Here is a 144,179-nt window from a genome sequence, read left to right as displayed (position 1 = left end):
AATTTGAGGAAGAACTGACTTACATCTACAGTGAATCTTCAAATAAACATAAAAACCCTGTAACTGGATAAAACAAACACATAAATACATCTTGATTTGTCAGCTGTATTGCAACTGACAGGAAATCAAGAGCTCATTCATCCATCTGTTCCTGATATAATGATGTAATGATCTTCAATGATGCCTTTCAGATCACAACACTTACTGTACATGCTATAAGTATAACAATGTATGGTAAGTACATATATCAGACTTTCATTTTGTCTATATTGATATAATTTGGTTTTACATACAAAATGAGTTTTTTAGTAAGAGCAGGTAGAGATCTGGCAAAATAATACATTCTCTTTTATTAGCAAATACAGTATCCCAAATGTTTAATTTGGTTTCTATTAAAGATAAAATGCAGTGAACAAAATTGCAGAGGATGATGAATAATTAAACTCTTCTGATCAATAAAATGTCATACATTTTATATGACTTCTTTTAGTGCTAGTACTTGAATATAAAACTAAACTATGCCTACTGTTGGACAGAAATAAGTATTTTTTTCTTTCTAGAAGATTGGCCAACCCAAAAATGTGATACCTCAGCCTTCATAATTGGTTGTAGCATACTTTCACCTATGAGAGCACCAAGTGCCAAGAGGATTAACATAGTGTTCTCTGGGGCATGCACTGCCATCTGGACAGTGGTCGATTAGTCAAGGATGCATATTGTAGGATGAATGCATTCAAACATGTAACTAAATTTAATAGCAGTTCTTAGTAATAACAGGAAACTGAAGAGTTCAATGCATTTTATTTTTGTATGAATAAATTTTATTTTTTCTTGTGCCATAAGTGCTTGCTGGATATTTGTCAGGCTGTGGTGAATGTACTGCAATATTATGCTAAAATATTGTAATGAAAATGGATGTGATGTAAAAATGTTCTTACTTGAGGATTATGTAATATGGGAAATCAGAATTCCCTTAAATAAATAAGATCGTAAGTTTTCTTATAACAATGCTCAAATTAACTGAATGAAATCAAGGTCAAAGACTTACTTCCATGGTTCATCTTTGGATTAAGAAGAACATGATAGGTGATGATGATGATGATGATCCTTATTCTTTTCTTGTTCTCTTCTTCTTCCTCATTCTCAATTACCCTGTTTTCCCGTACTCCAGAATTTTCAACTTTGCTGCATTGGCATTCAGTAATAGAACTGAGCATTTAAGTTCTCTGCCTTTGCTAAAATACAGGAAATCACTGCCACCATCTCTGCCTCCACAAACTTTGCCATATACTACTGTAACACAATGGATATGTTATCCAAATAGTGATAATGATAAATGATTATATTAGCAACTGTCATTGTCCTGATCCTCTTAGATCCAAATAGAATATTTGTTTGCATTACCTTGTTTCAATTGACCTGAACTGCGGTACAGAAATGTGGTGACTGAGATTCAAAACAGGTAAATTAGTTACAGAACAGACTGTAGATGTCTAATATACATTAGTCTAGATAGGCTATTGTTTGCATTGCTTGAGGACAGGTAATGATAGTAACCTTTGTCAGAAATGAGGGGAATATGACATTTTACATGATGAATTCAGTTTTAATCTGCTTTGCTGATGGCTGACTCTATATCTATTGGATCCCAGGGAAGGTGATTTTCATGTAATTGAAAGGTTGGCTGTGTTTATTTGATCTACATCATTGTGATAGAGGAATGAAATGAGAGAAAGCAGCCAAAATAAGCATGTCAGGAGGCTACTTGTAGAAATTGTTTTAATTTTCTCTGTTGATATTAGCCCAATTGATTTTACCAAAAGCAACACTGATTGAAGAGTTTGCTTTAGCAGACTGGTCCCTTCCGAACAGTGCCTTTTGTTGTTGTTTCACTGTCAACATTATGTATAAAACTAATGCAACAGTTGACGCAAAATAAACACAACACAACAAAGCTTGTCCCCACTCAACCTGGAGGACACTGGCCTTTATTCATGCATTCAAAATTCAAATGTTGTGTTATTCTTAATTATTGCCTCATATAATTGTGAGTGGTGCGGTGGCTCTGTGGCTAAGGATCTGCCCCTGTGGCTGGAGGGTTGCCGGTTTGAATCCTGCAGCTGGCAGAGGAATCCTACTCCGTTGGCCCCCTGAGCAAGACCCTTACCCCCAACTGCTTCAGGGGTGCCGTATAAATGGCTGAACCCAAGCTTCTCTTCCTGCCTGTGTGTCTCATGGAGAGCAAGTTGGGGTATGTGAAAAAAGACATATTCCTAATGCAAGAAATTGTATATGGCAAATAAAGTGATCTTATCTTATATAAACCCTCTTATCAGGTTAACAAAACTAATGCCACAAAAAAAAACTTGTGGGATTAGTTGGATCACTGTGTTCAAAATCAATGTTCTGAATCACCTTGTAGGTCTTGTAGGTTTTGCAGCTTCATTAGACATGATTTCCACAGATACTTGTGAGATGTGTCAGGAGATGACTCAAACACATCAAACATATTTCAGGGAGCAAGGTGGTAACACATACAGCACATAATCTTGCATGTTTTCATGACATCTGTAACATCTCAGCCAATCCATACCAACCTGACTGGTTGTTTTTTTCTTGTTGCATTGATAAGCTGAACCAAGCAAATAATTTGCCATATAAGCCTTCATTGAGCTAGAAAATAATTCACTCACATAACTGTCTTTGTAGCTCCACAGTACACAAAGCAAAAAAAATAATTTACATTGTTAACATTTAATTAAAATTTATTTTCAACATTCCTCAACACTTTTTATTTTTTATTTTGTTTCAAGGCCAATTAAATCATTTTGACGTCAACTTTCGATGCATGACAACTGTGTGTCAGATGTTACTAATGTCTGCTGAGCAAATGTCAGTTTCTATATAGACAGGTCTGTAGCCTACCTGAGAATGATGTCAGGTAGATGGCAGGTCAGGGAGTCCCTTCTGCTACACTGAATAAAAACCGACGTCTCAGACAAGTAGCATTGGATGGACTTACTAGCTGAAAAACTTGTCAGCATGTAGTACAGTACAAAGAAAAACTAATAGGCAAGTTCGTTAAATAGTTATAGTAATAAGTACTGCTGTGTGTTGGTATTTTTGTAATACTGCTATTTCCTCTTCAGTCCGTATCTATTTAAAACAGGCAGGTTAAATTCTTAAAAGTCTCTTAAAGATGATTACTCCTAATTATCATCTTAAATTCTTTTCCATTTTTCTCAGAACTTTCAGTTGACTGCATTCCACTTGAAATCTCATGCTGTAACAGCTTTTAGAGTCATTTGTCTGGAGTGCTTTTCCTAACATTGTTAAGGTTTCTGAATTTTAAATCATAAGTGGTTTAAAATCACAATTAGAATGATTTATGTTTGATAAAGTGCTTGATTAGGTCATGAATTATACATCGCCTTGGGTTGGTTATGCTTCAAAGACATTATGGTAATCTATATTTTAATTGTGCTTTATTATTTGTTAGGGCGAAATCCAAAAGATTACACAACAGTTTGTGTCAATTATAATCTTGAAAATATGGTATAATCATGATTTTCATAATTGCATAGAAAAGAATTAGAAAAAACAACTTCTAGCAAGATCCATTTCTGTGATTAAGCATAACCAAATATCAAATTCATGAGAAGATCCTACAGTTTAACACACACATATATGTAAACAAAAACAGTATATAGTTCTGAGCACAATTTACAGTCTTCTGTGGTGTAGGTATATCAACTTATTGAAAATTATCTATATGAAGCAATTAATGTACAAATACTTCTACAATATCAATGATAAATGTGGTAAAAAGAAGTATAGTATATTATATAACATTATCCTGCAAGAAATTAAGTGCCTTGTGTTTTTGTTTATGTTCAAATGTCTACAGACATTTGTTTCTAATTTCTAACAATATAATAGAGATCTTCCAAATGTCTTTAACTTGACCAGGAAGAGAAACCTTAACGTTATCAAATTCCATGTAGGATTTTTTTGTCAATGAAGTTCTGCAGTAGGATAATGCTGTATGACATTATTATTGGTTTCTTCTTGGCTTAGATTTGTCAAAATAAATAATAATAGTAATAATGCATATACAGCTTAGTGACAGCATTTCAGAAAGTTTTAATGTTCTAGAACCATCTGTTTTATATAAGATTACAAAATTACAAAAATTGATCCTTCATCAATTAAGCTCAATGGTGGCTCAATGTGTCATGTACCGGACACACTTTATATTGTTATTTGAAAAACCACAAGATGGAGCTTACATTGCTGTCAATATACTATACCAGTCAAAGGGCAAAGAAACTACACAATTCAGATGAAAAAGAAGGTCCTCACTGGTCCTACGGTGGGACAATGGCAGGAGACATTGGTTAACAGATGTTATTTCAAAAATTGAAAGTATTGGTTAAATTTTTGTATAAGATATGCTAGACAGCAATTTAGATTACTGTATTTGTTAATGAAAAATGTGTCTGCCGTTGTTTCAAAGTTGATGCAGTGTTTTCAACATTACAGCATTACAATACATTTTGCATTAAAAACTCTTCTCATTGTAAATTAAGTACAGAGTCTTTAAGAGTTAAATCAAGTCAATTTTGTTCAAAAGAAAAGGTATATTTTAAAGGTTATTACATGTTATTACATTTAGAAACTAGGACACACTGGCCTTAGGCAAGAGACAGGAAAGGAATCAGAAAATAGCAAACTCAGGGGATACTGTCATTGTTTGAGTTTGTGTTCCAATTTATGACAGTGAACACAAGATACATGAACATGTTTGACCCATGTCTTCATAATCTATTTTAAGTTCTCAAGATCTTAGGTACAGAGTAACATGGGAAACAGTTTGGTTGAGGCTTATTTACAATATAAATAATACAAGTTACATTTATTTTTTTTGGAAACCTGTTAAAAAAGTTTTTAGTGCAATGAATTTGGGCTTTGTGCCTGTTCATGTGCTGTTCAGATTTAAAGGCAAACAAGACATACACTGTACATGGAACTGTAGCATGTGGGTAACCTTTAAAATGATGGATGGATGTCACCACTAAGCTTTTCCTGTCACCAGAATCCCCCATTTAAAAGGTTACATGTTGCATTCCTTTTTCTTTTTAATTTGTAAAATACTTTTGGCTATTAAATTGAAAGCAAGTGAAGTAGGGCTCCAAGTGGAAAGTGCAATGAACAGACTGATATTTCAAATATGCAGATTCCAAAAATAGGTCACCACATAACGAGGACTTCATACTTCAAAAGAACAGTGCAGCTTTAAATATTAAACAGCTCTAGCCTTTATAAAACAGTTTTTCAAATTTGAGGGGTATGTACATCCACAAAAACCAGCTGAGGTGCCTAACTCCTCTGGGTCTTAACTGCTAAGAAATACTCACCCCAGCCCCCCTCCCCCCCACCACCTCTCCCCCCAGCCCTCAAACACACACTCACTCTTCAAGTCTCCCTTCCTTCCTCTGCATACACACCAAACATACACTCACACACACGTACATAAACACCCTCAGCCATTACCCGTTACAGCATCTGCAAATGCATTAGCTTGGAATAGGCAGGATTCCCAAGTGGCACTGTCTTTCCGATTAAAGATTCCCTAGTGACCACAAAGCAAATCACTGCTCCTCTGCAGGAGGGAGGCTTTTCCACTAATCTGGTTGATGAAGATCCCACAGCTCTGGGGACCTGACAGGAGCTGCTTCATACCAGTCACGGGTCTCTGACTACTAAATGTACATGCGAGCATCTGAGAGTACAGCCTACTATCTGTCCTGAACCACTGGGAAATTCAGTTTAGCTTGCATTTTGCCTTTCCTTCTTTTACGCAGCTCGCAGTTGTACACAGAAAGGCAAAAAAAGACGGCAGAAGAAACTGTTCTTGTTATCATAGAGCATTGCACACAGGGAAGTTTGATTGTTTCAATCATTAAACATTGGATTAAACTGATTCTACTCCACCAGTGAAAGAAATTCAATTGAGGTAAGTGCCTCTTTATCTGGCTTTCCTGCCTTTTGTGTAATTGTTGTTCAAGATCTCAGGACAAAACTGAACAAACTGAGTTACTGCTCACTTGCAAGTCAGGGCTTTGCTGTAATGGGTTAGCTTTAAGCATAATATCAAAGTCTTTTCTTCATTAAACGCTTTTACATAATTCTGGAAAAAAACTGGTAAAACAGCAGTAGAATCTGTAAAAATGCTTGAGGTTTATGTTATGTGTTTTGATTTGTCAAGAGCAGTTTTCTTCCTGCTGATATAAAGAATCCATAAAAAATGTTGTTACATTAAATTAAACCTAGATAACACAGATTATTAAGGTTTATTGCCAAGATGTCTGATAGACTTAAAAAGATGCTGCTTCTGATTTCACAAGTATTTTAAAATTAAAAATCACATATCTGTATTCATGAAGACTGAATGAGGAAAATAACTGGCAGCAGGGGTCACTGAATTGCCAGCTGAGTCTTTATTTTGAATGCAGTGACTTAATTCAGATTATTTTGTATTTAAAATCCTAAATTAGTACTGTATTAAATATGTGCATTAATCTAAATATTTTAAAATACTTTCAATATATTTGAAGGAAATAAGAGAAAACATTAAATTCAAATGAAGCATAATAAATACAAATAATCAAGTTTCCTTCTTTTAACCTGCTGTAGCTCTTAAACAAGAACATATTTTTGAAGGCATGCTGATTAAAGATCTCTATTATTATTTTAAAATGTGTATTCTGTCCAGCTATATATAATTTAATGTTTAGTGGTTCTAGTAAATAATAAAATGTCTGTTGATATCGATATGTGCAGATTAACTACAAAACAGATGGGATTTGATAAAACAAGTAAAAAAGATGAAGTAATGCTTGAGAACAATATAATCAGTCTTTACATTTTCTTTTCATTACAAGCTCAATGGTTGACATTTTTTTATGAAAAAAAAGTATTAAATTGAGTTTGTGTCAAAAGCAAAGTCTACTATTTAACTTGGAGCTCCAATATCACCAAACCTGTCTTTTGATCCTCTCACTGCACATTTGGGTTATTAGCAGCTCACCCTTCAATACAGAATCTGTCTAACCAGACTGTAATGCTTTAATTACTTAATGGGTGTTGCATAATTGCAGGAAAATTAATTATTGTTTTGCACCATAGGTGCCAGATGGTGTATTATGATGAAAGCTATGAATTAATGAAATATGAGATGCACATATAGTTCAATATGAACTTTAACCAGACAAGGAATTGAATTATTTTGATCTGGTCTGAAAACTAGGAATTGCTGTTGTTTGTCACAACAAGATGTAACATTTATTTTATGGCGGAAGTGAATAAATAAGCAGGGAGTAAAGGAAAAGTTCCTTAACTGTATGTACAGTAGTACTAGCTCTATAGGATTTCTATGCATATATAAAAAAGCAGCATATTTGTAAGAAGATATGTGAATCTACAGTACATGGAGGGATAAGCCTATTATAATCCATCTTCAAAAAGTAGAAAGGACTTTATGTTTTCAGCTGAATTGTAAAACATATTGTATGTACAGGTGTTTTACAGCAGTTCATTTGTTTTTTCATTTGTTTCATTTGTTTTTTGTTGTCATTTGTTCATTGATTTTGTTTTACTTTATTTCATAGAAATCATTCTTCTTGTATGCATCAAAAACACTCAGGTTAGATGCTGAAACATTTGAATCAATGCCAAACTATTTTTAAAATGAAATGCTGCTGTTTTATTTCCTCTGGGTCTATACAGTATTTAGACGATTTCCTTCTTTATAAATTACAATTGAGCAAATCATTCATAATGTTCTAGTCATATTCTGTGGATATGTGTGCATGAAATATTTTTTTGCTTTACAGATTTACATCGTAGACCACAACAAAACAAAATTGATCAGCATATACCAGACTGAAAATTGATATTTTGGCTCAGGATTTTATTTTACTTACTGTTCCTATCAATATTTAATGGGTATATCTAGCTCCTTATATCAAGAAAGTTTTGCCTTAAGAGAAAATATGAAAATTTTCAAATGAGTGTATTTAAATTAAACATGCAAGCCATGTAGTCCTCCAGCAAAATAATACCAATATACATTATCATTCAAAAATAAGCCTTTGTAACTGCTACTAATATATGTCTATTATGATATGTTTATCGGTAACATTTCTTTATTGTTTATGTTTAGTATGTATTTCCTTTATAATGAACCAATACCTGTTGACTTATTGTTTGAATTTTCATACCAATCTTCATGGGCAATTTACTCCAAAAAGCCTAGATATTGATAAATGCTGACCACTGAACTTTGCATGATTTTTTCTTTCCTTTTCATTACATACATGTTAGATAACATGTTTTTTTGTCCTCATCTATTGACTCTGATAATGAAAGGCAGTCTGGTCTTACATTTACATTTAGCTCTTTGGCTTAATGGAGTGACATAGTTTTTCAGTAATGAAGAAACAAAATTGTTAAAAGCATTTATTCTAGGTTCTTCAGTAAGAATGAATTAGTATGAAGAAAATGTCCATTTATTCAATTTATTCTGAATATCCTTTATATTTTAATAATTTGTATTACACATTTATAAGTATAAGACAATATGTAAGCTTTTATTTCTTTATGTATTTTTGAAAGTTGTGTTTTCTGGATGAGAAAAAATCAATAAATAAATTTTATCACAAGACTAAAAAAACTTTTTCTCTAGGAATATACACCCTTACAGGCTTAATACAAGTGAATACAAATTAAGATTGTAAAAGTATGTCTTTCATGACATTCTGAAAGATCATATTGTTCATGATATTCTTATTTTGGCTCATGTCAATATAAGCCCTCTTTTGGTATTGAATTTGCTATAATCTGCACTGATTTTTTAAAACTATTTGTTAGTTAATTTTTTTAACTACAGTCACCTGCCATTCCACACAAAATGTTTTCAACTACAAATCAAATTATTTCTAGTAAGGTGTCTGTCATCTGCTCTTGTACTAATTTTTAAAATGTTTTTAATACCATTGATTCTGCCATTTTGCGCGTTACAAGCTGTCCTTTCATAACAGACCTGTCCCTTCCTTACCCTTTCAACACATTCATTCCTTGATATTCAAAATACAACCTCTGTTCTTTTATGAACTTCAAATTCTTTATCATGTGACTAACATGTGATTTTATTTTTGTTTGATAGTTGAAATTATCAATAGATAACATATAAAGTGCTTTAAGATGAAGAAATAGACTCCGTAAAACGAAGCTACCATTTTAGTCTATGCATATCACCATGCTAAAGTCATATGAATATGGTTAAGGTATTCAATGGCAAGAGTTAAATCCATAAATTCTCATTTGAATTCTGATCTGATTTAAGGCGCAATATTTCAATAATATCTTGGTAGATGCAGATTACTGTACATTATTTTGTTTCTAATGGAAATGGGATGAACAGAAGCAACTTTGACCTCATCTATTTATTACTTGAAATAATAGATTTGTTTGATTATCTAAAACAGACCATGCACATATTTATTTTAATCATCAGCACCAATAATTGTTCCTTTTGTTTAGAAAACATAGTCATAATTCAAATTTAACAACAGCATCCCAAATATGTTCTTTTATGACTTTACATAATATACCTCTTGTCAGCCTTTTCTTTCTGAAGGGATTAACATATTTGATTAAAACAAGGCTATAAGGAATAATGCATGTAAAAGAACAGATATTGCACTTGTAGATCATTTTTATTGTATCTAAACATTTCGGTTAAGGAAATCCATTGAACCATACAAAAAAAAAAACAATGACTATTTATATGGATGTGAACATTTCTTGTAAGCAGACATTATTTAAAAAGAGAACAAAAAACAAAACTCCATAATGTTTATTGCACTTAGAAAGTAAGAATGTTTTTGTTAAAGTGTACATGATGAAACTCTCTAGCGTGTCTTTTTGTCTAGAAAGAATGATGCCTGATACCTTTTACCATTTTCTTTAGTCTGCATACTAAGGGGAGCATGAATGCTTTTATTGAAGATCATAATAGTTTTTTTTTCACATACTGTATCATGATCTTAATTTAAGTTTGATAACTTCAAATATAATCTTTAATAACCCACTGGCAACTTATTTTAGAGGTTTTCTGTCACACTTGTGAAGTTCCATTAGTATACTAACCCTAGAGGAACAAAACATTTTAATGGTTACTCCAGACAGAATGGGTGAATTATTCTTTCAGCACTGCACTACTTAGAACAGGACCTGGAGCGATGATAAAACACAAGGAGAGTTTTTGTGAAAACTACTAAAGTCTTGAGCTGCATTTAAAATTACTCCCTTTGCTTAATGGGCTTCAAAATATCAACGTTTAAACATTTAGTAAATTTGAGGGAATTTTTGTCTATAGTTTGTCTTTTTTCCAGACATGTTTCTTAATTATCTTGTGAAAAAATATTTTGAAGTACTTTCCTCCTCCCAAAATTTAAGTAAACACCCCAAAGAAAATATATTGAGCCCTGTTTGAATAAACTCTACTGTACATGTAGTTCATTTTGTCATTAATTTTTCAGAAACTTTGTAGTGCTTTTGCCTGAATTAAATTTTCATCTTTAGTAGTTCCTGAACTTTTATTACACTCAGGATATATCGTATGTTTGTTTTTCACCATTACTCAGCACTGTACAGTACCACTGTTCTGCCTTCTGGACACTGCAAATAAAAACAATTAATTTTTAATTTTTAAAACTTTGTAGCAGTTTTTGCAAACATATACAGTATATATATATATAACTTTTAGATGACAGATATAACATTTGTAATTGAGACAAATGTTTTTATAGTGTTTAAGGGTGTAATAATTAATTACCAAAGAAACAAATTCATTACCTCCTCATTATTTCTAAATACCAACACAATTAATTTCAATTTTCTGTAAATGCAATATTTGTGGCTTTTATATTATGGACTGTGCAATAGTTGATTGTATATTTCCTACCCCAAAATCATATAAATGTTCATTTGTTTAAAAGAGTCACGTTTATTTCCTTAATATGTAATATACAGTAGTATACATCCACATTAACACATTATTGGCATTCTGTAGTTAATGAATAATGAATAAATACTAGCTAAATACTGTATCTACAATGGCTAGTTTAGAAACATACAGAGCCATTTGTTGTAGTCTATCGATCATTTGGAGGATTGGGAAAAAATTACTTGAAATCAGTTTTTTTAATGAAATATTTTAGTAGAAATTAGGTAAAATGCAATGCAACAAAATATAAATCACATTAATTGGATGCTTCATTAAACAGTTGCAGAACATATTTAAGTATGTATAATTGTAATTTCAATAAGTAAATGAGCCAACCAGTGAACCAATCAATATTTATTTTACTGTTCTGTTTTCAAAACCTTCAGTAATTATGGCCAAATATGGGAATTCAGAGGAAAATCTTTATTACTCTAATTGCACCTCATTATTTCAGATATTTTATTTCAACAATATCCTGAATTCATGAGAAATGAGCAACATTCCCCCTACTGAAGTCCACTAGTTAATATGTAAATGCATATTAAATTAAATATCTCAAAGCCAAATCATAACACAAATTACTCATTACCAGTGACATATGCCCAGCAGTATTCCATATTAACCCGTTGACAGATTGTAATACGTTTTAAAATATTTTTCATTGAGCAGTAAGAATGAACTATATTATATAAAATCACATACAATCACTCCATCTGATTATATATTTTTTTTACTCATAATCATATAATTTTTTTATGTTTCAATCTATGTTTTTTATCATATATCCTTCAAAACAAAATTCACTATATCAGCAACAAACTTTCATCAATGTCATTGTGAATATGCCACAAAGAAAAAGGCTGACATTTCAAAAACCTCTTACTGTTTACATTTTGAGAACCATTCTTTTTCAGGATGAAATATGATAACAGACTAAAAAAAACTCTGTAATAATTATATTATAACAAATTAAAGAGTAAACGTTTAAATAGAAAATAGAATTATGTAAGTAGTGCCACCTGCTGGCAAAACACAGGTTGAAAAAGTATTAACATTGCAAATCTTGTGTTTTATTGTTTTCTCAAGTCTCAGTAAAAAGATGTTGACTTAAATGGAGCTGCTTCATTAACAATACAAGATAAAGAATAAAATAGGTAATAAAGGTCCAATCCATAATTCTATTACATTAAAAAACAACATGACATAAAGATGAATTCAGGCAATTTTAAAAGTACTGACCATTTTATCTTGAAATCAGTTAATGGGTAGTTTTGTTCTCACTATATGTGACTGATTAGTTCACTTTTCTTGTTTGTTTTTTTCTTAGCCTATAAACAGTAGTCTAGGTTTTTTCACAGTGCATCAATGTATAGACAAAAGAATAGGATACATTCTCTTTTTTATTCTTAATATATGTTACAAGAAATAAATAATTATTTAGGCAGAAATGTAGGCGGAAAGACAATAATAAGAATTCTAGTGTTAATAGAGCCATTGCTTTGAGACATTTAAATTTTCAGCTGACCTCTCCTGATTCCCTTTTCTGCATTTGTTTTGTTTGCTACAAGTTTATTTATTCCTGAAGCTAACAGAAAATATTGTTTTCCTTTACAAACAATTTTGTTGAATGGGCTGAACCTTCCAGCTTCCTTTGTTAGCTTTAAATCCTTCCTCTATTCTTAAACTTTAAGAATACAACAATAGCACCTGCAGCACCTGAAGAACCTGCAACAATAACACCATATTTATCAGGTAGCTTTCTGCACTAGAGCCAGCTATTGAAAATACCCATTATACTCTTTCTATCTCAATAATTGTTCAAGGATATCCAGAGAATAATAATTGCAGAATTTTTCAAATTAATTGTGAAAGCAACGATTGCACCTGGGTGAGCCAGAGCTCGCAGACCTCAGTATCCACAGAAACCGGAATCATTTGCACAAGGAGTCGAACACCTCACAAAGTGGAGGACTCATTTGGGCAACTTATCCTAACCAAGAGCCTCAAATTAATGGGTAATTATACCATTAGTCCAGGATATTTAAACTCTGATCTGCCTATGGTCTGGTGCTCTGTCATTGAGCTACTTTCCGGCAAGAGGAGTGCTCGCAGCTCAAGCCCACTTGTAAGAAAGACACCCAGCTGATTTCGGCCTGAATATTTGTCTGTCTGAAACTCACTCTCCTTTTAGCACCCTGTCTGTCCAGCCTAGCACTGGACCAGTGGCATAGAACTGGCAGCATAGCCAGCACACCCTGCTCAGTCCTGGAAGGTGCTTTCTTTCACTGTTGGATCTCCCTGTCTGCTAAAGCCTTTACCTTTCTGCTATCTCCTCCTGACTTCTCTAACTCTGATCTATCTCTGTCAGCTCTCTTCCTGGGCCTTCAGTGGGATTAAGTATTTTGATTCCTTAGCCTGTCAGCAAGATGCGGCTTTCTCCATCTGCTTACCATGTTGTAACAGCAATTGCATATATTCTCAGTAACACAATACCTTAGACAATATCTAGGACAATAAAAATATCAGCATAAATGTATGTGTGCAGCCACTGTTAGAATTCCACTTGGCCATCAATGAATATTATTTGCACAGATATTATTTGAATATTTGCATTTTCCTATTATTAAAGATGGGCTATATGAAGTCACTTGTTAATGTGACATTTATATCAGTGGAGGAGGGGTCAAACCTACCCTAAAGTTAATCAAGACAGCAACAAAGATCATGCAGTGTGTTGTTATAATTAAAAAGGATATAATTACACCACTTTCATTAATTTATTCCTGAAATATATTAGTAGTTACTGGTATTTAGATTCATAGACATACACCTCATTTACACATCTTTTTTTCCATTCCATTTAAATATTATAGGTTAATTAAAATCCCTACCCCTCTCTCGACATAACCTGTAACAGAACTTTCATCCACCTCTTACCAAGCTGCCTCTTACCAATTTTTTCCCCCATCTTCTGCAGCACACACTCCTTTTCCTGCCGTCAGACCTCCTTAAAACACCTCAATCTAATGAATGTAACACGCAAACTCCAGCTTCAGCATGGACACCATTGTGATCAGAAATGGTAACTCTGGTAATTCTGTAAACTGAGCAACAATCACTGCATTTAGTTGATATGTGTACCAATAAACTCTATCCAATCTGGCTTTATACTGTATACCAGAACTGGAGAAACGTTAGCCCATGTACTGCATAATGTCTGGGAGTTGAATGGATATTCTGCCAAATGTTCTCCAGTTCATGTGCTGTTAAAGTAAGGATCAACTATCTGGGTGTCTTAAAATGGGGTTAAGACATATTACTATTTTTTTAAAACAAATAAAATCTCTAGACAGCAGCACAATATTCTCAGTCTTCCTTAAAATGCTATATTTACAGACACCAATGACTTCTTCCCTAAACATATGTCAGTTCAACAATTGCCCTTTATGCATCTCAACTACCTGAAAATAATAAACTTTTCAACACTTGCACTTACTGTGCCCTACCCCTCACTAACCCTGTCTGATTTCTACTTTCATGCAAAAAGCTGATGCTTGGACTGTTGTAAAATAATGTAAAATAATCAAGGGAGCTGGCTGCTCTCTTTATTGTATTCCTACACTCATACTCATTAAGCCCCAGACTATAATTGTATATTGATGTTATACTGTATAAAAGGTCACTGACACCCACTAACATAGAAAAATTATTCAAAAATCTTGATGCTCTTTTTTTTCCGAGCCTATTACCATTTGTGTAAGTGTTGCACACTACTGTTAACTGTCAGTGTTTTGCACTACCTGTGGAACAGAACTCAAACATAACTGAAGACCAGGAAAATAACTATGCTGAGGCCCCTGCCTGACCTTCACCCAGTCTAGATACTCTCCATGCTGTATCCTGCTGGCTTTAAGATAGCTCATAGAAAGAAGAATCAGGGTTACTACCATCAACTTCACTCACTGAGCAAATGAGTACTTTCAAGTTAAAGATGCTCTAAAATACCTTGTTTCACAATATCACAGTAGTTTTTTGTTTTTTTCATCCTGCTTGGTAGCTTCAATTCTCCTGTTTCCATCTGTTTGACATCCCCCTCCTCCATACCTACTCCTGAATCAAATGAGTGTTTCTCTATTAAGAGCCACCACATCCCCCACCTCTATATTACTCCCTGTTTCACTTTGCATCACAGGCCGTCTTTGCATTTCCCAAATAACTAAACCTCCCTGCCAACTGACTTTCCCAGTACTGGAGTAATTTTGCACTGCCGAAGAACCCTCCCATAATAAAAGAGACTATCTTACCCACTCCCTGGCAACTCTACCCTTCCACCTTCTGAAAATCCTTTAAATCCCACTTTTGTTCCTCACCTCCCCTTCCTCCAGATGCTCAACACCCTGTTGAGTAACTCTGTACTTTGCTCATTTGGCATCTCTTCCGAGGATCTCCACTGGTGTTGTGTTCTTTCTCATATTTCTTGAATGTACGTCTAGCCCATTTTTAAATCAGTTGATTTGTTCCAAAGTAGCACAACGCAACTCCCACACTCCTCTCCTAATGAAACTTTAATGTGTTATTTAAATGATTGTTTAAAATCACACACATTTATCTCATTAACTAAATGCCATGTTTCAATTTAGGGGACTTACAGACCAAGGGAAACATAGACATTTTCAAAATGATTAGTCCATGTCTAATTTTCCTCACAAGCAGCTCATTCTAAAAAATGACAGGATATTTGACACAATTTGTATTTTCTGAAAATTATAATGTTTTAATGTATTACAAGTGGTAAAGCAGTGACCACAGTTTCATCAGTAATGACTCCTGTTTAAACCAACCTGTGCGCTAGAGCCCTCTTCATTTAAAAACATAATGACTGCCCTGTACATTCTTCATCATCCCACTCCAACACTTAGCCAAGTCTGCTGTACATAAACATGAGTTAAAACTCAAAAAACTCTTCTAATAACAATTACTAGCTGAGAAATGAAAGAAAATAAAGTAGAAAATGAAAATAATAGTCTTACTTTCAAACATTCACCTCTCAGGAGGCACCTACCCATTGCAAACATTAATAGTGATACAGTACGCTATCACTAACAGATAAATAATTACAGAATACAGCAATTTTTCATCCTCCAGCAACACAACATTCTCTACCCCAAAAAAGTCTGAAATATGTTCAACTGATGAAACAGATTGTATGTCATGAAGACATCGGCACTTGCTGTTGCAGCATCTTCAAATAAGGATCCCTTTTCCTTTGTTCTTTCTGTATTTATAATAGCCATCTTGGCCTTACTCAAAAGGAAACTAGTAATCTGTACTCTTTTTTCTGTTCTTACAGTCTTTTTTCTACTCCAAAGATAAATACAGTTTCATTGAATAACATCATTTACACTGCGAAAAGGTATTTTAGATCTATTACAACATTTTCCCTATGTTAAATTGTAGAGTGTATTTACAGTATATCCAGGCTGGAAAGGATTCCCAAGAATGGCACTGTTCTGAGCCTCATTTAAACCTGAGCCTGGGGGCTCTGACTCAGACCTGACTGCCCTTGTACAAAAACCAGGTTTTTTAGTTAACCTTAGCAGATGATCCTCTTTCAAAAGTCTCTGTGACTGAGTTAGAACCTGAATCTCACCTTTGTTCATTATTTTAATTGATATATCATCCACATAAGGCACTACTTTGGTTGGTCTTTGGTTGGTGATTAGGTTTGGAGAGGGTAGGCCCATTAGCAACATGCAGGCATTAATTCAGGGGCTCTAGCAGGGCAGCAGGATATTCCAGAAAGTGGGCAATACTGTTGAATTCACCTCTGAATGGAAAAAGGAGAACTTAGTGGACGTTCCAGCTTCAAGACACAAAGACAATAAAATAACTAAATTTACTATAAAGTAGCTAAACTTTTCTCAGTCACCTGGGACCACATCCAATTGCCCTAAAACATGCTTTATTTTTTAGCCTGTCAAACCCTCAACAGCTCAACAGCTACAGTATAAACCCTATAGTGAAATCAGAAAAATTAGAGGGTACTAAAATATCAAAATAAATTTAAAAAATGCACCTGTAAGGCACAAGGTATGTTTGCTCTTGTTTACACATTAACCTCCAATATAATTTACAGTTGATATGCCAATGTCCTTGACAGAATCTTGTACTCTGAGCTGAGAAGACTGACAGAACACCAGTTCTTGATGTTACTGTACATGTTTCTTTTCTTAGCAAAAATGTCAGCATTGTATAATGGCAGCTTAGAAGTAGTTTGGTGTTCTTAATGCACTCCCTAAAGGCAGCCATTAGATCTCCTCTGTCCATAAATATCTGAAACTTTTCCAGTATTCAGTCCATTTATTTTACTCAGGAAGTTTCTCCAACATCAGTTCTCCTTGGGTTGCTCCTTCCTATCTTTAGGAACCTGAGAAACACCTGGGACTGAGTTCCCTCAAACTGGCTCTCTACAGGCTCCCTTGTAGACAATTTACAGCCTGCTTCATTTAACTCTTCAGGGTCACATATTAGCTTGTTTGCATCTGTCCACAAACATCAGTTTACTCTTTACTATAGCTCTCCTTCCCCTCTTCAATAGTAAAGAAGTAAGCTTTGCACTTTCAGAACATCCAGCTGTGAGAGGATCTGATATCATGAGCGCACCAGTGTCCCTTGTACCTGTGTGTCCACAAAATGAACTAGTTTCTGTTGTAAACGTTAAGATCCTCAAACAGTTTGTTGCTGTAATTTGACTCCTGAACTCTGTAGAGCTATTATACAGTATATCTACTTCTAGCTTTTTTATTTGCTGTGGTAATAATCTGGATCATAGGCAAAACTACAGAAAAAGAGAAAGGAATAATCTGAAAAAGAATATTTTGAAGAGGTTAAACATAATTATTATCTATAAGGGTCTAAGAGAAATACACATTTTTCTAAGGAGACTTTAACTTATCTCTTTTGCAAATTGTAGTGCCTTGCCATCTCATCACTTGCTTTGTAGAACTAAAAAACAAATACTGTACAAATTCTGTAAAATGATCCACTATTTACTATGTAGAGAACATAATTCAAGTCCATGGATGTACAGGCAAGGGCTGAAACGATATGATATGAAACGATGTGAAAAATGATATGACAGTCCATAGCAAGGGCAAATCCAAGAGAGAACGTTGAGAGAGCAAGCAAAGGTCAGAATATCGAACAAAACACTGCTGGGGGAAAGCTAAGAAAACACAGGAACAATACTCAAAGGGGTTTCAAGTCAAAGCTCAGGAACAGGACATAAAGGGCTCAGAGTCAAAACTCAATGATAAAGCCCCAAACTCTGTCAGAGTATTTATCTTGAAGATTTCCTGGAATGGATATGATTGTAAACCGACTCCAGGTGCTCCATGTTTCCAGGCTGCTTCTTCAGCAACCAGTGTAGGGAGACGGGTTGACAGTGATGTAACCAGCTATAGTGACACATCTACAGTAACTTGCTCCGATGCTCGGCAGTGGGGATGGAGAGAGGTCTTGTGTTCTTGTTTCTTTTATATATCTATAGTAAATATATGAGACCTTCTTAATCTAAAAAGGAGCCCAAGCTGAACTTTGTTACAATGGTGAATACATTTTGTTTCATGTATTAAAGTCCCCAGCAGCCATCTTGAAGTTGGGATGTTCCTCAATTAATGTATAATATTAAACGGATGTAAGTTGTCAGTTTATAGCAGTATTTGACCTGTATTGTATCTAATAATAAGTTTTTAAACATTGTATCATAAACTATTTCTGGTTATTTTAAATATATAGTGTACTTGAATTTCACGTCCTCCTTATGCATGGTAATATGTAACTATTATTGATAATGTACAACAGACACCTCTAGTCACCTATGTGGGAGGAAAGAGGCCTGGAGTTTAATTTTGCCTTAAGGGAGGGTGGGATGTAAAAAAATAATATAATATACAAAAAGACAAATAATTGTGATCAAAGTACCATAAAGGTTTACCAAAAGAAAACAGTCTGTATGTGTATTGTTAGGAGGACTGTTGCATAAATTATTTAAAAAAATGGTGATAAAACAGTTTTTAAAAGTTTTATGAAGACTTATATAATGCATTATACTGTAATATTTAATTAAACATTAATTTAATTTGATCAATTAATAGTATCAACCCATTATTAACAAGGAATAGCCAATTACATATTACATTTGTTTTTTTTGTGAAATATTACTGAGTGGTGTCAATTCAAAGATTAATTGAATAATTTATTAAGATAGTTTAAAATTGGTTTCAGATTTACTTTTGGAAATTGTTGTACCTGTGAGAAGAAATGGAAATCTGTCAATTAATCTAACTCTCAAGCAGAGTGGTCACAAGTGCACAAAAACAAAACAAAATAACAATGGCTAAGAAGAGTAAAATCCAGGGATCTTTATTGCAGTCATTTTCAGGATGGACCAAAGTCAAGCTTTTGGAATAAACATGGAGAGATTTACATCCAACAGGAAATCATGTAAGACAACAATAATATGGTTATATAAATCTGATATTATAATCTCATACTTTTTAAATTAACAGTTATTCACAATTACACAATTATTATTGCTATAGAAGGTCTCTTCTAAAATGCATTTTCTTGACCACCATGATGCTTTTCTTTGGCAGGCTAAAGATAGTCATACTGCATGTCTGTGAATTGCATCCAAAATACACTATACAATAACCTATACAATAACCTGTCTTGGTTAAGTGTAGAATTTTTCATACAACTCCCTGTCAATCTTTTATGTCAGACTCAGAGATATTCCCTGGAGGGAATAGATGATTAAAATGACTTTGTTTACTTAATAAGGATTTCTGCATTTAATATTTAATGCTTATGACTTCAAAAAGACATACAATAACACAAGAAGAGTGAACTGGAAAAAAATCCTCCTGCTGTCAATGCTTTTTAAATAATTATTGAGATGTTGGATAATGAAAAAAAGTATTTTGAAGATAAAGATATAATGTTAAAAATTATAGATTAATTAAAAATACAGAAGACAAATATGTGAAAGGCAAACTCCCATCACTTAGAAGAGTAATTTCAATTTAATATATACAGTAGCAGAACTCGAGTAAATACAATGCTTTTGTTTTTCCACTGAGGCTCAGTTACATTAAATTAAACACTAACTGTTTACAATAAACATTTGATTATTATTATTATTATTATTATTATTATTATTATTATTTACTATTATTATTTATTATTTCTTAAAATTTGAAGTTCATTCAAATCTCTGGTAGACTATGAAAATATATCTTATTTCAATTTTGTTTTGTTTTTATGGTAATGAATACTGTTAAATATCAGGCAACAATGTTGGAAATGAACATGGGGGTCTTGTTATACAACATCCTGTATTTTGAATGTCCAGGCTTTCCATTGAGGTTTTACTTTTCTTTTTTAATTTTCTTTCCATGAAACAATTTCTTTTACTTCTATGCTTGCTATAGCAAGGACACAAGTGCACAGGAACTATTTCTTGTTTTGCTTCAGACTGATCTCTACAGGAGCTAGTAAAAATGTCACTGAACAGAAAGGGGATTGTTATCCTTTCTATTATCATTATTCACAAGCCTGTGGATTTAAAGTAAAAATACAGAGCATCTCCCTCAGCTATTAAATCACTGTGAATTGGAAGAATAGCACATGTATACAGTACTTTAACTAAACAGCTTACTATTTCAAGTGGACTATTCTCTTCTATATATAAACCGTGAATTTGGGAATGATAAAGCATTGAGCTGCTGCAGCAAAATAGAATAAGAAATCAATTTGACAGTCTCCAAATCTTGGCCTGGGTTGTGGAATGCCTTTCCGCAAGGTCGTCTGTCCTGATTCCTTGCAGAATGCATCTTGTATGAAAAATTAGCAGGAAATGGAAGGTTGATAATGCATTCTGTTTAGTTGAAAGTGAAAGCAGCAAAAATGTTTATAATTGATCTGAAGAAGATTAAGGAAGCAGATAAGGGCCTCATTCTTAAACTCTGTAATAACTGTTGATTTTATGATGAAAAACAGCAAACCAGGAGTGACAACATCTATTGAATGCATATCTTCTGTGCACCATTATCCTTGTTTTCCCCTTCCAATCAGGTATGGCCAAAGGAGTAGGTAACTGAAGCTAAACACACAAGGCTCTTATAGTTATTGTCTGGCCTTGCAGGTTGCTGAGTAAGTGGAAATGGAGGAGTTACTGTAGTTTTTCACTCTATAAAAACATACACATAGTCAATTTTCCCTCCCAGACAAGTAGGAAAACTGAATACTCCCACTCGGTTTCCCAACAAAATTAGTTCTATAGAATGCCCTTGCATCAACATTTTAGAAGTGTTTTTTTAAGAAACAGAGAACAAGCATATACTGTAGATAAGAATTCCCAAATACATTTTGTAATTCTCAATGTAAAATATATATTTGATCTTTGACAAAAGATTATCTTAATCTTAAAATCATATATAATTGAAATGTACAGCTTAAATACAACATTGTCTAGTACGCATTTTACAGAATTATTATGTTTAATATTTGCTTTTCTATGTCAGCAGGGTGATATGACAACATACACTTTTAAAACACAAAAACATCACTAAAATGTCAACACTGCAACAATCAATTTAGTTTTAATTTACTTAGCAATACTGTTAAATAAATAATAATAACCAGATGAACAATTCTGATTTTGGTGGGTAGTTTGTTGCAGAGAAAATAGTTACACTAGTTTAGGTGGAAGGATTAGGACCAGGAGTTTTAAAGTTGAGAAGCAACTGACAGATATTGTGAATACTGCTTAAGAAGAAGTGATAGGAACACCCCAGAAAAGAAATATGCTAGAAATAAAAGAGGGAGTTTTGAACAGTGAAAACAATGTGAAAAGAGGAAAGGGAGAGGAGTCAAGAGGAAAGATGAAGAGAAAAAAGGGGGTGGTTGTGGTTAAGGTGATTTGGGGGAGGCACAGACATGTGAGACAACATGCCAGTGGAAAAAAGATGATAATTTGGGCAGTGCTATTATAAAATGTTCCATCCAACTATAGGAAGAGATGAAAGGACCCAGGGTGTATAGAGAACACAGTGGGAACCCAGGGCAGAACCTTGGGGAACACCAGTAAAAGAGCATAATGAGCAGAGGAGTTAGCCTTACAGGGAGACGTGGAATACTTGTTCAGATAAGAAAGTGGTGGAAAAAGAATTGCTGAGTTCTAGTGAGGTTCCTAAATGCAAGGGGTAGTATTAGTTACTTGGTGCAAGAGGGAGTTGTCTGAGTCAAAAAAGGGGTATGAAGAAGGGAGAATTAGTAGAGGAAAGGATAAAGTGGGTATTGAGTAGGCTGAGAGAGGAACAGAGGGAGATAAATAGAAGAAGCATTGAAGAGATGGTGTTGATTTTAGAAGAAGGAAAGCAAAAGGAAAACAAAGTATAGAAAGTAGAAGACATATTAAAAAAGATTTAGTACTATTTTCCCATACTTTAATCTGAGATTCTGGTTTATAGATGCAGCATTTCTTCTTAAAAACAAATAATCACAAACTTTATTTGCTTGCTGTAATTTGTATTGTGTGATGTCCATTTGTTTATAAATTAAAAGAAAGTTTAACTTCCTAAATGCATCTACATTTAAAGGGACACTACATCAGATATTTAAAAAATTATCATGTGCATTATGTCAGTAGCTGCAAACGGTTTTTCTAAATAGGTTTAAGAACAAGAATTGTATTGGCATTCAATGGAGATATTTGCTCACATGTCCATATATCATATTAAAAGTAATATTCTATGATCATTTAAAAAGTTTTTTCATCATTTCCCCTTGAGTCCATCTCTGACATTCATTTATGCAAATCAGCCTGGCTATGCTCTGATTTAAAAATCACATTCCAAATACTTTCAGAGTCAAAACGGCTAGCAAATTAATTTTATAAAAATGATCTACATACTACAAGCCTCAATCTTCTTTTGGTATACTGTATACAGTATTCTTAGAATCTTGAAAACCATAACTATTCTGAATTCAGTTGGGGTTTCTGTGAAGACTAACGACATGATTTCTATGCTACCAACAGATATTTCTTGGTGGGGGTATGACAATGTATTGATATATATTGCATATGAGATACACTTAAAAAATACTTGTTGAAAACTTTATAAAACTTTCCTTCTTTTTTGCTATTGTTTTAACACATTGTTATGTCTTACTCAATGACATTCTTTCTGGTATGATTTTCCTTTACAAAATAACTGTATTAAGAACACAAGAATTTCACTGCATCCCTTAAATGGCATCCCATTCCCAATGGAAATCAGTAGAGGAACAGTATATTACTAGAAAACATGGGACAGCTACGAAAAGGGTGCATGCAAATTATTAAAGATTTGTCTTACTATATATGATCTTATTAGACATAAAATGTATTAAAATAAAATTAATGGCATAAAACCATAAGCAGCTAGTGTTTGAACTGCTGACCTGAAAACAAAAAAGATTTTATAGATTTCTTTCCTCAATTTAAGTGGGCAGAATTTTTAAACATTCACTGGTGTGGGGGTTTTGTGCATGTACTGGGACAATTATTAATTGTAGCAGTAAATCACAAAATGATTCTGCGATGGCTATTAGAAAATCAACATTGCAGAACAACTTGGCAACTCACACACACGGATACTAATACATGAGAATACATTTATTCATACATAAAATGTGCATATAAACATAACAGATCTTATAGTGAGGGTTAGTAGAATACAAAAAGTATATATTCAATCAAGAAGAGTTTCAAATACCAAGAGACACATACATTCAGTATACCATTCATTTATAGTGTTTCGTTAATGAGCTTTGATTACAACTACTACACTACTCAAAAGCAATTACTGTACATCACTCATAGGAATTAAATTGACATTAACTGGGATTGAGGTAACCACTGAATTCTAGAGCTGCAATGTAGAATGTTGAATACTCATCCGATTTATGTGGATTCAGATCTCCCGCAGACACAGAGGAACAGCAACAGGCTGTTGCTGCATCCAATCGGTGTCGTCTGGCTCGGTGCCAGGCAGTCCTGGTGGGGCTAGAGGTGTGGGAGAAGGAGGAAGAGATTCCTGCTGCGGCGCACTGGGAGTAAATTTTAGAAGATTTGGCTAATTAGTCCTGGCTAAACTAGCAGAGTTTGTGCACATGAAAAGTGACTGCGTGTCCAAGCAAGTCACACTCTTTTGACGGGAAGAAGACCGGTTCGTTCCCGATGTAGCGCTAGTCCTGAATACTGAGATTCAGCTGTCGACAGTTCCAACCGTAGTTCACTCATTGATCAGGCGAGCATTCACGGTGGGTTACCGGCAGTTCACGAGGCTTGCTGATGAGCTAACCTCGGGTGAATCCTTTGGTTATGTGCGGGCAACCTCCAGTCTCGACTCTTAGAACAAAGTAAAGTCCTGGCACTCAGACATACTAGCCATCACGTGATTGTCCGAGCCGAGTCTGAGAACATCCTGGAGGGGTGCCCTCTGGGCCAAGTGCAGCCCCTTTTATCTGGAGGAACTACGGTTGTTCATTGGTTGAAAGTTTCACGGGCATTTGAGACCCACGTGGAGTTACTCTGCTCTACCAGTTCCTGATTGGCTGATCAAGGTGGAGGATGAGTAACAATGCTCTTTGACCTTGGAGTTGTAAACACTTTGGAATGAGACTCTCCCTTGGAATCTCCTAGACAGAAAGGCGCCAGAGGTGATCATTTATTAGGGTTGCTGGAGAATCTCAGCCCTGGGAGTTGTTCCTTAACAGGAAACTCTATCAGACAGAAAAACACCTTAAATCTGAACCACATGGAATGACCTCTCTGTGTCCAGCACCACAGATGAGGGAGAGAGAGACTGGCAGGTGGACAGCAAAGTTAATTCCTGTATTATTAATAAGCATTGCCACTACACTGGACAACAAACTGTTTTTAAATAAAATAAGGCACATGTTTGTAATGACAAATGGAATCTGTGAATTATTGCCTTAACGTATGTTAAATTATGTGCTGTTAATGTAAATACTTTATTTTTCTATTTTCCTCATCCCTGTTAACATTCTGTAACATTCAGTCAAGCTTTTTCTGTGCCCACTGTTCTTAAAAAGAAGTATAATAATTTACAAGGTCTTGTTGTCTTTGCATATGTTGATGTGTAGAATAGATTAATGAGATTATATTAGAATTAAGAGATAAAGACATTTAAGGTAGAAACTGGCAAGTTAAATCTGAGCTACAAAGCTCAGCTTTCAAGGTAATTTCTCTCCTTTTCTGATTTGAAACCAATTTAGCCACTTCTCAGATTTCATTTATTTGTTAAGAACAAGTATTCAATTGCCATGTGATAGACTGCCTCCCATCCAGGGTGAATCCTGCTTTGCAGCTTTGGCATGCCAAGTTAGGCTATGGTTCTCCCATGACCCTGAAATGGATGAAGCAGTTAGAAAATGGATGGATGGCTGGAAGTGTTCTATCATATTCCTGATGCATGTAAAATCAGTGTCTTCTAAATTGTAGAATGTTTTGTCAAGAATCTGCTTTAAATAGTTATCTTTAGTACCTATCTTTAGTACCTAGCATAATGCTATACCTTATGCAGTTACGGCATGGACTTCCATAACCAAGCCCTCAAAATGCATTTTTTTCATTGATACAGAATACCCAACGCATGGTATTAACAAGGCCCTCTGCCCAGCCAAAAATAGCCCTCAGATCATCAACCCAAATAGGCACTCCTGGACTCACAGCTGCATTTCATTGGTGCTTCCCTACCACCCTAAATTCCTTTCTATTCCCAGGACCATTGAGGAACTTCGCAATCCTACAGGTTGATCCCTTTAATGATACCCTCTTTCCTGACTGCCTCATATCACATATAACTCATATCACTGACCATCAAATCTGTGCAACCTTCTTGTTCACAGCTCCCTTAACCATCCACACCAGACACATTCCTCTGCAACAGAACCCACTGCATCACCTGCAAATATATCCAATACAACCCACATTCAAAGCCCCTATGGATAATTCTGGGTCACCCAGGTAATATAATGTATTTTCAGTAACCTCATTTACTGCATCTCTTGGAGAAAATGCCCATCCATTTACATTGGTGAGATAGGAAGAAGACTGGCAGACTGTTTCAGTGAACATGTCAGAGCTGTGAGGATCAAAGATCTCTTCAAACCAATAGTTTACCATTTCACTTTACAAGTTCACGTTCAAGTTTATTTTTATTATACGCATACACAGGTATACAGTATAACGGAATGCTATTTTACCGCTATCTCAGATGGTAAGTAGTACAAAAAAAACAACAATACCATTGTATAAGAAAAAAAAGACAGAGACAACAGGCAATGTGCAAAACAACAACAGGTAAAAAGTAATGTGCAAAACAACATCAGTTGTACAAAATCATGCATCACCAGAATTAAACAATGGATAGAAAATTATGGGGAGTGACCTTCTTGACATGTGAGGTAGAGGTAGATTTCAACGTGTGTTTGAGTTTTGATAAAGAGAGAAAACTGTCTCTGAGTCTGGTAGTCCAGGCCCGAATGCTCCCGTACCATTTTCCAGATGGTATAGGGTCAAACAGTCTGTAGCTGGGGTGTGTGGGGTCTTTGATGATGCTTAGAGCTTTCCTCAAGCACCGTCTGTCATAAATGTCCCGGATGGATGGGAGAGCAACCCCAGTGACGGACTGGGCAGTACCACCACCCTCTGTAGGTATTTGCAGTCAATACCACACTGTGATGCAAACTGTTAGTGTTCTTTCTGTAGTGCATCTGTAAAAGTTAGTGAGGATCTGGGGAGATATCATAGCCTTCTTCAACTGTTCTTAGGAAGTACAGGCGCTGTTGTGCTTTCTTAATCAGACAAGTGGCGTTGACAGACCATGTGAGGTCCTCAGTGATATGCACTCCAAGAAATTTGAAGTTACTGACCCTTTCCACTTCAGTCACATTGATATGGATAGGGGCATGACCGTTTTGCAGTTTTCTGAAATCAACGATCATCTCCTTGGTTGTTGTCTTCACACCATGTTGTAAGGACATTGACCTCCTCCCTGTAGGCCCTCTCATCATTGTCTGTGATCAGACCTACAACTGTGGTGTCATCGGCAAACTTGATGATGGAGTTGGTGTTATGTTTGGCCTTACAGTCGTGGGTGTAGAGGGAGCAAAGCATTGGACCAAGCACACAACCCTGGGGGACCCCGGTGTTCAGAGTTAGTGTGCTGGAGGTGTGGTTTCCAAGCCTGACAGCCTGGGGTCTGCCTGTCAGGAAGTCCAGAATCCAGTTGTAGAGGGTGGTGTCAAAACCCAGTGCACTGAGTTTCTTGACTAGTTTCTCTGGAATGATGGTGTTAAAAGCTGAGCTGAAGTCAATGAATAGTAGTCTTGCGTATTTGTTCTTTTTATCCAGATGGGATAGGGCAGTGTGTGGCAATGGAGATTGCATCATCTGTGGATCTGTTGGGCGGGTCAAGTGTGTCCTTAATGTGCCCCATGAACAGCCTCTCGAAGCACTTCATGATAACAGGGGTTAGTGCCACCGGGCGGTAGTCATTAAGGCATGTCACTGTGGTTTTCTTCGGTATTTGGATGATGGTGGTTGTCTTGAAGCAGGTGGGGACTACAGCTTGGACCAGGGACATGTTGAAAATGTCTGTGAATACACCTGCCAGTTGATTGGCGCAGGCTCTGAGGATGCAACTGGATATGCCGTCAGGTCCTGCAGCCTTGCGTTTGTTCACTTTTAGCAGGGATCTCCTCACCTCATCTGCAGACAGCAAGAGCACCTGGTCAGCTGCGGAAGGTGCAGCTCTGTTGACTGGTTCTGTGTTGCTGGCTTGAAACCAAGCATAAAAGCTGTTAAGCTCGTTAGGCAGGGAGGCATCATGGACAGGTGCACAGATGTTCTTCCTTTCGTAGTCTGTGAGGGCCTGTATACCTTGCAATATGCGCCGCAGGTCATTAGTGGTGAAGAGTTCCTTTAATTCCTGTTTGAGTGTGTTTTTTGCATGTTTAATACCATTCTTTAGACTGATCCTGGCTGACTTTAGCTCTGATTTATTGCCCGATTTGAATGCTGCATCCCTTGCTTTGATTAGGATGCATAGCTCACTGTTCATCCATGGTTTCTGGTTAGGAAAAGTTCTTATTTCTTTTGTGAGTGTAACATCATCAGCACATTTCCTGATGTACCTAGTGACTGATGATGCATATTTCTGTATGTCAGTGTGTGATCCCTGTATGGCTGCCTCTTTAAACACATCCCAATCAGTGCATTCGAAACAGTCCTGCAGGACTGATTCAGCTCCTTCAGGCCACACTTTCACCGTTCTGACCACTGGTTTCACTCACCTGGGCAGCTGTCTTATGTGGTCTGAGTTTCCAAAGTGGGAAACAGCCAAGTGTCACAATATCAGTTAATTTCTTATAGATTTTTACATATGTCTGGAAAAAGTAGGGTTTCTATTAGTATTAGACAGTTACCCAATTGCATTTCTATATTAAAACAACCAAAATAGCCTTAACAGCCATGGTTTTTCTGATCCATCTGTTTTCTCACAGAGGAAAGTCCGATTGCAGAAAGACACCCGAAACCAAAATTATCCTAGAACGTTGGTCACACCTTCCCCCTTTTCTAAATGACAGACTCATCTCCTTCTAAACCCTCTCTATTCATTTGCAGATTTTGACTATTTACACCTCTCCTCCTGTTTTCCCTGAGTCTGGACACTCATTCTCACCTGCTTCATGCATATTTGCTCCCTGTTCTCCTACCCCTTCTTAACTACTCTGTCTTTTGTTCTCTCATGCTTTATTTATCTGCTAATTTCCCTCTTTCCCTCACACCTGAAGAAGGCTACAGCCAAAATGTTGTGTTTCCTTTCTTTTCCTTTCAGCATGGAATAAAACTTTACCTTTTCCTAGTGCTACACCTCAAAAGCATAAGCTCTGCTGCATTCATCGGTAAATGAGAGTGGAGTGTTATAATATTAGTTTTTATAATTAGACATAAATTCACACATTCAGATGTATACAGTATACATCTCAGCCAAGTTATATAAAGCCTCTTATGGACAGCAGTGTATGCTTTGATTAGAACATTACAAAGTGTCACACTATCAGTTAACTTCTTATATATTTTTACAAATGTGGGGATAAAGTGGGGTTTCTGTTAGTATTGGACAGTTACCCAGTTGCATTTCTACTGTAAATTAAAACAACCAAAATAGCCTAAATTTTTGCCTTATTCAGTCATAATGGTTTTACAGCAAGCTTTTGGAAGGTCAAGTACAATCAGCACTGCTATTGTATTTTAATCATAGCTCTAAAGCCTTTAAGGGGGTGACAGCACAAAACAGATTGTTACCAAACATGAATAAAGAAAAAGGATCAGGTAAAAATCAGGTCTATATAATCTGTACTGAACTGAAATATGACATGACTATCTGAATTTCCAGAACACAGACAGGGATCTGTTTAACATCATGTCAAACAGCATAGTGAATTCTGTATTCAGCCTTTTAAAGCAGCCTTGCAAAATCATAATTGTATGGAGTTCTAAATTGGGACATTTATGTTATCCCCTGATTCAGCTGGCTGTTTGAATATATTCCATATATGTTTTGTTTTTAACTTATTGACTTATTGAGATATTTAATAAAAGAAATAAATAAGAAAAAAATGCATAATATCACAAAAAAGGATCAGTTTTTTTAGAGTACATAAACTCAGAAAGATCACACACACTGTGTTATGCAATAATGGCATATTTTTATACACCCATAACAAAACACAATCCAAAATAAAAATAAAACACCACCCCAAGGAAAAAAAATATTTTTCCCCATTACTCTCAGTTTCTTTCAGGTTTCTATTCAATAATAAAACTAAAATACATTAAAACAGCTACAATGGAAGCAATAGAGCTCTGACTGCTTTAGCTCCTACCATCCCCCCACCAGCGTCATGGATCCTAGCAGTCTAGAGAACCATATAAAAATATCACTATAGGCCAGGATCCAATGATGCCAAGAGAAGAATGCGGAGGCTCCCAGCACAATGCCAGCATCTGTTTAGCTGCAGTCAGAACATCCCATCAGATCAATTTTTGCAGCTAGGAGAGGTTAGAGCCATCATTTAACAATAGTGTCAAATGAAAGCAGGGACTATAACTCTTTAAAATAATGGATACACAAAAGGCAAGCTGCTTCCAGAGCTTAACCACCTCTAGAAAATTCAAACACATGTAAAAAGCGACCATTGGGTCTCTGGACATAGTATAAACATGTTACAAAAAATAGATGTTTATGATGCCATCCATGTGGGGTGAGATATACCCTATGAAGGAAATTTCAGTGTATAATTCAACAGTCATTCTTTCATTCAGGAAATGGTTTCATCAGTAACACTCAAGTCTTGTTGTATATAATAACCGCTGTTGTTAATTTATATGGTATCTGCAATAAAAGAATAAGATACATAAATAAAGCCAAATGCTTTTGTTTTTCCACTGAAGTTAAACAAATTATACTTCGAATGTGAAGCAACCTCATTTCCCAGGGCACATGTTGCAGAATTTATGCATAAATACAAAAAGAAGGCAAATTCTGGAAGCTCCCACTGCAATTACAAGTCTTAGAACAACCAAATGTAAGAGATTTCACAGCACTGAGTAAGTTATAGAACTGATGTTGCCCTCCTCGGACTTCTAGGAATAGAATCTCCGATATAGTTGCTTCTGCAAGAGAAAGAATGGGTAAATCAGAGATTGTAAAGTACACTTATGAAAAGTACACTTTCCTTAATCAATCTAAATATCCAAACTATAAAAAAACAGATGAAATGTAGAAATTAGCTACCTGGGATCTCATAGTAATACCTTCTGTGCTGGCAAACTAGGTGGTAAAAATATTTATTGCTGTAAAATCCAAAATTAATAAATCTACTGCTATTAGAACAATAATTTAGGTTAGAACTATATACTGTATAAGCAATTCACTTTAATCTAATGTCTAAGAATCATCAGGAACAACTTGGTTTCCTGTTCAGTAATTTACCTAAGATGAAAGTTAGGCAATAGTTTGATGTGAGACAACTACAGTAGAATTGTTTGTGTGTCAAAGAATGTGAGGATCACTGATGGAGCCATGATTAAAATAAGGAAACTCCTATTTAGTTTGAAAAATAAATCTAAAACACTTCATTTTGTACTTTACATGCATCACTTAATACTAATCTACTCTACTAACTGTAAATTGCAATAGTAATCTGATAGTAACATGAGTAGAATCTCCACATTGTACACCACAGAAGACCGACAAAAAATATAAAACATAAACTGAACCAAAGGAATTTTTTCCTAAAAAAATATTTTTTAATAATACTACCACCTTTAACCAAATACAAAATTCTAAACATGAATCTGCAACACATTTAAACCAACTTCATTTTTTGCTCTGTAGAAAGTAACCTCTCACCTAGTAGGTTTATTAGCAAATATATAAACATTTTTTTAAAAAATGTATTATTAGATGCTTCAAAAGAAACTAGTAAAATTGCAATATTTATAGTTCTCCATTGTAGCATATTTAATAGTAGTAGCTATCCAACATATGTTCCAGGACAAAAAAGAAACATTAGTCATGTGTATCATCTGGTATCAAAGAGAGACTAATATTTTGTATACATAAACAGGAACTACCATGTGCTCAACAAAAGTAGAGAAAATATAAATCGATAAAAGAAGTGAAGTCCTAAATCTGGCACTTTACCAGAGTAATACCTTTCATCACCTACTCACAACCCAAACAACAATAAGAACATGAAGAAGACAGCCCATCCCCATACGCAGTACATGGATGGATAAAGCTACATGTGGTGAAGTGCGTTGCTTGCTATTTTAAATCATTCACCCCTTTATTTTCTTAACTGTCTCAATCTGACAAAGTGCATAAAGAAAAAGCATATACATAGCCTTTTCAACAGAAGTGGCAGTCTCAAGAATCATTCAAGGTCGGCTAGCAACCAATACAACACAAAGGATAGCCTTACTTCAAAACAATCAAGCCTACTGACAAGGAAAATGCAGAACTGTCATGAAAAGCAGAGAGCAAACACTCACTGTTTATTGCAGATCATTGCTCTGTTCTGTCATACAGTCATCTGATCGATATGGGCAAAAATCCACAGAAATCAAGTGGTGACTCACTTTAAAAAAGTATTTCTAAATGACAAAAGTGACAGAAAATACAGTTTCATTTTCAGTAAGTGAACTGTTGAAACTATTACAAAGCAGTTGGAGATCATTTTATGCTACATCAGTGAAAAACTAATCTAGGTTCACTCTGAGAAATAGCCCCAGTTTATTCTGTGGATGTTAAATGCTAACATTTATGGCAGGTGTATTTTGAGTGGCCTGAAAAAAAGAACACCTGCTAATGGGCAGATGTGCCTTTTTACCTTTTACAGCATTGATCTTATAATCTTTTTATACTCAATCTTCTTCAAGTCATTTCTTGCTAAAGTACAGTACACAGTAAATGTTTGATGGGTGGAGCACAGACTCTGTCAAACACCTCTTCATATTCTTAGCCCTCCTAAAGCCTGTATTTGGGAGAGTTATGATCCGACAGTACAGCCTGCCTCTATTGGCAATCACCATGTACTTACTTGAGTTTTAGTTTTTAAAACTCTGTCAGAGAGTTGAGGCTATCACTAGAGAAAATAAATATGGCAGAAATATAGTGAAGAAGAAATGTGTTAACTTTAGTTATGAAGAGAGCTTCGATGATGCCTGCAAGTGATTGCTGAGACTTTGTAAACAGTGTCAAAACTCATCCAAGAACTGTTGAACGCAAACAAAGGCATACAGGAAATAATTTAAATATCCTTATTAAGATTTGATTTTGACACTTCAGACTGTAAACCAGTGGATTGAGCGCACTCTGAGGTGCAAAAAAAACACAAATTCATTTACGGTCTGTTACTACTTCGAATAGCTAAGCTTGAGTGTTCAGTATGATGAACATTGTGAAACTGCAGAACTGAATTAACCTGGAATGGAATGGAACTTACAAAATCTTAAATATAATGTGTAAATTTAGTAACATGCATGTATGATACTGCCATTTCTATGTAATACAATTTTATTACGTAATACAATTTTATTTGTATATTGTATTAAAAAAACAGTGGTGATTGTAGTATAAATGGAACAAAATCACTTATCAAAGTATTTAGTTGACAAATCTATGAATTTCATAGAAGCAGACAGTTTGGTTCTACATACAATAGTTCAATTATAGTCAAACACATTTTTAAAATGCTATTTCTGTGAACATTACACTGAAAACAGCAAAGCTCAACTTAATCTTCAAAATTGTTTTCTTATGCTGATTTTTTTCATGCAGGAAACATCCATTTTCTACAAAAGTAGTATGTGTTGTGTTTGAACTATTGACAAGAGACATAAGTAAGACAAGGCAAATTGAAAAGAAAATTAAAGTAGTACTGATAGTAAATCAGGCTTATTTTATTTTTCTCTTTTAGTTTTTAAGATAGTGTCCCACTCATGTAGTGGGAGGAAAAAGATATACTTTCCTTTTTTATATAATTCAATACATCTAGACTAAAATGACTAAACCTATTGAATAGTTAATGTCACTATGTTGAATGCAGAATGAACTAAGATGATGACGATGATGATGGTGATGAATATTATTATTATTATTACAGTTTAGAGGTTTTTCTACTTGAAATGACACAAGTGCGGTCCCTGTTTTCCAGTTTTCTTTCTTTACAATCAAAAAGCTACTACACAAGTGAAAACAGATGGCTAATTCATTTCTCTACACATAAAGAACATCTCTGCAATGGCTTTTAAAATTCTGATTTGTTTGTTTTCACTTTGAGATATATATTTATTCTAGATAATCTGGCATACAACACCAAAGAAAGGCAAAGGATGCTTAATTTCTTCTTAGAATTAAGCTCTTTAATTTAAATTAATGCTTGTGCTGCTGCAGGAAACTAAGAAATTAAGAAGTTTGAGTCTAATAATAATGCACAGCAGGATCCTTCAGATTGTTATGTCTAGGATTGCTAATTAGTTAATGGGCTTTACATAAATGTTCACATTTATTTCGGCAACTGTCTGAATTACTTAAAGATTAAGACCAATGGTGTTTACAAATGACAGAATGCAAACAAAAAATACCTATTATTCTACCAAGATACGAGTGTGACCTAATGTCTTCTGACATTTTCCTACCTAAACTCTCAGTTGAGTAGTTGTTCTTAAATAACTGCATAATTGTATAAATGTATTTCTAACCTGACTCTTAGGTGTTTAATAGATAGCTATATCCTGAAGAAAGTGAATGATTTGTGTAGTTAAACATCTTTGCTCTAAGAAACATCTTATGTACTGTATGCCTAATCATCTATTTCTATGACAACTTACATGATCTCAGGGAGCTGTAACCTAACCCATAAGAACATTGGTGAAAGGCAAGATATACACTGGTTGGGATACCAGTCACAGGACAACTATGTACTGTATGTGTAATCCTGAAAATAATTAGGCAAATTGTTTAATTGAGTACTCAATTTGGAACAAAAACTGTATGACACTAGACTCTTCTGTAATTGAGTCTAATGTCTCATGTGATGAACATAACTTTCAAATAGGGTATAGATCAGAAAAAAACTAAGAACTAAGTGAGGCGAAAATGCTAGCCACATTATTTAGAATTCCACTTCATATTCCAAAGATGTCAGTGTGTATTAGAGGTCATTGACTTATTGGCGCCTTTGTTGGATTTCCGATTGTCTAAAAAACAACATTTGTCTCACTGTCTGTGGTGGCAATATGCACTTGTGTCCTCTTCCTAGCACATAGCCAATATGCCAGTATTCTTAAATGTCTTAATAAAAGCCATTACATCAACAAGTAATAGGTTTAGCTTTTGTCTTTTTGTGTAATAATTATAGCCATGTCCAAATGTGTGGAGGTCAATGACTATTTCCCTTACATTTTCAGGGAGCTCTCTGACCTTAACTAGTTTTATTAGTTTTACTGTATTTTCCACCATAAATAGTCTAACAAATACAGTTCAACAATCAACCCTACCCTAACCAATTCATTCTACCTACACTAACCTATTAATTCTAAATTGGCTAGGTTTATTTTACAATTCTACCTGTAGTATTCCAACTCTGGTAATTTTTCATGTGCATTTCTAGATCATCATCATTGGAAAAAAAAAGTTTTTGAGCTTTCCCAACCAACATTATGTGAGAACTTCATCTAGCAAATAAGAATCCTACTCATATTAAATTCAAGCTATTCTGCTTTCAAACATAAACCCAGTCTGTTACATTTTTTTTTAATTTAAAGTACAACAATGCTTGGATTAGTGTATAAAAATAAAATATACAGTATGACTGGATTGTGGTATTTTTCCTCAGGTACTATGTTGAGCAAATTACTCTAACAGAACTGAATAGAGAAAAAATATCCTTTATCTCAACATTAAGGTTTGATGATTGTGCAATGCGTCATTAAAGTATTTATTTTTATAATTTGATACTTGGCTTGACAGAATGTTTTTTTATGTTATATGATATGACTTATATCAATCAAAATTATATGACACATATGTTAGCTTGTTTCAGGATGGGCAAGACCTGCAGCTTAGAAGTCTAATTAGGATTTTTCCTGGTAGTTTACTGGCTATATACAATTGTGTTGAGTATGTAGTGTTCTTCTATGTTACTAATGAGTACCTAGTACTATATATTGATGATGATGTTACGGCGGGAACCCCCGCCATAACAAAAGTATTCCTTTGGTGCTTCCCTACCACCCCAATACACTTCCTATCCCCAGGACTATTAACGACAACTTTTCCATCCTACAGGATGATCCCTCCATTGGGGCCCTCTTTTCTGACTGCCCCATCATCTCATATCACCGAACACCTAATCTGCGCAACCTTCTTGTTCACAGCTCCCTTGACCGCCTTCAGCAACCATCCACACCAGACACTTTCCCTTGCAACAGAGCTCGCTGTATCACCTGCAAGTACACATCTAATACCATACTCATTCAAGGCCCCTCAGGACAATTCCAGATCACCCAGATAGCGTCTTGTACCTCCAGCAACCTTATTTACTGTATCTCTTGCAGTAAATGCCCAGCCATCTACATTGGAGAAACAGGAAGGAGACTTGGAGACCACTTCAGAGAACATGTTAGGGCTGTTAAGATTAAAGATCTCTCCAAGCCCATTGTTTCCCATTTCACCTGTGATGGCCATGACCACTCTATTCTCTCCATCTGTGTTCTCAAAGACAGTTTTCCAAACTCACACATCAGAAGGACTACAGAAACCAAAATTATCCTGCAGCTAGGATCACACCTTCCTCCTTCTCTTAACGACAGACTATTTTCTTCTAAATTTTCTCCATTCATTGGAGGTTTCATTTCACAGCTCTCTACACATATTCTGACTTCACACCTCTTGATTGGCCTCTCTTTCTGTCCCCTGCTCTCGCCTCTCGCTCCTCCTCTCTCCCAGCCTTTGTTCTCCCACTACATTACCTTTGCTTACTGCCTTGTCTTTCTCACACCTGAAGAAGGCTCCAAGGCTGAAATGTTGTGTTTTCTTTCTTCTTTTTTTCAGCATGGAATAAACCTATTACTTGTTCCTTTGCAGCCTACGCATGCTGACGCAGCTACCCACCTGAACTACTAAGAACCATCTTGCTCATTAAGATGTTCAAGTTGATTGATAAAATAATTAAGTTTAACCATCTTTATATATATATAAAAAACTTTCTGCTAAGAACTGCACATTGAAGATTAACAAAATTCCAGAAAAGACAAATTCCAATTCCTACCAATTTTGGTAACAAAAGTATTAATAGGGACCTTTTACAGTCTACAGAGTTTGTGTACATTGTGCTAATATGTCAGTCACTTGCCATGGCTATTTGTTGCTTTCTATCCAGTTATTACCTGCTTATAATTTTGTTACTTGTTGCTGAGATTTTGACATCAGGTTTTGCTCCTACACTGTAAAGCTTTTAGTCAATTAGAGATCCCTACCATAGGAACCTGCCTTCACTTTTCATTGTTGCCCTTGAACTTCTAAATTCTGTACATCAAAACATTCACCATTCTTAAGGATGCTGCTACTTGCTGTTCCCAAGAATACACTTCAAAATTTACTGACAGTCTGTGAATTGTCAGTCTTTTTCTTTTCATAGTCTGCTACCTTATATATTAATATGTATTGAGTGCTTAGGCTTCCTTAGCTTTTGTGTGCATATCCATTTTTTATGGAAATAATTATCTGTAGTTTTTAATTAAACAACATTTTAATAACACTTTACATCCCTTGCAGAAAGTAAGGGAAAGGTTTAAAAAAACAGAATATTTTATTAACAGAAACCTTATTTATTTAAAAATAAAATAGTGTATTTAGCTAAGTTAAAGTTGCAATCTGTTTTTTTCTAATTTTTGTAATACCCTGTGGTACAATTGAATGCAGATTCTACTTTTACAGCCGATAAACATGAAATCTAATGCCTGAATTATATAATACCTTTATTAAGTCTGCATCGAAACAAACAAACAAACAAACAAACAAACAAGACATGTTGTAATAAAACAAGAGTTTACTGATATGTGATTAAGGACATTTAATGTTTATGGCATTATTTTATATTAGCTTTTTAAATAAATACAATGCAAAATGAACTAAGAAACCTTTATTATTACAAACATGAAATGCAAAGTTCTGGACCAAAGTAATTAGACCTCCTTTAAAATCTCATCTAAAGGATGGCACCTCTTACAGCACATCATCATACTGGGGCATGGGCATTTATAAATTCTGAGGGAGGACAGTCACCTGCTATTCCACCAACATTACAGCAGCAACATGGTTTTCTCTATGTTTACTTCTGTTTAAGTAAAGACCAGGCACAACCTTGCTTAATTTCTGATTTTTTTCAAGATCAGACCAGTGGCAATACAATTACCTTAAGGCACAAGTACCTAATACTTTAAATGAAAGCTCCTAAATGATATTGAAATAAAGACAGTTGTTTAGGCCATAGGTTGATCCCAATGTTCCAGATAGCTGATTCTTACAGAGTTTCTTCATGCATTGAAAAAACAACTGATACTAGTTGTCAGGGCTTCCATCAGCTTTTGGATCCTGCTGTACACATGCAAGCCTGCAGTGATGCATTGCTCCTCAATTCAGTGTTAAGAGTGTTAACCCGTTACAACAGATTTTCTTGCAACTTTCGGTCTGACTCGGTTTTGGGATACAATTACTGAACGGTGAAATATGCAACACAAGCAGGAAAAACTCACTAATAAAAAGTTGAAGACAGGAGCAACTAAAGCTGGTTTGCCCCCAGAATCCAGCACTGAGCGTAAAAAAATGTCTGAGTACAGTGGCAATGTTAACCCTAACTCTACCTGGGATTTCCAATGAGCAATTCTGCAATCTCTCTCTCTGAAGCCCTCCAGTCATAAGATTTGGAAATGTTCCCCAAAGCGAAAAAATAAGAGTCTAAAACAATCAAAAACATTAATAAAAGCTCTTGGAAGCTGATAACTTAGAAAATCTGTCTTCTATACGAATATTTTCAAACATGTGAAAAATGCTGTTAAAATGGTATTGAAATGTTGACTTCAGTTATACTTATACTTATACTTATGAGTGACAACCCACTGAGCTAAGCAGGTGTGAGCCCGGATGGGAGATCTTCTGGGAAAAACTAATTGCTGGAAGTGATGTTAGTGGGCCAGTATAGTGATGGAGACACTATAATGTAAAAAGTAGCCGTCCTTCGGATGAGACATAACACTGAGGTCCTGACTCTCTGTGGCATTAAAAAATCCAGTGTGTTTCTCAAAAAGAGTAGGGGTATTACCCTGTCGTCCAAATTTCCCACTGGCCATTACCAATCATGGCCTCCTAATATCCTAATAATCTCCATCTATAAATTGGTTTCCTCAGTCTGTTCTCCTCCCCATTGACAGCTGATGTGTGGTGAGTATACTGACACAAAATGACTGCCGGTGCATCATCCAGGTGAGGACTGCACATTGGTGGTAGTGGAGGGGGGTCCCCATTACCTATAAAGTGTTTTGAGTGGAGTGTCCAGAAAAGCAATATATAAGTGTAAGGAATTATTATTAATTAACAAATAATCTGCTCATAGCTGTATCATTCTTTCAACTGGAAAATAAATTATATAATCATGCTGGATTATATAAATTTAGTTTTAAAATATTTCCAGTAATTATTTATCTTGGTTTAAGGAAAATGAATTTGGTAAGATACAGTAAGTCATAAAAGTGTAATTCTCAAATTGTAGGCAGTAGTCATTTAAGGTAAGTTGGGTGTGAAAACTGTGTAAGCATATTTTTTAGGTGGTGCTTCAACAGGTCATTGAACACTGAGAATGACCCAAAACTTAGGTCCAATCCAAAATAAGATTTTATCAGGAAAAAAGTGGAAAATGATAGACAAGCCAAGTCAAACTCTAGATTTAAATCTAGTTTAGTTTGCATTTTACATTCTGATGGTAAAAAGTCAGGACATCCCAAGAATAGCAGAAGTGACTGCAAGAATGCATCTCAAATGATTACACAAAGAACATCCCAAGAATAGCAGAAGTGACTGCAACAAACCATCTCAAATGTTTACACAAAGGTTTTGGAGAGTTCAGTGTGTCCAGATTTCAAGCAGTTATTGTCCTAAAACCATACGCAACAAACTACTGACCTACTGAAATTTGCATACTGACAAAAGGTTATGGTCACTTGAAATAATCTATTTCACAATCGTTGTGAAATTCATAATAATATTATAATTATAAATATAAATTACTTGACTGTAAAGCAAAAATAACACCTTTAACCTTGCTGTCCCAGTAATTTTGGAGGGCACTGCCCAGTATTTGCAGTGTGTATGAATGTATATATAAAGTGGGTATCCAAAGTCTACATATCTTTATTGAAATTTCAGGGAAGGCATTGAAGGTTTTTTTTATTTTGAACTATTTTTCCTAAAATTATCTATTTGTTTTTCATTTTATATTGTTGGTTATAATACCTTATTAAAGCTGAAAAAAAGTCTGACATAATTCAACTTGATTTCAGCCTTTACATCAACAAAAGCTGAAATTTCAAAAAGGCTGTGTAGACTTTTGATATCCACTGTACATACTGTACAAAACACTTATAGGCCACATTAAGATTATTTTTCTGTGAATTTGTGCTTACTGTGAAAACACCTATTAATTATACCTTATTAGCTGTATATATGGGAAGCCTTGTTGTTTCTAAGAATATTTCATCCTCAACCTAGTAAGCAGTCAGGAAAGCATCTTTGAAACAGGTGTTATATGATGAAGTAGACTGAACTAGATTAAAACATTCAAACTGCAGCCTCTTCAGTTACTAATAATTCATTAAAATAAGGAAATCCTTCAAATAAAGGACATGAAAGAACTACAAGGGGTACTTGTATAAGACATTCTATCAAAATGCTATCAGCCTTTTTATCCTTGTTAAAAACAATGTCAAAATGAATTGCAGGACCAAAGCAAATTGAAAAGGAATCCAAAATTGCAAGCTAATGAGACATAAGTGAATTTAAATCCTTATAGTAATGACTGGAAAGAGATTTTCTCTGAAGTGTTATTGTAACATTATAACAGCCAAAGATGAAAGGAATTGTTTCTGATGCATCTACATATAAGTAATATGAACACATACTGTAAAACAGTTGATCATATAAAGGGCCATATAAAGAAAGAGGTACTAGCTACTACTAGCAGATTTTAACAAGACAAAGCTAAGCATGTAAGAACAGTTTATCTATTGTTTATGCCCTCTCAAATGGGGAAAATAAAACTAAAACAACCAGTGACATGACAAAAACAAAAATGTGATAAGGATACCAGTGTTGTCGCATGTTCAGAACACACAGAACATTAATGTTAGTTAACGGAATTCTTAATGAATCTTTGTCCACAATAAATCTCTTAAATGTGCTGTACCTTGATATGGGTATTCAGACCTTAATAAAAATTAGACTTTCTAGTGTATCTTCTTACCTTATGTTCCATCATGCTAATTTAATAAGCTATTCCTGTGCTTTATTGAATTCTGTTTTTACTCAGGGACAAAAAGAGAGGAAAAAAAAAACATCTCTTTCCAGAGAACACAATCTTCTGCCCACAGCTCTCTCCTAGCATAAAAAGGACAGTTAAAATTTACATTTAGATGACTATTTTATTATTAACTTGTGGGTATGCATCTTTTTCAATAAAGTGACTAATGAGGTCGCATACTAAATAAGATATACAATTTAAACACATTAAAACACATTAAAAGAATAAAATATTAATTCATTATAGCACTTGCTATGCTAAAGAATCACATTTTCATTTAAAAGCAAACATTCCAAGTATTATAAACATTATTGTTATCTAATTCACAAATGGCAATAAATTGAGAAAGTAATATTAAAGTGCTTTGATACTATAAATTATCAAAGTCTGTTTCTTACTTGTAGCAATTTGTTCTTAGAATTTTGTGTTGTTGCTTAGAGCTTTGTCATCTTAGCTGTGACACTAAACTAAATTATACAAAGAAGAGAAAAAATGTTTTAGGCCTAAAGATATGATAGAGAGAAACATATAGGCTCAACTGCAATGAACTGAAATGTTGTTGGTGTTCATTTTCAAAATCTTTAGAAAATAAATTTTCCCAAACAATTTTACTTCTTGGCAATAAATTAAGATGAAAATACTGTATGAAGCAACCAAATAAGAACTGGATGAAGAGTTTTGGGGAAAGTCTGTTCAACCTTTGCACACCAGCTTGATGCAGTTTGCCTGTTTCTTTGTAGATTTCCTCAAGCTCTCTCTAAGTGCTTGGAGATTGCTTATGGACAGCAATTCCCAAAAAGATTCAAGTCAGGACTTGACTGACTGAGTGAGCCACCTAACACACTTTCTTATTCATAAGTCACTTCAGAGTAGATTTTTGTGCTTTGGTCATCTTCTTGGAGATATATTATATGTTAACTTTAAACGCATTGTGCATTTCTCCACAAAACAAACAAGCAATTACCCTTAATAGCAGTTTAGCCTATCACCCTGCAGTTTAGCTTAAGTGCAGAAGGGTGAAGAAAGGTGTGAAGTCAAAGCCTGCAAAACCTTACAGTAAAAGAGGCAAGATAAACATTTAGACCCATACATGTATACTTGTTTATTGTATACATAAACCTAGTAATCAATCAGTCATTTCTTTGTCTGGCAACCTATTTGCACTTTGAAATATGAGCAGTCACCTCTGAATGGAATAATCATTGTCTCCCGATGAGTCGTGACAGCGGTAAACTATTCATCATAAAGTACAGTATGTGCCACAGGAGTCTGCACTTCAAAACGTTTGGGCCACTGCATTGCTTTAATTTAAGGTCACAAAATACAACTATTATGGCATACATCAACTTAGAGTAAGAACAGATTCTTTTCACCATAGTATAATTTTTTATGTTGTGTATTTTATAATGTATTATTGCTATAAATTGCCATGATTTACTGCAAGTAGTTGCCACCATGTTACATTTGCATGTGCCATTTTTGTTCGGTTTCTCTTACTCTGAAAGCAATTATAACATCGATAATATTAATTATTTCTTATTTATAATAATGTTTATATATTATGTAATTTTACTTTTCAGTGTAATGGAAAATTAAACTTCCTATTAAATAAACCTATTACTAAGCAGAACTTGTAGTTTTTAATTTAGCTTGTGGCACTAAATACATGAACTAAGAAACTACATTTCCCACTGTCACACTCATTCAGTCACCCAATCAGAGTGATGTACCACTGCTATAATGTGTAATGAATGTGGGAAGAAAACCTTTTTTATGTTATCAGTTACTTTTTTACCTTTAGTTACCAGAATTTTTATTCTAAAGGTTAATGCTGTCACATGGCTCTTAAATGACTCCTTTATGACTTATGCACTCCCAAAACTGTGTGCTATCAAATACAAATACTATGCAACATGGAGTTTTTTAATCACTATTGCTTTGGCCTAAAACCCATTGAAAGTAATAATCATTACACAAAGATAATGAAATATAGCCGGAATCAGAATAATTTTACAATGAAACAAAGATGCTTATTTTTCATTGTGAAAACATTAAAACATTAAAACTGTACATATTTAGTAATACTGTACATCCAGCAACATTATTGGTACAACACACATGTGTGACTCAAGGTATTAGGCTATAGTTAAATTATTATATTTACTGTTGTTTTAACAGATTTTGTTTATTTTGCTGTTGGCATATATTTAATATACAGTAATTACAACACAAAAAAATACTGGTTTCCTAATTACCATATGTACACAGTAATTATTACTGTGTATATAGTAATTTATACAGTATGCAGTGCTTTTAAAACCAGTTATTTTATTATAATTATTACTTTGTGATAAATTGCATTTGGAATTGTTACTGTGGTAGTGATGTTGAAGTGTTTTATGTACAACTTTGTTCAACAAATTGTTTGTCACTGGTGTAAGATCAGTGCATCAAAGGACTATCGCTAACAGGTTAATTAATATTTATCTGTGAACCACGTGCAGCTACAGTGTACTCTTAAGACCACAATTCCAACTTTTTTCATCTGCAGCACACTTTGTAAAAAAAATCACACCACTTTCACAAAAGCCAGAAATGAAAAATCATTTTACTGTAAGTGCCCCATTCAGGATATGATCAGGAAAATCAAGTAAGGTAGACATTTATTAGTTTTACATGTGTTAAATAATCTATTTTTTTTGTATATGTACATTTGATCTGGACTGACAGCACAACGGTGTGAGGTAGCACAGTCCTTTGGAAATGTAAGTCTTTTTTCCTGGCAGTGTTACAGAGAAGTACAGTCCTGCATTTCACAACTGGGAAAAAATAAGAACAAGGTGCTACACATACTGTAGGTTCCTGCAATCTCAACTGTGCAAGTATTTGCATCCTGAATATAGATATCTCAGCAAGTGTATACCAACATTCATGTCTGTTGTGAAGTTACATCAGTTTTCTTCCGCAAAGCATATAACACAGAGGGAAGACCTACCCTGATATTTTATACTATACAGGGATACATTTTATTTTCTTTTGTAAACATATTCCTTTTGATACTTTTCTACTTTTTCGGAATATGTTTAGTATTTCTGTAACAATGAAAGGAGTAACCATTACATCTTTGGCACAGATACAGCATTTATGCAATATGTTAGAAGGCATACTTATTTTAGAATGAGTAAATAGCTAATATGCAAAGATACTGCTTAACATACTGAAGTTTAGAAATACGAAAGGACAGATGATTAGATTTGTTTTGCATTTTTATGTTACTTAAACAAAAATCTATCATGCAGAGTATTAAACTTAAAAACAAAAACATACATAGAAAATGACACAGCACTAAAGAACATTCTTATTATCTCAAGGTATTGAATCAAAGAATCAAACCCTATTTATAGTGCTTTGCCTTCTTATGTAATTACTTGCCACAGGTTAAAGTACAGTACAGTATGTGTACTGTACATTTGGATCTAGTATGACTTGTTCAGGCTGCATGTACCAATATTTTTCAGTCTTATTGATAGAAAATGTAATATATCACATTATATGAACAGTGATGTAGTTAGCAATGCAGTTTTGGAAAGTGCATCTGTCATATGATGCAGATCAACTTATTAGGCCACAGTAATTAGGTTAAGACAAAGGAAATAAAGTGGAAATCTTGTTCATTCATGTGTGAAGAAGGTTTCATGGCTTGTAGCTTTTAAACATGAAATTATTGAAATCAGTGAAGGAAAATACAAACTGTTAAATATACACATAAATGATGTACCAATAGTAGTCCTGACAAAGACAAACAATGTCTCTTTTTTTTATAAATGTAGTAAAGAATGGTTAATTAATTAATTTAGGGGAAAAATAATCGCATTTTCATAAGATTAAGAACATAATGATTTATAGTTTTATTAAAAATATAATACAAGAGTCAACAGATTTTATTTGAAGGAAGATTCCAGCTGTTTCATTAGTTACATTTTTGTTTCCATGGGTTAACTAGGCCTAGTTGACCCGTCACTACTCCTCCCCTTCAGTCTATTTAAACCCTGCTGTCTGCGTCTACCTTTGCTCAGTATTGGGTTGTACCTCTTGAGATACACTTCAGAGTCTTTTTGTGATTTGACTGCTTCCTAGGTTTTGGACTTTTGGATTGCCTACTCAACCCCGGTATTTGTTACAACTTTGGAATTTAACTTTTCTGTTTTTTTGGACTTTGCGCTATTCCTTTTGACTACGATTTCTGATCACCCTGTTAACGGCTTCCTTGTTATGTCATCACCCGCATAGGGTCCATCATTTTACACTTGCTGATATTCAGCATAACAATACAGACACAAAACCAATCATACCAGGGCCAGTTTTCCCAGACGTCAATTAACCTACCAGCATGTTTTTGCACTGTAGAAGGAAACTGGTGTACCGAGCGTAAACCTACAAGAACACAGGGAGAACCTGCAAACTCTAAGCAAATAGCAACCCAGGGCCCCAGCGTGAGCGAGGCAGCAATGCTAACCACTGTGTCACCATGCTACCTTTCTTTACAAATGATTAGGAAAATTAAATAAAAAGCGAGAAAAAAATATTAAAGTCCTTCGGTTTCAATTCGGTGTTACCTGCAAAAAGAGTAGAAAATGCTACTTGTAATAAAAAAGAAAATACATTATACTCTACTATATTTTAAACAAAAATGCATAATTCAGTGTCTTCTATATTTTAGCATTTTTTTATTAATTACTGTTATGTGGTACATATGTCAGTACCATCATCATAACAGGCATATTTATTTGCAACATATTAGTGCCTTTTTTTTTTGCTTTCTTGGCCTCTGGCAGTTGTGGCTCTGCAGCAAAGTCTGCTATCACTTTAGAAAACACTTGCCTCTTAATAGTTTTTCCCTGATGGGATTTCCTATATTATTATGTCATTATAGAAAAGTGTTTTTTTTTCTTGTAATTATGTTTATTTTTGTTTAGTTATTGATGAATACATGTTGATTATATTGTTGATAATACAATACTGATTACTTAAGCCTGCATCTAATTTATGCATATTTTATAAAAGTAAAACTCAAATTGTCTAAAATTGGTAGATGTTGGTAAAATGTTATATATATCTACAGTATGTATAGTTGCAGTAAATCATCATTTAAAATGTATATGCATCTTAATTCTATTGTTTAATTAACATGGGTTACTTATTAAGCAGGATCATACATCAAATACAGTGTATAAAGCACGGGTCTCTTGATTTTTAATATCTGGAGTTCATCAATATTCAGTACTTGTCCTTTAATATACTGTAGTGTTTGGCTACTTGGTGTTATCAATAAATATAGAGATGTTAAATTTTTCACTACTGTAGTTATCATGACAAGAAAAATTGTCATAAAGAGAGAAGATACTGTATGTGGCCATCTTCGATCTCTTAATATTATGTGGCAGTTCCTGATTCCAACCTACTACCCTCCCCAATAAACACATGCAAACCATTATCCTTTGTTTCATTGTAAAATTAAATTAATGCATGGATCTTAGTGGTCTCATCTGTGTCTTTAGCACTCATAAGTCAAAGCAAGAATAATAAAAGCCTAATACAAAAACACCTTTCATGCAAAAACATTATTTCTGTCTGACACTGATTAATATTCTTTAAAATAATTGTTTTAGCAGTCATATTCATCTTTCAAAAAGTACTGAAATTGATGCAGAAAGTTAGAGAAATGCAAAACAAACCATAAGACCTAATATTTAAGTTGAAACTTGCATTGTGTTTATAGATATTTAAACTTTACATATTTTTGTGTTTCAGAACTTTGTACATAGAGACTAACAAGCATTCATAGGACATGGAATGGCATCTTAATGTATATGGTGTTTATTAATATATTATATATTTATATGTATAATTACAATGCATACAAATATATAATAAAGCATATTAAAAAGCTAACAGGTGGTGATTTTGCAGTTAATGGAATGGCTACATTATTAAATTATGTTGTTATGTTATGTTATGTTATATTCAAAGGTATAGAACAAATTAAAATGTGTTCATAATCTTTGAGCATGGAGTAATCTCTTAATATTCTTAACATTTTTTAAACAGATATTGGTGCTAAAGTGAAATTGTCTTATATATTCCAATTACAGCATGTAGTCTGCATGATACTGTAATTGACCACTGAAGATTTATTACTGTTATGTGCATCATCTTTTCAACTGGATGTTTATAGACAGACATCACATTGATCTATACTTTATATTTGAATTATATGTAATTATTTGGTTTATTTTTGTTTTGGATATTTCATTGCACTTTTATTAGTTAATACTACTGAGAATTTAATTTTATGACTATGAAACTACAGTTTTTTACTTGATAAAAATAAGCATTCTTTGTTCTCTCCCACTACAGCATATGTGTTAAATAAAACTGTGGGAGTGGCTCATCTGGAAGATTTATACTTACCTAAGTTAACTCTATAGTCATATTAATGATGTAAATCCGTGACCATTTTAATCTCACTTTACAGCTCAAGAAGCCATATGTTCTTTCATTATTAGAGGTGATATGCAAGTATCTTGTCAGCCCTCTACTTCTTGTTATCTGAATGACATACATGGGTCAGGGCTTTGTATATAGGTCTGACATATGGTATGAACTTATCTCATAAAATATACATCTGTTTAGAGGAACGTACAATTCTTTCAGTTGAAAGAATTATTGGAAAAGTCATTATCCACTGTTTAGGCAAAATGAAAAATGACCTATGTGATCGTTTTTCATACTTCAAGATGGCTTGTCTTGATTTTCAGAAACACATCTGATTCTGTTTGGCTTTAAAATAGTGACAGAGGAAATGTACTGTAGAGTGTATTTTTAACCTTGACAAAATAATCAATTTCCTTAGTCTTTATTCCTAATCTATACAATCAACCAAAGACAATAGAGTCATTAAAATCTTTATAAAGATATGATTTCTGTAATTGCCAAATGAAATATTAATTCAATGTTTGGATTTAAGGGTGACCTGGTTGTGCTTTACTGCTCTTGGTTCTGGGTTTCAGTTCTGGCCTCGGATCTGTTTGAAGAGAGCGAGTCCTCCTTGTGTTGATATGAGTTTTCTCCATGAGCCCTTGTTTCTTCACAACCCAAATTATATGCTGGCTAGTTTTGATTGTCTTTTATATGTTGTTCATTTTTTTAAAAAATGGCCGTTTCTGGTCCAGTAATAGACTGGTGTCCTGGTCTAGGATACCAGTCTATTAAAAACAAAAAAAATATTAAACATAAAAACCAAAATACTAAATATTAGTACAGTCATCTAGCTGAAATCAGAATCAGGATATAATGTTCAGCTTTTAGAATTTTTAGTACTGACTACAGTTACAATTTACTCATTACAGTGAAAATGAATTATTTTGTAAATAAACATTTTCTTTTAATATAATGTTATAGAACATGTGCTCATACACAGCAATGTTTGGTAGCTTCATGCTTCACTCAAGGTTTGATGCACATGCCCAGAAGAATGATATCCACAGGTTGTGAAAACTGAACAATCTTATGTTTGGGAGTGTGCATTTTATTATAGCAGATAGCTTAATGTAATGGTACACATACAAAGTACTACAGCAGATGATTATCTTTGACTATTGTTTGTTTTTAAAATTGAAAACATATTGCCATTATTTACCAGTTATATGCAGTTCACAATCCTCGGAAACTATTTTATCTCTGTGTTAACAGGAGGAAAGGTACACATACATCTTAGGAAATATATTCTTCCCTAATGCCTCATTTCATTTTGCATTCTAGAAAGGGATCCGTGCTGCTTCAGTGTCGGCAGGAAGACAGGAAAAAAAATGAATAAGACAATATTTAGTATTGCACCTGATAATCATCTTCAGAGGTTTTGTAACTAGAAGTGCTTGCCAAATGGAAACCACCACTGAAGATGGCAAGTTGCAAACTGTAAAATATATTTAGCTCATCAGGTGAACACCACTTCACATAAGCCACTGTGAAGATCTAGTCCAACAAAGACATATTAATATTCAATTTGCACATTAATAAGTGAAATTAATTTTCTTTTACTTAATGAAATGAAATATGAGAAATTAAAGAAAAGTTACAAGAAAAAAAGCCATATACTCTGGGGGGTAAAAATAATTTGGTGTTAAGATTATTTATCCTAATAACATTTTGTGAACTGTAGATATTCTATGAAACACTGAAATATGATTATACTATGTTTTTACTCATTCAACACTGAAGATATTCCTCTTCCTACCTGTCATACTGTATATGTTGAGTTTTTTTTTTACCCATGTCTCCTTTTTTCAGTACAGGCCTGAACTGAATATTCCTATCAGAAGCACAGTGGTCCATTGGCAAGCAGTGCAAGTGCAAGCAGAGTGATGCAGCATAAATTAGTAATCTGGGACTTGTGCTCTCAAAAGTTTTAATTTTAAACCTTTTTATTAAATGCTTACTATCCGAATAAATTAACCAGTTCTATGTACTTGGTATACTACCATTTGGTACACTACATACAGTAACTCTATAACATATTTGTATACTCTATTGCTGTGTCACAAGAAAGAATTGTAATTTGATCTGAGCTTAAATATTGTATAGATAGAAATCATCTTTGCAAACTGTAATGAAGCCTTAACGGGGGAGCTACAGAAGAAAATTAAAATTGTCTAAGAAAAAGGTAAAAATAATGTATTAGTATACAGTATATTTAGATGGGCATCCTTTCCTCTAAGCTGTCTTTCATTGTAAAAAATGTGTTGCAGACATCCCAAAAGAACTGTAGCTATTTATGTCTTTAATTTTATCTTGATCAAACAGTAAAAGCACAACATACTTAATTTACTGACTGAATTTGTGAAAAAAGAACTTTTGCCCACAATCAAGCTGATAAAATTGTTAGCATTGTAATTTATTACTTGTTTAGCTTTAGCACTACACAAGCCTGAATTCACTGTTGTTTCCAGCGAATGTTCAGTACAGTGATTCCTCTATTATTATATACACATAATAATGTTTATTAAATGCACTAAAATGTATGTGTTTTGTTTGAATAATTGCCCCATTTACTGCAGTATCCAACTTGAAGCTTATTTTTGTACTCTCTTGGATTTAAAGTTTAATTATTCACATGAAAGATCCATATATATTCTTACAGAAATCTTTAGCACTGATGAACATCTGGAAGATTTCATTTCTGTTTAACATGTCCAGTTTATCTTAATGAACATGGCAAACAGCCACATTGTTCTTCCACCTCTGAGACATTGAGCTCTGAAACCATGTCCTCAAACGTCTTGGAGTACCGAAACTTCTATTAGCTTCAGCAGAGGAGGTGAAAACAACAAGCAAATATCTTGATTTAGCTAACAAGACCATGCACCTCAGGCAGCATGTTACTCTTGATATGAGTATGGGATGAGAAACAGAGTGATGTGGTCTGAGTTTCCAAAGGGGAGGGGGTGTATGGCCTTGTAAGCATTCTGAATCTTAGTGTAAACGTGGTCCAGAGCGTTTTCTCCTCTCGTTGGGAGAACGGAGTTGAGATTTGTATGATTAAAGTCACCCGTGATGATAAAGACTGGATCGGGATGTGCAGATTCCTGTTTGTATATTGCAGTGTACAGTACCTCTAGTGCTTCTTTGCCATTAGCGTCAGGGGAGATTTAGACGGCGGTGATAATAACAATTGTAAATTCCCTCGGCAGATAGAAGTGGCGGCATTTGATTATTAGAAATTCCAGGGTGGATGAGCAGTATTTCATGATGTTAGATACATTGTTGCACCATGCATTGTTAATAAAAATGCATACTCCCCCACCTCTGGTTTTACTGGACTCTGTAGTTGTGTTCATGCAGAAGGCAGAGAACCCGTCTGGGTGTATAGCCGAGTCCATAATACTGTAATTTAGCCATGTTTCCGTGAAAATAAAAGCACAATATTCTTTAATTTGTAGAATGTTTAAAGAGTTTACTGCTTAGATGCTCTATTACATAGTTGACTAAAGTTTTTCTTTTGTTCTCTTTTGCTGAATGCTGGTTTTCACATGCTGAACTGCAGTTAATATTCTTAAAATAGTTTGCCCTCTTTCCTGCAGAGAAGATAAGTCTACTGCTGATTACCAGCACCAGTCTCCATTGATTGCTGGCATCAACCTCAATTTATGTTGAACAATTCGGTATCAGCTAGGTAGTTACCTGACTACTGAACCTTTATTTCCTGAAATCCATGAAAGAACTCCCGGATTCCTCTTTTTGACTGTTTATTCTTAGTTACAGATTACAGTAGAACACAAGTGTAGACAAATGATAATAAGCCGAATTTTGACCAAAAGCATTACTTTTGTATTTTCTATAAATTTAAATATATTGAAGTCAACTATTACTCAGGCTTATATACCAGCTATCAGTTATCACACCTCCACTGTTACAATGTATACAGTTTGTTCCATTAATTTCTAGTGATCCTAGTGCTGACATGTAAATATATAACAACAGTACAGTACTATAATCAACAAATGAGCCCCTCCTCCATACATTACACCTCTGCTTCATAAATACTGTATTGTAATGAGTTAGGGCGTATGAATAAATGAAAGGGAAATAAAATTCTTTAGGAAAAACAATAAAAAATATTAGGTCCTGAGATAATCTTCCTTTGCAAGAAAATGAATAAAAACTTATTAAGTATACAACCCCTATTTGTCAAGGAATACTGAGAATTACATAGCACATGTTTTATTTGTTTTCTGGCACTGAGAGGTAACCAAGTAATCCATGTAGCTACCCCAAGAGAGATCAATCAATTATTTATTTACAATAAATTACAAATATGTGAAATATGTGAGGAATAGGGCTCTGCACTTTACAGACACAGAAGAATAGAAAGCCTGAAACTGAGGTGAAGAGGGAACCAGTATCTTACCCAATAAAATACCAGCTCAAGACTACAGTACTCCTTAAGGGATTCTAAACAAATGGGAACCTTTTATCTTAATCCACACAATGTATTACTAAACAAATTAGAGCTATATTTCAGTCTGATGGAAATCCCAATCTGGAAATCAGTATTTCCAGAAAAATAATAAAACAATAGTCCCTTGCTTAAGGCCTAGAAACAGTCTTTTATTGCATCAATTACCTCAATGTATTTTCTCTCTGAGGTCTATGAAGATAGTCTCTCACTCTTCTACTCATTTCTGATTCTTCTCTCCAAAGAATTTTCTCTATTCTGTATCATCTTTTTATGCTGTTTTGGAGCCTGATTTTCCTACTGCATGTCTCATGGAGGCTGACTTAATGATTTAACTGCATAGTCTTAGAAAGTTGTATAATTGCCTAGCCATGATTGTTACTTCAAGGACATGATCAGAAAAATACAGCTATGCATATGCTCCCAAAGTTGTGTATGAAATTTAAACATTATGATACGTCAAGACATGAAATTATATAAATATATATATCTTTGGAAAAGTAATAATAGTAATGGACACACACAGAACTTACAATGCAGTATAGATTTATATCTTTTTCATTATTCATACATTATATATATATTATGATTTAATATTACATTCCATAGATTTTTTCTAAATTTTACTAAATTTCAAAGTGTTGTAAATTATTGTATATACAGTATGAAAGAAAATTCTATTTAGAACTTTCTATACTTCATCCTTGTACTGAGAATCCCAACTTCTGTATTTTCCTGAAGTTTGACTTAAAACCTTTTCTGCCTGACATGACCATATCTATAATAGGATTTGATGTTTTTAAAGCATGCTTTTTGGATCACATTCTGTTGCAAAATGCAACCAGTATATTGCCCCTGATTTATTACTATTCAGAGTCAATTTTCCAACGTGAGTAAGTACATGTGTGTACTTCATTGATTCAAGTAATTCTGGGAAGTCAGCCAACTAGCAGAAATTTTGCTTAACCTCATTTTGCTCGTATTTTCTCTTATTTTATTTGTTTCCTTGCTTCATTTAACAATACCTCCATTAAATTGAAAAGCACTCACTCATATTTGATTTCCCTATTAATTCTTCTGTAACTGTGATAAAGTAGATAAATGTCTATGATGACAATACTGATATATAAACTGCATTAAACATTGACTGTATTGTTAATTTTTATTGTACATTTCTGTAAGACCTTGTTTTGTCCTTTATATTGTATAAGCATATTTTGTTTTATGATATTGTGTTTCATATTTGATTACATATCACAAAAAATGTTTTCAATTATGGTATAAAATTGATTTTTTGGGGGATAAGAGATTATAATTTTTATAACAATCTTGTTTTTTGAGTAGTTTCTTCTTGACATCATGTAACAGTGGCTGTTTACTTCTGCACCAGGTGTATTTTTTTTGCTCTATTTGCCTAGACGTTGGCAACTGAGAACTAGAAATTTTATAGGATGGTAGGTTTTCTGTGACTTGTGACTGGGTCTGTTTTATCAATGGTCCTTATGCTATGTAGTTCTAGAGAGACTTTACCTAAAAGTCTCTAACTCTTTCCTTCAAGTTGTGCTCTTCAGGACCAGACACCTGGCTTCAGGAAGCCATAGGGAATCTACTTTTGAAGCAATGAACTTGTTGTATTTGATACTCTCATGGGGGAACACTCAGAAACCTGTTGAGTCTTCTCAGCTACCTGCTGAGGAACCAGGGCTACATCTCCCAGCTACCTTTTGAGGAACCAGACTATATTTCTTCATTAAGCAATTGGGGACTCGCCACAATTGCAAAAGTACATTTTTAGGTGTAATAAGGGGATTTAAGTACTGCAACCTAACCATAGCATTTCTTTCTGTGAAGTTCTCAAGAAACAGTACTTGAGGAGACAGCCTGCTCATGCCTTAGATTAACATTTGCAGTCAACTGATTTAGATTTGCCTGGCTGTTTTGTCTTGCATCTCAAACGAATGCACAAACATATAACAGTCAAGGAGGATGTACTTCAGTTGCCCCTAGCTGATGATATCTTTCTTTCATGCCAGCATCACATTACCACTGTTCCTTGTGAAATATCAGCAAGTTGAGCAGTCTTCATCACCAAAGCTCCTGCCAAACATGCACCAACAATCACCCCTCTCTTAAAGTCACCGAGATCCCTTCATGTAGCCATATAAGACAAAATAATGGGCAAATAGGTCTGCTGAACATTATTATACATGACCCTAAGCATGATGGAAAGTTAAGTGTTTAATTAACTCAGGAAACACACCTATGTGGAAGCACCTGCTTTCAATATACTTTGTATCTCTCATTTACTCAAGTGTTTCCTTAATTTTGGCAGTTACCCGTAGTTCAGACAAGATCTGCCATCTATTAGAACATTTAAAATTTGACACTCCATACTTTGTGAATCAGTGTAATTGGGAACTATGCATGTCGAGAACAATACATTAAATACAGCACATACATGTTTTGTCATCTTTTTCTACTTTGACACATATCAACTACAGAGACCAAGTTAGAAATTGCCATTAGTACATAACCATGATTAAGATTCAATGGGTGTCTTTTACAGGTTTCATCTTGGTCATGCTAAGTTAACTCTTCAACAGATAGGATAAGAGTTTCATTAGGATAACAATGCATAAGGCAGGACACCATCAGCAAGAAGAGGAGTTAACCAGTATGATACTAGTTTAGTCAGGTGTTGTTTATAGAAATCAAGATGAATAAAACACTTTCTTCAGAGGTGATGGGATTTATTGACATGGACTAAAGTTTTTTTCTTTGTAAAGAATCTATTTATGGATTTAAGGTGGGTAGATGTGTCAGCATGTGTAGGCTGCAAAGGAACAAGTAATGGGTTTATTCCGTGTTGAAAAGAGAAGAAAGAAAACACAATGTTTCGGCTGTGGAGCCTTATTCAGGTGTGTCACACCTGAAGAAGGCTCCATGGCCGAAAGTTGTGTTTTCTTTCTTCTCTTTTCAGAATGGAATAAACCTATTACTTGTTCCTTATTAAAACCACAGTACATAATTTCTATTTTTTTATGTACAACATATTATCCACTTTTAGCATTATCCAATATTTCTGTTATATGATGTGCTTTTTAAGTGTAATAATTTCATCAGGGGTTGGAATATATCTGTATAGCACTGCAAATATAACATTTATTTAGAATTGAAAATAATGGACTGGTAACACAATGAATGAGACATATTTCTGATTAAACTGGTCACATAGCTTTGATGCTTACTGTTCTTTAAAAAAAGGTATAAATTATAATGCCTGTATTTATGCAGCCTTTTTTCAACAATGAACAAGTTACATTTTCTGAATGTCTGCTCATCTCTTAAAATGGGACAGTAGTGCTCTTTTTTCTCAAAAGATATAAAATATATATTTAAATCAACAAACTCCTTGACATTAACAATTTAGGCAGGTGGCATCTGTGGTCACATAGGAATCTAGGTAGTATTAATTTAATTATCCATTTTTGAATTAGTCATAGTCTTAGTCAACTAAAATGTCTATTTTATTTTAGTCACATTTTAGTCACACACTTTGATCTAGTCGACTAAAGTCTCACGCAAATCACTCTTACTTATAGTTGACTAAAACAAATGGCTTAAGTCACATATTAGTCACACAGCACTAGTTTTTTAATTATATAAAATCCATAAAGGTTTTAATTTAATTCATTTTTGCTCTTCAATATTAAGGAAACTGGTCTAGTCCCTTTTTAATTTACAGTTATGATTATTAATTTGATTGCTTTACTTACCACATTATGCAAGGAACAAGTGCATAAAACAGATTGAGAATTTTAAGTGTTACTGTAAGAAAATATAACCTAACTAGGTGCATACAGTTTGATAAAGTTAAAATAAAATAAAATATATTCTTAAACTGCTTTATCCATTCAAGTTTGTGGAGGAGCTGGAGCCTGTTCCAGTAAGCAATGAGTGAAAGTGGGATACACCCTGGATTGGCACCAATCCATCACAAAGCCCACACAGACACACTCACACCAGGGCCAAATTTCCCAGAAGCCAAACAACCTACCAGTATGTCTTTGGATTTTGGGAGGAAACTACAGCACACGCTGAAGACCCACACAAACATGGGGGTAACATCCAAAATCCACACATATACAGTAACACCCCAAGTCCAGAATCTGAATGCTGTGAGGTAGCAATGCTAACCATTATGCTGCCATGCTGCCCTGTTTTGTTGATGTTTTAATGAAACTTATCTTCTATCCAAAATACATCCTTTTGCTTCATGCCAAAAATAGAACAAAATGGAACAATGCTATTATCTGTGAATACACCACATATACTGTACAAAACATGATTATAAGAGATATAATTCTTGTATTGCTCAAATCTTTATTCTTGTTTTGTTAAAACCAGTACCCTTTCTACAGTAAAGATTCAGATATAACAATTAAAATGTCATGCAAGCCCTTCATAAATCCACAATTATCCTCTGACCTTGGGTTGTTTTATGCTTTGCAGTTAAAAGAGATCTTTCCTGGAATCACAAAATCATGCTTTGACAAAAGGTGCCTGGCACATACACATGGCAATTATTATAATGAGCCTTATGACAATCCACACACTAATACAATGGGACTTTTTCCTAATTGCTGGGTTAGTTGTTACTATCAGAGGCCCAAATCACTGGCTTCTTCATCTGCAAAGTAACCCTATATTAACAATGCAGATGCATTTATTAGGTGTTTTCTTATACACTTAATTATCCTTGATAACATTCAGTCTGAATTGCTTGAATGAGTAGGCAGGCATGCAGGAGTCTTCTGACTGTCTTCTGTCTTTTTCCCTAATTCTTAACTACATACAGCATTTCAATAAAATAGCCTTTCTACAAATAAGTTAATAATTGTACAATATTTTTTTATCTAACATGAATAAGAAAGAGACAATTTCTCTTTTACAGTTTATTTTTACAGTTTAGTTAAATGTACTCTTCCTGCTTCATCTTACAACCACCACCCAAAAGGCTTTATTCCACTAGTAGGGCCACAGAGTTGAAGTGGTCGTTTTTGCTGTTTTCCCTAGTCTGGTCTTTGAACAAAGTGTTGCTTATAATTGAAACTTTAATTAGGCTAAGTGAAGGATCACTTTAACTAAGCCATTTAAGACAATGCTTTTTTTTCTTGTCCAGTTTAGCCGAGTTACTAATTTGTATATTTATTTTTATTTTTCTGACATTCATCACTACTAACTTAGTTGACACTGTAGATATGTTATTGAATATATCCCACTGGAATGACTAGTAGTGTGTAAGAGATAATTTCCTCAGAAGATCATATTAAGAACTTAAAATGTACTCAGAAAGGAAAAATCTAGCTATCTGAGAACATCTTTCAAAGGTGTAACTCTATTTGAAACCCATCAGATCTTTTGTACCACCCTCAGGTTTTTTTCATTTAGAGTGAAATTTCATTTCAAAGAAACACATCTTAAAATAACTGATGATATACCCCTTCTGTAACGTGTTTGCTCATTGAAAATTATTATTTTCTGAATATATTCACAATATTAACAATGTTTTCTTTGTTTTTTCAGGGTATTACTCTGAATGAGTAATTAAAAAGACTACAGTGTCCAGATATCATCATCAAGTTGTTTTCAGCTCACTCCTGATTGCCTACCTTTCAGCTGAAATTTTGGAGTTTAACAAGACACTGCACTTAAGAGATTGCCAATGCTTACAAGGAACTGCTTGTTGCTGTTCCTTTGGTTTGTCTTTGACAACGGTCTTCTTACACCACTGCATTCTCCGCCACAAAACAGACCGGCAAAGGAACAGCGCAGGGGCATTGTGGAGCTCATGAGAAATGGTCCATCAAGTTTCCAACGAGTCAAACGTGGCTGGGTATGGAACCAGTTCTTTGTGTTGGAGGAGTACATGGGTTCTGACCCACAGTATGTGGGCAAGGTAATATATCTTTTGCTATTTTCACTACATTCACGTACTACCCCTTGGAGCCACATGTATATCTTTTGCATTTTTAAACTGCTACTGAGATACAGATGGAACACAATAAATGTTATTTATGAATGTCGAAATGGTTGTGTAAGACCATTTTAGTCAACTGGAACAGGATCACTGCAGGTCCTGCATAAAGGAGCACACTATAATTGAACTTCTGCGATTTTACCTCCTGGTGATATTACCCATCATCAGTTTAATAAAGCAAATATCAGCATAGCTGTCACTTTTTAGAATGGACATATGTGTCACAAGATATACTGCATCAGGCAGATGTAGAGCTGTTTTGAGAGAAAAAGACATACAGGCTAAATATAAGGATGCTAGTCTAACTAAATAATACAATAAAAAGTTATTGATTTAAATCTATCATTCTCATCAGCAATAAAATATCACAAATTTAATCCAAAATGCACAACATAAGTCTAAGCCTTTGGCATTACCGTTGTTTGCCCTGAAACAATTCTCTCAATAATATTTTTTTCAGACTTGTCTTTGAAAGTGGGAACAGATATTTAAAAAGTGTTAACAGCAAATCTGCTGCTGATTCAACTCATTCCTTTCATTGATAAAGTGTCATACAGTACATCTCAAATGAATCTGACAATTGTGTAGGAAGGTAGTGAGTGACCTTGGAAAAGTGAAAGGCAACCAAAAAATGAAAAGTAGCTACATGGACGATTTCTCAAAATAAAGAAAGCACCTTATATGGAATACCAAACATATAAAAATACCATTAAACTTACAGTAGAAGACACATTTCGCCATATTCACTGTAATGTCCCAGTGTGTGGTCTGTGTGTTTTTTTTCAAAGAATTGATTTCAACATAACCACACAATGAAGGCATTTATTAAAGACTCAGACAAATAAAACAAAGAAATTCAAAGAAGGACTAATCTACTCATATCACAATAAAGCACTTTGCAGAGAAGAGATTGAGCATGAAATAAACTTTAACACAGTAACTGGGATTACTATACATAAAAACAACAAAAATATATTTATCTTGGTCTCCCTACTGAATCAAACTGAGGTCCTTTATCAAGTGTAGCTAGTCCCAGTTAAAGAAAACCCCCCAAAAAAGAAATGCTGTGGTTCTTAAGAGTTTATTACAAGGAATCTCCCTCTTGTGTTCTGGTTTTGCAATACCTTGCTATACTGAAATCAGGTGGCTGGTGACAGCCTTTACATGGATTTAAGCAACATGCCAATTGCAGGTGCAACAAAAAAAATGGTCTGTGCAGGTGCAATGAGGGGTAATTTAACCTGAATTAGAGGGACAAAAGGAGTACAAAGGAAGAAAGAAAAAAGAATACATATGCCAATTTCCATACTGTCACAATCCTATGCTTATCTCAGTTACAGCTGTTTATGCAGGTGTTACCATGCTTAAAAAACATTAGTGACATTATGCATCTTTAACCATGAGAAAAGGATTTAAACATCCATTTGCATGCCAAGTTTTACAATGCAGATTTCCTGTGGAATAAGAAAAGTCACAGAACAATGGTGTGTGATTCAGGACTTTCTGTAGTAAGCCTGAAAAATCAAGGAATTGTTGTTTCCAATACTTTTTACTCTTTTAATTCCTTTTTTTTCCCTTTCATTATTATTTCATTTTCGTCAAAAACATGGTAACTTGTTCTGAATGGCCAGTTTATATTCAATATCTTTAAATTATATTCTCTATTTCTGTTTACAAGATTACTTTTAGAAGATCATAATTTCATCTTGCAACAACCCAGGATACAATTTATAAATGGATGCACAATACTTTACAAAAAACAAAATCATTTCTTCTTTAATTTAAAAAGAATATTGCTCCCTGAAAGGGTCTATATTATGACTTACACTTTCAGGGGAAACAGCAAATGGTTTGTGTGGTCATGTCTAATACAATTTTATGATTCAATTAAATTCTATTAGATTAATTAGTGTTCACAAATTCAAGAGCAAAAGAATAGGAGTTTATGAAAGGATATGAAAACAAAAAGAAAATAATCAGTGTGTCATCGCTATACCATCACCTGACATTTCTGTTAAGGTATCTAGTGTGCAAAATACAAAACACATGGTGTCTTTCCATAAATTCAGTATTAGTTTTAATTGTATTAATTAATATGTCACTAATTGAACTCGGAAGATTCAAGTATTTCCTACATATTCTGCAAAAAATATTAATGTACATGAAATCTAGTTTTAGGTTTCTGTATTATCAATCTTTTTAGTTATGAGTATTAATGGGTTACCATTTCTTATTGTTATGCCAATATGCATATATTTAAGAGTTTAAAATACAGACACACATTGAATGGATATGCAGTATTAAATGTGATCATGATGTATTGAGATAAATAAACATTTTAATAATATTAGTCACATATACAATTGTGCATAAATAATTTCATTTCAGTTTAGTATTTAGTACAAAAGCTCTGCCAAGATAATTCACAGCTACAGATGTGCAGTAATTTTTTACTGTACATACAATTATGCACCAGGTTTGCCAGTAATTCAGTTTCTCATTATTATGCATTTAAGACCTGAAGGACATTTACAATTGTAATATATGCTGAAGACAAATGCTGCAAGACTTGGTGAAAATGGGTGTTAAAATGATGTCTGCATTAAGGTTAATGGTGTCATTTATCTGTGCTGCCAATATTATGTTTTTTTTCATACATTTTATTAATGAGACTTCTGTTCAAATTACTGTGGGGTCATATTTCTAAAATGTTAATGTCCCAATCAGTTTCACTTACTGAAATTCCCACTATTTTATATTGGTTCTTGGATTATGATTGATCTTATAAAAATGAGACTCCCTAAAGTACATACAGTATATATATATATTCTATTCGGTTTTTAGATCACACTGATTAATAACATGTACTAGTGGAAAAAACTGATTTTTTTTGCAAACTGCACTCTGATATCAGGTTTAACTAATGAAGCACTGACAATATAATTAATAGCACTATTTATTTGAATAATTTCCTGGAAATGCTGAAAACAGGTATTGTCTGTTTACATTCTAAAATAAAGGTCATGCATAAATATATATATATATATGTCAACAAAAATATTACATTTTAATTTAATTAAAAATAGTAGCAAATGGTAAAAAGAGAACTGATGAAACTGAAATGAATAGAATTTTCACACAAAAATAAGGCATTGTAAATATTAAAATTAAATCACACTAAAACAAATCATCTTGAATTTCTTCCTTACAAGGAATATCAAACTTGCTCTGGCCAACAGTTTAGATTAGCATAGAACTCTAAACACTAATAATCTCTAATGAGCTACTTTCCTTGTTTTGCAGTGTAGATTTGGAGGTATTTTTTTAAAAAAGCTTAAGTCGAAACAGGTCATTTTTTAGATTTTTGCAAGGTTAAAGTTTTAAAAGACTTTTACATTCTCAAAAAAGGATTTAAACTTTTTTCACTTTTCTATATAACAATTGGACACATCATAGAAATACAATTTGAACAACATGTTTCCAAATGCTCTTTGCAAACAGTAGAATATTTCTCCCTATCTGCTATGTAATATGAAACATAAACTACAGTTTGAAGAACTGCTTGAAATTTTTATAAGCATTGTGCTTTTTACTTTACCTAACAATTGGTAAGTCTCATGGGAATAGCGGTTTCTGAATAAGTAAGAATAATTCTTAGTATGCTTAAAATCTTCAATTTGAAAAATAATGCAGCCAAGTGTTTTGAATGTGAGGGGATGATACAATATATAAACTAGACTTAGGTTCTCTGCATTTTCTTACATTCTGCCTAACAGAAAACCACTATTTTGATAGAATAAGAAAAAAATAATACTGCTTAACATCAATGATGGCTTTTATAGGGGACCTGAATATGTATTTTACAAGGAGATCCGATGAATGATACAAATGGTGCTGATTTAAAAAACATTTTTAGATGAGTTTTCATATTTTGTGCAGCATTAAAATGTCAATACAGGGGTGTGTTGGAGGGCTGAGGATTTATCATTTAGTGAAAACCTACAGAAATTAGCATTGTTATCTCACAGTGACATTGCTAGTATTTCAGCATTGTGTACCATAGGGGAAAAACAAACTCAGATGGTAAAACTATAGTTAAAACTGTAGTATGATTTATGTTTAGTCAAGAGATAGTAATTTTTTTTGTTACAAGAGCCATATATCTACCACATCAAGATCAGACATAAAATTCCTTAATACTCTAGGTGCCAGATACTGGGCATTCATCTTCTTCAACTTCGATCTGTCAAGTATGTGATTCATAACTGTATTCCTGTCTGCATCTAGAATCCCATCAAACTTAGCATGTTCCAGGGTGAGTGATGAGTAGACTACCATTATAGAAGCATAAAGTAGAACACAACTATTTTATCAGAAATATTAGTTTTTAAATTTCCCATTCCCATTCTTCATCACCCCCTGACCATAATATAGAAATGAGAAAATGTATGTACAGTGTGTTCTTCTCAAAAGATGGCATTATATACAGGTACATAGAAAAAAAAATTGACAAATCTACAAACATCTTGTTGCTTCAAATGTGACCTTTGTAACATTGTGTACCAGGAAGTGGCAGGAGCAACCAACCTCTCACTCACTAGAGGTCAGATAAGGACTCTTCTACTTGTAAATAGGCACATGAGGTGAAATAGGTAATTGAATAATGACTAATTAACTAGTTAAAGGTAGGTATTGCATATTCACAAGTGGGAGTATTTAATGAAATTCTTGACATGTACCACCACCCAATTTCCTCCTATTACCCCAAATACCAAAAAGAACAAAAAGAAGGCTCCCAACCAAGAAAGAAGGAAGAAGAACAACCCAAAAGGGACACTCCTTTCCTTCCCTTGTTGAATCCATGACACTACACCACCAATGCTCCTCCTCCTTACAAAGCAGTCATAAATATCAGAGCAATAATTAGTAAGAGAATAAATCACATATATACAACTGTGGTGTGTCTCACTCAATAAGCATAAGAAAACATAAATCCACTCTACCAAACTGTCATAAACATATCTTGATGAATTAGATCAAGTACACATTTTAAACGGTATGTAGAGGAATATGGGGCAAGAATCAGTTTGAATGAAGTAAATGTAGGAAAAAATAAAATATTACTGCATTGCAGAAAAAAACATGCCTGTGTAAATAAAGAAACAAAGAATGACAAACAATGCAGCACACAAAATGGACATTCTAGGTCTGATCTAACCCACATTCACATGTACAACAAAGTAATGAAACAAATAATATCAGTATTCTTGAAGAACATGTGTGGTTATTCCATCCAATAAATTGACACTTTCTAACAAACGTTCTTGCAGATTTCCTCCCTCCTGTAAAATCACTATTGGTTTTCCTGTTTTTTCTAAAAGCAATTGTCAATAAGTGATGCGAAGAAGCTTAAAATTATACTTAGGGCTTGTTCTAGTCTTGCTAAAAGTGGTCTCCATTGATTATGTGTCTTCTATTTATTTCCAAGCCCCACAGTACAAGAGTGGATTGCCTTACTCACTTCTTTCTGTAAATACTATTACTAAGTTATGATAGGAAATGTCCCATAGATTTTCAGCTTTGTATTCTGAATTATCTAGCTTCGCTAACCTTTTCATTTTCCTTTGTTTACTCTAGATCAAGTTTTGTTTCAGGTGTCAGTTACATCTGACAGTTAACGCCTGACCTATTATAGATAAACCACAATCTTACTGCTACACTAAGTTTCAACAAGTAGCAACTGTTGCTCTATTTATTATGTGAATTTTATTAAGTTGAATAGTGTCATATTCTTTCAGCATTTTCTTAATGAGATAAGAAGCAAGTGAAATTGTCTGATTTCAAGTCCCAGACATCTCAGATGACACAGCATCACAAACATAATAAAAATGATAAGAGACAACAAAAACAGACAGCGGGATCTGTACCCCAGCCTATCATCTGATTATGTCAGTATGTGATTTATCAATACAAGTGTATTTTCAATTAATTTACATGATAACTATTTGATTGTGGGATGTGCATTATTCCATGAAATACCAGTGGTGTGCCTTGATATGTTTTTTATGAATGTAAATTCATTCATTAGCATAGAAAACCACAACACCTCTTCTAAAGCACATTATCAAGCAAACAAATAGGCAGAAACATTGTCTAACCTAACATGTTTTTTTAATCTACAACTTTGTTTGCCATTTTTTTTATTTAGTAATTTTTTAAATGGAAAAGCTACTCGATATAAATTATTCATTGAATTGAATTCGAATGAAGATAAATATAAAAAAATGTAGAGGAAAAAAATTAAATATAACGTTTTTCCATATTAAGATAAAAAATTCCATTACCAACATCTAGGCTATTTGAAAAGGATAGATTTTTTTACAGTCCCATTCTTTCAAGAGCAGACAAATATTGTCAAACTGATCACAGCTCAGAAGGCAAGGGATGGACTCTATATGGGTTACGAGGTGGCAAAAAATCAGAAGCCAGTAAAATAAATAGGGAAGTCTGGGGCCGGAGTCTAAGATTCAGTAGATTCAGTATAAAACGCCAAGACACAATCCAAAAATCAAGGTCAAGAAACAGGCCGAAATCCAGAAAATAAGCATCATCAGTCTCATCAGGAGGGACTGGGAAGCTTGTAAAAACTGGTGGAACACAATGGAGGAAGGTACTGGCAAATTATAGATGAAAACCTGACCTAAAACCCAGACAAAAATTCGCCTTTCAGCAGGAAGGCTAATAGGCTAATGCTAATGCTACACTGGAGTTGGCTTAAGAATACAAAAGTGAATGCCATTGAGTGGCCTTCTGAATCCTATTGAAAATCTGTGGAAAACTTGAAAACTGCTGTCCATAAGTGATTTCCAATATTTCCAATCATCTTTAGAGCACTTGAGTAAATCTGCCAAGGAGAATTGACAAAAATTGCACCAGGCCAGTGTCTGAAGTTGATATACAGGAGACTAACCTAAAAAAATGGTTTAAATTGCTAACAAAGAGTCTTCCACCACATCTTAAGTTCATGAGTCTGAATACTTAATTTAATTATATTTTTGTGATAATATCACTAAATGCACACAATAGGAAAGATTTGAGTTATTTTGTATTTCTTTTGTATTTTCTTTTCTATTTGGTATTTACAATTCATTGCTTAATTATTTTTATATAAAATGTGTAAAGTGTTTTCATCCATCCATCTGTTTTCTAATCTGCTTATTGCAGGGCTGTGGTGATGGAGACTAAGTGACAGACAAGTGGCACAAAATGGGAAATTACCATTCCCAAAAAATAATATTGTTCTGTAAATTATTATTTTAAGTGGGCATCAGCTAACATGAATACTGTTAGATCAGGGTATTACATAGTATAACATAGTATAAAAAGGTCAGAGGATTTTTCTAAAAAACCTGATAAAGCCCAGTTAAATTGTTCATTAATGTGCATATGCTTTAGCTTGTGAGGCATCTTTTGAAACATTAAAAAATAGTGCTGCAAGCTTTCTTCAAGCAACAGTTACAAAATAAATCACCTTCATTAAGAATGAAGGTAAACAAGTGTATTGAAACACCTATGAGAGGCATGGTAAACTGAGAATAAAAGTCAATTTTTATCATCTGTTTTTAACCAAACCAGCCAGGCAAGCTGTCATACAGTACATACAAAGAAAGTATATTCAAACTGCCCTCAGGAAAGAGATTATTTTTGGAAAACTGGAGCTACAGCAGGAAAATTAAATCTTCAGAATCAGATAATTTTCCAAGTCAATTAGAGGAATCTTTAAATTTTCATTGATGTTAATTTTTAAAAATATTTTCCTACTCATCAAAAGTAGCATACTGTATATACAGCTTGTTTCTGAAAAAAGCAGATTGTGTGCCAGGTTTTACCAATGAAAGATTGATACAGTATAAACAAAACACCAAAAATAGAAAGATAAAGATAAAATTATAAATATTATAAATATGATAACATTATAAAAGATAAAAGAAACTAGAAGTTTAGTGTTTGTATAAGTATGTGTAATAGTCTTTAACTGTATGTGCAAAGGTTCTTTGAGTCACGGGATTAACATCTGGATTGTAATTTTACAGAATATCTCATTTAATTTATTTATTGAATTTTAAACAAAACACCAATCAATAAATTGTTCAATACTTGCTTAAAAAATCCAAAACCATTCTAACATATACCATGATAGAAAATATGTTATATGAAAATGCTCAAAACTTGCAACTTTTTGGAGGTAAATTAATTTCTCCTTCCAAAATTGTTATATTAATCTAGCTACTCTCTCTTTGACACCCAATTAAATGAGGAATTATTTATAGTACATCATTTAGGATAGATATGAAATGTTATGCTTGTTTTTAGGAATCGTGTTTTATTTCTTTGTATTGTTAGTTTATTAAAATCATTAAAGAACATTTTGAGATAAACAGTCATTCACAAGGCTTTGAGGCAAAGCCAGGAGGCTGCTTCTTAAAAACAGTTTAGATATACCCTGGAGTGAATTGCAAAGGGATAACAATTGCAGCTTAGTAGATAGCAAAACTGCATCCTCTAAATACTGTACATATAGATTTACACTTGAATTCTTAAGTGCTATAGTATATTCACTGTACATTTTATTGCACTTAAAAGTACAATTTTGAGGAAACCAAACAGGTTGCACACTGCTGAACTTCAGTGATACAGCCCTTCCCTTTGTAGAAGATTGTCATAGTTATTTCCTTATGTTTTCCCTATAACTGATTTACCGAATAATGAGGAGTTAAAAAAAAAACCTTCTCAAAAACATAAGATTGTGTTATTGTGACAGGCCTCATTCACTGAGCCACTTACATAAGTTATGTCAACCCCCCTCTGAAAGCTAGTCTGTGTAAAACTCTGCCAAGGCAGATGCTTTTAAGAGCTTAACACATTAAGCTTCTGCTTTCACATTATATTACCACTTCTCACATAAAATGGAACTGAATTTTTGACACTCTATCATTCTTCTAATGCTGGAGAAATTAAAGTACCCTCCCTTTTGAAGTAATATTCCCTTATTTTTTGTGAGAATCCTGTTAAAAGCAAACATTGCAAGACAAAGGTCTAAAAAACTTAAAATACTTGTCTGATTTGGAGCCATGCACAAACCAAATAGATTTTGTCAGGGGAAATAATTTGATCTGATTCAAATTAAACAGATGCATTTTGCAAACCTGTCAAGCTATTAAATTAAATGCTTATCTGAGCTTCAAAAGATATCAGTGAAGACTGGCAGATGTGCACACTTTTTAAGGGTGAGTTAATATCGTTGAGTTTTACACAGTTAACCATTTCATATTAGTCACAGCAAGGAGCATGAATTTTGTTGTGCTTAAGTCATTGCTTCAATACTCTTGTCTTATAAAATTACAGTTGAAGTTTTACTCATGACCAATTACAGTATTTGCTTCTTTTCACAAGTGACAAAAAATACTATTCTGCAAACACATAGCCTAGTGCTCAATTGGTAATTATTATCAAGAAATACAGAAATGTAACACAATGCATGTTTAAAATATAAGTGTGCATATAGAGAAAGCAAGTATGACACAGTTTCTGTTGTGGCCACAAGATGTCAAAGCAGAACTGAAAGAAGAACTAAAAGTCATTGTAATACTCTAGAACTAAAGGATTTAGGAGGTATGATTGCACAACAGAATGTCTCACAGACAAATGCTCAGTGATTCTTGTCCTGATTTCAATGACCTTGAATATCACCGATTTATCTAGGAAGTTGCCCTACCACTTACTCTCCAGTAGACTGCAACAGTGTTATGCTATTCACTTTCTCTGTTTAGCTTGCCCATTCAGTACTTAGTTTAATTAGAAAAATGCTACACCTTTGGAGCTTGAAACTTTTTAATGTATTTTATTTCTTTTTATGATGATGTACCTTAAAAGAGTAAGAAGGTAGGCTGTCTTTATGAAGTTATTCAAGGAAACTTCATCTATAAAATCCTGTCACCAGGATTAACAATCTTGAATCCATGGGTTCCAGTCTCAGCTTGCTATAACTAAAAATGAGCAGAATTTATCATAACATTTAAGAAGATTTTGTGCAGGAGCAGAGGGGGATGGCTTTAGACTACAGCTGAAGAGAAGGCTGGGTGAATGGAGACTATAAGCCACAGTAATAAGGAACATAAGAAAAGATTCCAACCAGTTTATCTATTATGCTAGTCTTGTAGTCTAGTGAAACTAACTGAAACTAACTTTTCATATTAAATGAGTCCTGTTTCAGATACCTAAATGAGTTAATATAATTTTTCCACTGAATCCTTGTTTCACTACTGAGTGTGAAATAGTGACCTACAGTGTACACAATCTAATTAAATCCACAGCTCTAATCATATCACCAAAGTAACTCTAAGGCTATATTTGAGCTAGATTAATCTAGGCTAAATTAATATTAGGGTATTAATATAATAAATATAATATAATATCAAGGTTACAGTAATTTAAATATCTTGCACAACATGACTATATAGAAAACTACAGTATATCAATAAAAAACAGCCATTTAATGGTACTGCACAACAGTTTAAAAAAGTTAATGTTTTACTTCATCATCAAAATAGTAGCACAATAAACATCAGATATATATAATATATATATATAAAGCTATCAGTACTGTTTGTACCTGAGTTTAAGGAGATTCATCATTAGTTTCATCAGTATAAACACAAATAGAAGAATAGGTTATGCCCAATATTTTTAACCATACTGCATGTGTAGGAACTTACTATATTTTATCTGTTGTTTTTACAGTATTTCATTCTTTTGGGGGAAGAATGTTGACAATCATAATTTTGGAAAGTTCAACTATGAAAGCACTTTTATTGAAGCTTTCAAGCTTTCATTTCTCTTTCTGGTTTTCTGTTTTTCACTCATACTATTCTCAAAAGATCCATTTGCCTGCAGAATTAATTAGACAGATCTAAATCAAATGCATGAGTGCACATAAGAAAGGGTTGTGTAGTTTGATCAAATCAACTGGATAATTAAGTATAATAATCAGAAATATCGCTAGACTACGCCCTATGCTATCACTAACTGTGACTGAAAAGCTGATGTAATGCTGTACTACTGCTCTACTCGCTGGGGTATCTAAATCTACTTTGAACAACTGTAGTATGTCCAAAATTCAGCAGCCAGAATCCTAACCAGGTCTAGTGCAAATGATCACATTACTCCTATCCTGGAGTCCTTGCTCTGGCTTCCTGTCAAATTCCGTGTGGACTTTAAAATCTTCATGCTCACCTACAAGGCTCTGCATGGCTTGGCACCTCAGTACCTGTCTGAACTATTATTGCCCTACTCCCCACCTCACAACCTTCGCTCTTCTAATTCTGGTCTCCTTACTGTCCCCCAAGCCCATCTACATTGTATGAGTGACAGGGACTTCTCCTGTTATGCCCCCAAGCTCTGGAACTCTCTGCCCAAGTATATCAGAGAGTCACCTTCTCTAAACTCCTTCAAATCCAGACTCAAAACCTTCTTCTTTAGAAAAGCCTTTACTTAACTGGTTCCGTTCTTCACCCCTCTGCTCTTAGTACCACCATCCACGGTCTCCTCTGTATATTGTAATTGTGTTTTATCTTGTGCGTTCTTTTTATTTATTGTTGTTGTCATTCTGTAAAGTGCTTTGAGAAGCCACCTTTAAAGGTGCTATATAAAATAAAGTTTATTATTAAGTGAATAATAATTTAAGAAAATTATTAAACAGTAAATAAACAGTATTGAAAATAATAAAGCACACAAGCCAATTTAAGTAAACATGTTCAGCCTACTCTTTTACATTTTCAGCTTTTTATTCCAATGCTTATTCCAAAGCCATTCAAGAACCTTTCTTTGTATGTTCCTTCCCAACATTATCTGAAGAGGAAAATGACATATCAACACAGTATTATTTTACTGTGATCCTTTAGGACTAGCTCCTCTCATTTAATATCTCTTCCACCTTGATTTTGTGCTTGGCTGCTTAAATTGCATATTCCAGATTTCAATCCTCACAAATCCGTCTATTACCTCCACAGTATTTTTGTCAATTAATTTTATCTTTTGTAAGTTGACTTACTTTAGCATGCGTAAATACAGTAGGTACAGTAGCTCTTTCAAATTGTTTTCAATGTTATACCAATAGCTTGTTTTCATGTATCACTCAGAACTTGTCTACATTTTAATATTATCTGTCAGTTGCTTGCTTAAACTTTAATTTTATTTACATTTTTGGAATTATCTTTGCAGCTTCTACCGTATTTGCTTTCCTCCTGTTTTGGTTTCATCTGTGAATTTTATTAGCTTACTAAATATGCCAGAACTTATATTGCTGATATAAATCAGCAAGAACAGTTAGCCTACTACATTTCCATGTGTTACTGCACAAATTAGATCACCCCAATTTGAGTCCTCATCATATTATCTGATTTCTGCTTGTTAACTGCTTCTCAGTCTTTGTGAGCACTGTGGCTTTTAATTTAAGAAATAATATCCTATGCTGAACCTTATCAAAGGCTAGTAAACTATGTATTTTATATCAGACTTTGCTACTATCCATTGCTGACTGATTATTGTGACACTGCTGCTGCTGTGTTATTCCACATAATCATACAGGTTGCTAAGAAAACATCATATTTTCTTATTCTGTAAATTGTCTCCATGATTATTGTCACTATATGTATATACTGTAGCTCATGTCATTGTTCCTGGAATGTTGTACACAATAAAAGTCAGACTGATGTATAATTAACTGGCTTTGTTTGCCCTAAATGTTTATGGTTGAATATTACATTGCAATTTTCCAGCTGATTGGAATATCCTCTCTCTCTTAACTGTCTGATTAAATATTTAATGGTTTATAAAGAGTATCTCTTATTTATTTGAATACAGCTGAAAAAATAGCATTAGGATCAGACACTAAAGTCTAAATTATTTCTAGCCTATAGAATATGCCCTGTTATACTTCCAATGTTTAATACGGTGGTTCTGTGGCTGCGCCTGTGGCTGCGCCTGTGGTTGAAAGGTTGCCGGTTCATATTCTGTGGCCGGCAGAGGAATCCTACTCTGTTGGGCCTCTGAGCAAGGCCCTTAACCCCAACTGCTCCATGGGTGCCATATAAATGACTGACCCTGTGCTCTGACCCCAAGCTTTTCTCCCTCTCTGTGTGTCTCATGGAGAGCAGGTTGGGGTGTGCAAAAAGACAAATTCCTAATACAAGAAAATGTATACGGCCAATATAGTGATCTTATCTTACTTTTTGTAGTGCTGCTTCATCCTGATGCATATTATATACTCCATCTGTAAATTAGTTTCACAAAAACAGCTTGTTTATCAAATTTCCATGATCTGCAAATATACTGAAAAGATCTTACACAATGTATCCTTCAATATTTTTCCTGCATTAGTACTAAACAACTATTTGAATTGGTTCCAGAAATAGGTACAGGGAATAATTAAACATTTTTTCTCTGCCTGTCTTGATTTTTAAAGCTTGTAGATCAATATTGTTTATCTTTCTACTTTTCTTTATCCTTAGTATTTTCCTTAGAGGGTTCATTGAAGAGTTTCAGCCATGCCATTTGAGATTTTGCTTATTTTGTGGACGAATTTTCACTGTGCTTCAGACATTTTGAATCATACATTTTTAGTCAAACATCCATGATGTCTCCTGTAATAACAGTCTCCCTACTGCTACCAGCATCTTTTATTTTATTTTGTAATAAATGATGTCTGTAGCTTTAATAAAACATTGCTAATAATAAAACATTAATGACCTGTGTACTAATATGTAATAGCATGTGCATGTTCAGCCCTAAATGTCACACGCATCTCACAAATGTTGATTTCGGTTCACTTTGGCAAGTAGCACATCCATTTGTCATATTTGCATAAGCATTATTAACAATAGCAAGAAAGCTGTTGTTATGAGAGCAGAATAAAGATGTGAGCCATTGTGTTGGAATCTGTCACCTGTCCTGTCAACTGCAGGAATATCTAAGAACTTCATCAGTCTATGCATCATGTTAGGTTGACTGGTTTGAAGGAGAAGTCTCAGGACACAGGAAAATGTCAAATCAGTTTAAAAACTGCAGCTGTTGTAGAGGCAGCTTAACTGTTTTTTTATCCACCAAGCTTCACTTTGAGAGATTACTAAGCAGTAAATAACTACACTGAAACCTGATTGTTTTACAATGTAGTGGAGCTACCATAGTACAATAGATACAATGTACATATGCTTGTTTACCTGAATTCCTGCTAATGCTTTATTTAATAAGATAGATAAGAGAATGTGATGCATATTTAATCATCGTCCAGCTTCTTTGCCCTGACCACTGATCTTCTACAGCTAATCTTTTGAAACCCAGGAATACTTGCTCTTGCTATCCTACAGGGTCTCTTAGGACTCCTTCATTCTTTCTTTTTCAACTCATAGGTTTGTACCACATTGTTCAGTTTAGCCTTCTACCTATTATAAAATCTCTGTCTCTAATGTCTTGCAGGGTTAGAAAATATGGGCTGAGAACATTCTAGAAAGACATATGCAGTATATAGAGTTTGTTCAGCCTCTAAAATACCAGTTCAACAGTGTGTTGCTGTCTTGATTTTCAACAGTCTTGGAATTCAGCGAGTTTTAAATCACCTTATCATCTGTGCACAGCCAACTCTATCATTAATGAGGTGATTTAATGCTTATGTACCAGTCAAAGTATGTATAATTCCAGGAATGATCAAGTTATCAGAATGATGCCAAAATAATGTTCAATAATTGTATAATTTATTTTTCTAAAATATACTGTACATACACAATTAAAAATGATTTTTTATATATTGATGCTGGGTATGGTAAGCAATTAAGGATCAGAATACATCAGATGGTGTTTACACTTTATTTATTCTGTTTCTGTATATATTTTGGACATATACAATTTATTTTCCTGAATCTACATACTACCTGTGATTTTGTCTTTGGTTCTAATGAATAATTACTGGATGTGCTGGTAAGATTTTGTCATTATTTAGTGCTAAATGTGAAGTGTTTTGTTCTTGAAATATAACATTTATGAGGTCTTCAATTATTTAACAAAAATATCTATGCAAATATTGAAGCAGTCATTTTCTAAGTGTCTTGTTTTTTTTAGAGTTGCTGTTTTTTGCTTTTTTGGCAGTTTCTTTCAAATAAGAAAATGTATTTCCTCATGTTACCAGTCACAGCAGGAGATCAGTATATGTGTTTTTTTTCCCACAATTTAAGCTTTTGATTAAAGAACTGCAGCTCTAGGACTCTTTGTTTCTTTCACTTAAAGCTTTTTGTGTGACTTCATACAGAGCACAGTAACAGCAGATGCCATTAAGGTGCAGTTGGGTGCTACATTTGATTTGACTTAAGACTAGTAATTGTGTAGGACTGTACAAGGAGATTTGAAGTATTTCTTTGTCCTGGAATCTCAGATACAGATCTCTAGTCTATATGTAAAATGATTCAATACAAATATTCTGGTCTAGAAATTTGACCTTTTCAGTTAAAATCTTGCAATGTTGACAATGTTATCAAAAAGGGTGCTTGTGACAAACAGTATGTCTTACTTCTGTCATTACTGCTTTATGCGGTATATTAGTACATATGTACAATTAATTTATGTATTGCCATATACAAGATCTATGCACAAATTATTTTAGAGTTCTCTTTGCCTAATTTACATGACAATGCACCCATTTGTGATCAGCATCTGTGATCTGTTGCATTCTTGGTTTTAATTTGTATCGGAGTCGAACTAGAATTTGTTTTGAACGGAGTGCAACTCTACTACTGTTTTAAATGGAGACTGAAACAAGAACTTAAACATTTCAAATTTCTTGTTGGAATAATTTTTAGTTCAATAGGGTTGTCTTTGACTTTTTTTGGTCATTTGAAATTACAAAATAACACTTACAGAACTTCAAATTACATCACAGGTCAAAACCTAAATGCTTAAACTGATAATATCTAAGGGGATGATGTTAGAAAAAAAAAGAACAATTGAAACTGTACACTATGTTCTTTGCATAAGTATTGAAACTCGTGAATTAAATATTTGGTGGTAGCACCTTTGGCAAAAATTAGTCTTTTTGTTGAAGTAAGTTTATCAATAACATTTTGAGCGTCAGTTTACATGTCTTTCCACAGATTTTCAGTAGGATTCAGGTCAGAACATTGAGTGGGCTATGCAAGGACAATCACTTTCTTTGTCTTAATTTGTTTCAGTGGATAACTGTCATGCTGAAAGGTGAATTGTTGTCTCAGTTCTAGGTCTGAACCACCCTGAAAGCCGTCTGTTTGACTCCAGTGATTTAAATCTTAGGTGCACATGACTGGTAGAATCCAAAATATAAAAAAGCAATAGAGTTTGCAGGGTGTGCTTGAATTAATAGGAAAAGTATTTGGTTCTCATGTTCTTTATTTTCTCTGGTGTATACAGTAAATGATTTAATTTGGCTATAATGTATGTTCTAATGTCTTTGGTCTCTATATTGTGTAGTCTCTGTATGTGAATTTTGATACTGGATAAGCCTAAAGGATGAGCCAAAGATATTCCATACCAATCTTTATATGGGAATTCATGAGGAATGACAGCAGCCGAAAGGTTGGGAGAAATTAGAATCGTTTAGTGGGATGTGAAGATTTGGCTTAACCCGCTTGGCTGAGGGCCAACCTCCCGGCCGTTGGACAGGGAGGATAGGACCCCCATGCGACCAATTGGACAGCTGCAAAGATGAAGAGGGGGTGGAGGAGGGATGCAGAAAACGAACGAGGAAGAAGAGAGGGTGACGTTTGGTATATACTGTATGGAGACCGGTTGTTTGCGTCAGAATTAGTGGGAATTGCAGCAGCTGTGTTGAATGAGCTCGGCTGCCTTCATTCCTCCCGAACTTTCATTAAAAACTCCATTTCTCCTGAGAAGGCTTCTAAAATCCCTTTTGCCAAATAAATTAAATGGTCAACCCAACTTCTGTAGCCATCTGCAGTGCAGTGTCTAGGTCAGTGTTGCCTACACCCACCAGTAGAGTCAGAGTCCAGTAGAATTTATTTCATATGAGAAAAAATGCCTGATGGCAAATTTACAGAGTTTTCAAAAAATCATTGGCAACAAAAAAAATAAGGTTATGCACATTTTTACTGCTTAATAATATACTGTATTGTATGATATAGTGTTATGTAACATAACCATAGTAATCAATCAACAGGGCTTAAAATAACTTTATGTTCAATGTAATTTAAGATGTAAGAAAAGTATATAATAAAATAATAAAACCTAAGAAGATATGATTAAACAATAAATTAAGAAATTCTGAGATGGAGTATGATTCCTAAGGAATGGTGCATGGCCATCCCTGTTACAGTGTAAGATGTACTGTATAGGGTTGACTTATTAGTGTTTTAATATAGCACAAAATAGTAATAAGTTTTATCCTAATACATCTTGACACACAGAGAGGTTTCAGTATGATATTAATTCTGTTAATTAAAATCTAGAGCAAGATTAGTACAAGCCCGTAGAAGTCTTGAGGTGAACTCAAGAAACAAATGAAGAATAAAGTATTTCAGGTGAAGCTCAATCACATCATACGAAGTCCTGTAAATTACATTACCCACAAGATTTCAGTTGGAATAAAATGAATTTAATCTGGAAACATTTTCTTTCTTTTTTCAGCTACACTCTGACCTGGACAAAGGCGACAGTGCAGTAAAATACACCCTCTCTGGAGATGGAGCTGGTTCAATTTTTACCATCGATGAAATTACAGGAGACATCCATGCTTTAAGGAGTCTTGACAGAGAAGAAAAACCATACTACACCCTGCGTGCTCAGGCTGTTGATATAAAAACAGGCAGGCCCCTGGAGCCCGAATCTGAATTTGTCATTAAGGTTCAAGATATCAATGACAATGAGCCCAAATTTTTGGAAGGTCCTTACACAGCAAGTGTACCAGAAATGTCTCCAGTAGGTAAGAAAATGTTCTTTTTTTCACTGTGTGGATATTATAGCAAGTTTAGTTAACAACACACTTCTACTCAAATAAGCCAACTATAGCTGTAAAATATTTAATGATATGATATGATATCATATTTACGTTTTTCATTAGATCTCTATCCAAGCGATTGGTTGTGTACATGTACATACTGTTGTTGACTATTATGCTAAAGAATCTTTTTCTCTTTCTTAAGACCCCAAAATGAACAGCAACTACAAAACAAACACACGCAAAAAAAACACTTTGAAAATGAGAGCACAAGCACAGGCTTTCGCTTTGATTGTAAACAAAGGACAGCTGCCTCACGGCATCCTTAACCATAATGTTTTGCACCCACACAGAAACAAACAGCTATTGTTTGGTGCTGAATTCAACAGTTCTCAGAAGGTTCTTGGCCAAAATCACTCACTTTCAAACATCAAAGTTCAGATTTGCGAAATTCCGTTCTTATAACAAATTACAAGGTACAAATTCTTCATGTTCTGATAGCAAAACTTTGTATAATTAATGTTTTTATACCGGAGTATGAGTGTACAGTATATGTATCTTCCAGTGAGCATACTAAACACTTCACTTCTGAGTAAAGACAATAGAAGAAAAACAAATAAAAAGGTGACTTTCTTTAATGTGTCCTTAAATTCCATGCTATGTTACTTGAGTTGTAATTTCTTGGAATGTCTTTTCAAGTTAGTTTCTTAATATGAAAATGTTATGTACACATACACTTATAGAAAAATATTTTTGGCATATGTAGAAGTGTCTATTCTTTGGAACAATTTCCCCATATTTAATTCAACTATCTGACAAGATAAACCTGTCCAGAGGTACTATTTAAGTTCTAATTAAAGCTATTTTTACACTGCTGATTTTTCATTCATGCCTTACTCCAGCAAATGCTATTAGCTCTTAGGGAGATGAGTCTCACTAGCAGATAAATATCTTCCAATAAAGTTTAATTAAAGAATCGGATTGTTATAGTTATGTCATTGCGCTTACACAAACTCAGGTCGAGATGTTCTAGGAGCTGTCTCTAAAGACTATATATGACACCGATTCCTTCATTATCAGCTGCTTATTTCTCTCAAAGCAAAGCAGTAGTACACCATGCATGGAACACCAGTCCATCAGAGGGCACACATATGCATACACTCATACACAAACTGGTCTAGAGATGTAATATTCAGATATTTATTTTAAGGCACTTTACCATGGAGATTTTTTTTTTCAAAACCTATGCAGTAGTCTTCTTTGTTAAAAAAAATATTGTTTAAAGCAATGTATAATCAAAATATTAAATTTATCAAAAAAGAACGTACATCTAATAAAAGTTTCAATTAAATTCTTACATTGAAAAATAATATAACTGTTTAATATTACATAAACAACACTTTGTTGCAGAAGTATTCAAATTACTTTTTTGTATTTTGATCATTTATTCAACTGGGGCAAAATGCAATTATTTTGAGTTACCACCATTTTAATTTAAAGGAAACATGGAATCCTTGCTCTAATACCAGTTGTTTCAAAGCAATACAAAAAGAGTGATTTTTCTTTGGATGAGTGCTAAACAAAGAAACAACATACGAGGAATATAATTAGCAGCAGTTGGATTTCGCACTACTTTCTGGGTATAAAAAACACCCCAGAAAGTCTGATCACAGACTACTATCAGACTACAGTCAGATACAGGCTTTCATCTGCTTTGAAACATCTCCAGCAATTAAGATTACAAAATAGTGAAGACCAATCCCAGATTAAAACACCTGTGTCAGAACCATGACAAGATAATATCGTTGAAAGAACATTGATATAGATGCCACAGTAGTGGTGTGAAATCCCATCTTTTCTCCTGGTGATCAGAGCAGATGGTGTAGCAACAAAAGGAAAGACCTGGGTGTTATCAGAATAGGATGTGAGCATATTTTATGCCTTAGAAAGTAAAATAAAAAAGATTGTGCCTCAGGTTCAAATTCAAATACTCAAATGAAGTTGGTAGCAGAATTTTAAAAGTGAAAATGTAAAGAAATATAGACTAAAGAATAACACAACCCTGGGAACATTGATGCATGGACATGATCAGTTTTGGTTACACAGATGTTCTACTGGATCTTATAAGTTATAAGAAAATGTTTTCTAGGGCATAACCACAACATTGTTTTCTTAATGTATATAATTAAGATCCATATTAATTTAATATAATTCCAGCTTTTTTGTAAGTACATTGTTAGGGTGGAAAATATTTCTTCTGGATTAGTCTTTCAGGAGGAAAAACTGCTGGCTGAAAGGTTTCATCAATCTAGAGCTAAGTAATACACATTAAGAGATAAATTTTTTCTTGTGTTAGAGGAGATGCTTTCCCCCTAACACCATCATGCTTCTACTGAGCTGCTGATTGGCTTGAAAAAAAACAAGTCAAAATAATTCGCCACAGCATATCCCCATGTTACCTTCTATCAAACATAGAAAGAGCAAAATGGCATTGACCAACCATAATCTTTCATCTCACAATATGCTATCTAAATGGATATGCAGTAATATGTTTCGCAGCAATAATTCTGATAATGCAGTTAATGTCTTTCTTATAATACAGCTAAATGAATTAGCATTACAAACAGCTGATTTTCAACACATTGCTCCTACAGTACTTCTGTGCACTTTTAGAGAGTATGTGAGATGGTGTGAAATACAGATAGATACAAAACTCATTATTAGTCTGGTGTTAATGTGAACTGAAACTTGTGTGCAAACACAAACTCACAAAAGTCACAATGTTACAGTAAACCCACTCACAGTTCCTCATTGAAAAATGACAAAACTACAGCAAAATACAGCAAAAAATGACAAAGATAGAGCTAAATGCATAGAGAATAAATAAAAAATCTAAACATTTAAACACAATGACAGTAACTCAAGGTCTAATAACACAAAAATATTTTCATCAAAGTAATAATTGCATCTCTTGTATTTTCTCTAAGTACAGTGCAATATTGCTAAAACATTAAAAGATGCCTTCAGCTTCTGTTTCAATGTGAAAAAGGTGTCAGTTACTGTCTTTGAGGTTTTTCTTTGTTTCTCAATATAACTACCTTTTTAAAAAAACATTTGAATTATTGAGTTTTCGGAAAATGAAACCTTTTTCCATTTATTATTAGATTCATTTAGTTGATTGTGGTGACTACTCAAGCACTTCGATTTTTCTCCTGTACAATTGAAATGCCAACACTTATTCATGCTTTAGGTCATTGCAACACTGAAATGTGAATTTAATTTAATAGTACTTGTTTGTGCAGCAGTTATATTCTCATCAAAATTGTACGGGTCTTCATTTACTAATACCCATAAACATAAAGACCATAAACATAAACACAACCAAACAGTTCCTCAATCCAGTACACCTCATATATTGTGAAAAAAGGTTAAAAACACAAAGCAGTTAGTACATTATATTACAATATTACAGCAAAATAATTACAGCACATTAGAAATCCAATAAAAAAGTATTTTAATTAATAAGCAGCACATCCAATGTCCTACAGTAGAGCAGTGCTTCTATGGCCTTGGCAAATAGGCATTGAAAGTGCAATTTACTGTAGTTGAGGAGACAGCAAGCCAACTGCCTGCTGACAGACTAACATATCAAGAGGAAGCATAAGGAGCCAATAATTATGAAAAATTAGAAAGGACTAAATTTTCACTTAATTTACAATATGTACTAAAGATCCAATTTTAAAATCTAGCTGGCAATGAATTGTAAGCCAAAGAAGGAATGATACAATCCCACTATATAAAATGAGTGAAATGCAGAGCTATTGTATTCTGAATGCCTTGCAGCACAAAAGTTGTTTAAAGCTCCAGCAAGAAGGGGTTTTCAATAATGGAGCCAAAAAAAAAAAAAACAGATTTGGAAAAGGCATGCAGAAGTAAGTAGCAATACTGTACAGATGAAAAAAAAGCAAATTTCATCCCATGATTGAAATGGACTCTGAGTGTCTAGAGTATGATAAAACCCCTGTTCTTCAGAGTTGGTTTGTCTAAAAAGAGTGTGATTAACAAAATACAGTGATAGATTACCGATAAGTGGTTATTCTATGTAAAAGCTTTCTTCATTTTTTTTACTCAATCTAGAAGGGATTTAAAACATACAGTAGGTTTTGGGTGTCAACAGACAATGTCAATTCAGGTACTGTCAGCATAAAACGAAAGAAAACAAACTACAAGATACACAAAAATGTCACCTAAAGGTAGAACTTACAGTAAATACTAAAATGGGAAATTCCATGAATTGCATCTGATAGTCCAACTTTAATAGTGACAGTGGGAAAGAATGATTTAAAGAAACAAAATGATGGCAATCACCAAGGCAAATTTGACAAATGGCAGATTTTAGTAGAGACAGAAATACATTATGATCTGTCAGTTGTAAGGTCAAGAAGTCAAATAAGAAGCACAAGTAAGTGCTGCATGAAAGGCTTGACATTAGCTTCAGGTTCTTCACTGTATGCTTTTCCTTTTTATTTCTGTAAGATATTCAATACCTCTTAACAATTGCTGATCTGATAGGAATACCATTTACTTCTGTCCTATTTACCTGCTTTGTGTAAATTTTTAGCTTCATTTTGAACTTGGCACTACTCTAGTCTTAACATTTTACCTAATATGAAAGTAGTTATTTTGTTGCTCATGTTTTTTTCTTGATCTGGAGAAAAATACTTTGTCCTGTGTGCAATTATACATCATTATATATAGTATTTATATAACACAGTTATAGAAATTACATTTATATAAAAAGTTATACAAGGCAAACTATGCAGTTTAACACTACAGTTTGTGCAAAATACCACTTATTTGCAATGAAGTTTGTGCTACAAAACATAGAAGAAAACAATTATTTTAATGGCAGATTTTATATTGAATTGTATGTTTCTTTTTTTTTAATTAATGTATACAGTAAAAAGTTGTTTTATTATTATATAATGAATATACTGTACATAATAACTCCTACGATGTGTTTTAAACATCTACTATGACTTAAGATACTTTTATCTGTACAACATAAAACAGTTAACATTTTGGTTTGCAAGGCCTACAGTAAAAACATTGCTTACAAATTTAATGCTTAGAATTTAATGTTCTTGCATACGTGTAATGAAAACAACAATTTTATTTTTTGTATAGCACTCTTCACAACACATTGTCATTGAGTGCTTTTTTAGCTTTTTTTCATGGATTATACATATAGGGGTTATAGCATACAATGAATCTAAAGGGGAGTAGTTGTAAATACAGAATTAAATGAATCTGCTGTGATAAAAATGGTTGATCAATCACTCAGGGATTACAAAGTTAAAAATTCAATGACCATAAAACTTTGTAGTCAACCTTGGAATTAATCAGTCTCATACAGTACCATTAAATTAAAATGTACATACTTAAAATAAAAATGGATATTTAATATGTTTCTTCAATTAAGATTAATTCCAATTCCAGGTTAAAAGTTTAAAAAAAAACACAAGAAAACAAGCATGTGATAGGCTAGAGGGTCTACAATAAATCAAATCAGGCAAAAAAATCAGGAGTGTGAAAAGTTTATATCTAAAAATTGTTTTGACGGTTATTTTTATAACTAAATACACATATTTCACCCATAGAAAACAAACTACTAAAACCAGTTGAATTACTCCCTGAGCAGCAGGTGGCCTTTAAGAAGTTTTGTAAGTTACTACCACGTGGAATATCGGTGCTGTATAATATTGAATAAAAGCAGCTGAATTCAGAATAGTGATGGTCACCTTCAGTACCTGTTTTTATTACATACCTAAACATATGTATATGAAACTCTGCACACTGTCGGAGAAAAAGATTTTTCTTAATGTTTCCCAAACCAAAATCCATCAATTTGTTAGAAAAAATGTTTTAATGTGTACTTGAGGAGCACTAACTTAAATTTATTAAAGATATCATTAAAGCACAATGCTACCCACCTGTGCAGTGGCTTCCGGTGTGAACATCTGATGGAAAGCTTAACAGTGTAACCCCCCTTACCCCCAGAGTAAAGCTACTGTGTGAACTTCTTAACAATCCTCTTCCCTTTCACCTCACCCAGAATTATAAGACCAAGCTGAATACATTAGTGATGTCAAGAAGTAGCACTTTTTCTAACATAACATAGCATAACAAAAATATGAATATATCACTTAATTAAAAACATCCACTGCATATCCAAACTGAAATACAGAACAACATCACTTACTGTAGGGAGATTTTTGATACATTTTAACTTATCAGAAACAGTGTTTGTTTCTCAAAATCAGCAAACAAAAACACCCCCCGTAATACCAAAGCTTGAATGCAATAGAAGAAGAAAAGAGAATAGAACAGAAAGAAAAGGAAACAATAGAAACGAAGAGAAAAAAATCAATTAGGAATTATAAAAACTCTTCTGTAGTAGTCAGACATTCTCTGCCTCAGAAACAGACCTGTCAATTATGTAGGGCCATGCAGAGTGGATCATAGTGCAGCTCCCTCTTAACAGATCCTCTGGACTTCAGCTCAGGCAGTCAAGACTGCAAATTCACCACTTCTACAGAACTACTGTAAATGTTTTTCACCTTATTTAAGACTCTCAGCACCACAGGGTAAATCAAGACATTAGCCATTCATTCTCAGAAAAGTCTGGCCCTGCCACATAAAAAGAATTGCATTTGGACACTTTTGGCTAAGAAAAGTCTGCAGAGTGATCATTAGACAGGATTTTCTGGTGCCTCTTCAAGCTCTGCATAACAAAGAAACGTGATTAGCATATGGGGTTTACCAGTTGAAGCTGATGAGATCTATTAATGTGAAGCAGACATAAAAAACAACTAGTATTATTATCAACTGTATTTTATATAGAGCCTTTAAAAGTAGCATCTTTAAAGCATTTTTAATATGTGTAAAAAAACTATTATAAAAACAAAATAAAACAGTTATAAAGATAGCAAATAGCACATAATAAGTACAGATAAAAAAGACAAGCAGTTTAGAAGTACAGGATTGGATAAATGGTCATTAAAAAAGGCAGCAGACACAGACAATAATTAAAAGCCGTTTTGAAAATTACCCTGATATCCTAGCGGATAGAATTCCATAGCTCTAGGACATACAGTGCCTTCAGAAAGTATTCAGACCCCTCCACTCTTTCCACACTTTGTTGTGTTGTAGACTTATTTCAAAATGGATTGAATTGATTCTTTTTTGCCGTCAATTCACACACAATAACCTATAATGACAAACTGAAAACACGTTTTTAGGAATTTTTGCAAATTTATTAAAGATAAAAAACTGAAATCTCCTTTTACATATGTATTCAGATCCTTTATTCGGTCCTTTGTAGGACCACCTTTAGCAGCGATTACAGCTGCGAGTCTCCTTGGGTATGCTTCTACCAGCTTTGCACACCTGGATTTGGGCAGCTTCTCCCATTCTTCCTTGTGGATCCTCTCAGGCTCTGTCAGATTGGATGGGGTTCAAGTCCAGGCTTTGGCTGGGCCACTCAAAAACATTCAGAGACTTGTTTCGAAGCCACTCCAGCGTTGTCTTGGCTGTGTGCTTCGGATTTTTGTCATGCTGAAAGGTGAATCTTCACCCCAGTCCAAGGTTGTGTGCGCTCAGGAGCAGGTTTTCTTCAAGGACCTCTCTGTTTTTGGTCTGTTCATCTTTCCTTCATTCCTGACCAGTTTCCCAGTCCCTGCCGCTGAGAAGCATCCCCACAGCATGATTCTGCCATCACCATGCTTCACCATAGGGATGGTATTAACCAGGTAATGAGCAGTACCTGGTTTTCGCCAGACATTGGCATTCAGGCCAAACAGTTAAATTTCATTGCATTTTAAGTTAAAGACTTTTTGAGTCGTCCAGGTTTTTATATTAGACTCCATGCACAGTTACTGCATTTTTGCCATTTAAACATGAAATATTAAATATGTTATTAATTCATTACATTAAAAAAACATTTTTAAGTTTGAAATTAAATTATATACCCCAAACTGACAAAATCTACAAAATGCTGATATGAATTGGGTTTTTAGATAAGATTAAAAAAATAGAAAATTATCATTTTCATAAATTTACATGCCCTGTTTTACTCCAACCCTGAATCAGGGCAGGTGCAAAAGAACACCTTGAAAGATCCCAATATTAGTGTGTTTCTCTCCCTGTGACCAATATGGTATTACTTGACTTCCAAGTAAATGCATCTGTCTGTGTAAGTTTTCTCAGACAGATATTTAATTTCAAGTCACAATTCACATGGTGATATGATAAACGAATCATGAAAACCAAAGAGCTTTCAAAACAAATCAAAGATGAACTGGAAGAGAGGCACAGGTCAATAGGTTATGCATCCCTTTGAGTACAGTGAAAGACATCATTAAGAAGCTGAATTCCCCCTAGTCTCAGGATGCTAGATCAGGATGCCCATCCAAACTGTGCACTTGAACAATACAGAAAACTGGTTATGGATATCACTATGAAGTCAACAGACTTGAAGGCAGATATGGGAGTCACTGTTCATATATCAATAATATCTCAATCCCTGCACAATACTGACCTGTATGTGTGAGTGGAATTAATTATCATGAATCTCATACAGGTGCAGCCATTCAAAACGAGTGAGGTAAGTTGCGGTACAACGCGGTGGGCTTGTCGCATCAAAATCATATTGTGTCATACTGCATTTTTCCGCATGCAACTTAGATTATGTTAATAGTATCCAGAATCACCTTGTAAAAGCGCCAGGTGGAGCTAATAAAGCTTAACCTCTCATGGACAGCATTTGAGCTGCCACCAAAATCGGTTTCCCGATCACTGCTGAGGGACAATCTTTATTCAATTAAGAATTTGAGTTGTACTGTATACTCTTTAGACTTTTAATTTTAAACTGTGTATTACAGCATGTTAATCATTAAACATTAAAAAGATGGTATATTTTATTAAAGCAAGATTTCTCAGTTGGACAAAAGTACACAACCTACCACCTTCATCATAAATATTTTCATTATGCAGAAATATTTTATGCATCAAAGTCTTTACCGAAGCCATTACTAATAGTATTAATAATGAGTTACCTTGGACAAGCTGTAAACTTAAAGTATTACCCTGGTCCACTTTCTTTGTAACCGTCTTTGTAAACAAAAAGACTATTTTTTCATTGACAAAAAATAACACCATAGCATTTCATTGATCCGATCACTTATTCGTTTCCAATCATACAAAGTAAGTTTTGAGAATCTCTGATTCACCATGCCTTTTACATGCTCATAACCGATATTAATTTAAGTGAATGTTTTCACAGCCTTCCCTATGCGTTTTTACACCATTTTACACCATTTTTTTGACAATATCTTGGTAAGGGAAACAGTGCGAATTTTAATACTAATTAAATGACTGTGGGTACTTTTCCTCCCCCTCTACATTCTCAGAGTAGGATTCTCAGAGTAGAATAGGCTACCCTTCTAACGAAAGACAGACCCCTTCCCCCCACAGACAGGAAAAGTGCCAGCGGGCACTTAAACTTAATATAAACTTAATATGGTCAGAAGAAGCACATAAAAAACGTTTCCAAAATAACCACATGTAAGACTTTGATGCTTAAAATGTTTAAGGAGGAGGTGGAATACTATTGTGTATTTTTTCTTTAAAATACCAATACCAACCATATAAAGTTTACATAATATGTTTATGTTCCTAAATTAATATAGTTTATGACCATCAGATGCGTTATGCTCCTCTTCTTTTTATGCTCAGCTACTAAAATTGCCCTTTAGTTGTAAAATTCCATATAAATATTCAATACTAAACAGATTTACCTGCACAGTAAAGAGATTAAATGATTAAATCTTTTCACTAATTGCCTCTGTCAGTCATTTTGGCCAGCCAATCACTTACTGCGGTATGCCGCGGTGGCTTGTGGGTAGTTGTGTGCGGTACGGGTTTGTACTGTGCATTTTGAATGGCTGCATCTGTATGAGATATCAGACATATGGCAGAAGGTATTATGGTCAGATAAGACAAAAACAGAATTTTCTGTTATGATTGGAAAGTAATAGGTCTGATGCAAGTTCTTCTTAGCTGTCACACATGGTCATGGCAGCATAACGTCCTTGAGTGGCCCAGTCAAATTCCTGACGTAAATACAATTAAACAATTTATAGAGATCCTTCTGGATTGAGGTAATCAATTGTGCCCTACAAACTTCTCAGTACTATAGGATTTGTTACATAAAGAGTGAACAACTTTACACCATCTCACTAGATATCTAAATTATGACAGTTGGAATTGCTACCAAGTATTAACTTATAAAACTGAATCCTTAAACAATCAGTACAATTTACTTTATATATTTTCTTTGGATGTTACTCTGATATTGAGCTTCTTTCACATCTAATAGTATCTGGAAATAGTATCTAGCCTGATCTTTACAATTTTGAACTAAATGTTCGATTGAAAAGGGATTTTTTTTATCTGTAACTCTAGAAAAGAAAACTATATCATGCCTCAAATGCTTATTAGATTTTTAGCAGACATTTGCATCCACCAAGATGACAGGCAATAAAGGTAAGAACCGCTCCTTTTGTTGTTCTTGTGTAGAAGACATTGATGAAGCTAATCAGTGTCACAATATGCCAAAGAGTTATAACAGGGTGATGATAGTAATCTTTTTTTCCAAAAGTTAAATCTGTAATATTTTATTTTTTAGACAGAAAAAAATATATATTCCAGCATTTGGCTCAGTTATGCAAGGAATTAATACTTTTTATTTTTTTTTACTTTTAAATACTACTATCAAGAAAATGTCTTGTATGGGAAAACTTTTCACTTGAACAGCTGTATTTGTAATTTATAGAATCATTTTTCTTAGTAACAGGTGAGCACCCTTTTTAAATGAGAAAAAAACTGCTTTCAGCCCATGAGGGAAAAGATTTCAGCTTCAGTAAGATTTTTTTTTAAATACTACATAACACCAGAGCTTTATTATTTTTTTTTCTCTGACTGACAGATCAAGGTAATATGCTCAGAGATTGCTGTTTCCTGATCTGAATGGTGATGAAGCCCTGCAGTGAGCCATAAATATCATAGGTTCCACAACTATGATTTAAGCCACGAAGATGGCCATTTATATGCATTTCCAGATTGTGTTGCTTGCTTTTTGAGATGGATTTTGCAATACTCATTTATTATCCAACCTTTTCTTTCATTCACTTTCAATGTTTTATCACTGTCTAAAATAAAATAGGAAATGTGCTCCAGTTTACATTATTCTGAAGTTATCTTAATATGAGTACTGAAAATCCTTGTGCAATAGAATTGTTTCACAATCTGTCACACTTTTTTGTAGTAACAAAGTACTGTATTTCTGAATTCTTGAGATTTTATTCGCTTTTGCTAACAGTTTTCTTATGATCTGCATGTGTTTTAAGTCCAATAATCGAAGTCAAATCTTTTACAGCTGTCTGAAATAAGAACACATAACAATGACAAATTATGGAAGCTTAAGAGATAAAGATTTTCAGCTTTACCAAGCACAATAAATAGGGATTACCTTAATTATTTCCTATTTTAAGATTTTACAGCTCAACATAACAAAATCATTCAGATTTAAACTGACGATACCAAAAGCAATCTTGCTTCTCATCAAGATAAGGTGTCAAAATGAAAATGAATTTTATTTTTAACTTGAATATCACTGTTATGGTATTTATTGTATTTTCATTTTTTCATTCTTGATTTCGGTTTCAATATTTCTGTTTACTTTATACATATTTATATATTGTTTAACACAAAGGTTTTTCAAACTTTACACTTGCACTTTACAACTTTGTTTTCTGATACCCCTGCATCTCAACAAACATCCTCTCTGTTTTGAAGCTAGAAGTGTTTCCTCTGCCTGTCACAAACCTTATCTAAAATCTAAGAGACACCTTTCGGTCACCTGAAGCTGTAACAATGCTTTCAAGAACATGATGCATGAGGAAGCCCATATTTCTCTTAAGCAACAGAGTTCAAATTTAAAATGTGTCCTATTAATGGGACACCATAAAAAGGTTGTACAATTGTATTTAAGATTAAAAAATCATTTGAGATTTAAAAATAGTAATGGGAAATAGATTTTTATTGTTAATACTTTTCAGCAGCAAAATCATATAGAACACAAGGAAAATGAGGGCCTGCAGACATGCTTCTCTGACACTCTTGATTGTCAGGACCATTCAACTTCAGTGCCTTACAGAAGATGTAGTACTGATTAGACATTTCTCTCCATGATGTCAGTGTTGATGCTGCAGGCACCCAGAAATCTTCAGCAGTCACTGACATACAGAAAAGCAAAATAACCCTGGCTGACTACTGCCCAGCCTGTCCCAGTGGTGTGTGCCAATTGTATACTTTTGCTTGAGAATTCAGTCACATTTGGATAATGACATGACTGAGGCTCAAATAAGGGATATACTGGGCCCTAGGCACTGAAGCTTGATGTAACTGAGGCATTTAAAGGCAAAGCTTAAAAGAAATATTCTGAATCATCACAAAACAAGGCTGAAGTAGTGTTATATATCATTACATGGATATCGTAAGTTTCAAAGGAAACAGTTACTGTGCAAAAATATCAAAAGTAGAGTCTGAAAAGAATAAATGTAGCTAAAATCAAAACAGGAAATGAGATGAAGAATTTAAAGAGCAATTTTTATTGCTTTAGAAAAAATAGCAAAGAACTGAACAAGTCTCCATACCACTGAAAACATGTAACATCATGCTCAAATTTCTAGCTTCAGTTGTAAAAGCTGTTTTGCTGGGATGCCCTTCCCATTCTCTTCTCCTCCAGTGCAAGAGTGCAAGAGTTGCAAGAAAAGAATCTTTAGCTAAAAAGAAGATTTTTATTTCTTTAAACAGTAAATTTCTATATTGTTTAGATGTATTAAGCAAATAAATATATATTTTAATGTAAATTTCTACTTCTGTTGATCCTGGCTTTCCAACCTCACCATTGCATTTTATCATTTATAATGCAATATAATTATCCAAAGAAACAATAATCTGAGACATAGTTTACCCTTTCTGTTTTTATTGCACATTACAAATCCTCGCGTTACAATGCATCTGTGACTGCAGATACTGTATACCAGCATTTTGGATTCCCACTAACCATTTCTGATTCAGTGCAAATAAAATGGTCTGATTCATATATTTACAAGGTGCCTGTGAAAAGTCTAGTGCTTCTAAAGCTATAATAGTATGCTCTGTGTTTAATGGTCTGTTAAGGAGAGAAGGAGAACTGTATTGTGTGTTGCATCTTTTGCATGATTTTTGATGCTTCTGCTGCAGTAGAATTAAATAACCTACATCACATTGTAAGAAAATATATTATAAAACATTATAAAATTAAAAAACAACAAATCTTAACAATCATACCCCCAATTGTCAAGGAATCCCCCATGTGTTAACACTGCACATTTTTTATTCTCTGGTACAGTGTGGTAACAAAGTAATAACTAAGTGGCAACGTTTTGATATTTACAAAAGCACAAGGTCTTTATCTAAACAGATATTTTGAAATATACACTGAAAAATACACCCAGCCTGTAATTGAGACACAAATACTGTAAAAGGAAAAGAGCTTATGTCTTACCAAATAAAAGATCCCACTCAAGACTAAAGTACTCTATAAATACATACTAAATAAATTGGAACCTTCTCTGTATTCCAAATGATGCATACATATACAGTACAAGTGAGCGATGTCTCATAGCCTAGTGGATAAGACAGACAGGAAATCAGTACTTCCACAAAACTAATAAGTCAAATAATGTTTTAATAAGTCAAATAATGTTTAGAGTTGTGCTGTAATTTCCTAAACAAGGTCTCCTCTTTCTTCTGCCAAAAGAGGAGGTCTCTCATAATGGTTCTCCTATATTCCCCATGCTTCTCTGTTTCTTCTCTTCCACATTTGTTTCTGTGTGGTATTTGTATTCTGTCTTGGGATGTACTTTTAATATGTCTCAGCACCCATGACGGCTGACTTAATGAATTAGCTGAAATTGGTTTGGTCTTACTTAACAATTTAGTACGATTCCCAGGCAGTTTTTCCTGCTTCAGTGGCATGATGAAACTAGGACAACAGGACACCATCGCCAGTGCGTTTAATGCCAATATCAATTAACCTAAGGAAAGCAGTTTGAACCTGCAAAAGTCATACAATACAAAGACTTTTCATTTTATAAGAGATGTCTGCATCTACCCTTTTCATCTTGTTTTCTTTAATCAACCAGAAGATAACTGTTATGCACTGCTATTATGTCATTATTCAGGCTAATCAGCGTGACAACTAAATCAGAACAGTAAATCTTTTGTCTACATATAATTTATGCATGTATTTTGCAAATAACTTTCAGGGTTAAAGTGGCTTTTATGATCATGCAGTCAGCATGAATTATGAGAATAACTAAGTATATACATATACACACATGCCCATATATTTATTACAGATGGCAATAATAACAGGATTAAAATAGAAAAGGAACTGAATTTCAATACAATTAGAATGCCAAACATTGGCTTTTATCTTTTGCAAAAAAATAATAAAACAAGGCAGATAAATAGCCAGCAGGAGAATGTGCTCTAAAGTAGATTGTGCCTCTTACAAAGCAGGCTACTTTAAAGGGTACTGGATAGAAATCAATAATTGTAAGGAAAATGTGTCAAAACCTCAGTCAGCCTGGAAAGTGAAAATTATGCATGAAATGCAAGCTGTGTGTAACTTATTTAAATTACAAATGAGGCAGCAGGTCAGTATAATTATTTTTCATATGCCAATCTCATTATCATGCACTGCTGTGTTGGGGTATCATTATTTTTAATCAATATTCTTTTTTGCCTAATTGGTATGTCTTTCATGAAGTTTTATTTTGTGGTCACAATCCTGTTTATAAAGTCATACTGCTATCCATGCAGTACACAGATTTCAGTTGTTTACTAGCATGAAACAATTATGCTACATTTCAGGATAATTATAACAGTTTATGGGGTGAATTGAATTGCTTGGCTTAAGCAACCTCTTCTCAACATTCCTTGAAATGAAGGTTGAAACTTCCCTTAATTTTACTGTTGCTACTGTTGTTAAGGTCAGGGGTCTCCAACCCTAGTTCTGGGGAGGCTCATTGCAACATGTTACATCAACCTATCCATCTGTTTTCTAACTCACTTAATCTACTACAGGGTCACAGGTGGAGCAGGAGCCTGACCCAGCAAGTAATGGGTAGAAGGTGGGATACACCCTGGATGGGTTACATGTCCATCACAGGGCACACAGAGACACAAACATGCACACACACACACCAGGAAACCTTAGCACCTAGAGGAAACCCACACAAATGCGGGGAGAAAATGCAATCTCCATGCAGATAGCACCCCAGGAACCCAAGGTCCCCAGAGTTGCGAGGTAGAAATGCTTACCACTGTGCCACTGTGTCACCAGTATGTAACAATTAAAATATATTAAATTAAATAGATGATGTCTTCAATTATGTACATTACAGATCATTTCATAGTCAAAATCATTATGTCCTTTAACCCTCAAGAACCATTGTTCACTTCAAGAAAACATTACTTACTTATCAATTGCTAAAGTGCTCCTAATGTTTAAAGAACAGGTGATTTAGGGTGACATTCAGATAATAACTGGATTGAGGCTGTCCAGACTCAGTACTGGAGACTCTCTTTCTAAAGTATTAAGTATCATTAGTATTAGTAAGTATTTCTAATGTATTAGTATGTTTATTTCCTAGTTTAATAATAAAGATGATACTATTGTATATTGTTTAGACATGTTTGAAATTCTGAAATAAGTTTTATTTCATTGGTTGTGTGTTCCTGACTTTTCCTACCCAAGACTGTGTTTTCAATTCTTAGCAGCAAAATCTGTATGATAAAAGTCAGGTGCAAGCAATTAGAGCTTAATTATTGGCAATAGTCAAAACAATCAAACTATTACAAACACTTTTTGTCATGGCAAAATGCTGATTCTGGAAATGGATGTAACTGATCATATTATAACAATTTATTATACATATTTGTGATCATTACATATTGCAGTGGCTGGGGGTGAGCTGAGTTAACAATGTTTTCCTATATTGATTGCCTTATTTAGAAGTTTGGACTGGGGGACTACATTTATATACAGGTAGTTGTCTTGGAGCCATAATTCAAGTAAACATTTACAAAAACAGAGATGATCAACAAGAGTCCTAATAATTTACTCATTCCAAATGAAGTAATTAAGCTAGTCCCCATATGAACAGACCATAGCATAAATACAGGAACAGACATGCAGACAAATTGAGAGAGACAAGAAGGAAGACAGGAAGAGAGAGCATGCAGCAAAGCAGCAACATCATCATTGTCATCCATTATCCTCCTCTTCATATGAAGCTTTTGCTGTGAGACCGTGCCTAAGTGAATTTAGATTTCAAACCAAAATCTGTCTAGGTAATCTGAACTCTGAGTACCAGACTGAGCTTTATTATAAAAGCTCTGGTTGTATTTACTTGGGAATACAGATTTCCTTTATTGTGGAATTATTATGCTAAAAACATATCAAAACACATCTCTCTTATTTTAGTGATGTATTTGTGTTTCAAATTGTTTCCCATCCATTTTATGAGCATCAGTTTATAGAGTGTAATTCATTCCTGGTTCATCCATTTTTTGTATCAGAATACAAGTTCTCACTCTATTAAGTGTTTAAGGTTATAAATGTAAAATTCTGGACTTTCTGTGTCTAAAGAGTGCTCTGTATTCTGCAAATAGTGTTGTGTTAAGTTGTATGTTTACATACTTGTGTAATTTATTATAATACACTGCATATTTGTCTTGTCTAAGTTTGGACCAGGTTATCACTTTATTAACAAACTATGTAGGAGAATAATGGACACAAGTGCCTATCGGCCTCTAATAATGCAGCTCATTCTTATGTATTAGAATTCAGTTCCTATCTCTTGGCTTGCTATTGTGAAAACTAAGAGTCCACAGCTCTCGTAGAAATCCTGTTCTCTACATAGGTAAAATGTCACCCTTCCTAAAACAAAAATGCTTATGTTTGCAAAAAGCAAAAAGCATATGCGCAAAAAGCATATATTTCATTCAAACTTCCTTTGTTTTTACTTTCAATAGGTACCTATGTCACTCAGGTAACTGCTACAGATGCAGATGATCCCACATATGGTAACAGTGCCCGGGTTGTATACAGTATTTTACGAGGACAGCCTTACTTTGCTGTTGATCCTAAGACAGGTAAGCACATTTCTACTAGAGTAATAAAACATATATTGTCTATCATTGGGTTATACTTTTTAAGCATGAAATCTTTCTGATTTCCACTTGCTCATGAAATTAAATCAATTCTGAGCTCCTTTCATTTTCAGTACTAAAATGCATAATCACTAGCATAAAGTTCAAACCTTTTAATTGTTGTTTACGAATGGTTCTGCACTGTCACTTTGTGATCACAATGTGCACATGGTAAAACATTCCTGTGGCTTGTTTAATTTGTGATATCTGTTGTCAAAAACCATTGTGTTATCACATATGGGTATTGAAATAATGTTGCAAAATAAAAAAATGATTATTTTTACAACATTAGGTTTTAAGTGCAACTGTGGAACAAGATACTGTATTCGTTTTTATCTAAATTTACTCATACATTTTAATCATTTGATTTCTTAGCCTTTGTCATCATTCAGCTAGAGTACTAGGGCATCTCTGTTGTTTTCTGTCAATGTAGCATGTTTATCCTTCACACAGAATTAAGCATAGCTGAAATCAGTTAATCCAATTTTATTAAAGCAGCACAATTTTCACATCAGTTAAATCTTTAATCCTGTAAACCCGCTAACATAATTTCACAGATGAAAGATTGAAAGATACATAGCTACAAAATACTGTAATTCTTTTAAAAAAAACATCTGACATGCCTCCATTTAAATGATCTGCTAAACAGTATTTACAACAACTTCGACATTATTTTTCAGCCCAACTTCTGCAGTCAACACATCTGCAGTCTGTGATATTTTTTGCCATGTTATGTAGTACTTTGCCACCCTCTTCCTTGAAGCACAAGTCACAATGTCCTGGCATGAATACTGCCATAGGGGAAATAAAGAAAACCAATTCTACTGGTCATTTTCACTACCAGACCAACAATATCCAGGATGCTCTGAAAGAGTAAGGGAATTTAAAGATGGCCTTAAACAGCAATTCCAATTGAAGTTTTTAAATGTATATTTGCATTTAAACACGAATCATTAAAGCCACTACTGTATGTATAATATATTTTTAGGATATTTTTTTATATACTTGTTTTTTGCTGTCCTTTTTGTAAAAGCGAATACGTACAGTAAAAAAAACAGAGGCCAGATTAAAATAAATTTTAATCTGAATGTTTTTTTTTATCCTGTACTGATATCTAGATAAAGGCAAGAAAGATGCTAATCAGTTTGAAAAGAAGCTTCATTTTTTTTCTCTGTCTGTCTTGCCTTTGATTGATTTTCCATTACACCTCAACATGGGATTAAAAAACAGTAAAAAGAAAGATTTAAGAGTAGTGATGTTTCGAAACTACTTGTTAATCAAAACTTTCCATTGAATCCCCTTCCTCCCCTTTCCTTCTCTGAGGACAAGGACACTGGAACCCCCTGCCAAGTGAGAAATGACCAAAGATTAACTGCAAAGGTGGAGATGGGGTGGAGGATGGGTGCCGCAGATAAAACTTGAAGAACAGGATTACCTGGGACAAAACTTTTTGTTAGCTCTATGCGGCAGTATCCTGGTGCCATGAAATAAAATGAAAAAATATTATATGTAACATTAAATTATATTATATGAAACTCATATAATATAATATGACATGCCAAGTTCTTGGCAGGTGGCTGCAAAGTTCTCTGTTCAAGCTGTTTTGTCAAATAGCAACACTAGAGTTTCTGGGGCGATTTACACGATCAGCAGTGTTTTGCTGGGGGGCAGGGAAATGATCAGATTAATTAGTGTGTATGGCTTTATAATTAATCTAATATATATTGTATACATTCATGGTATAATTTGTCCTATATATTTCAAGTAACATTGTTAGTTAAATCAGGATTAAAAGAAAATGCAAAGGTTACTAATGAAGGATCAACGTTTTGATCAACATGCAATCACTGAAGTCAACTACTGTATGCCCATTTCTCTTGCTATGACAGGGCAATGTTGTGGTTACTGTATCATGTAACAAAAGTAGTAGGTGAGAGCTAGTTCTATTCATATAACACTGAAGCCCTGCTATGCTGTATTTTTCTGATGAAAAAGATAATATCTATTTTTTAATTTATTTAATAAATAATGGACTGCTTTTCAGTTTAGTTCTTTAAATATCGGGTTTATCTGAGATTGTAATTGGGTCACATTAACATGCATTTTAATTTACCCTGCTATTCATATACGTCTAGTTTTAATTTGTACTTTAATAGTTTTAATTAAAGCTCCCTCGAATGGGAAGACATTGGCTGTTGAATTGAATGCTTGCCTTTTTCTCTGATTTAATTGTATGGCTTCTGAAGGAGTAATAAGGACTGCTTTGCCGAATATGGACAGAGAGGTCAAAGAACTTTACCAGATTCTTATTCAAGCCAAGGATATGGGAGGACAACTAGGAGGGCTTGCTGGGACTACAACCATTAACATTACACTCTCTGATGTCAATGACAATCCACCAAGATTTCCAAAAAGTAAGAAAACTGTTTTTTTCTACAATATTTAACCTATAATCATTTTAATCTAACACATTGTACAAAATGGTTATGAAATTACAATGTTGAAGGGTTTCTTTTATTTACAACACAGTTGCAAAATATCCTATAAAACTTTTCTCTCTCTCCTTTTTTTGTCAAACAGAACAACAAAACAATACTTTTCCTGCATTTCAAATGCATTCTTAAGCCAAAAAGGCATCAGAAAATGTCTACTTCTGTAGAAACGCTAACCCTAACCCTAGCTTGGGCACTTCTACAATACCTATCATAAACCTTGCCCCTAACAACTGTGTTCATAAAGATACCCAAATGTCTGCAAACTCATCAGAAACATTTAAAGCAACACTTTTAAGCATTTTCAATGTATCTGCACTGAATCTGTTTTAAATTTCCAGTATTTCATTTTTTTGTCACCTGCTGCTGAAATGGTGTTTAAAATAAGCCTGATTTGTGTCATTTAAGGATTATCATTACAATTACCACTAAAGTTTTGCAAAAAGTATAATTTTATTTGGGTTGACATGCAAAAAAATAAGAAAGTTAAACATGTAGAAAGTGTGATTTAAAAAGTTTTCATTTTTGATCGGCAGGCGCGCAGCTTAACAAAATCCACAAAATTGGTCCACATTTTTTTCTCAAGGAAACAACAAAGCAATACTTTTCCTGCATTTCATATGCATCCTAAAGCACAGCAAAGACATCAGTAAATGTCTACTTCTTGTAGAAATGCTAAACCTAACCCTAGCTTGGGCACTTCTAGAATACCATACCTATCATAAACCTTGCCCCCCAAAATTGTGTTCAAAACGTTACCCAACTGTCTGCAAACTTGTCAGAAACAGTTAAAGCAACGATTTTAAGCATTTTCAATGTATCTGCACTGAATCTATTTTAAATGTTCAGGATTTATTATAAAAATTATCTATAGAAATGTGCAGCCTCTAGATTTTCTTTTTAGAAGGATTCGTGTAGAAACAGTAAATGTTTCAATTAAATTAGTTTTCACAATGACAGTGGCATGCATCGGTACTTTAACATTACTTCAAATTCAACAATTTATTTTTTTTTTAACCAAACTATCTTCTTTTGTGATGTTTTCTTTTTGCTTTGGTTCTGTAATCATGTAAGTATTGCTTTTAGAAGCAACCTTACAGTATGTCAACTACTCATTCTGTGACATACGTTTATAATGTATTTGGTATTAATAATATTTCTGTAAAGTTATAAAGTGTTTTTTAAAATAGATTATTTTAACACAAACATATTTTATTTATGCTATATGTGAAGTACAAGATTATTAATTCTTATTTTAACATCTTTTACAAAGACATGATGTTACACTAATCTCTTGAGCACATTGTAAAGTTACTGGTAAAAGGTGGGAAAATAATTCAGATAATACATTATTTTATACTTTCTTATGTTATGCATTTGTATTTGTCATTTTACAAGGTTTAGGAATATCTTAAATATGTTCTTTATATGCTCCATACCACACATATGTATTGTTACTTTAAGATAATATATACACAGCACAACAAATGAAGCATCTTATCCTGACATTGTTATTCCACATTAGATTATTGATATTGCAGTAAACAAGAACTCTGTGTGCTCAACTAAAACATAAGGTGTACTGTACTTTTATTATGTAGTCATTGTTTCTTTAAAGCTAAGAAAAATATAACTTAAACTTTTCTTTTTCCTATAGTTACCAAAATACTACAGCAGTACACTTGGTATTTGTGTTTTTTAGTGCACAAGAAGACATGGAATTTGAAAACAAACAGGAAGAGCGGTATATATAACATCATTAAATACAATATACACAGTTTCCCACTAAAATTAATATTATAGCTATATTTTAAAAGGGCAGTCTAAGATACTTTGCTTCAACAGTAAATCATGTACAGTGATCCTTACAGCAAATATAGAGCTTATAAATAACCAGAATTATAGGAAAGTAAAACATATTTTATAACTTAAGAACCAAAATGAAAGTGATGGTCAAAAATCATAACAGTAGATTTTATTAAAATATCTAAAATATTAGCAGAGACTTGAAAAGTTGACAAATATAGAACATTAACATAAATATATGTAATATCTATACTAATATTTGCTTTCTTCACTATGAATATGCTTACACATAAAATGGCAAGTATACTTTTGTTATCTTAAACGTGTTACAGCAATGTTGTAGAGATCATTGCATCAATGATATAGGTACTTTAAAATATTTAAAGTGTATAGATTTAAATATGCTTATGTGATTCTTCATTATACTCGAATACAGATATTATACACCTGAGAGTGCCAGAGTCTTCTCCAGTAGGATCCACTGTTGGAAGAATAAAAGCTCATGACCCTGATGCTGGTAAAAATGCAGAAGTGGAGTATACCATTGTTCCTGGGGATGGTGGAGCTATGTTTGATATCACAACTAATGAACAAACACAAGAAGGGATTCTCATACTTAAAAAGGTACATTTACTTAGAAATGTTAATGTTGCATTTTTGTTTAGATTTCTGTATTACATTTTAAAATAATTCAAATTTTCTTGATTCTAATCACATGATTGTGCAACCTATAGCATGCACTAGGAAGGGGATAATTACACCAATTATAAATTTAAATCTGATTATTGTTTAGTATACAGAAGGAGTGTCTATTCAACTCAATACATTAGGATATTCTATCATTTAAATTATACATATATATAGTACTGTATAGAGCATATGAATGCACATACATTTAATTAATAATATTTCTTAATAATTATATAACTCTCCCAAAGGATCCCAGAGCATTTTACATTCAGAAGCACAAACACTTCATCCACAACTGAAGCACAGTACCGACCTGGGTGACGCATAGCTGTCAAGCTAAAGAAACCCCACTACAGAGCTGATCATCTGGAGAAGCATGAAATTGCTTCAGCAATTGCATTAAGAGAAACTACGAGGTAGCCCAAATTGTGCAAGCCAAAAATTAAATTTAACCATGAAAACTTCTTTATCATCCTTTCTCTTATCTTTATCCTCATACCCCTTGTCTCATCCAAAGGATGGCACTTCCTACATCACAATGTGTTCAGTCACCATAATGGGGCATTGATTTAGATATTCTGGTCTTGATTGAGGTGTTCCAACTACTGGTCTATGGCTACCATTGTCTTGGCTTGTTTAGAAACCATTATTGTTAGTGTTTGGTGTTGTTACACACAGTATATGGTAACAAATTCAATTTATTTCTTTTTCTAAGGCAATACAACTTGAATTTTTATTAACTAAACATAAATGTAATCACAAACGCCTTTTCTCTACAGTACAGAGTTCTAAAAAGTTAATTTCACAAAGTAAAGAAACTTTACATAAGTTTTATCATTTATCAAAGTTTTATCATTAATAAAAATATGTATTACAATGCCTTTAGAAATAGTTTAAAAATGTGCCTTATTCAACTAAAATCATTTTCATCAATAACCATGTATACAGATACAGTATGATGATATCAGATATGATGGTACACATATAAAAAAGAATCTAAATCTAAAAAAGAAGACAGACGCACTTATATAACAATGAAGCACTTTGCAGACCAGAGTGTGAGAACAAAAATGTTAACACAGTAACCAAGCCTGTCATAAAGATCTGCTAAGCAAAAATATATCTTTTTCGTGGTTCCAAGTGCTACTCAACTAATGCCCGTTTAGCAAGAGTTTCTATACCAAGAAAAACAAAACTAAAAACAGAATTGGTATTGCTCTCAGGTCTGAATAGGCTATACAAACAAAATCTCTCTTCCTTTGTCTGCTTCCCGTGGTAATTTTTTAAAAATTCTTCACACCATGCTACTGAATTCACCATGGCTGGTGGCAACCTTTAAATGGATTGAATTATGTTGCTGAGACACTTGTCAATTACCACATAGTCAGGTGTGTGACTGCAGTGCAGGGAAAAAGACAGAAAAAAAAGACACTTGCCAATTAACATACAGTTATATTCAATAATTAAATTATTTCTATACAGTCATAGTTATATGGTTATTTGAATCTAGACTTATTTTCCTAGAATATATGTGGTTAGAACTGCTAGACTTCTAGACTGCTAGATATTTTTGTATAGAAAGTATACATTTTTTTTAACAGAGGCATCTCTTCTCAGGCAACATAGTGTTCACAGATTTGTTAAGGAATATGGTGTTGCTTCTTCCTCTTTGCGAACAATAAAGTATTCTGGTTTTGTTACACTGTTACTTTCTGTTCTCTGTTTTGGTTATAAGAAGCAATCAAGAAAGGTAATTGCATTTTTGGAGACAAGTTTTGCATATGAAAATTTGCTTTTATTTAATTTAATACCTTGATGACCCATATTTCATCACTGCACAGGCTGTTATCGGGCCTCAGTGAGTATATAATAAGAATCAAAGGTCAATTGTCATTCTGTTTATGCATGTTTGTTTTAAAAAAACTAAAGCATAAATATTTTGAATATTACATATTTTTATATAATTTTGATTAATTTACTGAGATACATTAGAGTATCTTTGACTGTTGAATAAGCACTAAATCACTTCATTATTGGAAGAGTTGATTGAACACCTGTTATGAGGTAATTTCACCTGCTGAATATCAACCAGGCTAAACATCAAGAAAGAAAAATCACAGACAGGAAGAAAAATACCCTGCATAACAATAATTTAATGCCAATTTTATGCTGAATGCTGGAGTAGGTTACCTTAGGTACACTCACCACCAGAGGATTATTGAGCATAACGAACCAATTGTAGGGAAGATTCAAGTGCGTTGGTCTGTGCAGATACCTCTGTTTACTACAGAACTCAGCTTGTGGTGATTTATGGCAACCTAAATCCACAGAACGGCACATTGGTCTAGACCTGCATCCTCTGTGCTCATCTTAACATGAAAATGTGACATTCCTGCAGGATAATGCATGTCCTTGTGTAAGAATGACTTTTTCTGTAAGATAAGAAGGTGATAGTTATGGCATGGCTGCATGACTATAGTATAGTATTTAGTATATTTCATTAGGCGTGAGCCCCACTGAACATTTATGAGATGAGTTTGGATGATGTATGACATGTAAGGCTCAAAGAACGTGATTAGACTATAATGTTTTACAAGATGAATAGGACACATTCCGAAAGCATCCACACCCTGGTGCAAAATTTGCATTCCACAGCTTGCATGGCTTCCAGCAGTGGCAACTAGTCTGTGACATTACTAGTAGACCCCAGCTGATCAACCCTTTTCATGAAACATTTTACTTAGTATAGTGAATTATATATATATGTTAATGAATTATCTATATCATATCTTATAAAATGTTAGTGTCATAGTTATATTTTTTTCATCTTATATTTTTTTTAAACAACTTCACTTTCTCACTGGTAATTAGAGTTTCATACACATAGGGTTAGGCTGAATTACTACAATATATCCATGAAAACAGACTAAATTAACATCTGGCTGCAAATGACTGCAGTAAGGAAAGCTTTGAGAATAGGGCCTATTTGAAGACTTCAATAGGTGAGGTACTCTTTGACCTAATACCAATCAGTTATACACCATCCCCACCAAAGACGTACACTGCTTTTCCAATAACAAACCCTGGATCACCAGCGACCTGAAGGCTCTTCTGAATGACAAGAAGAGAGCCTTTAGGAGGGGAGATAAGGAAGAGGTCAAGCGTGTACAGAGGGAGCTAAAGCAGAAGTTAAGAGAGAGCAAGGACGCATACAGAAAGAAGATAGAGGACAAGCTGCAAAGGAATAGGGTGAGAGATGTATGGAGCAGCATGAGAGAGATCACTGGCTTCAAACAGGCTGGGGGTGCAACAGAAGGGAACCTGGAGATGGCCAACGAGTTGAACCAGTTCTTTAACAGGTTTGATTCTGGGTCCTCTGTGGCGCAACACCCATCCCCCCACAGCCACACGCTCCCTAACCCTTCACAGCTGCGACTGCCCAATACCTCCTCCATCCCCCCACAAACATGGCCACCTACAGCCACAACCCCCGACGGCTACTCACCCACCCATCCCCCACAGCTGCCACTCTCCAACACCTCCGCCATTAACACCTGCAGCACTGAAAGCACTATGAGCACCATCCCCCAGGCCAGGCTGACCATCACAGCTGATCAGGTGAAGAAGGAGCTGAAGAGGCTGCACGAGGGTAAGGCCACAGGACCAGATAACATCTGCCCCAGAGTTCTGAGGGCCTGTGCTGATCAGCTGAGCGGAGTGCTCCAGCGACTGTTCAACCTGAGCCTGCGCTTGGAAAGAGTCCCGGTGCTTTGGAAGACATCATGCCTGGTCCCGGTACCAAAGAAAGGGCGCCCCTCTGTCCTCAACGACTACAGACCAGTTGCACTGACTTCTCACATCATGAAGACACTGGAGAGGCTGGTCTTATCCCACCTGAGACCCCTGGTCAGCTCATCACTGGACACCCTACAGTTTGCCTACCAGCCCAGTGTTGGTGTGGAGGATGCGATCATCTACATGCTGCAAAGGGCCTACTCACACCTGGACAGGGCTGGCAACACTGTAAGGATCATGTTTTTCGACTTCTCCAGTGCCTTCAATACCATCCAGCCCTTACTTCTAAGGAGGAAGCTGGAGGAGATGCAAGTCGATGCCTCCACGACCTCGTGGATCACTGACTACCTGACAGGCAGACCACAGTCTGTGAGACTTCAGAACTGTGTGTCTGAACAGGTAGTGAGTAACACAGGGGCACCTCAAGGGACAGTTCTTTCTCCATTCCTCTTCACCCTCTATACTTCGGACTTTAAGTACAACTCAAAGTCATGCCACCTGCAGAAGTTCTCAGATGACTCTGCAATTGTGGGATGTATCAAGGGTGAACAGGAAGAGGAGTACAGAGGACTGGTCAGCAGCTTTGTGGAGTGGTGTGGGGTGAACCACTTGGAACTGAATGTTACAAAGACAAAGGAACTGGTGGTAGATTTCAGGAGGAAAAAGGTCAAACCTACTCCTGTCTACATCCATGGGAGTGGCGTGGAGATGGTGGACTCGTACAAGTACCTGGGAGTGCACATCGACGATAGACTGGAATGGTCTAAGAACATCGAGGCCATCTATAAGAAGGGACAGAGCCGACTCTACTTCTTGAGGAGGCTCAGGTCCTTCAATGTGTGTAGTAAGATGCTACACATGTTCTATCAGTCGGTGGTAGCGAGTGCCATTTTCTACGCAGTGGTGTGCTGGGGCTCTGGGATTAGAGCAGCAGATTCCAAAAGGCTGAACAAGCTCATCAGGAGAGCAAGCTCTGTCATTGGGTTTGACCTGGACTCCTTGGAGGTAGTGGCTGAGAGGAGAATGATGTCCAAACTAGAGGCCATCATGGACAACTTCTCCCATCCCCTCTATGACAGGCTTGCAGGAATGAAGAGCACGTTCAGCAATAGACTGATTCATCCACGGTGCGACAGGGAGCGCTACAGGAGGTCATTCTTGCCGTCTGCCATAAGACTGTACAATGCATCCACCTCGCGTCTTGGCAGAGGCAACATCGACAGTGACCTGTTTCTGGACTAAACGCATCTACACATCTACTGCTACATCTGTTCTCTTTCTTTTTCTTTTTCTTTTTCCCGTTTACAACCACTTTTTGTGCAATATATGCCAGGGACCTGTGCAATACATTTATATTTATATCTATAGTTACATCTATATTTATATTCATATGTGTGATATGAGTGTGATACGATTTTCTGTGTACTGTTCTGTTCTAGTTTGTTCTTGTGCGTCCGGACTGTGAGTAACTCTTGTATTGTATTGTATGTATTGTACTATTATTATATAATTCGTTACACTGTGGCTGTGTTGTGTGTGTTAAGCTGCTGTTGCACTGCAATTTCCCTCACGGGATCAATAAAGTATCTATCTATCTATCTATCTATCTATTCTGTTTTGAATCAGAACCTGTATACAATGGCTAGCAAAAGTATTCAGAACATTCAAACAAAACAGTGAATCGTTTTTTTTTATAATAGGCTTGGTTCTGACATATATTTGCAACATATGCTGTGTTTGGTGAGATATCACAACTGTAGTCTCTATCAAACAGTGTGAATGATGTGTAGGATGACACAATGACCACTTAATGTCACAACATATATTCAATTAGGAAAAGAGCATCTGTACTCATAATGAAATGAGGATAATATCCCTCTTTCTCAGTTTTCTCTAAATAGTATACAAAATGCCATTGCATCAAAGTTTGTGAATTTATAAGAACTTAGATCTTTTTTTATTTCTTATATAAACTGAATATTTTTTCTCTGTATAATAAATACAAAGATTTGTAGAGACATTTGCTAAAAGGATCTGACAAGAAAAAATCTTAAGGGAATCCATTCCATATCACTAAGTCTGATGTACTTTGAATACTCTGGTATCTTTAGTTAAATGGATAGTTGCTCTACGTTTACTAATAAAAGCTTTTGAAGAGTATTTGAGTGCAATAGTCCCTTGAGTAGGAGAATAGGGGATACATACATTATTGCTATGCATACACGAACAGTGAATATTACTTAACAAATAATTTCTACTTTTTTGAGAGATGTGGAACATAGACTGAAAGCAAATAAAGCTGAAAAAACAGTAATTCCCCCTTACCAGTTCTGTTGTTTAATAGTGCATAATTGTGTCTTCTTATTTACTTTACACAGTACATGATTAGCTGCTAATATAATGACGAAGAAACTTATGCATTGTAATTTTTTGAGTTTGCACTTTCAGTTACGTGTTATATTACGTATATCCACAGAATAATGGAATGATCCAAAAAGTAAATAAATGAGACTTCAGCATTCCAGAGTGCTAAATATGGTGCATGAGATATGTTCTGAGGTATTCAGCTTGTAGTGCCGACATTTAGAAATGTAAACATGCAGGCTTACTAGAGTAGCTTCCGGAAGCTAGACAGGGAAAATCCACTGGGATAGATTTCCCTTATTACAGAGAGATCATGTGTAAATTCCTGAAGCTAAACTTGGTCTTCCACAATAAAGGGACTGGTAAGGTCTGCTATGGGAGAAGAGTACTCAAGAGTGCGAATATATGCTTCAATCTCCAATGCTGGGTGTGTTTTGTAAGTAAAACATAACCTAGACTTTTTAAACTGATTGAAAAATATACAATCAGTAAATTAAATAAAACCTAAATCATTTAGAACATGGCTCTAAACAAGTAAGTTTATGATTGATGTATTAACAATGTAAAAGCCTGAAAGATTCTGCTAGATATAAAAATTATGTTAAACTTAAAAAAGATTAATGGATTGGGGCTTCATAACTCTTCAAAGACTAATGTGTTCAGTGATGCTATAAAGAACAGTAGGACATTACACACACCATAATAAGGATATGAAAAAATAAATGGAGTTGGAAGAGTAGAGTCTAAAATCACACCATTAAATGGTAGCCCTAAAAAGAGCTTTTCAGTTCATAGTTTTGCCTTCACTAGAGAGTGTGGGTCCAGCGAATGGGTACGATCTGTTCTCCTCTACACATATACAAATATGTCAGGGTTACCTGTTATCACATAACAAAATATCTCACATTTCAATAGAAAATCACCATAGAACTCTTCTTATGTATGAATGAAGGAAAAACACTAGAAAACAAGCAGAACAATGCAAGATTTCTAACACATTTACATTTTCACATAGCACTCTATAGTAAAAGTATTTTAAAATCCAAGAAGCCACAATCTGTCATTTTATTGGAAACTTATTCATCAAAATATCTGTCCTTGATAGCAATCATAGGTGTACATTATTATGAGGTGCATTTTCCCATTTCAACCTAATCATGGTTATAACTGTATAAGACATCTGACAAGTTGTTACTGTACAGTACAATTTAAATAATCTTCAGGTCAGACTACTGAAGAAACATGTACATGTTATACTTTTTTCTTTCTACATGGTTCTCAGTTTCATTGCTAGGCAGATGATACTCATATCTTTGCTAAAACATCTTCCCCCTCTGATTTACTGCCTCATTAGTTATTTTTTGTCTGTGTGACATTTCTTGAAGCTAGTGACAAAACAGAAATTATACTGGTGGAATATGGGGGTTATTTGATCCTCTCACGTCTTGTGAGCCCCATACAAAAAGCCGATTACGGGCTCCTTTTTCATCTTGGAAATATTGCCCACATTAGGCAATTCCTAAGCTTACTTCAATGCTAAGTGTTTCATTAATACTTTTATAACATCAAGGCTTGAATTCTACAACTCTTTGCTCTGTGGTCTACTAAACACTCTCCTCAGTAGGTTGCAGTACTGTATATCCAAAACTCTGCAACTAGGCTACTAACTCACTTTTGACCCTGACTACATATTACTTAAAAGGTCACTTAAAAGTATTTAATATAAGATCTTATTACTGACTAAGGCTCTGAATAATCTAGCTCCATCATACAATTTCCAACTCCTTTATGTATACATTCCTTCCTGTAAGCTCTGTTCAGATGAGGCTGGTCCTTTGCTAATTGTGTCTAGGACTAAATGTCAGACTTTTGGTGATCGTGCTTTTTCTCTCGCAACTTTCTATGGAACACTCTTCCAGCTTCTCTACAGGAGGCAGATTCATTGACTATTTTAAAATCTAAACTTATGGTTTATATTTAAATTTAAGGAGCCGACAGTTTGTCTGATTGTCTTACAGTGTGTCTTCTATGTCCTTACTTTATTGTATTTATTTTATTTTTATCAATATGAGCAGTGTCCTTTAGTTTTTGAGGTAATTATGAATTTGAAAAAATGAACTGTTCTCCCATAAATTACCTTTGTAATTTTCCTTTGGATTTGGGCAAAGGGCTTTCACTATGTTTGCTCTGCAGTTTAGTTTTCAGTGTGCAGTCTAATTGCCTTGTTCTATGTGTAATTAACTGCACCTAAATGTGTTTAAGCAAATTAAGAATGCTGTTACAAAGGTGAATATAAAAAATAACATGAGGTTTGGGTGAGGGATGGCCATGCTGGGTTCGGGGCAGTATAGAGAAATCCTTACCTGGAGATAAGTGTAATTTCAGAAAATAAAAATAACTAATTTGATAGATGTAAAATGTAAAGAAATTTAAGGGAATCTCGATTAATGTAAAATGAATTTATAACTAATGACTTGTTGCTAACTCACATAACATACAGTAGGAATTGCCCAATTAGACTTCTTAGTTTTGAGGAAAAAAATGTTTACCTTTGCCTGAATTAATATTTTTCTCACCTATCTTAGAGTTGATCAATTTTCCTTCCTTATTTGCATTCCTCTTATCATCGCCCTTTCAGCAGCTCCTTGGCTCTTTACACCTAGTGACCAGTCTTCAGTTCATTCAGACACTGCACATGAGTTAACAGCAAATTACCTAACAGCTTAACAGCTGAAGTAAAATGACAGTAAATTGTTGGAAAATTATTGAACTGTATTACATAAATTTACAAAACCCAAAAGTGTGTATACTGTATTTATTTTCATAGCAGCAGAAGTAAGATTAATTATTTTACCATTATATAGACCACTGTGTATATGAAAAAAGGGATGTTTTACACATTTTCTAATCTTCTTGTTCTTTGTTTCATCCTTTCATTATATAAATGTACCTATACTACATGCAATTATTTGGCTTTGTCATAATTGTCCCATATTAAATGTGCAAGGAACAAGCAATTACACACATAACATAATCATCAAATGAGTGAGCGACACTATTTTTAGAATTATGTACAAGATGTTTGTAATGCATTTGCTCAATACACTTGCTTTCAAAAGAACCATTGCAGATTTAAAGTGAGCAGTGCCATCTAGAGGCTTAAATATAATCAGAGAGTTCTAATCAATGAAATTTTTTATTTTAACATTTTATTGAAAGGCAATAAAAACACAATATATGAGCTTTGGAACTAATAACATTTTTTATATTTTCAATGCTTCTCAGTATATGTTATATTTTAAGCAGTCTTAGTTGAAAACCAGAGAACCTAATGAGTATATTATCTAAACTATTCTTTGTTGGATCCTGTTATTTCTGATTCCCCCCCTTTATACAGATTATTTATGATACTGCAGTAGGTCTGATTATAATTTTAGAATTTGACCACGCTAATTAAACAGTTTGTTAAACTTAGCACTTTGTCTTCTGGTTTATAAAGGTTAATGAAACTGAAATACTGTAACATGGGCAAGCAAGGTAATTCCTTGCTTACATGCTTGACTAGTGCTTGACCAGTGCTTGACCAGTAGGAACGTTGCAGCTATTTCATTTTGCAATCATCTTTGTGGGTCAATATTTGACGTTCTTCCTTATGGACCAGAATCTTTCAGATCACTGATTCAGCATGGTACTCAGGAAATTGTGCTGTAGAGGAAGCCATCCTTCATACCTCCTACAAACCCCAGTGTCCTGCTTAATTTCCATTCTCAGCTTGCATAGTCTGTCCTTCCTGAAATTACCCTTAGTAACAAAACAATTTCCCACTTTTCTCCCTTTTCTACTTTAAAATGTACGTACTGGCACACAATGGCTGCTGCATGTCACCCAGGTTGGTGCTCCACTTCAGTGTTGTATGATGTGGGTTCACTCCAATTTGTAATACGATTTGTGATACATTGGGTTAACATTTCCATGTATAAATACAAATATATTTAACTATTAATGCAGTATGAATCATATGATTGTTCCAGAGGTGGTCATGAATGCCCAGATCATGACATTTCCTCCTCCTTTCTTCAAAATTAACTTTGAAGTACAAAGATGATCCAACAGAGTTTTAAACGTTTTATGGACAGATGACATTACACAAAAGCTATAAGCAAAGTGATGAAAGGTTACAGTGTGGAGAAAAGAAAGGAATGGCTGATGATACAAAGACCCCAAATTAATTTGTGAACCATGTCCTGTTTGTGGCCACTGCAGCCACTTCTGGAACCAACTCACTTGTCTTTACTGATGATGTAACTAAATTTGGTAAAAGCAGCATAGATTCTGCAGTTTACAGATACATTTTTCTTAGTTATGTAGAAGAAAATGCTTCCTTACTTAAGGGGTGGCTCGTCACCATACAGGATGGAAATGATCAAAAACAGCCTATCCAACTAAGAAGCTCACAAGAAGAAAAATGCTGTACATGCAGTAAAAGTCATAAGTTTGGGGGTGCTAATATGTTTGTGTTCCCAAAACAAGAAGATAAGAAAGCCCTTTAAGTTAAGATGCAAAGGAAATGGGTGGTACAGTAGGTTCATTGTGGATAAATAAAATCAGGCTTAGTGTTGCCAATAGATCAAGTAAGCGTGAAAGAAGAAAATATGACAACTACCAGGATCTTCTCATGCAAACTCTGCTGCCCTTGTAGAAGTAGATGTAACATGACTGCAGTAAGTTGTGAGGAATTGCCATCACTTAAGGTTGTACAATTGGTAAATTGTTATCTTGCCTTCCTGTTCTATTAGGATGATGTCTGACTGCTCAGTTTGAAACACCCCAGAGATCCCCCAGCAAAATCAGATAAACACAGAGCACTTGGCAGCTTACTCTACAGTTATGTCTCCAGTTTGTGTTTGTCTTATAATATGAAGAAAACCAAGCTGAAGATCTACTGGAAGAAAAATGGACTTATGTTTTTCCATTGCACATTCAGCATCATTAGACTTCTAAACTTTGTTCTGTGCTGCTAAGCATGATGTAATTTGTAATTTGTTTCACACCATTTGTTTAAAGGCAAAAGCAGTCATCAGTCACAGAACTTTTGCCAAATTTGACAGCACATTTACAGTTCATCATAAATTAACATTTTGTTGTAATTATGTAAATCAATAGGAATTAATAATCTATATTGGAGAAGCATGACACTATAGAATAGTTGGTCATTCATTATATTTTGCACCTGCTGAGGTTTAATATAATCATATTAAACATCAAATAAAAAAATAATATTTCCAAGCGACCCGTTCAATGGAAATAATATACCATAAATTGTTTAATATTTAAATCATGAAGAAGACTATTTATCAATGTGTTACACATCCAATTCACTATGTTGATCTTAACAGTTAAGTTTTGAAATGATTTGTGATAAAATAATGAAGACATTCTCTTTTAAGATCAATTACCATATACATATAGGCCGACTTCATTGACTACTATCAACCCATGTTGAAAGAATGGAAATGTTATTGTGTTATTGAACTGAATACAAACAAATGGAGTTTATATTAAATATTTATCCCCCTGTTTCTTCTTCCAGAAAGCATTTGGAAGCTTCAAGCAGTTTTTTTTTATTTTGAAAGCCTTTACAAAAACATCCAAATGGATAGGGGAAAAAAGACATTAAAGACATCACCTCAAGAGGCACATTAGATGAAACTATAAATATAGATTTGATGAAGAGATAAGAGCGTTTTTGTAGGTCAGAATATCAATAATCTTCTATATATTCAATTGTTGGGAAATTGTCCATGTATTTAGTTTTATTTTTAACTTATTTGCATGACAAAATGGCACCTACACTTAAATTTTAAAAGAAAAGAACAGCTTCATCCTGCCAATTAGGAACACACACAAGAAGAATGATTTTCCTTAGATAAAAATCAAAACAAAACTTGCATTATTTTGCTCTATAAGATTTACTGGTATGAATCACTTTAGGTGCTCAGAAGCTACACATTTGCATATCAAAGAACTTGTTTGGAAATGAAATTAACACAAATGCTGAACATTAACATGTAGAGACTTGTAATAACTTGAAGTACTCTATACCAAACTGAAGACTATTAAAATATAAACAAAATAACAATCAGACAATAACAGAAGTTAGAGAAGTACAGTAAGTCCATAAGAAAGGTTATAAAAGTGAGAGAAGGCCATTTGTATAGCACACATGACAAACCAAAAGTGCATTCCTACATTTCCTACAGGTTTTACTGCATATTACATTTCAAATTAACAATGAATGTGAATAAATGATTAACACCCTTACCATAAAGCCATTATTGTTTTCTTGTTTGCTTTTTGACAGGTAATAATAAATAATAAATCTGTCACTGTTATAAAAATACGTCTGAACCAGTATAAGTCTGGGTGTACAAACTGTTGGACCAAGTATGAAGAAAAAGTAATGAAGAATAATAATTAAAAAAAGCATTTTAACTTTTGAACTTAACTAAACCATCAGAACAAAAGCATGTAAATCTGTATATATAGAGAGAACTGTTCAATTAAAAACTGTGTAGGTACACCCCATAGAGAATCGTCTAAGCAAAGAGCTCAATATAAACTAAAAGTCTTTGCCAACTGTCAAGCAAGTAGTGCTTTTAAAGTGAAAACAAATTCTCACAATAATCACTGAGCAAAATGTCAGTACTGATATGGTTCTTAAGATAATTGATGCAGTGTGGAAAGGGTCAACAATTTTTTCTCTTAAATATTGTACAAAACAGTGGATCAGGAAATAAACAAGAGTTAGTACAATATGAGTTAATTTTATCCTCTGACAAAGCTCTTGTGGAAAAGTAATAAATCAGGCTTAAACTTGGACAAGACAACCAAGTATTATTTCCCAATAAAATAACAAAATTATACAAAAATGTAACAAAACTATGCTAGAATTAACCAATAACACATATGTACAATCTGCATGTTCTAGAGTCTTAATTCCTGTATCCACCCCATTTTAAAAGACATAATCCACCTGTTAACCTTCCTACAACATGGTTGGCCAGAAGTGAATGACAATCAGTTTCCCCTCTATCAATGCACCACCAAACTAGTGAACAGTAAACATAGTAAATCAGAATTTTCTAAAATAGACAACACACTCTCTATAACACTGTTCAGATTACATAGCCTGAATGCAGTCTGCAAGACAGATCAGAACAATATATTTTTCTCAAGGCTCAAGCGTTGGGGGAGGACAAATGTGGTGGATGATGATGATTCTTTTTTCTCTTTCTTTCTTGTTTCCCTGTCAGTTCTTCTTTTGTCCTGTCTTCCCTGTATTTATACTGTGGTCTCATTCTATTGATGCTAGCTGAAAACCTCCACAGGGACGGCCAGTCACTGTTCAATGTTTATTTTTGTATCATCAAAATATTTTGTATCATGGAAATATGATTTGCCATGAAGTTAATCAGTTAAGTTAATGATTTAATGAGTAAATCATTACAGTAGGAACAGCCTTTGATCATCAGTATCACCCTGAGTTTACTTTCCTCTTAGTCCACAGACCACTAAGTAAAAACATAAATACCTAAGAAAAGAATACCATTTGTTCTACAAGTTCTACAAGTTCAAATCATGGTGGGAAAAGCAAACATAATAGAATGTTGTTATACCCCCATCATAACAATATTAACATGCTGATTTTTTACAAATTGAAATCCCTACTATCCTTTTGTTCAGAGATATATGATGAGTAATTTGTACATAAAATGCAGATGGGCTAATTTAAGCATTCAAAGCCTTTCTTAATTTTTCAGTATGACAACATCACAATATTGAATCAAACTCTAAAGAAAACACAATTCTTTTCCTTTAAAATGAAAAGAAAAATATTATTTATTGAATGTTTGATTTTTGCAGATGTTTCATGTAGATAGCACCTGAAGATTCTTAAATTAGGAAAAAAAGCTTTCAGCAGATATGCAATTAAATGTTATAATTTCTGTCCTTTCCATACAATGTATGTACTGTATATTAATCACTTAATACAATGTAAACTGTGCATATTGTGATCAAACTTCCTATTTTTTCTGAATTTTCTGATACTTTTAAAATAACAGAGAGTGGGATTCCAGTGATAAATAGCAAAGGAATTACACAACTGTTTGTGTTTTACAGCCTTTGGACTATGAAACAAAAAAGTCCTATACCTTCAAAGTAGATGCTTCTAATGCACAACTGGATCATCGCTTCCACAGCACGGGGCCCTTCAAGGATACAGCAACTATCAAGATTAATATTTTGGATGTTGATGAGCCTCCAGTATTTGACAAGTCTTCTTACACTATGAATGTGTATGAAGATACCCCTGTCGGGATCATTATAGGAGCTGTAACTGCACAAGACATGGATGCTGGCAGCAGTCCAGTAAGGTAATATGTAACTTCATTTAAAATTTAAGGTGGTTGATTAGAGTGCTTTATTCTGATTTAAGGGGAACCATATTGTAGGTGTAAACTTATTTGTGGAATTGGATTTTAAAAAATACAAGTAAACAAAACACAAATAAATGACCTCTCTTTTCAGAGTGCCAATGACATATTTAACATAGATGGGAATTGTAGGACCAAGGTGTCTACTATTTCAGTGTGATCAGAGCAGTCTAGTCTCATGGTGAGACAAGTCCATCCATCCATCTAATTGCTCTATCCAATACAGGGTCATGGGAAATCCAAAGCCTCTCCCTGCAAGCAGCAGGTGCAAGGCAGGATAAACCCTGGACAGGATGCCAGTTAATAGCAAGACCGACACAGACACAAAAATGCACACATTCATACCACGGGTAATTTTCCCAGAAGCCAATTAACACACCAGTATGTCTTAAAGACTATGAAAGAAAACAAGAGCAGCTAGAGGAAACTCATGTGAGCACAGGGAATGCATACAACTTCCTGCATAGTGCACCTCAGGAAGTGAACTCAGGCCCCCAGTATTGTGAGGCAATGCTCACCACTGTGCCACCGTGCTGCCCCTGAGATCAATCCTTAAATATAAGTTAGGTTAGTTCGAGAGTCAGTACCAAAGTGAGTCACTGATAAAGCTTCTTGTTATAGGTTTGTTTAAATAGATACTGTATATTGAATGGTTTAGCTATCATCATTTACAGTACATTAACAGTACTCCATTGGGAATTGAGGTGTGGGCTCTCTCTATTTTTATTCTCTGTTGTTTAATTTGATTTCATTAACTGATTTTGTCCCTACTGTAGATCATTATCAACTCCTCCAACATTTGCTTAGGAGAGACGTAGTACCCATTGCTGGGGAAATTGTTAATGCAGTTTGTTACAGGAACCACGTACTGTAGTTTTACAGTGAAATATGATTTAAGGTTATTACTCAACATTAATTTTGAAAAGGTAAATATTGCTTAACCAAATTTTAAGAGTTTAAATAAGCATCTATAGCAAAGGATATAGAGAGTATATGAAATGGTGTATTTAGTTTTACAGAAGGATTTTGATTAAAGTTGATTAAATTTTCATAAAAGGTTCTTATATTACAGCAGACAGAACATGCAATACTATAGATTTAGATTCAGAAGGATATTGTTTCTTATAAAATTTTATATCTCAACTTACAGATAGTAGGCATTCAGGATAATGTACATGAAACAGAGGGTACAACTAAGGGATGAATGCTCATATAGTGGTGATGTAAAAAGTGGACACAGGGATCTGTAATTTAGATAAAATGATGATAACAAGGGATGTTGGTCACCATGTTACCAAGATTTATTGGTGCACTGCAATCAGTCCAATAAGTTCCAGGTCTAAGGGGAACGTTCTACATAGGCAGACTGAAGAAACTGAGCCTTTTTAGTTTTGAACAGCCATTATAATTAGGGCACCTGTTACAAGTATTCAAGATCCTTAAAGGCATAGAATTAGCAGTTAAACATAGCTCTGTAATACTCATTTCAGGAGCAGCACAGGTTGGATCTAGATGGATGATATTTTCTACTACCCTCTTCATTTTGATGTTAAAAACTTTATAACTGAAAATCGTTAAATAAATCTTTTAAAAGCACAACTCCAATGCCTTTTAAAACATGTTAATGTATTTTATTCATTTCCCTCACTCTGCTACACAAAATAACCTCTTAGCAGCTTCTCTTATAAATTTCTCAACTACAGCGTGTCAATCTGAATTTCCTGCTCAAGTTCAAATCACAATTCAGATCACTTCTGCAATCTGTTCTGCATCCCAACAAGTGTGCTCTTGTCCTTTGCCTCCTTCATTTTACCTGCCTCTATAAATAAACCTTTTATCCTCTCCTTCATCAACTTCCACCACAAAGCCTTCATCAAGAAATTAAAGACAGCTGATTACTCTTTACTGATCTTTAAAAGTAATTCAGCATTACCTCATTCTCCAACAAACCATCATTCCATGTGCCCTCCCACTGCCCAACACCTTCTACCAGATCAACAGTGGCCTGAAGTGACATATGGCCAGAGCTCACTGCCATTGTATATCAAACAAACACCAAAATACAAGGAGAGAAAATACCCAAAAGCTTTACCTCACCATGATGAAACCTTAAAATGAAAAAAAAAAACACTTTAGCCACAAAGAGCTTTATCCTTATTATGGCTTATCAGCATGGCATACAGTAGCTAATGACACAGACACACACACATATACAGTATGTGTGTGTATTAGAAGGAACATCCTTTCAGGAAGGCAATTGCAATTAATGAGTATGGACATGAATGTTTTACTCTTTGTCAAATCATAATAATGTGAGAGAGGAAACTGTCTTATATCATATAATATATTTTCAAAGATAAGTTTTTAAAATGCAATGTTTTTAGCATCATTGATATAAATGGTCTAGAAGAAGATGACAAATACAGGTATGCTATAATATCTGTCGTGGGAACAATTTATAGTGTCACTTAACAAGTCAATGAAGTTGCACATTTATTTTTGAAAGAGCTTTTCATTTTGTCAGAGCTCCCAGTCTGCCCATTGCTTTGTACAGAACAGAAACAATAAAGATTTATATGGATATTTCATCATTGTCCTCTGGGAGGAGGCAGTGAAACTTCTGCCCCTAAAGATACATTCAATCATCTGGTACAGCTTATTCAGGCAGAATCAGACCCACCAGAAGTATATGATCCAATGGGAAGGAGAATTTTCTACTTTTCATATCACTCTGGTAACTAAGTATTGTATTACAACTGGAATATCTGGATTATACTCGGGGCCCTCAAATATATAACACCACAAACATCAGTTCTTCTAGTTTTGTGGTCTCTAACACATTTTAGTCAATATCCCATATCTGAGAAAACATATACATCAGTTTATGTTCTGGTACTATTCCATCATTTTCATTACATTTCCTAAATAAAGGCATATGATTCATATGTTTCTAAACTTTGTGTTTGTGCAGTCTTTGCTTTTTTGTGATTTAAGTATTACATTTTTAATACTTAAATTATTCCATGCATTATCTTGAATTTCAAGTGATTTTGTCCTGAGATTTAACTTTCTATTTGTACTCAGAAGCTTGGGACTCTGGTTTGAAATATTCACAACAAGTTTAACACTGTTTTTAAAATCAATTGAGGATTTTGTGGATTTCATAGAATAGAGTTATACAATCACCCATATTAACACCATACAATAGGTATGACAGGCCTGTGTTAGGCATGATTTGTCACATCACAATCCAATGAACCACTACAATATGGAACATGAGTGAAATGGACTTTGAAAATATTGATCATATAATAATTTTGAGCAATATAAAATGGGTATATTGTATTATTTTACTTGAATATATGCAATGCTATTTTATAGTCAGAATTGAAGAGTCTTTTTAGTCTTTTAAATTAGGTTTGCTATAATGGGTAAATAGTATGATACTTACAACAAGCAGACACTCAAACACAGTTAATAAGGCTCAGAAAATGTACAGTACACCACTGAAAATGCATGAAGCAAAAACTGGAAATGATTGGTTACTGGAAGTTTGGTTACCAGAAAAGTTGGTTATTATGGTAACATAAACTGTTCCTTTAAGCTTTATGTGCACAAGAAAAAAAAAACATTGTTTTTTAAATGCAATATTTTTTAGAGTTATGTAACTTGGCTATGCTAACTGACTCCCATATTTATTTCCAAAGTTTATGCAGGTAAACATTCTATATACAGTTTCAAAAACTGTGAAACTACATCAGGCTTCAAGAGTATTTGTTTTAATATAAATTTTTTATAAAGTGTAACTAATGGAAGAGGTTGGACAATACAAAACTAAATGGATAGTTCTTGCTTGGCTGTTTAATATTTCACAGTAACCCAGATGCCATTGTTGTACTATGGAAAACAATTAAAAATGTGGTCATACACTACACAAAAGATAGAAGAGTGCTTCAAGAAGATGCTGTGCATAGCGAATGATGCTTTAGAGTGCTTCATCATTTCACTAGGGTATACTACTATATCTATATTTACAGCTTTTATTTCCATATCAAAGCTCACAAAGGGGCTAAAGAATTTTAAAGTGAATTTGTCTAAGCAGAGTTAAAACAAAAACAAAATAAACTTGCTGCTTATAGTGAGTTCTGGAATTCTCACTAATCCTAATGAGTATCCTAATGACCTCCTAGCTTCTGCAATACATTTTTTATACAACAGATTTCTTTGTCCAAGGTTATTTGTAAAATGACTAATAATTATTTTCATACTTTACAATGGTAAAGAAGTCTTAATTTACTTTATTAAAAAATGATCAGCTATTTTGTTTCAGTCACATGCAAACCAGTGTCCTTCCACATCAGATTTTAAAAGCATGTTTTGCAGAAATTAAGAAATGTATGAAATATCAACATGAAAATGAAAATGAAACATAGAATTTTCAACCTAAAGATGGTTTTAAATTCAAATTGATGTAATGAAATATGAAGATTGGGGAATGCCTGTAAAGTACAGTATGATATTGCCAAGAACACTTGATCCTTGCTTTGTCTTTAACAAAGTAACAGAACAGACAAATTATGTACCTTCATAACCTATTTATAAATCAAAGAAACTTTAAGTTTCCATAAAAAAACTAAAAGAATGGATTGGTACAAGTATGAATGAAAATCATACATAACAGTATACTGTACCATTATGATATAAGTATTATGTGATTTTTCTGTTTCTTTTCTGTCTTTTACTTTTGTGTGATTGAATTATAGGTGTCAAGTGTTTTATTATTAATTAAATAATAATTATTATTAATTTAATTTAATTTTCAACACATTAAAATTATTGTTTAGTGATAAACAAAATCCTTTAATCTTCATATAATAGGTAAATGCAAACATTTTTACTGCTGTTTTACATATGGCATCAGAACTGTACAGACTTCTCACTTAATTGACAGTCCACTTTGAAGAACAAGTGTTATTTCCTTTGTGTTCTCATTAGGCAATCTGCCTGTGTGAAACTCTGTGAGATTTAATTACTGGGGCTTTTCTAGAGGCTGTTGCTGCGAATAGATGAATCACCTGCACAGATGTTAGGTCTTTTGAGTGGAGCTATTCAATTAAGTTCAGTGAAAATACAGAGCTAGAGTGTAAAGAGCATGCAAATCAAAAGCCGAGACCCTTATACCAAGAACCAGAGTGTTATAAATTCTAAGAACTGCAAAATCCATAATTAAAGGGTGTAGAAGCATATTTTGCTTTGCATTTACTCACCTTTAGTATGTTATTTTAGTTAAAATTCCTGAATACATATTTATTGGAAAGCATCCATTATCTTTGAGGAACTGGAGTTGCCAATGTAAAATACACCCAGGCCCTGTGACATCAGTTTGGTGTTTTTAATGTACATTTTGTCATAAAACATCATTCAGTACATGCTAAAGAAAAGCATGTTCTGTTTGTAAAGCCACTTTGCTACATTTTCACATCCCAACATTTTTTGGCTTCTACTTTCCAGACACAGCAACACTTACTGTACAACCATCATGCAGTTTTCTTTTTATAGTGAAAAATCTTCCTTTATGTGAATATGGTTCGGTTATACAGTATGTGTCAAATATATGTCCATATTGCATGGTGTGTGTGATAATGATGTATTATTAGGCTACATTACAGCAAGAATAGATTATTTCTTCTTTTATTCTTTTTAGCTATTCACTAAAATGATAAAGCAACTTTATAATATATGCAGCACAATCTGCATGCATAATATATATTTGTTATTAAAGTTTTTCAGTAATGCTATGCTGGAGTCTTTCATGCTTCAAAATGCAAACTGTGCTAATGTTCTCTAGGGCATGTATTTAAAAAAGGAAAAAGCCACAAAATTATTATTATTAAGAATATAAAAGTGTTCTGTTTAAATGATCATTATTTCAGAAATAAGGCAGTCTACAAGAACTGATACTAGTAAATTATACTGTAGCTGACAAATTTGTTCACAACTTTCATGAACTGTAAGTAAATGTTGTTGAAGAAGAGCAAATTTATAATGCACAATGTTCAAACTTGTCAATACCCGTAAATGTCTTTTTACAAACTGTTATCCAACCCAGAGTGTATCCTGCCTTGTGCCTGTTTCTTGCTGGCTTCAGTTCTTGCTCCCCTGTGACCCAGTAATGGATAAAGCAGTTAGAAAATGGACGGGTGGAAATATATTTTTAAATTAAATGCTCTAATTTCTAAATAAATTCTAATAACAAATTGTCTCTGTATTAAATGTCTCAGAAAGTTTCTAGAAATATTTGGGAGTCACCTCTATTGTCAATGGGTATTAAAGGAGGCTGCACTTACTGTAGATGCAGAATAGTCCGTACACGGTCATCATGAGTATGGTAATTTTGTCCAAAGATCTAGGTAATTAATTATCAGCCTCAACAATCCTCATGACAATTATAAAAAATATTTAAGAACTTTGAGGTGTTTGTTTCATCATCATTTGAAGGACGTTTATGATTTTTTTCCCCAAATATTTAGTCAGAAAAGGTTCTGTGAGATTGCAAGATTAACTCACACTCTGGACATTGATTAGTAATATTAAGAAAACTTTGGTATCATCAAGATACTGTATCTCCAAGTCTAGCGTGTGACTTCAACTCAACTCAAATGACTTTGAATCTGGAAACAGAAGCAGAGCTCTAGAGCAACATAAAACTTAAAAAAAAAGAATTTGCCAATGAGGAATAAATTAACTCCAAAGTATAATGGGATCAAAGGATGTGACTGGATGGAATTTAGTATTTGGATGGTCTCATGAATTGTATGATTAGCTTAGATGGGTGAAATTAATCTGTAATGGACTGTCATCCCGTCTATGGTGTATTCTACCTTTCGCCTACTGCTTACCAAGATAGGCTCCAGATCTCTGACAACCCTTTATTGAATAAAGCAGTTAGAAAAAGAATAGATGGGTGAAATTCACGTTGAAAAAGAATGGCTTCTATTCTTCATAGAATAGAAATGGAACTGTCCTGCTTTAGGGTTGTTTTGCATTCTTTAATATCAGAGTACCAATGAGAACTGAAGGGAAGATCGATTCCAAAGCTTAAGCTTGGTCACAAATGCACTTCACAATAATACGAAAGAACAACACCTTGAGTTAAGCTTTATGAAAAAGTCAATCAAATCAAAAGCATAAATATGTGTGTTTCTGATATATTATCACAGTGTTTAGTAAAACATTATGGTATCAGCTAGAGAAAGCAGTGAAGGCCACACAATCTACTGTTAGAATGAATAACTGTCATAAGAAGTGTAAGAACCTATTAAAAGGCCTATTATAAGTGTCTCCCTGAGGTTACAAAAGTCAAAACATTGCTCAGCAAATGCTAAATGTCAAGATAATATATTTATAAATATATGTAACTATTTTGACAGATGTTCTATTTTACATACAAATATCAAAGATCATTACTAAATGGACAGCTGAATTTTTAATGCTTAAATTAACTTTTTGCAAAATTAAGAGATTAGGATGTGAAATATGATCTTAGCATATTAAATTATTGTGTAATCTTTTTGAAGCATAAATTCAAACCTCATTTAAAAAAATGAAAGGTTTTTACACTACTTGCAGTAGTATAACTACTTTTGCATTCTGTGAAATAATTTTTACATACCAGTATATTTTAAATTCAAATTAATTATTAAGTGCAAAATCTATAAAGTGGAATCTTCAAAACCTTGATTTAGTGCTCTAACAAAGACACATTTATATTCACTAAATCAAGAGAATTGGACTAAATGCATACATTTCAAACGATGATTTTGTGCCTACACATTTCCACATTTTAATGTATGCAGCTAAATGTCCTGTTTATATATTCTTTCTGCAAGAAACAAGAAACAGAAAACTGCATTTTAAAAGTGAATTCCTATATTCCAGTTCTATGAGTTCTTTCTTTTTGAAAGCAGGCAAAGTAGTCTTATTTTTTCTACTCAAAGTACAATACTTTTTTATTTGCATCACTCGGGTTAAACCTTTGAAGTAGACATTTCAGTAGTAGAAACTAATATTTTTAATGTAGAGTGAATGCATTTAAATTAATCAGTTACTTATATTAATATTTAAATTTAAAGATATTTAGCTTTAAATTTAACTCTAGCTGAAGTTCTCTTCTTCCTAAGTTGACAGTTCATGTGCTAATGTTCAAACGTCTCTGTTTGCAGAAATAATAATATAAAGAAAACATGTACTGGAGGCACATTTTTAATTTTGACAGTGTTGATCCATGTAGTCATAAAAATCTGCATCATTTGCTGAGAAGTAATAAGAATTTAGTCTGACTTATTTTTACAAAACAAGATAAAAATAAAGGGTAACTAAAGTATAGTTGAATCAGCATATGTTATACTGTTGAGGGTTTGTAATGCATTTAAATGCTGTTTGTTGATGTTGTTGGTCCTTATAAAAACTGATATATATTTTTTCCCATACAATGCCTACTAATAACAAAAATGTATTAAAACACTGTTCTTATACACCTTTTTCAATGTGTAAGGCAAGGCTTAAATAATAACATGAATAATAATTGTGAGCATACACTCACAAAAACAGAGACTTGTAACATATTTTGCAACCATATAAGCCAGTGCTAAGATATTGTATTCTTTAATTGTTTTTTCTGTTATTCTCTTTGTCTTTGTATTTTATGGAACACACTTTTCTGTCATTGCACTTCATGCTGTGATTTCCAAGTATGATGACTGCAGTTGTTTAAGTTAACTCATAAATAATAATACAATAATGGAAAAGAATCTTATGTGTAACGTAAAAAAAAAAAATACCTCCAATACATTTGAAGGTCTCCTGTGAAAATAAGTCCAGTACGCCGCAAAACTTACATAGTACACCCTAACAGTTTAGGAACTACAGTACTTAATAATTTGGATTGTACAGGCTGGAAAAGTATTTTTATCAACAATAAAATACAATTCCATTGATAACATAACATATTATTTAACATTTTGCATTGCTTCCATCTGTGAATTACTGTATCGGTAAGAAGCTTTGAAACATAATGCCCACAAGTCCCTTAGTGGTGAATCTGCAAGGTTATTCCATTCTTCCATCAATTTCATTTTTTCATTGATTCTTATTAATATGATTTTTAACACACTCCCTGCTAGTTAGTGGTAAGTATTTGATTGGATTTTTACCAAAAAACTGGAAAAGCTTACTAAAATGAGACTGAAGGCTCAGACATTATTTAAGAAAAATTAAAACATGTATAACACTACTTCATCTTTAACTAGGAAAGAAATAAAAGGAATACTATAACTCTAATAGAGAAGCCATACCCATTTTTACAGGAATACACTATTTTTAAAATAATATATAACAATATAATTATTATTTTCAAATAATAATATGCTTTGCTATTTTCAGGTATTCTATTGACTGGAAGAGTGATTTGGACAGCTATTTTGACATTGATCCAGTTAAGGGAACCATCTCTACAAATGAACTCTTGGATAGGGAAAACATTCCACAGCACAATATCTCCATTGTGGCAACTAAAGTTAGTAAGTATGACAAGAAATCAATTATGAGTTATGATTATGTCACAGTGTTTTCAGAGCTTATAAGAATGCTATATTCCATTATTTTAGTAATTCAATTTAATCGAAGCCACTAAGTACCATCTTTGGTAGAGGTGATTTTTATATACTTAGTCAATATGTTGCTTATGATTCAGAAATAACAATTCTCTGCAGTAATTGTTTATTCAGTATTTTTACAATTTGTTATTTTACTACAGATATTACTGTTATTTTCCATCATTTTATTTTATGACCTACATTATTTGAAAAACATACAGTGTTCCAGTGTAAACATGAGAAAATAATATGACTACTAAAAATATGTGCTATTGTGATCAGAGCAATCATTATCTTTATTACATTTTTGAAGAATTTTCTTTTGTCTTAGGCATTAACACCATATTCAACTGTACTAATAATTATGCAGAAATATGATTGTTCATAATCAATTTGTCATAAGGGTACTGATGTATAAAATCCAACCAGACCCATACTTTGATTTAATAGTGATAAGCAAATTTCCATAGAGCATGTCACACCTCATGTACCTTCTGAAGGTTTACCGAAATTATGTACTGCACTAACAGCACATTTTTGTAGAATTATCAATAAAAATGTACTCATAATACTTGCTATGTTACAGTATTACAAACTGCAATGTGGTTGCCATATAAATAATTGCATTCTGTTTTAAAAAAATATTCTTAAATAAAAGGTCTGCTGAACATAGAATTCTTGCTATTTCCATTGGTAGTGAACATTTTTGATAGTTGGCCAGATACTGTAGCTTGATTATTATATAATCAGTTTCTTGGAACAAGTATCATGCTTCAGCTGACCTGTACATAATGAGAGCATTGTGGAAAGAAACAGAAATGTCTGTCAGCAACTTATCTCTTTTCCCTTAACATCTGGGTACTGAAATCAAGTGTTAAGTGCTTTAGAAGGATAACACCATCATTATAGTTTTTTTCCATCATTGACAAGATAATTTAGGAAGAGCTGACTTTAAAATCAATAACTGTAATAAAAATAAAGATTTATTCCTATGACAAAATAAGTTTATTACCTCAAGTTAAAAAAGCTGAAGTAATACTTAATAATAAAACAATTGTCCAAGATTAAAATTCAGACTGAGAGATTATCACAGAAGGTTAGTTACAGAAAAATGTGAAATATTACATTTTGCAATAACTGGGCTGTGGTATGAATAAAGAAAAAGGGATACACTTGCCTGTATTTTCAAAATAATTGTATGAGGAAAATAAAATAACATAAAAATAAAACTTTTTTTATGATAAAAGTACAAAAATGTCGACTAAGTTGTGCTAGTATTATTGTTTAGTGAAATGGTACCATCTAGTGGGGATAAAGGCAAACTTAAAAAAAAGAATTATTTTATTATTATTATTATTATTATTATTTGTATTATTATTATTATTATTATTATTGTGTAAGAATGTATGTATAAAATATTGAAGAATGAAACATATGCAGATCAAAATGACAGCTAGATAAATTTGAAAATATTAGGAAAAATATAGTTTTATGAGGGTCAAAGTCCTTGTCTTTGGTCAAAGAAGGTGTCTGAAGTTTAACTACCAGGGCACAATATACTGTGTATTGCTTTCTAAGCTGCGCTGGTAACTTCTAGCTGGCACAGAACTTAAAATTAATAACATATACATTGATGATTTGTTCACAGAAAAGATTATTGATTGTTATGAATTCAATAATATACCACATATAAAAATACAACCATTTTATGTAGTGATATACTATTCTGTCATATTGTGCAATGCAGTTTACATTTGACTTTGTGTATCACTTTTTACGATATACTGTATATAGTATTTTTCATACCAATTGCTCCTTCTATGCAAATTATGCTTAATTAGCAAGTTACTGCTTATAACTGAGGGAAATATCTATTTTATTAATGTGCGTATTAAAGTATCTTTTTTAGGGAGAATAACATTGATAGGGTGCAATTTTAGCCATCTGGAATATGGAAAGCAGTGGCTTCATTGGTATTATAATCCAATATTTAATTTATTAGTGTTGAGTCTAAAGGGTTTTGATGAATTTGGTTTTATCTGGACAAAGTGTTATGTAATATGAGGTTGAATAATAAATATAAGTAAATACATAAATGTAATGATTTTTACATCTACATGGACCTGCTATAACGTAGATGCAGTATATATGATCTGTCTGTATTTAAATGCCTCAGTTGTATGCCCTGTGAATGGCAACAATATGCCACTGAAAGAAAAAAGGAAGTGAGTAAGTTATTGTTGGAGAGCCAAAGCATGTGAAGACAAATATGAAACTGTAAATGTATGTTCTGTGTGAACTCATGATATTTTTCAATTAGGGATGCTTGCAAGTTTGATTAATCAATGCTCACCTGCCTATTACTAATTACTTATATGCAGCAATTGAGTAAATGCGAATTAAATAAAATGTTTATTTGAATGTTTCAAAGTGCATTACATAATTTATGCATATCCATGTCAAATGAATTGAACCCACAGGAAAATATATTAATATATTTTGAAAATGGTTCTGAATTTCTATTTCCAAATATAATATAGAGATTACTTTCTTGCATCTTACAAGAGCAAGTACAGTTGTGTCTCATGATGTCCTTACAAGCCCTCATCTACTCACTAAGAATTAAATGTTGGACAGCAATTTAGCAAAGGTGCTTCAGTTCTTTGGGAATCTCAAATCTAGTATCTTTAGTGGTAAAGCCATTTAGGAACACAGTGATGCCAGAATTTAAATAGTTGCAATCTCTGGACAGCTGCTTAAAACAACCTCATCAGAAGGTTGAAATGTCATCGAAACCACAAGAAAAAAAAAAGGTGGCTGTTGAAAACCGTTTGCAGCAACGCTTGAAGTGAAATGTGTATGAAGGATCCTACAGATCCAGCCATTCAAAATGAGCAAGGTTAAACAGCATTAAATTGCTGTTGACGTTGCGCAACATGCCGCCTCATACCACAACATACTGCATGGTTTTTGAAATACGATAATAGTATCCAGAAATACCTTGTTAAACCGCCAGGTGGAGCTAATTAAGCTAATTAACTTCTCATGTACAGCATTTGAGCTGTCATCAGAAAATGCTTGGTTTCGAATCCCTGTCACAGGGACAATCTTTTTCCAATTAAGAATTTAAGTTGTATACTGTTAAGACTTTTAATAATTTAAAACTGTGTATTACAGCGTGTTAAACATTAAACATTGCAAAGTTGGTATATTTTATAAAAGCAAGATTGCTCAGTTGGACAAAAGTACACAACCTTCCACCTTCATCATACATAATTTAATTATGCATAAATATTTTATGCATCAAAGTCTTGGTAAGTTACAGTGGGTTCTGGTTTTAACGTGCTTGTTCTGACATCATTAAGCTTATATTCTGTACTTCATAAAAAGTCACAACGTTTTATCCTTTTCTAAGAATACGTAGTAAGAACATCACTTGCTGTTAATGTAAAAAGATAAATGTTGTAGTGATTTAACATCAATTGATAGTTATATGAATATGGAATTGTGTACCTATTTAGCTAAAATTTCACAGGTGGACATTTTGGAAACTTTTTGACATCCGTTTGTTTTTAAAAAAAACTTTTATTGTCCTTGTAGTGGTAAAGGACAAAGCACTGCACCCAATGGTTCAAAGCGCGATCAGAGTATTACTTTCGGTTTGTTTCTTATATAGTGAATACATGAAAAAAGTCCACTATTTCTTGTTGGCTCTGGTGTGAATTTGTGTATCTGGATAAATTAAGTGATGGTTTTGTGATTAAGGATTTCTTCGCGAAATAACAAAGTTAAACAAAGGAGGGAAGAAGGGTTATTTTTACAATTGCCACTCCAAGATTCTGACTGATTTGAAATCATACAGTAGTTATATGTATTGGATGGTGCTCTATTTTATTAACAGACACTCTGACTCAAACCTGTGTTGTACAGTGATATAGACATGGGTAATGTCATCCCTATTTAACAAATCCTGCTAAACTAGAAGCATTGCAGAAGGTGATAAACTGTACATTATTTACTGGAGTTCGGTTGAAGTCTGGAAAGAAGTCTGAGAAACCCCCCTGTTTATTGGTACTAATAATTTGATGAGACGTCACGGTTCTGTACATATTACAGAAAAGTGAACACTGAAACTCCACCAGACATCGTATGTACTGTTTAGCCATAGTCAAGGACCGATGCGCTGTTCCCAATCACATACTGCGGTATAATGAGCTAATCTGCGGATAATTTCACGCAGTATGGGGTTTACTGCTCATTTTGAATGGCTGCATCAGTAAGTAAATAGCTTGTTTTCTCCATGTACCATCATTAAAAAAATTGACAGGTTGCTAGCAAAAATGGGACAGTGGAGGAGGTAGGGGCATAGCACCATACATCAAAAAGAGCATTCAAAAATATGGACCTAAAATTGAGGAATCAACAATCTACAATATAATGCATGACTTAGATTTCTAAAAATATAAAAAAACATAGTGTTAGTAGTATACTACAGACAAGCACTATGAGTTATCATTTATATTGCAGACTTATATAATAAAATCAAGAATTTACTACTAACGTGCATATAATAAAGGGGAAAACTGACTGTAATTGTACAGTGCCTTCTATGAATATATTAAAAAGTGGAAAAAAGAAATATAAATATAAATATATACTTATAATTATACTTGCATGACTGGATATTGCAGTCAAAACAAAAATATATTTATTTAAATCATATCCAAGACACAACTATACTGTACCTCTTTCATGAAGAAATGTGTATTTGGCAAATCAAACAAAACACATATTCTTCAATTAAATCATATTATACTAAAATCCAATCTGTTTTATTTTTTAACCATGTCAGTAAATGTAACATGTCTTTAATCAATGTGTTTCTAACCTGATTGTCCTTACCCAAGGTGTTAGGTGGGATTTAGTCAAGCCTGCTATTCCAAATTGTATCTCTAGATGGCAGTGCTGTATTGGTTTATATTAAAACATTCAGCCAGTATATGTCAGGCATATTATGATGTTTAATCTACATGTATTTTGTTACTTTAATCTGTTTTATACAAATTACACAATGTCCGCAGCTTGGATGAAATACTGTTTTCTTTTTCTTCAACCAGATAATCCAGTCCTGACTAGTAAAGTTGATGTCACAGTCCATGTGCAGGATGTTAATGAGTTTCCTCCAGAATTTGCCATACCTTATGAGACTTTTGTTTGTGAAAATTCCAGAGTAGGCCAGGTAAGTAAGATATATATATATCTTTTCACAAAAACAGACGCAAATATATTTATATATAAGGAACAAGAAATAGGGTTATTCCACGGCCGAAACGTTGTGTTTTCTTTTTTTCCAGCATGGAATAAACCTAATACTTGTTCCTTTGCAGCCTATGTATGCTGGCGCAGCTACCCACCTGAACTATTTATATAATATATCACATGCATATACAGTATGTGATTTATAGGTTAATGTTGTGAGCTGCATTAGTCTACAGCAAACAAATAAGTAGAGGTAAATACCTCTAAAAAATAAACTGATGAAAATGAGCTAGGGAGCATACTTCAGTTGTCTTTCTGTACATGCCATGCTGCTTTTCATATCTTTATTTTTACTTTTAAGAATGGAATTGACTTCTGCTTCTTCCTGTATAATGTGTGTACAGTATATACAGTATAGAAAGAGAATCAAAAACTGTAAATTGATTCCCAGGTTTAGATAGATCAATATATTATGCATGTAAGGATAACACATGCAAAATGCAACTGTGTTTTATGGGTTTTGGAGCCACCCTTTCCATATTTAATCCATCAGCTAGGTCAGTACTCATCATAACATAATCATGTTGATTGTTGTGAATTTGCAGCTCATAACCTATGAGATTAGCAGGAAGATTGGAGGAGGACACTTAAACAAGAGCTTCTCAAGGGATGCCCACACATACTCTGCAAGGGTCATGGCTCAGTGATTAGCTAAATCACATCAAAATTGTAATTCTCTGAATATCATTGATTGGCAATCTGTATGACTGGATGTGCACTGCTGATGGTCTATACATATGTACTTGAAACATGGTTAAGTAAAACAGAATTGGGCAGACTTTTTTGGGAAAAATAAGTCACCAGTTCAACCCAATCTTGCAACTTTCAGGTGCAGATTACACAAACGAGGTTCCATTTCTAAAGTCACTGTAATAAATTACAGGCTTCTAAGGCAATATAACAGATTTGTCAGTATTTTAGTACAACAGAGAGTGGTCTTGGTCTTATTATAACTTATTCTCTGTAAACAAGAGGTCTGCTTATAAAATAAAATTAACATGCATTTTGACTAGTTTCTATGTAATCCTAAAGGAACTATAAAAAATATACTGCTGTGTTCCTCCAGAAAAAAGCAGTTTGGGACAGTAGCATCTTACTATGCTTATTAAAACTGCAAACTTTATTGGTTAATGCCTTTGATGCACTTATCTTTTTTAAATTGTATTTTCATGCATATGTGACACGTGTAATGTTTGCACACAAAAACGCACAGAAACTTGCTACTATTTTTACAGATGTTACAGCTCAGTTGTTTGTATCACAAACCCATATGACTTACTAAGGTGTTTTATTTTTATTAGTAATTAACATTAATATTAGTATTTCTAAACACTAATGTTTAAATACCAGTAATATTATTTATAACAGTTCCCTCATTTGGCTTTCTTCTCACACATAATGCACAGGCTTTACTTTTGTATCTTTTTTTTCCAGCTAATTCAAACTGTTAGTGCAAAGGACAGAGATATGTCCCCTGCTGGTCAGAAGTTCTTTTTTAAATCACCACAAGAAACCATTAAAAATCCAAATTTTACAGTCCAAGATTACGGAAGTAAGTAATTCTTTCTGTTTAATTCCTTTGAGATACTGTAAGTAAGGCAATCTGGAGTAAAAGATGTTCAGTGCAATGAAAAAGAACTAATCAAACATGCATCTCAGCGTTAGAGAGTATATGATTCAGTTTGACTTCTGTATACCTTAAAACAGACTTTAGTTAGACCTAAAGCATAATAGTCAAGAACATCTAAAAATATGTTCTAAAAAGAAAAAAAAACATCTTCATGGTCCCTTGTAGGAATACTTTATTATTTTTATTGAATATACTAATTTTGAAAGTATATATATAAAATAAGGAACAAGTAAAGGTTTATTCCATGCTAAAGAAGGCCACATCCGAAGAAGACTCCACAGCCAAAATGTTGTGTTTCCTTTTTTCTCTTTTCTGCATGGAATAAACCTTTACTAGTTCCTATAAATAAAATAAATTAGTATATCTCAAAATTTTTATTGGGTATGTTGCATTTGCTAAATTAGATTTCATATCTCTCACTTATAGAGTTGATTTGTGTAAACAAAATGTTCTACATTTATTTGTATTGTTCTCAGAAAATAATTGGTTCTTTTTTTAAAAGCAAGTATATTGTAATAGAATTCTGGGCTTTTACAAATACAATATAATCCTAACAAAAGATTAAAAGTAGATTTAATTTGTTATATCTATGATAATGTACCACCATGGTAGGGTATTTTTTTACTTCATTCTTAATGGAAAATCTCATTTGCACCATCATGGTGTTGAAGATTAACCTGACAAAATTCTTGCATGAAAGGACTGTCTCATTCTATTTAAATTTTCGGTTTTTAAGTAGAAACAAACTTTTAACACATGGCTAACTTCTGATGTGTGAAGACAGGCATACCAGGAAGTTAGGAAAGAAAATAAACCTGTACATGTAAGGTGTGTTTTAATCGTTCATCTTCAGCCAAAAGCTCTGGCACCCCCTGTCAAGTAAATCCTTGTTAATTTGAGTGGAACAAACTAATGCTGACGGGGTCAGTTAGCCTTCCTTTAGAGGATGAGCACATCCTGTGTTCTGCTTGACACATTCTCGGTCTCTTAACGACAGTTTAGGATGTTATTCACTTTGACCAAAATGCACCTGAAGGCCTGCAACTTATTGTTTTCTTCTCAGTAAGGAATTAACCTTCACCCTGTGCTGGAATAGGCTGGGCTATAGCACAAATAAAATGCAAGTGCTCTCTTGAGTGTGTTAAGCCCAGCAGTAGCCATTGGCAGTTTAAAAGTTTTGAATCGCATGACCTAAAGGGGGTAACTTAAGGTTATTGCTTCTTGGTTGTTGATGTTCTACCAGCAAGAATGAATCTTCAGATACAAACACGATACATGCTTTCTAAGCAGTTGTGATATTCCATCTTTTTAAAACTATAATTCCTTACTAGCATAAATAATATACATTATAATTGAATTACACTAATACTGCAAGGCTTAGTGCACAATGCCAGAAGAGCCTGAAGGTAAAATAATGAAATACTGTATCTCAACATTGTTTGGAATGCATCTTCATGATGTTTCATCTGTAGAATTCAGATAATTTCTTATATATCCCTTGTGAGATTATGTTTAATTAATGTGTTGCACTGAATATGTCATAAAGGAATACTAATACTGAAAGCTATTGGTGTTAGAAATCAGTATCCCAACACCAATCAACCAAATATATAGTCTAGACCCATTTTTTAGAAAAAAAGCATCATTATTCATTTTTATAAGATATGTCTACTGTGGTCTCTTAAGTCTAATATTTATTTAAAAAAAATACAATTATTTTCAATGTCACAGTTTCACTTTCAATCTAATTTTTAGATATTCAGAGTGTAACCTGTATATATAAATTATTTCCACATCAGTTATGCTCATACAATGTGGAGCCATTGCAGAAAAATTGAAAATATATTTTTATAAAGACACTAGATGTATTTGCAAAATGATTAACAAAAGACATACACTTTCAAACATACAAATACTAAATATGAGTTAAATAAACATTTGAAAATTATACAAATTAATGGAATACTTGATGCAACACGTATACAGACATTTAATTTGTTACATTTGTAACAATTTAAGTAATTTTAGTTTTAAGTTCAGGAGAAATTGCCGCACAAATATTAGAATATGAATTTCCGCACCAACTTTTTAATTAGCTTGGTAACCAAAACATTATAGTTGGATGCAGCTGTCCTATCCAAATGACTTCAAGTACTGCCTTTTTACAACGTATGTTCTTTTTACAAGTATCTGCTTGTATTTTGTTGCAACACTAGCACATTGCCCATTTTTCACAAATGTCTCGCTATTTTTTTTATTAATTTGAAGTAATTCTTTTTTGTTTTATTGCAGACAACACAGCTGGGATTCTCACAAAACTGAGTGGGTTTAGTAGAAGATTGCAAGACATTTATTTTCTACCTGTTGTAATAGAAGACAGTGGGTATCCAGTCCTCAGCAGTACCAACACTCTGACTATTCGAGTCTGTGGATGTGATACTGATGGCTCCCTCTTATCTTGCAATGTTGAGGCAATCTTCTTGCCAGTAGGACTCAGCACAGGGGCACTGATAGCAATTCTTCTATGCATCATAATACTCTTAGGTTAGTTTTTTTTTCTTTACCATCTTTTTTATTTATTCCTATTTTATGGCTAGTCTATAATATGTTTACTGTGTTTTCCATGTGTATTCAAAAAATCAGAAAACATAGAAAATATATTTATGAAAACCATTAACATCTTTTCTGCATAGGATTGACTCATTAGGTAGATTTTTTCACACTCATGTTTAATTTTTTATTGGGTTAGATTTCCCAATCTATCTGAGTGAAAATAATATCTTCCATAATAACTATTTCTTCCTTTCAACTTACATTTATGTTTTCATTAAATTATACAGGAACAAGTAATAGGTTTATTCCATGCTGAAAAAAACAAAAAAAAAAGAAGAATGAAAACACGTTTTTGGCCGTGGAGGCTTGGGTGTTCTCCCGCTACATTACCTTTGCTTACTGCCTTGTCTTTCTCACACCTGAAGAAGGCTCCACGGCCGAAACGTTGTGTTTTCTTTTCTTCTTTTTATTGTTTTTTTCAGCATGGAATAAACCTATTACTTGTTCCTTTGCAGCCTACGCATGCTGACGCAGCTACCCACCTTAAATTATACAGTACTACCATTATGAATCACTATGCATTTACAAGTATCTTTACAGTTCTGACCCATATAGATGCTGAGACATATGAATAATAAAATTCCTGTGCCAGCTGAATAATTAAAAGTCTATTGTAAATACTGTATATTAAAATATATATTAATGGTGAGTTATTTCTGACAAAAAAATCAAATAATAAAGACAAATTTTCATAGTACTATGGATAATTGCTTATATCTATCTTTCAGAAAAGACTGTAGCTTATAATATGGGCTTTAAAATAACAGAATAGAACTACTTTACTTAATTTTGGTTCTTCAACTCTTTCAACTTTCTTTATACTGAATCAAAATCAACATTCAAATTGCAAGAATGTTACAGTACCCTTTGAAAATATTGCTATTACAATGACAAATACAGCGCAAAAACATTCATTTTGCTAAATAAAATATAACCACATTCCTCATTCCAAATATTTTATTCTCACAGTGGCTGATAATGCTGAAACAATAAAAAATATACACATACATACTATATACATACAATTTTTTTACTGTGTTAATTCATTTACTTGTGGCAAGGCTCATGATTTTGTTATGTTATTGACTATTACGCTTGTTTACAATATAGGACAAATGCCTAGTTTCCATGGAAGCTTCAGAGTCAAGTCTCTCATACCTTTTCTAATTGTGCAACAAAGGAATGGAAACAATCACATCATGATATGTAATTTTTCTTTTATATGCAGAAATATCTTCACAAGTTAATAATCACTATATTACACTGTTTATTTAAAGTGTTGTGCCAAACAAAGGGTATCAGCCGAAAGTTTGTGTGTTGAAAGTCATCTTTATTTCATATGCATATGGGAGTCTTGCTCTTGTATGCAAGACTCAAAAGACAGCGCTTACAGTCCTCTTTTATACAGTGAAACAAACGATACAAGATACACTCCCACATGAATCTCTGCTTTCATTGTGGCCATATATGGTCATTCTAGAAAGCTGACCAGTACCAATGTTTTCTTTTCTGCTGGCTTGTGCTACAAGCAGCCCCTTCTGCTTGTACCTGAATAGACCATTTGTTACAGGAGAGGTCACTCGGTCATTTCCCTGAGAACTATGCCAGCTATGCGTAAAGATACAGTGTGGCTATATTATCTTTTGAGACAAGACATCCTGAGACAGAGTTAGTAAAATATAATTACAGAAATAGATAGCCAACAAGATATAATACAAACGTTTAGTAAAAACTTTTAGTTAATTCCTTCAAAAGTATATACCACATTTCCTGTCATTTTACTGTCCGTTTTTCTTATAGAAGGTTTTCTCCACTTTTGTTACAATGATAAAATGGACTGGTATAGTATTTGTATTTATGCGTGCAAATACAAATGTACAATTCATGTTGTAAAGTTACAGTTTGATTACATTTGTAAGATATATACAGTGGTTAGCATTGCTGTCTTGCAATACTAGAGTCCAATATTCACTTGGTTTCCTGTGCGTGTTCTGGTTTCCTCCCACAATCAAAAGACATACTGGGAGGTAAATTTGGCTTCTGGGAATACTGTCCCTGGTGTGAGTGTGTGTAATTGTGTCTGTGCTTGCCATGCCATAGACTGGTGTCTAGGGTGTACCCTGCCTTGCACCCATTTCTTGCTGGGATAGGCTCCAGCTCTCCTGTGACCCTGATTTGGAAGAAGCAGTTAGAAAATGGATGGATGGATGCTCATTTCATTTGTGCAGAGAATTTATTTCATAGGGATGCTTTTGCTTTCTTGCTTCTTAAACATACACGTCTGTGACATTTGAAATTTGTGTGTTCAGCCTTTTCTGTATTGAGCCATTCCCTGATTTTTCCTCTCCAGTTCCCCACATGATTTTCTCCCTTAAAGATATTTTAAAGATATTCATCTAGAATAATATAAAACAATTTTTAAAATATATCTTAAGATTTTCATGATACATAATTAGCATGTATTTTGAAAACAGTCTAATATTTTTTTTACTTATATTATATATGAAATTCTCCTGTCACTTATCCTAGATAACAGTTTACATTGTACCCCAAGGGGCATGATTATGTCAAGGTAATCCACTACTTTCTAGGCAGCGTGTCTTAATACTTTCAAGGGACTTTGAGGAAGAGTGCAGTTTTCATGCAAGTCAAATTTTCTTTAAAACAAAAATGTTTTCTAGTACATGGGAAAGACATATAATAATTATTTTACCATAAAATAAGTGTAACATAATCACATCGGTACAGTAATAGTAGTACAATAAGGTTTGAAAATTAGTCTTGGTATTGATCTGAAAAATTCTGCTTATCTCAGGAAGCACAGTAAACAAAATAAATCAAATGTCATTTTTTTCTATAATTAAATTAAATGAGATTTGCATTTAGTTTTATTCTTTGCTCCAAGACAGATGTTCACAACTCTGGGTCTGAAGAAACACAGCATCTTCTGGTTTTTGCTCCAGCCAAATTTATAACAGGCCCATTGATTTCAGTTTTCTATTTGCGGGATATTTGCAAGTTTGCCAGCAGCACTTAAAACTCGAAGGTAATTTTGGGGGGTTTCAGAATCAGAATCCTTATTGTGGCATGTTGTGTGAAATGTAACTAACTGGACCTCTGCAGAAAACACTCAGTGTTGTAGTGTCTGATACAATGTCATTCCCACCTGTGTCTATTCATCATCAATTCATCATATAGTAAAAGCTGTTTAGTCAGAAATGATGGCAAACAAGTTGAGGACAAGCAGTGTGAAGTTGTATATATTGAAATTGGTGGAAACAGAACCTTTGAAGTATTGTGTTTTTTTACACTCCGGACTGAATGAAGAAACAAGTTAAATAAAAATATAAATAACTAAAAGTCTAGCAAGCATATCAGTTAAGTCATCAATTATCACTGAAGATTCCTCCAAGGCCAGGGTTTGGAACAAATGTTCTGAAATAGATGCTATTCAATATTGTTGAGTGCATTTTGGAAAACAGTTTAGAAAACACCTAACATTTTGAGCAATTATCTTTATCCTGTGTACAAATGATGACAAAGTATTCATGCAAGACATTCTTTATTAAACTTTTAAACAAAAATGGGACATTTAATATATTATTTTGATTATTAACTTCACTTATTAATTTCATTATTTGTTATGAAATATTACTTGGGATGATTTTCTAGAAGAATAAAGCATAAAACTATATTTGACTGCCTAGCATTCTTGTCAACATTTTCCTTGTTCCCAGTTGCCAGGAGTAGTAAGGTAAAAGCAATCTGATATTGTCTTTCATCCTTTCAACAAAAACAACCTAAATCATTGCAATAGTGCTCTCAAGATACACATTTGAATTGTAGAGTAAGCCATGCTGTAGAAACAATGCATTTACAGATTTCTTCAGGCACATTTTTTAATATTGAACTGAAAAGTAAAGTAAATTGAGTAGGTGGAAACCATACGTGAATATAACCAATATCTATAAACAATCCCCAAGCACCCAATACACAAGTTTTCATATGGGTCCCTGTTTTAATATCAAATACTAAAACTGCTTGACATTTTATTGAAAAACTTCACATGAATTTGAATAACAAATCCCAATTTGTACATTACATGGCATCATATGCATCATTATATAAGTACAAACCTACAAGAAAATGTTGGAATTTTGGAATAATAATGCAGCAGCTTTATCAATATTGGTTCAACATGTTAAAACCATATATATTTATATATACATGCATTACATGTATTTGCACAAACATCTTTATATTTCTAAAATTTAAATATGGCATGTAGTTAGTATATGCCTTTTACAAGTGTTTAATATTTTCTTTCATATTATTAAATTATTATGATAAATTATTATATTAATGTTCAGTTATACAATTCAATTATTGTTTTGTTTATTTGCAGTGATTGTGGTACTTTATGTTGGACTCAGGAGACAAAAGAAGAAGGAGACCTTGATGACATCAAAAGAAGATATCCGGGACAATGTTATCCATTATGATGATGAAGGTGGTGGTGAAGAAGATACCCATGCTTTTGACATTGGCACATTGAGGAATCCCAAGGTGATTAAAGACAACACATGTAGAAGAGACGTAAAACCGGAGACCGAACCTTGCCCTAAGATACCTGTTTCTCAGGACAGCACAGATATCAGAGATTTCATTTGCCAGCGGCTGCAGGAGAATGACTTTGATACTGCTGCACCTCCATATGACTCTTTGGCAACATACGCATATGAGGGAGAAGGATCAGTAGCAGAGTCCTTGAGCTCTATTGAGTCACTTACTGCAGATACTGATGAGGATTATAATTATCTCAATGAGTGGGGACCTCGTTTTAAAACTTTAGCAGGGATATTCGGAGAGCAAGAATCACATCTGGATACAAAGGAAAACAATCTATAATATTGTGAAAAAAGGTCTGGAAGAGAATTTATTTTATATGAGCACCCATTTTTTCCTACTCTCTTCCAAAATGAAATTTAAGGAAAGAAAGTCAAAGGAAACAAGCCAGCCTTCAATTACTATTCATAGTTTTGTTTTGTTTTTTCTGCTCTGTTTTGTTTGTAAGACCTAGGGGAAATGAAGACTAGGTAAAGGCAAAATGCAAGAATTCTCTTTACTGTTCTTAAAAAAGTGCCTCAAGAACCTTTTTTTTAAACCATCGCAGTAAAAATCTATTTTCTTTCAAGTTTGAGCCCCCCAAAATGGAATAGTATCAAACAAAGTTTAACTGTGAAAAGCAATAATGTTTTCCTGTGGTAACATTATTAATCAAAAAGTTTCTGGGGGCATTAAAGTGGCCCTATTTGGCCAAAGATGGATGCACTGTATATATATTTGCTTGTTTGTTTGTTTTTAAGTGACTTGAGGTTTTATTTGGTAATTAACCATAACTCACAATCAAAGGATATTTGAATCATTGGGGGAGGGGGCCTGCTGTAAAGACTTGTATTTGTTTGTTGTAAAAATAATTTAGGGCTAATCATGAAATATTAAGATTCAGGTTATGTAATAAACACTGTTTTTTTTCTTAAACACAATGTGCAGCTTGTTTGGTAACTCTTAAATAAATGCTTCTCAGAAAATAAGATATTGAATGACTTAGACACATTAACCTGGTTCTGGGGCTTGTCAGACTATTTGAAGTTGATCAACAATCCCTGTTAATATAAATTCAGATTATTTTTGTATAAATAATATCTGTATAAATGTATAGATTTATTTACACTTCATTATATACAGTACATGCAAACAAGTACATAAACAAAGGTAAGCTAATAAGTAAATGCATTCATTATTCAATTTTCTTTAAGATCATTTTTGAAGAATTCTCTCCTTATTTATCAACATGTTTGCATGTTTCTGCTGCCTTTTCAAATAGCAGTGGTTGCCCTCTCAATAAAACACAATACATCTTGAGTGGTCCAAATCACAATTGAATTTCTCACCTTAGAGAGCATCCTTTATCCCAAGTTTACTGCCCCAAGTAAGAAGGCTGCAATTAGAAACAAAGAATACAATTTTGTAACATGACCATATATGTACACATACTGTAAAACTGGCTACAACACTTTGCATAATGATCATAACGAGGTTAGTTTTCAATTATTACTGTATCCTCATCATAACACATATCTTGATTTAAACAGCTTAATTTGAATCTGTGAGGCCCAAAGATTTGATGCATTTATTTGTAGCATAGAAGACCAAGTTTTAATAATAAAACAATGCTGTTTACTTATAGAAACAATCAGTAAAAATCTAAAATGGTTATATTTTGTCTTACATTATGTGCCTTTACTCAGTTCTGATTAAAGTTAAGTATGTGCAATAATCATGTTCCAAATGTGTGATGGGAGAAGATACCCATGCATCTGCAAACCAAATGTGATGTACAGATGCAGCCATTCAAAATACACGGTACAAACCCGCTGTACGGGAAAGCCACGCAGGGCACCGCGGTAAGTGATTGGCTGGCAAAAATGACCGACAGGGGCACTTGTGGTGCATTGGTCGGTAGTGAAAAGATTTAATCATTTAATCTCTTTACTGTGCACATTTTAATCCGCTTAGTATTGAATATTTATATGAAATTTTACCACTAAAGGGAAATTTTAGTAGATGAGCATAAAAAGAAGAGGAGCATAACGCATCTGAACACACACAGCCACTAATTAGCAAAGAGAAGACATTAGCTAGCCAATATGATAAAGAAATAAATTATTATTTTGTTTATTTCTTTTGCAGATTTATTTGAACATTTCCATCGATTGTGCAAGCACTTGGAAACGCCCGTTTTCCATGTAAATAGTTCCCTGGTTCCGCACCCCGCACCAAACAAATTTATATTTCTAAATATCACAACATGATCGAATTTAAGTCATTTTAATAACAATGAATAGTCACCTATGCGTTACAATATAAACATTTATATTGATTTAAATTGCGTTTAAATTGCCTTTATTTAAAACCCATAAATAAAGCTGATACTGTTTAGACTTTTAATTACTTAAAACTGTATTACAGCAGCACAATGCACAATGCAACGTAAATCGCTATCTTTGTCTTCTGTGTAATAATGTTCACCTCTCTGTCCAGCAAATTAACAATAGTAATAATAATGAATTTTATTGTATATGGCGCCTTTAAAGGTGGCTCCTCAAAGCGCTTTACAGGATAAAAACAATAACAACAATACTGTTAGGCTGGGCAAACCATGTTTTTTTTAAGAAATACAAAATGAGATATAATGACGTGTTCCGGCTAAGACATTAACGAAGAGCATAACACGTGGGCGGCGTAGCGGTCGGCTCTGGCTTTCCCATCTATACCGATGCACTGCAAGTACAACCCCCCTCTCTGCGGGAGTGCTGGCTGTGACGAATTAAACCGGTTTCACAGGTATTTTCAAAGTAGAAGGGGGCGAGATTTCCAGCGAAAGACACCTCCCTCCTCCAAAACCAAGGAAGTACAGTACTTACTAGTTAAGAAAGCTAGGCTCCTCAATGAAATCGCTTTAACATGCTAATGCGTTGGTGTAACAGTCCGGGCGTGGCAAGCTTCTAATGTCAGCCCGACTACGGCGAAAGGAACCCTTCTTTCATTGGAAGACAATGAACATATTCTAGCCCTAAATGAATTAATAGCAAACATGGTTTACATAAAAGACATTTTTCCAAGAAAGTTTAGCCTTTGTCACTAATGAAACCACTAAATAAAGACATAAATATAGAAATCTTAAGATTTTTAAAATACATGACTTTGCTAAAATTTATTTAAAAATAAAAACGATTACAAACGCCAGCGGAGAGAGAGAACAGGAGAGGGGTGTTGGTTTTGCATAAGGAGCGGGGCTATGGAAATTAGGTCTATTTGGAAATGTGGAGTTACATGTTTTGGCTGTTTGTGAATTATCGTTGTTGAGTATGGAGTGTTGAGGTATTGATTTTGTGTAATTCTTTATGTTGAAAATTGAGGTGGATTTTGTTTATGATAAAGAGGATAAACTGGGATGGGAGGAGGGTTTGGTTTTGCATAAGGGGCAGGATTATGATAATTGGAGGAATTTGAGAGAGTTTGCGGGCTATTTTTGGTTTGTATTACGAATAATTCGTACAAGATATTGAGATTTGTTGTTGTTTTGTTGAGATTTAACTCCGCAAGTCTGAGTTCTTGTGTCCGTCCTATCCGAGCCTGAAAGTATTACAATATGTATCTTTATAGCGGGTGGCGTACAGCTTTTTAGTACGCCAAAAGTGTATAGATTACACTTTTCTAAAATGTATTTAAAAAATAAAAACGATTACAATCTAATCTTTCCACGTTTGATCCCAAGATCCCAAGAAAAATAAATCTAAACGGGGAGAAAGCTAAGCTATGTCTATGAGAAGACAAAGATATCAATTTATGTTGCATTTGTCTGATTGTGAATCAAAAACACATATATTTAAACACACGTTTGTGATTTAAATCAAAATGTGATTTAAATCAATATAATTGTTTATATTGTAACACATAGGTGACTATTCATTGTTATTAAAATGACTTAAATTCGATCATGTTGTGGTATTTAGAAATATAAAAGTCAATTAATTGTCCATAATATTGCTATTCTATTTTTTCAAAGAAATGTCGCAGTACACGAATATAATCATATCGTTATTAATTTCTTTAGATACGCGATTCCATATTATATTCGCAGAAAAGCTTAAAACTACCACTTTTTTACACGCTATTTCACGTTAGTTAAAGACTTCGATGCTTAAAATATTTAGGGAGAAATGGAATACCGGTGTGTATTTTTTCTTTGAAGTACCGATTCCTGGAATCTGACTGGTTGACACCTTTCTGAAGTGGTTCCATAATATCTGGTATACGGAAAAGAAAGCGTTGATTTTATGAAAAATCAATAATGAAATTATGAAACGCTCTGTTAAAAGCAAGGGAGTTTTTATGTCCGTTGCAGTAAAAGAAAATGCCTGACAAAGTAGGGCTTGGACAGATTCCAAGTGCTTGTACAAATGTGCTAAAGAAATTAGCAAAAAAAGTCATTCCTTTATCATTCCTTTATCGTATTGGCTAGCTAATGTCCTGTTTGTCAAAGAATAAACTAAAAGTATTTTCGTTTAAAATGACGGTTAGAAAGAAAGAATGTGGACCAGCGTAATACTTTGAGTTTACAGCTTGTCCAAAGTCATTCATTATTAATACTATTAGTAATATCTTCGGTAAAGGCTTTGATGCATAAATATTTCTGATAAAGGTAGGTTGTGTACTTTTGTCCAACTGAGCAATCTTGCTTTCATAAAATATACCAACTTTTTTATGACTGATGATTAACATGCTGTAATACACAGTTTAAATTTAAAAGCTCAAATGCTGTACATGAGAGGTTAAGCTTTATTGGCTCCTCCTGGCGGTTTTACAAGGTGATTCCAGATACTTTCCGGCATGACGTCAAATGACGCGATTTACCGCGTGATACTGCGTTTTGATGCGACTCGCCCACCGGGGTACCGCGAAATACCCCACCCATTTTGAATGGCTGCATCTGTATGTGTAATAATCAGGGACATATATATTTAAAGTAACTACATATACACATCCTCATGCCTGTTCATGATTACATCATCATAAGTAGGCATGAAACCAGTGTAGGTGGCAAAAGGACCTGAAGTGGTCTGTGGTACTGTGGTAAGACCTCACCCCGTTGTCTTATTTAAAGTGGTTCAAGTAGGGAGCAGCAGCAGGGTGTGAACAGCAAAAAGGAACTATTAGATTTTAATCCTATGATGAAAAGTAGAAATAAAGCAGAAATGCAACATTAATCGTAATATTGTGAGCAAGCTTGATGTTGTGCATATATAGCTAAACATCTACATCTTTGAGTAATTTGTGCATCTTGGGAATTCCTCACAATTGAAATATTGTACATTTTGTTCTTTCTTTTCAGGTTGGAATTTAACTCTACATTTTCCAATGTCTAATCTATTTACATGATTATTTTCTACATTAGAGACCAGGCTTTCCTGGAAGGTGCATAAAATCTTAAAACATAATCAAATTAAAATATAATGGGGAGAAACTTAGAAAATCTGTTCCACTACATTTTATAGCTGCTATGCTGAACAGTCTTTTACATCCAGCATTGTCTACAGTAGTCTAAATAATTTTGACACAATTATAATAGGCTCTTGTTAGAAAACTTCTCTTGGACAGACTTCAGTTTATGTATGGTCTCTTATTCCAGCAATTACTTACAGTTAACTTTTTTCCAGTTGTGATTTGGACAACAGGGGTTGCAGTCATCTGATTAGTTAGTTGTTAAGCTGCTAAGAGCCTAGAGTGAGAGCTGTGCAGAACTACTTGTGAAGTTGTGTTGTCACGGGGGAGACTCTCAGCTGATTGATTGTTAATGACATCATCATGTGTAGTGCTAATTCCATTTGGCAGGTTCCTCATTGGTGAATCACAGGGCCAAATGTCAATATTTTACTCAATTAAGCAGTGTCAGGAAGGTTTTCTGTTCATGATGTTTATATTATATGTATACAATATTTATTAACAATGTTGTCTTTTGTTAAAAAATCCTTCTCAAGCTAGCAGGCTAGATAATATGTAAACCTTGTTTTTCATATTTGACATAGAAATTTAATGGAGTTCTTGATTTTTATAATAGTATTTTAAACAGTAAATATGATGTATGCATTGATAGTGAACAGTATTTACAAATCTTAAAAGGTGTTCATAAAACCAGATATATTAGTTGACAATAACAAAAAGGGTAAATAATCCCTTGGTCTGTTAGAGTTCTTAATAGACTTGTCCAGGATTCCTTAACTAAGAATGTGTCAGCAAAGTTACCAAACTGAATAACCATTCACTGTCAGGTTAGACTGTGGATTCTCTGTTTACTCCAGCTGATTAAGTTCAGAACGTTCCCATTTTTAAAGCAAAATGTTTGTTTACATTGTAATTTTATATTTAACACTGGGGAATATATAAACACACAGTTCTCATGGTGGTACTGTGTAGAAATTAAATATTATATATTTTTGAAAAATATATTTGTGTAGAAAACAATAATTCTAAAACCCAAGGTGGCTTGCACAAAAACATTCTCATGGGGGACTATATTTTATCAGGTTGTTGAATAGAAAAAAAAATGGTTGCTGTATTCCAATATTTTCAACGCTGCTTCAGTTTATTTTCATAAAGAAATTTTCTGATCATTTGCTAGCATTTTTAATGTTGGTCACCTTTTGAGTATCTTCTCAGCTTTTCTTAAGAATGCTTACATTTAGATTTCATATTTCTTTGTCTATTATTGTTTTATCAGTGGTGTTGCAGACATAAGACGTTTATATATAGCAAAATCCTAAAGAATTTCTGATACAGTCACCTGACAGACTCTCTGTAAAAGCCTGCCATAAAAGCCCCTTGCCAAAAAAGCCAAACATGGCTCTGGACAATTGAAACAATTTTTCGCCAAAT

At 33.8% G+C, this 144,179-nt stretch overlaps 1 protein-coding gene across 1 annotated transcript; it reads left to right on the top strand.

Moving 5' to 3' along the window:
* The first annotated feature begins 57,950 nt into the window (after window positions 1-57,950).
* Window positions 57,951-138,215, top strand: LOC148833085 (cadherin-12-like). The gene is made up of 11 exons (XM_088918612.1): window positions 57,951-58,323; window positions 76,126-76,420; window positions 93,647-93,766; window positions 96,070-96,237; window positions 98,558-98,745; window positions 113,152-113,405; window positions 122,907-123,043; window positions 128,236-128,357; window positions 129,872-129,989; window positions 132,360-132,611; window positions 137,086-138,215. Exons 1-11 carry the CDS (start codon window positions 58,090-58,092, stop codon window positions 137,586-137,588), a joined length of 2,391 nt encoding a protein of 796 aa, XP_088774738.1. The 5' UTR covers window positions 57,951-58,089; the 3' UTR covers window positions 137,589-138,215.
* The last annotated feature ends 5,964 nt before the right edge of the window (window positions 138,216-144,179 follow it).

The sequence above is a fragment of the Atractosteus spatula genome, chromosome 6 (assembly GCF_055471065.1).
Source record: "Atractosteus spatula isolate fAtrSpa1 chromosome 6, fAtrSpa1.hap1, whole genome shotgun sequence".
In the NCBI taxonomy this organism is placed as follows: Eukaryota; Metazoa; Chordata; class Actinopteri; order Semionotiformes; family Lepisosteidae; genus Atractosteus; species Atractosteus spatula.
The sequence above is the reverse complement of the archived record's forward strand: the minus strand, read 5'-3'. Positions and strand labels throughout refer to the sequence as shown.

Coding starts and splice junctions, on each gene's coding strand:
- LOC148833085 (XM_088918612.1), top strand. CDS start 58,090: ATGCTTACAAGGAACTGCTTGTTGCTGTTCCTTTGGTTTGTCTTTGAC. Junction 96,238..98,557: donor TCCACCAAGATTTCCAAAAA/GTAAGAAAACTG, acceptor ACTCGAATACAG/ATATTATACACCTGAGAGTG. Junction 132,612..137,085: donor ATGCATCATAATACTCTTAG/GTTAGTTTTTTT, acceptor GTTTATTTGCAG/TGATTGTGGTACTTTATGTT.